Source organism: Engystomops pustulosus, chromosome 4 (assembly GCF_040894005.1).
Source record: "Engystomops pustulosus chromosome 4, aEngPut4.maternal, whole genome shotgun sequence".
NCBI classification, from domain to species: domain Eukaryota; kingdom Metazoa; phylum Chordata; class Amphibia; order Anura; family Leptodactylidae; genus Engystomops; species Engystomops pustulosus.
The window spans coordinates 215,060,353-215,204,531 of record NC_092414.1 but is presented as its reverse complement, the minus strand read 5'-3'; the positions used below and the strand labels follow the sequence as shown (position 1 = coordinate 215,204,531).

The 144,179-nt window shown below is 46.9% G+C and overlaps 4 protein-coding genes across 11 annotated transcripts in view; 1 reads left to right on the top strand and 3 right to left on the bottom strand.

Annotated features, from left to right (window-relative positions):
- Nucleotides 1–11,616: 11,616 nt before the first annotated feature.
- RNF227 (ring finger protein 227) lies at nt 11,617–15,875 on the bottom strand. The gene is made up of 3 exons (XM_072150276.1): nt 15,815–15,875; nt 12,593–13,051; nt 11,617–12,180 (listed from the first exon to the last, which is right to left on the bottom strand). The coding sequence occupies exons 1-3, from the start codon at nt 15,873–15,875 to the stop codon at nt 12,122–12,124; spliced, it is 579 nt and encodes a 192-aa protein (XP_072006377.1). The 3' UTR covers nt 11,617–12,121.
- Nucleotides 15,876–26,979: 11,104 nt separating this feature from the next.
- Nucleotides 26,980–109,499, bottom strand: KCNAB3 (potassium voltage-gated channel subfamily A regulatory beta subunit 3). 4 transcript variants are annotated; one of them, XM_072149914.1, is made up of 15 exons: nt 109,250–109,499; nt 106,344–106,577; nt 54,162–54,205; nt 52,370–52,407; nt 52,145–52,224; nt 46,564–46,608; nt 46,055–46,099; nt 44,758–44,801; nt 40,596–40,682; nt 35,686–35,771; nt 33,686–33,806; nt 33,482–33,576; nt 32,986–33,106; nt 31,208–31,296; nt 26,980–28,797 (listed from the first exon to the last, which is right to left on the bottom strand). In XM_072149914.1, exons 2-15 carry the CDS (start codon nt 106,559–106,561, stop codon nt 28,708–28,710), a joined length of 1,203 nt encoding a protein of 400 aa, XP_072006015.1. In that variant the 5' UTR covers nt 106,562–106,577; nt 109,250–109,499; the 3' UTR covers nt 26,980–28,707. The 4 variants fall into 4 exon arrangements, with proteins under 4 accessions (XP_072006015.1, XP_072006016.1, XP_072006017.1 ...); XM_072149915.1 differs by having other exon boundaries at nt 109,301–109,499; XM_072149916.1 differs by lacking the exon at nt 109,250–109,499 and adding an exon at nt 102,768–103,017 and having other exon boundaries at nt 106,344–106,409.
- Nucleotides 109,500–115,831: 6,332 nt separating this feature from the next.
- TRAPPC1 (trafficking protein particle complex subunit 1) lies at nt 115,832–119,702 on the bottom strand. Of its 2 annotated transcripts, none has more exons than XM_072149911.1 (5): nt 119,486–119,553; nt 118,406–118,504; nt 118,243–118,313; nt 116,568–116,706; nt 115,832–116,317 (listed from the first exon to the last, which is right to left on the bottom strand). In XM_072149911.1, exons 2-5 carry the CDS (start codon nt 118,502–118,504, stop codon nt 116,189–116,191), a joined length of 438 nt encoding a protein of 145 aa, XP_072006012.1. In that variant the 5' UTR covers nt 119,486–119,553; the 3' UTR covers nt 115,832–116,188. The 2 variants fall into 2 exon arrangements, with proteins under 2 accessions (XP_072006012.1, XP_072006011.1); XM_072149910.1 differs by lacking the exon at nt 119,486–119,553 and adding an exon at nt 119,558–119,702 and having other exon boundaries at nt 115,833–116,317.
- The window catches only part of CNTROB (centrobin, centriole duplication and spindle assembly protein), a 33,473-nt gene continuing 8,951 nt past the window's right edge, over nt 119,658–144,179 (top strand). For 2 of the 4 annotated variants that reach the window (XM_072149907.1, XM_072149906.1), the window contains exons 1-5: nt 119,659–119,939; nt 131,039–131,396; nt 132,302–132,389; nt 133,610–133,667; nt 133,751–133,895. In XM_072149907.1, the coding sequence (XP_072006008.1) occupies nt 131,061–131,396; nt 132,302–132,389; nt 133,610–133,667; nt 133,751–133,895 (627 nt within the window). In that variant the 5' untranslated portion in view covers nt 119,659–119,939; nt 131,039–131,060. Of the gene's footprint in view, nt 119,940–131,038; nt 131,397–132,301; nt 132,390–133,609; nt 133,668–133,750; nt 133,896–144,179 lie in introns of all 4 variants that reach the window. The other 2 variants (XM_072149908.1, XM_072149909.1) reach the window with 2 other exon arrangements.

Genomic DNA, 144,179 nt, shown 5'->3' with positions numbered 1-144,179 from the left:
ATACAGGCAGCCCTCGGGTTATACATCTCCTGTATACAGGCAGCCCCCAGGTTATACATCTCCTGTATACAGGCAGCCCCCAGGTTATACATCTCCTGTATACAGGCAGCCCCCGGGTTATACATCTCCTGTATACAGGCAGCCCCCAGGTTATACATCTCCTGTATACAGGCAGCCCCCGGGTTATACATCTCCTGTATATAGGCAGCCCCCAAGTTATACATCTCCTGTATACAGGCAGCCCCCAGGTTATACATCTCCTGTATACAGGCAGCCCCCGGGTTATACATCTCCTGTATACAGGCAGCCCCCGGGTTATACATCTCCTGTATATAGGCAGCCCCCAAGTTATACATCTCCTGTATACAGGCAGCCCCCAGGTTATACATCTCCTGTATACAGGCAGCCCCCAGGTTATACATCTCCTGTATACAGGCAGCCCCCGGGTTATACATCTCCTGTATATAGGCAGCCCCCAAGTTATACATCTCCTGTATACAGCCATTCCCTGGGTTATACATCTCCTATATATAGGCAGCCCCCAGGTTATACATCTCCTGTATACAGGCAGCCCCCGGGTTATACATCTCCTGTATATAGGCAGCCCCCAGGTTATACATCTCCTGTATACAGCAATTCCCTGGGTTATACATCTCCTGTATACAGGTAGCCCCCAAGTTATACATCTCCTGTATACAGCCATTCCCTGGGTTATACATCTCCTGTATATAGGCAGCCCCCAGGTTATACATCTCCTGTATACAGGCAGCCCCCGGGTTATACATCTCCTGTATACAGGCAGTCCCCGGGTTATACATCTCCTGTATACAGCCAGCCCCCGGGTTATACATCTACTGTATATAGGCAGCCCCCGGGTTATACATCTCCTGTATATTGGCAGCCCCCAGGTTATACATCTCCTGTACACAGCCAGCCCCCGGGTTATACATCTCCTGTATATAGGCAGCCCCCAGGTTATACATCTCCTTTATACAGGCAGCCCCCGGGTTATACATCTCCTGTATATAGGCAGCCCCCGGGTTATACATCTCCTGTATACAGGCAACCCCCGTGGTTATACATCTCCTGTATACAGGTAGCCCCCATGTTATACATCTCCTGTATATAGGCAGCCCCCAGGTTATACATCTCCTGTATATAGGCAGCCCCCAGGTTATACATCTCCTGTACACAGCCAGCCCCCGGGTTATACATCTCCTGTATACAGCCATTCCCTGGGTTATACATCTCCTGTATATAGGCAGCCCCCGGGTTATACATCTCCTGTATACAGGCAGTCCCCGGGTTATACATCTCCTGTATACAGCCAGCCCCCGGGTTATACATGTACTGTATATAGGCAGCCCCCGGGTTATACATCTCCTGTATACAGCCAGCCCCCAGGTTATATATCTCCTGTATATTGGCAGCCCCAAGGTTATACATCTCCTGTACACAGCCAGCCCCCGGGTTATACATCTCCTGTATATAGGCAGCCCCCAGGTTATACATCTCCTTTATACAGGCAGCCCCCGGGTTATACATCTCCTGTATATAGGCAGCCCCCGGGTTATACATCTCCTGTATACAGGCAGCCCCCGGGTTATACATCTCCTGTATATAGGTAGCCCCCAGGTTATACATCTCCTGTATATAGGCAGCCCCCAGGTTATACATCTCCTGTATATAGGCAGCCCCCAGGTTATACATCTCCTGTATACAGGCAGTCCCCGGGTTATACATCCCCTGTATACAGGCAGTCCCTGGATCATGCATCTCCTGTATACAGGCAGCCCCCGGGTTTTACATCTTCTGTTAACAGCCAGCCTACAGGTTATACATCTCTTGTATACAGCCAGGCAGTACCTCTGGTTATACACCTGGACGGCTGATCCAGTTAGCTCCTGGAGACTGCGTCCCGGAACTCAGTTACATATCTGCCCAGTCCCATTATATCTTGCTGGTTCTGTTAGTCTCCTATTACCTTTCCTTGTTGCTGGTTGTTATTGGTTTGGTATTCTGTGTATCCTACCTCTGCTACGTTTGCTCGACCTTTCTCTAGTGCTAAGATTCTGAGCTTTTGCAGCTATATTGGTTTTGACCCAGTCCTGTCGGTCATTGCTTGTTTGTCTGTAGCTGATGTTTGTCCCTCTGTGTCCTAGTGTGACTGCTGGTTTTGACTACTTGTTACCTGTCCATTTCCCCATCCAGCGGCTGGGCCTCTCAGGGTCTGCTAGTAGGTCCCCGATAGCTGGTTTGCCCTTATCAGGGCAGCTTATCTGTTTTAGGCAGTTGGAGTTAGTTCGCCACCACTTACCCAGCCTGACATCTTGTGCCATCAGCTTCTATTTTGCTGAAGGTCATGAATATGACCTCTGATTGGTTATTATAGGCAACGAAGGACATGCTTAGCATAAAACAGCTTATGTGTGATGTGAGTTAATATGATTTTCACTGTGATACTTAGTCATTGTTGTTGTAGAGACATAAGATCATCTTTGAGTTGTAGTCTATTTCTTGCCCAGGGACATAACAACAATGGTAACAGCAATAACAGCTGCTATGGGGTCTGCAGTGTCAGGGGGCCCAACCACCCATCCTGAGATGCTATACAATGGAGGAGGCACAACATTATATACATATTATACTGCACATTTTATATAGATGTGTATATACTGTATGAAAGTATCTGATGTATATATACTATGGGGCACATTTACTTATCCGGTCCAGTTGCGATCCAGCAGCGGGTTCTCCGACACTGATTCGGGTTCTGACGGGATTCACTAAGGTCGTGCGCCCGTTATCCAGCAGGTGTCGCTGCTGTGCTGAAGTCCGCCGGAGTTCACCTCCTACGTCACGGTGTCTTTGATTACTATTTTTGCGACACAATTTCTTTTTTTTATTTCCGCAGTTTCTCTGAATCCATCGGGTTTTCTGACGGCCACGCCCCCGACTTCTGTCGCGTGAAAGCCGGTGCCGATGCGCCACAATCCGGTCGCGTGCGCCAAAATCCCGGGGCAATTCGGCGCAAATCGGAAAAATTCGGGAAACCCGGAGGATTCGGACCCTTAGTAAATGTGCCCTAATGTGTATGTATATAATATGCATCCATGTGTACATGCATTTTTGATGTGTATATAGTGTATGTGTGTATAGGATGTGTATTTACTGTATAAATGTACATACTGTTTGTGTATGTACTGCACATATGGGTGTATAATGTGTGCATAAATGTGTGAATATGAGTGTATATCTGTATAAATGTGTGTGTATGAGTGCGGAACTTTATGGATGTGTATAATGTATAGGTGTATATGCTTTATGTATATTAGTATATAAATGTATATATGATTGTATAAATGTGTGTGAACTTGTCAGTTTACAAATATGTATATTTGTACACTTATATGTAATCAGCCTCTCCTACTTAAGCCCCTGTCCTTACCGTTATATCACCTCTGATGCTCCAGTCACACCCAGAGCTGCAGTCTTATCCTTGCCATTATACACTGCTCAAAAAAATTAAGGGAACACTTAAACAATACAATATAACTCCAAGTGGATTAAACTTCTGTGAAATCAAACTGTCCACTGAGGAAGCAACACTGATTGACAGGGGCGTATCTACAGTGGTGGCAGACATAGAAGCGGCTATGGGGCCTGCAGTGTCAGTGGGCCTCGATATCCAACCTGGCACTGGCTCTCGCTCCTAGGGCGCGTGCACTCTCTTCCCTGAACTTAAAGGGCCAGCGTCCTTTCCATTGGCGCTGGTCACTTCCGGGTTTCCTATATAACCCGGCGGCTTCCTTCACTCTTGGCCGGATCTTCAAGTCTTCCCACTGAAGTGAAAGCCTCCTGTGTGTATCCCAAGGTCCTGTCCTGTGTGTTTCCCGAGGTCCTGTCTCCTGAGCGTTCCTAGTCGCCTCTGTGTTTCTGAGCGTTTCCAGAAGCCTCCGTGTGCCTGTGCGTTTCCAGGAGCATCCCTGTGGTCCGTGTGGTCCGTGTCCGGTGGTCCGTAGCCTGTGGTCCGTGTCCAGTGGTCCGTATCCTGTGGTCTGTGTCTGGTGATCCGTATCCTGTGGTCCATATCCTGTGGTCCTTATCCTGTGGTCCGTGTCCGGTGGTCCATATAATGTGGTCCGTGTCCGGTGGTCCGTATCCTGTGGTCCGTGTCCGGTGGTCCGTATCCTGTGGTCCGTGTCCTGTGGTCCATATCCTGTGGTCCATATCCTGTGGTCCATATCCTGTGGTCCGTGTCCGGTGGTCCGTAGCCTGTGATCCTTGTCCGATGGTCCGTGTCCTGTGGTCCATATCCAGGGGTCCATATCCTGTGGTCCGTGTCCGGTGGTCCGTAGCCTGTGGTCCGTAGCCTGTGGTCCGTATCCTGTGGTCCGTATCCTGTGGTCCGTAGCCTGTCGTCCGTAGCCTGTGGTCCGTATCCTGTGGTCCGTATCCTGTGGTCCGTTCCCGTACGACTGTGCTTCTGCCGTGCCTTCCAGGGTTCCAGCCCAGTGGTGTCTTCATTCCGTTCCAGCATTTCCAGTGCTCCTCTGCGTTCCTGCTGTCATCTCAAGTTGTGACTGTTTCCTGCATCCATTGCCTTGACCACCACCGCGGGTTCCATACCAACCCCTGGTCCAGTGGGTCCACAGACTCTGCCCTCATAGACTATTCCCACTTGTCCCGCTTCTAAGAGAAATGTGTGTGTATGAGGGAAAAACTGTATGTTTAAGTATATAGGTATATAAATGTGTGTGTAGTTATTTTGTATGTATGTATATTTTTAAGCGGGAAGGGGGCCCCATTCAGAAATCAATGCTATAGAACCTTGTCAATTAATTTCACAGACACACTCAATAAAGGAGAGGTTCTGCAGGTGGGGACCACAGACCACTTCTCAGTACCACTGCTTTCTGGCTGATGTTTTGGTCCATGTTGAATGTTGGTGGTGCTTTCACACTCGTGGTATCGCGAGACGGATTCTACGACACACACAAGTGGCTCAGGTAGTGCAGCTCATCCAGGATGGCACATCAATGCCAGCTGTGGCCAGAAGGTTTGCGGTGTCTGAGGCTGGAGGTGCTACCAGGAGACAGGCCAGTACACCAGGAGACGTGGAGGGGGACAACCCAGCAGCAGGACCGCTACCTCCGCCTTTGTGCAAGAAGGAACAGGAGGAGAACTACCAGAGCCGTGCAAAATGGCCTCCAGCGGCCACAAATGTGCAAGTGTCTGCACAAACGGTTAAAAACTGTCTCCATAAGGATTGTATGAGGGCCTTATGTCCACAGCCCAACATTGTGCAGGACGCTTGGCATTTGCCGTAGAACTCCAGGATTGGCAAATCCGCCAACTGTCTCCCTGTGCTCTTCACAGATGACAGCAGGTTCACACTGAGTACATGTGACACGTGCTTTAGTCCAGGAGGAGATCCATCAGGAGCATGCTGCAATGTCATCAGGAGCATGCTGAGGCAATGAAGGGATGTCATACAGGCACATAAAGGCCACACTAAATACTGAGTCTCATAAGGAGTGTGCTGAGGTACTGTATGGAGGTCATACAGGCACGTGGAAGCCACACACATTACTGAGCCTCATCAGGAGCATGCACAGGTGTTGTAGGGAGGTCATACAGGCACGTGGAGGCCACACACAATACTGAGCCTCATCAGGAGCATGATGAGGTGTTGTAGGGAAGACATACAGGCACATAAAGGCCACACTAAATACTAAGTCTCATCAGGAGCATGATGAGGTTTTGTAGGGATGTCATACAGGCACGTGGAGGCCACACACAATACTGAGCCTCATCAAGAGCATGCCCAGGTGTTTTAGGGAAGTCCACAGGCTTGTGAAGGCCACATACAATACTGAGTCTCATCAGGAGAATGCTGAGGTGTTGTAGGGAGGTCATACAGTCACATGGAGGCCACACACAGTACTGAGCCTCATCAGGAGCATGCCCAGGTGTTGTATGGAGGTCATACAGGCACATGGAGGCCACACACAATACTGACCTCATCAGGAACATGCCGAGGTGTTGTATGGAGGTCATACAGGCATGTGTAGGGCACACACACTATCGGACCTCATCAGGAGAGTGCTGAGGTGTTGTATGGAGGTCATACAGGCACATGGAGGCCACATACAGTACTGAGCCTCATCAGGAACATGCCGAGGTGTTGTATGGAGGTCATACAGGCATGTGGAGGGCACACACACTATCGGACCTCATCAGGAGAGTGCTGAGGTGTTGTAGGGGGGACAAACAGGCACGTGGAGGTCACACACAATACTGAGCCTCATCAGGAGCATGCCGAGGTGTTGTAGGGAGGTCATACAGGAATGTAGAGGCCACACACAATACTGGGCCTCATCAGGAGCATGCAAGGTGTTGTAGGGAGGTCATACAGGCACGTGGAGGCCACATACAATACTGAGCCTCATTTTGACTTCTTTTATGGACATTACATCATAGTTGGATCAGCCTGTAGTGTGTTTTTCCACTTTAATTTTTTGAGTGACTCCAATTCGAGGCCTAATATAATCACCGTGTGTATTATCCCTGTCCTGTGACATCATCGTGTGTATTATCCCTGTCCTGTGACATCACCGTGTGTAATATCCCTGTACTGTGACATCACCGGGTGTATTATCCCTGTCCTGTGACATCACCGTGTGTATTATCCCTGTACTGTGACATCACCGTGTGTATTATCCCTGTACTGTGACATCACCGTGTGTGTTATCCCTGTCCTGTGACATCACCGTGTGTGTTATCCCTGTACTGTGACATCACTGTGTGTTATCTCTGTACTGTGACATCACTGTGTGTATTACCCCTGTACTGTGACATCACTGTGTGTATTATCCCTGTACTGTGTGACATCGCTGTGTGTATTATCCCTGTACTGTGACATCACTGTGTGTATTATCCCTGTACTGTGACATCACTGTGTGTAATATCCCTGTACTGTGACATCACTGTGTGTATTATCCCTGTACTGTGACATCGCTGTGTGTATTATCTCTGTACTGTGACATCACTGTGTGTATTATCCCTGTTCTGTGACATCACTGTGTGTATTACCCCTGTACTGTGACATCACTGTGTGTATTATCCCTGTACTGTGACATTACTGTGTGTATTATCCCTGTACTGTGACATCACTGTGTGTATTATCCCTGTACTGTGACATCACTGTGTGTATTATCCCTGTACTGTGACATCACCGTGTGTATTTTCCCTGTACTGTGACATCACCGTGTGTATTATCCCTGTCCTGTGACATCACCGTGTGTATTATCCCTGCCCTGTGACATCACCGTGTGTATTATCCCTGTACTGTGACATCACCGGGTGTATTATCCCTGTCCTGTCACATCACTGTGTGTATTATCCCTGTACTGTGACATCACTGTGTGTATTATCCCTGTACTGTGACATCACTGTGTATTATCTCCTGTACTGTGACATCACTGTGTGTATTATCCCCGTACTGTGACATCACTGTGTGTATTATCTCTGTACTGTGACATCACTGTGTGTATTATCCCTGTACTGTGACATCATTGTGTGTATTATCTCATGTACTGTGACATCACTGTGTGTATTATCCCTGTACTGTGACATCACTGTGTGTATTATCCCTGTACTGTGACATCACTGTGTGTATTACCCCTGTACTGTGACATCACTGTGTGTATTATCCCTGTACTGTGACATCACTGTGTGTATTATCCCCTGTACTGTGACGTCACTGTGTGTATTATCCCTGTCCTGTGACATCACTGTGTGTATTATCTCCTGTACTGTGACATCACTGTGTGTATTATCCCTGTACTGTGACATCACTGTATGTATTATCCCTGTACTGTGACATCACTGTGTGTATTATCCCTGTCCTGTGACATCACTGTGTGTATTATCTCTGTACTGTGACATCACTGTGTGTATTATCCCTGTACTGTGACATCACTGTGTGTATTATCCCTGTCCTGTGACATCACTGCGTGTATTATCTCTGTACTGTGACATCACTGTGTGTATTATCCCTGTACTGTGACATCACTGTGTGTATTATCTCTGTCCTGTGACATCACTGTGTGTATTATCCCTGTACTGTGACATCACTGTGTGTATTATCCCTGTACTGTGACATCACTGTGTGTATTATCTCATGTACTGTGACATCACTGTGTGTATTACCCCTGTCCTGTGACATCACTGTGTGTATTACCCCTGTCCTGTGACATCACTGTGTGTATTAGCTCTGTCCTGTGACATCACTGTGTGTATTATCTCCTGTACTGTGACATCACTGTGTGTATTATCTCCTGTACTGTGTCATCACTGTGTGTATTATCCCCGGTCCGGTGACATCACTGTGTGTATTATCTCTGTCCTGTGACATCACTGTGTGTATTATCTCCTGTACTGTGACATCACTGTGTGTATTACCCCTGTACTGTGACATCACTGTGTGTATTATCCTGTACTGTGACATCACTGTGTGTATTATCCCTGTACTGTGACATCACTGTGTGTATTATCCCTGTACTGTGACATCACTGTGTGTATTATCCCCTGTAGTGTGACATCGCTGTGTGTATTATCTCTGTACTGTGACATCACTGTGTGTATTATCCCTGTACTGTGACATCGCTGTGTGTATTATCCATGTACTGTGACATCACTGTGTGTATTATCTCCTGTACTGTGACATCACTGTGTGTATTACCCCTGTACTGTGACATCACTGTGTGTATTATCTCCTGTACTGTGACATCACTGTGTGTATTACCCCTGTACTGTGACATCGCTGTATTATTCCTGTACTGTGACATCACTGTGTGTATTATCCATGTACTGTGACATCACTGTGTGTATTATCTCCTGTACTGTGACATCACTGTGTGTATTACCCCTGTACTGTGACATCACTGTGTGTATTATCTCCTGTACTGTGACATCACTGTGTGTATTACCCCTGTACTGTGACATCACTGTGTGTATGATCCCCGGTCCTGTGACATCACTGTGTGTATTATCTCCTGTACTGTGACATCACTGTGTGTATTATCTCCTGTACTGTGACATCACTGTGTGTATTACCCCTGTACTGTGACATCACTGTGTGTATTACCCCTGTACTGTGACATCACTGTGTGTATTATCCCTGTACTGTGACATCGCTGAGTGTATTATCCCTGTACTGTGACATCACTGTGTGTATTATCTCCTGTACTGTGACATCACTGTGTGTATTATCCCTGTACTGTGACATCACTGTGTGTATTATCTCCTGTACTGTGACATCACTGTGTGTATTATCCCTGTACTGTGACATCACTGTGTGTATTATCCCTGTACTGTGACATCACTGTGTATATTATCTCCTGTACTGTGACATCACTGTGTGTATTATCCCTGTACTGTGACATCACTGTGTGTATTATCTCTGTACTGTGACATCACTGTGTGTATTATCTCTGTACTGTGACATCACTGTGTGTAGTATCTCTGTACTGTGACATCACTGTGTGTATTATCCCTGTACTGTGACATCACTGTGTGTATTATCCCTGTACTGTGACATCACTGTGTGTATTACCCCTGTACTGTGACATCACTATGTGTATTACCCCTGTACTGTGACATCACTGTGTGTATTACCCCTGTACTGTGACATCACCGTGTGTATTATCCCTGTACTGTGACATCACTGTGTATTATCCCTGTACTGTGACATCACTGTGTGTATTATCCCTGTAGAGTCATTTGCTATAGGGTACAATTTCTTAGAGGGTTTGCATTAGGGCTTTTAGACAGTGTGATAAAAGTCCATGGAGTGTAGAACTCTAGGACTAAAAGATCAAAAATAGTTTTTGATCAAAAAAGTTGTAGAAAATATTGTAAATTACATAATGAAACCCATTACATTTGGGTAAAAAGCCTCAATAATTTGTCTTTTAGTAATTAAGTCAGAGGGGCGAGGGACCAGCAGCAGAGAAGGTCCAGATGATGTAACAGGGGTCAGGGGTCAGGACCTCTCACCATCTACGAGTGAATCTCTACAGGGTGACAAGAATCTGTCAGTCTATGGAAAGTCCCTTGTGTGACCAATCGGGGCTTTCCCTCGTACTTAAAGGAAATAAACCAATTGTAAAAACACCTAGAAATACTCACCTCCACCCCTCTTGATGTTAATCCTGGTGCTGTCCTCATTCCGGGATCACCTAGAAAATTAATTCAATTAGCAGCACGGAGCACGGGGAAGAGATGTCCGGTGCTCCGGGCTGCAGATTATGCAGGGCCCGGCTACTCCCTCTCCCTTGCTGGGAAAGGGAGAGGACACCTCTTGAGTGACATCATCTCCCTCTCCCAGTATGAGAGAGGGAGGGTCAGGGTTGTGAATAATTAGCAGCCCGGAGCATCGGACATCTTGTCCCCACACTCCGTGCTGCCAATTATAAGTTTCTTTTCTAGGTGATCCCGGTTTGTCAAGACTAGGGAAGACCCCCCACTGGGTCAACATCAAGAGGAGCGGAGGGGAGTATTTTTAGGTGTTTTTCCTTCTCCCCTGACCCTTGACCTATAACTTGTGTGAACGATAGTGCAGGGTAATGAGTGACCGTATGAAATGATCACCACGTCAAATGACCATGGAAAGAAAGCAAAGGACCATCTTGTAGGTATCTCAGTAGGTTTCCATCTGATTTTTCTGAAGAAGCCACGCCAGCATTATTGTCGTCTAAATAAACAATTGGATGTTCGTTGGAAAATGTTTATGTCCTGGGCCACGCCCTTTGCTCCACCCCTAATATTACTATTCCCACACCTTATATATTACCCACCCCAATGATACCTTTAACTTATTTCAAGATACAGGCAGTTCCCGAGTTACATACAAGATAGGGTCCGGAGGTTTGTTCTTAAGTTGAATTTGTATGCAAGTCGAAACTGTATATTTTATCATTGAAGTTCTAGACAAATTTTTTTTCTTTTGCCCCAGTGACAAGTGGAGTTTCAAAATTTTTGCTGTAATTGGACCAAGAATTATCAATAAAGCTTCATTACAGACACCTTACAGCGGACCCAGCCACCAGAGGGGTCCCTCAGTAATTATGGGTTGTCTGTAAGTCGGGTGTTCTTAAGTAGGGGACCGCCTGCAATTCCCTTTTTCTGTTTTCCACCCACACTGTATTGTGTCCCCCGCAGGTCATGTGCCCACCCCCCAAAATTGTCTACTGCCCCCCTGTGGACTCCATATACAACATCAACTAATGTGGCCAAGCGCCTGATAAAGTAATGGCCCCTCCACCAAAAAATCTTTAGTCCACCACATATAGTGACTCTAATTTACCAGCCCCACTAATCATACCCCTCTTTTCCTATCCAAGCTGAAGGCTCCCTGCTCCACCATCGTATTTTGTTTATGTCAAGTCTATGGGGCAACCGATCTCCACCCAAAACAGTCACCCCAGGCACAGAGTCTTCTAGGGCGTCAGTAATGAAATCTATGAAGGGACACAGAGAAGGGAGACTGTAAACTCCTCATGAACATCTACAGACAGATCCGAGAGGACCAGCAACGACACAGACCACGGCTTAGGATGATAAATACATTTATAAAGTCATTAAAACATAAGAAAAATCTCTGCATAAATACATATAAATAGACACAAAACATATAAAGTGCATCATGGGAGAAGAGGTGACCTCATCCAGTCATCAGTAGTAACGAGGGCGAGAGTCATGTCCTGACGAGTCACAGGAAGGATGATCTCATAGTGAGCACAAGGCCGGGAGCCCACGAGGCAGAGATGTCAGCAGTAGGGGGCGCCGTCCTCACATCGTTACTAGTCACGTACTCATACGGACCCTCCATCCATGGAATGATTGATAGAAAGGAGGCAGGTGCTGCCCCGAACCTCAGCAACACCACCAGGTACTTGTCTGTAAGCCCCACTAGGGGTCATGGTCATAACGGAGGATAAAGGACTCATCGAAGACCACGAATCCCCCACACGACCCCCACTATGGCCTGTAGTGCACCCTCAGACGCCAGAGGGTAACGAGCGAGGAGAAATAGTCCAATGCGATTGGTCAGAAGTCACATAAAGTACGAGCACATCAGCGCCATGTCCCGGATGTCCTCATTGGCCAAAGAACCTAAAAATGATGAAGGAAAGAAAATTATTTTTAAAAAATTCCACATAATTACTCAAAATAACTAATTTTTAACTATTACATTATTTTGTCAAATTCCTTTAATCCGGCACCTGATAAACCAACACTTTGTGGACAATACGTGAAATTCTGCCCCCAAAACAAAATAAATCTGAAAAGGTGACACGAGTTTTTCGCCTTCCAGGGCAGCATGGGGGAGATTTATCAGAGGTGTCTGAGGTAAAACTGTTCCAGATGCCCGTGGCAACCAATCAGAGCTCAGCTTCCATTGTACAAACAGGAATATGAAAGCTGAGCTCTGATTGGTTGCCACAGTTCTTCACTCAGACACTTATAAGTCTCCACCATCATGATTCCATCAATCACTGCTGAAGCCCCGCCCACTTGCACTCACCTCTGCGACGAGAACCCGCCCGCGACTTCCGGTACAGTTTCTTCAGCCACTTGAAGGGTCCCGTGACGTCACCCGTTCCCTCCTCTTCGTCGTCGCTGCGCAGGGGGGAGGGCGCTCGGCAGAAGGGGCAGCTCACGGCCCCGCCCCCGGCGCCCAGGTGCTGCAGGCAGCAGGAGCAGATCACGTGACGGCAGGCGGCCAATTGCTGCGGCTTTCTTGCCTCCCCGTAGTCATGGTAACAGATGCCGCATTCCTCCACGGCAACGTCGGGCAGTGGTGACGTCATGACGCGTATTGCCTGCTTTAGCTTGTCAGAATGAATGAAGGGCTCATCGGCGGAGCGCAGGGTTTTATAGTCCAGGTAGCTCCGCCTCCGCCGGAAGCGGGTGACGTCACGGCGAATCAGGAGAAGAGGCGCGGCTTGTGTAGCGAGGAGTATTTCCCGGCGTGCAGTGCGGGCTGTGTGAGAGAGCGGTGACGTCAGTGTAGTTTTGGCGGGCTGCCCGCGGCTCGGCACCAGGTGAGGTCACCGCTTCTGCTCTGTGCTGATAATACAACAAGTTGTGAGGAGAAGTTATTATTACAGTCTTGTTATTCCGTTAATTGCCTTTATACACACCCCTGAGTGTTTGCAGTCATATTTCACCTTTGTATCTTACACAGAGGCGGATTATGTGTCCCCTGGGCCCCGGGCTCTTCACTAGGGCCCCCACAGCTTCCAAACCAACATGTGCCCGGATGTTAGGACATAATTACTACTCTTTATCCTCTATACATTATTACCCTGTATACTCTACATTCTCTATACGTATATATACCATATACACTCTACGTCCTCTATATGTATATGTACCCTATATACACTCTACATTCTCTATATGTATATATAGACCCTATATACTCTACATCCTCTATATGTATATATAGACCCTATATACTCTACATTCTCTATATGTATATATAGACCCTATATACTCTACATCCTCTATATGTATATATAGACCCTATATACTCTACATCCTCTATACATATATAGACCCTATATACTCTACATCCTCTATATGTATATATAGACCCTATATACTCTACATCCTCTATACATATATAGACCCTATATACTCTAAATCCTCTATACGTGTATATACACTCACCGGCCACTTTATTAGGTACACCTGTCCAACTGCTCGTTAACACTTAATTTCTAATCAGCCAATCACATGGCGGCAACTCAGTGCATTTAGGCATGTAGACATGGTCAAGACAATCTCCTGCAGTTCTCCCGAGCATCAGTATGGGGAAGAAAGGTGATTTGTGGCCTGTGAACGTGGCATGGTTGTTGGTGCCAGAAGGGCTGGTCTGAGTATTTCAGAAACTGCTGATCTACTGGGATTTTCACGCACAACCATCTCTAGGGTTTACAGAGAATGGTCCGAAAAAGAAAAAACATCCAGTGAGCGGCAGTTCTGTGGGCGGAAATGCCTTGTTGATGCCAGAGGTCAGAGGAGAATGGGCAGACTGGTTCGAGCTGATAGAAAGGCAACAGTGACTCAAATCGCCACCCGTTACAACCAAGGTAGGCAGAAGAGCATCTCTGAACGCACAGTACGTCGAACTTTGAGGCAGATGGGCTACAGCAGCAGAAGACCACACTGGGTGCCACTCCTTTCAGCTAAGAACAGGAAACTGAGGCTACAATTTGCACAAGCTCATCGAAATTGGACAGTAGAAGATTGGAAAAACGTTGCCTGGTCAGATGAGTCTCGATTTCTGCTGCGACATTCGGATGGTAGGGTCAGAATTTGGCGTCAACAACATGAAAGCATGGATCCATCCTGCCTTGTATCAGCGGTTCAGGCTGGTGGTGGTGGTGTCATGGTGTGGGGAATATTTTCTTGGCACTCTTTGGGCCCCTTGGTACCAATTGAGCATCGCTGCAACGCCACAGCCTACCTGAGTATTGTTGCTGAGCATGTCCATCCCTTTATGAGCACAATGTACCCTGTAACATCTGATGGCTACTTTCAGCAGGATAATGCGCCATGTCATAAAGCTGGAATCATCTCAGACTGGTTTCTTGAACATGACAATGAGGTCACTGGACACAAATGGCCTCCACAGTCACCAGATCCAATAGAGCATCTTTGGGATGTGGTGGAACGGGAGATTCGCATCATGGATGTGCAGCCGACAAATCTGCGGCAACTGTGTGATGCCATCATGTCACTATGGACCAAAATCTCTGAGGAGCTTCCAGCACCTTGTTGAATCTATGCCACAAAGAATTGAGGCAGTTCTGAAGGCAAAAGGGGGTCCAACCCGTTACTAGCATGGTGTACCTAATAAAGTGGCCGGTGAGTGTATATACCCTATATACTCTACATCCTCTATACGTGTATATATATAGACCCTATATACTCTACATCCTCTATACGTGTATATATATATACCCTATATACTCTACATCCTCTATACGTGTATATATATACTCTACATCCTCTATACGTGTATATATATATACACCCTATATACTCTACATCCTGTATACGTATATATATACACCCTATATACTCTACATCCTGTATACGTATATATATACACCCTATATACTCTACATCCTCTATACGTATATATACCCTATATACTCTACATTCTCTATACGTATATATACCCTATACACTCTACGTCCTCTATATGTATATGTACCCTATATACTCCACATTCTCTATATGTATATATAGACCCTATATACTCTACATCCTCTATCTGTATATATAGACCCTATATACTCTACATCCTCTATACATAAATATACCCTATATACTCTACATCCTCTATCTGTATATATAGACCCTATATACTCTAGGAAATCACATTCCCGGAATGCATGAAACCCTCCACCCCGAATACCGTCCAGACCAGATCCCCCAGCCAGTGTAGATATGGACGCTACCCCTGGCTGCTCCCCCCTGGCCTCTGCGCGTTCTGCCACTGAGTCTATAGGAGAGCCCCCACCCTTTTACAGAAACTTCTACAGCAGATGCCCCTTTGATAAAATGTCCACTGCAGATGTTACCTTTTAATGAAATGTCCACCTGTGGTGCCTTCCTTTAATAAAATGTCCACAACCGTTGCCTCCTTTAACGAAATGTCCACCCCAGATGGCCCCTTTTAATGTATTGTCCACAGCAGGGCCATCTTGAAAGAAGAAAAATCTATACTCACCTTCCGGCTTTTTCTCCCCAGCCCCACGGCTCCGTCTTCTCCTCTCCTGGACCGGGCGCATCACTATGAGGCGGTGGTGTCAAGACCACATGACATCATTGTGTAAGGGCCCACACGACGCATAAATTAGGACGTCATGACACCACCTCCTCGTAGTGATGTGCCCAGGCCAGAAGACAGAGAAGACGGAGCTGCGGGATCGGGGAGAAGAAGCCAGAAGGTGAGTATAGATTTTTTTTTTTTTTTTTTATAAAGGGCCTGGGTATGGGCGGGTGCGGGCCCCTCCCAAGCCAAAGGCCCCCGGCGTGTTTGTGTTTGGCTGGTTTTCATTATTGCTAGAAATGTAAGCAGTTGTACTAACATTGGGACACTGTTGTTTACACTGAAAGCAATGAAGAAAAATGCTTTCAAATCAGCCAAGCGCGTGGTGACATGTAAAAATGTATCCAAACAACGCTATATGTGACGCTAACGAATGCGTTTTGAAAGCATCACAACAGTAGGGAAGAGATTTACGTGATTACATCGCTGTCAAGATTGCGTTTACGCCACATGTGAAGGCACCTGATTCGGTCACTGATTTGAAAGGACATTCTGAGCTTCTACAACATCATCTGATCCAGCTGATCGGCTTGTTATAGCTCCATTCAGCCTAGGTGCACGGAGGAGACACCCCGCAAGCCGTGGGGAGCTTTCACATGTTGCTTTAACCTTGTGTTAACAAATATTGGAAAACCACATTTGCAAAACTTGAAGTTAAAGGGGTTTTCCCACGAAATAAAGTTAGAGACTAACTTGCTGATCAGTGGGGGTCTCAGTCGGTGACCGACTGAGAAATCCGTATGGGTGGTCACTAAGGGGTTAGACATATAAATAATATGATTATATTGATTTAATAATAATGTACAAGACTCTAAATAAATGATACATTTTATATGAACATTACCCAGGACAATATAAAATAAGAAAGCTCTCCTCTGTATTGTGTATTTGGATACTTCTCAAGATATTGTATCACACTCAAAATTCTGGTATCGGTGCAACCGGAAATGTAGTCCTACTTCAGCTGCGACATCTGGGCTCTAGGGTTTATCGGAAAACTGCACATATTTTGCTCCCAGATTTGTGGCAGAAGTCTGAAGAAAAGGCTTTCACGTTAACCATCTGTTTTGTGGACCATAAAAAAAAGTTGTTTAGTTATTTGCAAGCGTCAGAATTAGAGTGCAGGTTTTCTTTCTTAAGTCATTGGAAACTTTCCCTGCAGAACATACGTTGGCTAAAGAGAAAAAGTAATCAAACCGTGAAATTACCTGGAAACCTTCATTGTTCATTACTGACCTGTAATCTGATTGTTCTGTGAGGGACACATTGTAGCTTTAGTATTAACACAGACAGATGAACTGTTCATGCCTTGCACTGAGCACAACGAGTAAGTAGCCACAGTGCAAGAACAAGTATGTGAGTTACATTAGTGTTTAAGGACATCTACTACCAGGATGAACGACTGTATGCAAAGGTTAATGGAGCCTGGAGTCCCTCGGGTTCATTTGCATACAGTCCTTCATCCTAGTGGAAGATGTCCTTTAATGATCTCACCACAAGCTAATTGGCAAAAGCCATTTAAAGGAAATCTACCCTTTTGTTTTCATGCATTGTTTTCATGCTGTATGCGATTCAAAGACAAAGTATCGGCGCATGGATTTATGCTCTGCAACATTTTACTTTTTATTGAGGATCCGAGTGCGGAATTCAGTTTTTGCATTGCGAAAAAAACACAACACAAAAAACCATGTTAGAAAACACTTGCAGAATGTCCGTGGAATTGTAGCAAATTTTGCATCCGTTTCACATCGACTGAAGTTATCCTCGGGGTTCACAGTAGATTTACTTATTAAGTAAGGCGCACAAGAACTGATTACTGGCAAACCTATTCTCAAATAAGACTGGTTAGTGTGACCTACGCAACAAATCACTTGTAGAAGAAAAATGTGCTCCAGAGACTAGAAATTCTAAAGACCCGATTGTTCAAACTAAGAAAGGAGACTAAGAAAGGTGACAACTGGGCACAGGCCCCAATAACACAGTTGGACAATCCTGAAAGTGGGAAGATCCCAATGGTCCCCACAGAAGATGTAGTAAATCGGATAACTCTGTCCATCTCTTTCGCACAAAAATTTAAAGAACCCTACACTGCAACACTAAAAACGCATCCTATGTGTAAAGAATGGGCAAGGGAGCTACAACGGTTGGGGCAGCTTTTTTGCTTCTGGAAGAGGATGCTGTGACAGAAATGAAATGAGTGCCACGTGCGAGGCGTCCCAAAAGTATTGATGAGGTGAAATACATATGCGGGAAGGAAGGTAGTCGGACCAACTCGCTCATGGATCGCAGGCTTAAAGAGAACCCGTCATGCAAAATAACCCCCCTAAACTAAATATATTTTCATAAACTGCCATTAGAGAGCATTGCCTCTATCCCTTCATTGTCCCTCTACATGCCTGCAAACCTAAGCAATGAGGTCCTAAAGCTGTATGCAAATGACCTGTGAAATGTCCAATGAAGCATTAGCATATTCAAGCTGTCCACTCTATTCATGAGTGGGAGGCACAGCCACACCCCCAGTGCATGACTGACAGCCTGTATAATGGTGTGAGGCTGTATAATGATGTGCTTCCTGGTGCTGGCGCCCCCTGCAGCCTGTGTGTGTGTATGTGAGAGATACAGCAGCTCCAGGCAGCCATGTTACAGCAGAGCATGTCAGATTCATGTGTAGCTGATGTCTGTGTCTCTCAACTGTATATTAGGAGGATGCAGCACACACACTAGCCATGCTTTACGATACATTACACACAGACATGAGCAGGGGGAGGGGTAACAGGGGTGACATCACTGCCTCTGACCATGTGACCAGCCTCATTTACATGATAAAAAATAGATGATTTTACAATGAATAATGTATGAAATAACTAGGTAAAGGCTGTGATGGGATCCTTGTGAGCTGCTCCAACAGGTAGTAGTGACAAGACTAGTGACACAGACCTGATGACAGGTGTCCTTTAAAGGAAATCGATCACATTGTAATACTCATTTTTAACTAAACATAGTTAAAATATGCAAATTTATTTGGAAAACCAAATTTAAGGAAAACCATACCTTGTAAGGCAGCCCCCTTGACATCAAGCATGACCTACAAGAGGCCTTATGACATGATGCAGGATTAAAACCAAACCAGTCTATCTATCCAAAAGGAATAACTGTAGACAGCGCTGTTTCCCAGAATACCCTAGTGGAGCGTCAATGCCTATAAGTCTCCAAACTCCTACAGGGCGGCCTTAATTGGAGACCTCTTACTTCCCGGCCCTAACTAAAAATAGCTTTAGATAGCAGTGGGTATGCTGCTGTGGGATGTGATCTTCTCTAGTCCTGGAACTGAGCGGTTTCGGTAAAATGTTGCTACTGAGGCTCTGGCGCTCCTGTGGCCATCACACAGGGCGCTCTTCCATTACCCTTTTTATGCACGCTTCCAGCATGCATGCGACAGCACAGCCTGTACTTACTCCATAGAGCCAGTGGCGTCACCGAGCTCTCGGGAACTGTAGCACACTCATACAGGGTGTCTCACAGCTGTCTCACTGCTTTGTCTAAGTGCAGTGGATTCCGGGTTTGTGCAGCCCCAGATATTCCTCAGAGCTTAGTTGATATCACCAGCTCTCAGGAATGGGAAAGGGAGTTGCCGGCTGGAGAGTGTCAAGTGCCCTGTGTGATGGCCACAGAAGCGCCAGAGCGTCATTAGCAAAAATGTATAATTGCTTTTTTGCCAAAAATGCTCAGTTCCTGGACTAGACAAGATCACTTCCTGCATCAGCATACCCACAGCTGTCTAAAGGTATGTTTTTAGAGGGTTCATTTACTCCCCCCCCATCCCCCCAAACTGAAGGTTTGCTCTGTAAACCACATAAGTATGACTGTGTTATTGGTGAAGATGCATTATGTTTGTCTAGATTTGTGACATTTGCACCACATTGTATTAATAATCAGTGTAGAAATCCAGCAAATTCCCGTATCTTGTAGTTGTTTGGTAGACGTTTCCCAAATGGTGAATCCAGTTACAGCTGTGCATTTCCCTCTCCACAGCTTGGAAGCCAGAAGTGTTGGGTAATAAGTATCTGGATTGGCCGTGTGCTGAAGCACATGATTCTACGATACATGATTTCCCGAATATCACACGACTGGATGAATCAGTTATCACATATTTCTTCATTTCCCAAAATCCTCAAATCCTGAGCCAAAGCGTCAACTTGCTTTCCAGGAACGCTTTATTGTTACATAAATCAGTCATGGGATTTGTGTACAGCGCTTTATATTCTAACTTCCAAAGGCCAATACAGGAGGAAAAAAAATGCATGGATTGCACTTTCAAATATTCATTATACATGGATTTCTTACTACTGTTTATTTCTTCCCTTGACACTTTTTTGATTTTAAGTTTCTATTTTTTGATTCCTTCATCCAAAAATCCACTTTTTTATTTTTATGTGTACAGTGCTTTAAGGGCTTGTTTTCTGTTTAACAAGTTGTGCTTCATAGTGGGGTCACATATACAGCTAGTGACAGGTTCCTAAAGAGCCCTAATATCTGACACCCTTCTTTTAACTAAATGTTTCATTTATATACACATAAATCAACTTTGTTATATTCCCTGTCATCAATGTGGATGTGTCCTGCTTGGCTGACCCCTCCCATCTACTCACTATGTCGCATGCCTCTTCTCAGCATGTTGTGCCACAGTGATGTCATCACAGGTTCTTTAGTCTCCTAATATTATCAAACTGTACACCATGCATATATTTGATCACATGAAATCACAGCTGCCTGCATGGACTTCTATTTCTACCTATCCTCCATGAAGGCTGCTTTGAATTCATGCGATCAGATACATACATGAGATAGATGTTGCAGATGTAACAGGACATAGATGATGTCTCCCTTGTCAGAGCTCTATCAGTGTTCCATACAGCAGAATATCATGGCACTTAGACCTGTCAATCAGGAAAAAGGAGGCGGGACAATGCAAGCAAATTTTAATATGCATCACTCACTCTGATTGAATGACTCACATCAGGCAAGTTGCATAGAAGTTTACAAACAGATATTTGTAACATTGCAGCCAAGAAAATGAACCATTTAGGAATAAGGGCAATGATTTTTAAACATAGTTTTGGAAGAAGTCTTTATTTTGGGTGGGTTAAATTGATTGACAAGTTCTCTTCGATATCCCATACTGGAAGCCAAATCCAAATTCCTTGAAATTGATGAAAAAACACATTTGTACCACTTTCTGGTGGGCACTATTTTTACAACGTTCACTGTGCGCTCCAAATGACACCTGTACTTCATTCTCTGGGTTGGTACAATCACCGGGTTACCAAATCTTATATAGGTTTTAATAGATTAAAAAAAAAAAAATCTTTTTGTACAAAAAGTCTTCATTTTGTCATATTCTAATGCTAATAAGGTTTTCATACTTTGGTGTACTTGCTGTGTTGGGTATACTTTTTTTTTACAGGATGTGATATTGTTTTCATTACTACCATTTGTTGGACTGTTGGACCTTTTGATCAATTTTTATTTTAAATTGTTGTAAAGTCGCGATTCAAATATTTGGCCAATATTTTCTGTTAGTGTTCAAACAAAAATATATTTTGATACATCAGGACTTTTGGGAAGCGGCGATGCCAAATGTGTTTTTCTTTATATCACTTCTATAGAAAAGGGGGGTAATTAGACAGCTGTATTCTAGTACATGGCAAATTTACTAATGTTCTTCAGCAATGACAATTCCTGGCGTTTTATATAGACTCCAGGCTGTCATGGTGATAAATTGTCGCTCTCTGATGACACCACAGCATTCAATCATTCCTGTCAAAATGGCCGCGGCACTTTTAATGGGTCAAAACCAGTGATCGGCATTACCAGTGGGTGTTTGCTGCATGATTCACCAAACAAGCAGTGTATTTGAAGAAGGCCAAGTCTATGAGCCCTCGTCAAACATCTTTAACGGCACCGTAGCGTAATAGTTTGTCACACACTGTTAGTATTTACCTGCCCCTCGGCTGAAGGTTTGTTACAGATAAATCAATGAGTTAAAAAGGCAGTGATACATTGTAGCAAACTATCAGGACATAAAAATAAGCACTGGCCATACAGAAGCTCAATGGTCATTCTGCTAACTGTTCACTAGAGAGATATAAATGGCTCCATAGTGTGATGTGAGTTTTCTGAGATTAAATAAAGGGTTAACTATGTTGTTTCAACAAAGCCAAGAGTTACAGGAAGATGAGATAATATCGTGGTGACTCATGCAACAAAAATCAGGAGAAAGAGAAGGGAGGGGAGAGGTTCTGGCCAAAGATCAATTCCATGCAACACTTCACGTATAGCACGTTCATATCCGTAGCCTTGGGGCATCCCAGATTGGGGGTTTCCCATAAACAAACCAAAGGGGTGTGTCCTAGTAAGAAGAGGTGGAGGCAGCAAATCATAACTAGAAGGCAAGGAAACAGGCTGGGACACATAACAAGAACTGAAGCTGAAGTGCCAAAACGAAACAGGTCTGGGCGGAAGGCGAGAAGTGCTGAAGAATTATTGTAGTCTCAGCACCTTACGAGGGGATGTTTTCTGTGCCAGACAATCACGTGTCTACTAATATCATCTAGAGATGACACGGCCCGTGACAACCACCTGTAACAATTGTAATTTTACCACGCGTAACGTTGGGGGAATATGCTTTCCAGGACAGTAATGTATATATCATCCATCCGTGCCTCATCGAGCAAGATTAGCGCAGTGGTGGCCTAGTGTTGCTTAGTGTACACTAGTGTTTTGGTGCATGTTCACGCAATATAGACCACACCCAATTTTAGCAAGGTCACACCTTTAAAAAGTTGCAATAGTGTCCAAAAGTTCTTGATAAATGTGATTCAGCTAAAGGTGAGTAGTCAGAAATGTAACTATGGTGTGTCCTCACCATTACTGACCTACCTGTATATCAACACGTCTCTCCCAACTCCCTCATAACATGTGAGATCGGTCAAAAGTGAATGGAAAGCGTGGATATAATACATCTCTGGCAGCAGCTTCTATCCCAAGAACTAAAGAATCCGACAGGGGAATTCCAACTTGCTTGATCCCTTTCTCTCCTGAAGTCCATTATAAATTGGATGATTGGCTAAACCTGAGTGAATTGACACAGTCGATGCTCTGGGAGAAGCTCATCTACCGAAAAAGGAGTAGGACTGTCTGGGAGGCCACCATGCGTCCTTGATGGTAAGCCTGTTCTATTAAAATTGATGGATTTGGCCGATGTCGAAACTTGCATCTCCAAAATTAGTTCTTAAATGAAGCATGTATGGAAAGTTGACGACGCTCATCCGACCAAATACGTTTTAAGGAAGACTTCCACTTGGGCGACTCCGATCCCCACATGACCAGCGTGTTCAACAAGCAACAATCCAGCGCTACGCTCGAAACGCGTAGGCCGGAGTCCTTAGCCTACATCTACGACGCAGTGCTATGGTTTATGTGATGATGTATTGTATACCTGGGAGTCAATAAAGAACCTGGAGGATTTCCAAACTCTATGCGCTGGATCGTTGCCTTCTTGGATTGTATCTCCAAAATTACAAATATAAGAAGTATCGTGTAGGACAGTGGTCTCTGTGGGCATCATGTCTATCACCATAGCACAGAGACTTAAGGCTTTCCCTTGAAGTCTGTGGAAACCCAGGACATGCCGTGCTCAGTTCTATTTTAAAACACACAAACTGGACCACCTGAAACTACCGGAGGAACGAGAAGGTGTGAACAGAGCTGGTTTACAATGGGAGATTACAATTGCTTCGGTCCCCGCGATTCCTTCTGTTAAGGGGACCCTGGAGGGAAGCTTCAATGATTCGATCAGTCTCTAAAAGGTTCACCATCACTGATGCTATGAACTATCCAGACACACATTTTCTGTTTCCCAGCTACCTAGAGGAAATTCTGTATTTATGCAGATGCATTTCTCTGCATGCCAAGGAGTAGTGTATAACCAGATTTCTTGAGTCATTGTGATAATTGTGTGTAAGGACCTCAGCTGACAGGGGATTTCTGTTGAAGATATGACACAGCATTTCTTGCACTGTTGAGTTTATCAGTAATTCAGGACATTTCTCAGGAAATGTATTGATAGCGCAAGTTAAAAATAACCAGCACAGAAGTTGTCCAAGTACATTAACATCAGATCCTTATTGTTTGGAGATGGTTACAGCTTCTGGTTAAAAGAAATCTAGCATTAAAATCATACAAGATAAACCAGGTACACTTACACGTAAATCCAGGCACTGTGACTGTGGTAATCTTATTATTTGTTATCCATGGCCTCTTTCCTTCTAAAATCAACTTTTAAAATTATGCTAAAGAGCCTGAAGGGCTCTGGGCATGTTATCAGAGCCCCTCGGTGCTGCAGATTCACAGACTGTTGAGCAGAATATGCCCTGCACAACCCCGTGCTTCACCCATCTTCCCTCTGGCCTGTGTAATTTAGAAGCAGCAGGTATGGGGGGGGGGCTTCTCTGCTCATTGTAATGGCCTGTGAAGCTACAGCACTGATGGGCTCTGGAAACGCCCACCATAGTCCTTCTGACTGATTAGCCTAAAATGAAAGTTGATTTTAGAAGGAAAGAGGCCATGAATAACAAATTTAAGAAGTTTACCACTTTCGTGTTACCTGGATATATATTAGTAAGTTCCCTCTCTGTTAATCCTTGCCATACTTTCCAAATAAACTGCTATGGAGGTTCAGTTCGGCTCAAAACAAAATTTAGGCACTGGGGGATAGAGACAAAAATGTGGAGCATTATGGTCATCTATAATACAAGGAGTCGCTGCTAGACTGTTGTACTATCCCATGATGAGCTGTGGAGTTGTGATAAAATGGGCCGTCTCCACAAACATATGACATTTCCTTTTAACTGTCTATTCTGTTGCTGATCTAAGGATTTGGGCTGGTAGTGAGCAACATTTATTTGTTCTAAGGGCCTCATTGTCATTCTGCTCAACTATAAGGTGCCGCATCAGAAACCAGCATTCTGGATGTACCAACAACTACAGTACAACACAAAAAAGTCACCCCAGAAATGATAAATACTACAATACAGCAATAAATACCACCCTAGAAACCAAACCCTGCATTCAGTGTAAACAATATTATTGCAGACCCCTGAGCTGATAATAATAGTACTAGAGACCCCCATTGCAGTCTAACAATACTGGAGACCCCCCAGAGCAGACCTATACTAATTCGAGAGACCCCAATGCAGACAAAAAATACTTTTCTGGCTCCTCTTCTACTCCCTATGCCACACTGCTGCTATTTCTGATGCATACAACCAGAGTCTGGACACAGAGTGGAGCAGCAGCAGAGGACCTGGAAGCAGCAAGGACTTCTGGATGCACTGACTACTACCAGGCCTCCTGCACCAATGAATGTTTTCTGCAGTTATAGACTGTCAACAGTGTGCGGGCCAAAACTCATGGCTTAATAGGTCACATGTGTCCTAACCGCATGGATTGTGCATCCCCATTTTAGTTGAGATGTGTGCTGCACTTTATGTACATGCTCAGTAGTGAAGCACCTCCACAACAGGTAAGGATAAGACCCTGGGATGGAATGTCTGCTTTTATCTCAGCACTGCTAGAGTGACCAGGAAAACGGGTCTGTGGAGTCATAGTCGGTGACCATTTTGGTAGAGTTAGAGTCAGTCGAAGTTTCGGAAATTGAGGAGTCAGAAGTTTAGCTTAACGACTCCCTGGTCCCATGACGTAAATCATATTTTCATCAGAGAGCTGTTTCGCAATGTTCAACTTGATAAATCTGGCAATTGAGATGCCATGCTTAATTGAGGCATCTTTGACATTTCATATTTTGAGAGTCTTAACAGTGTTGGAGCGGTTAGAGGGCGTTACAGGGTGCCTCTGAACATTTTTTCTGTACATTAATTGTTGGGGGTCTGTCGGACTCAAATCTGAGTCCTTTACTCAAAGAGCAATTGGAAAGAGGAGCTTCGGTAGAATTTGTGTCGTGTGTTATCTCGGCGATCCATCGTTTAACACCATTTTTTTTCATGTCATGCGGCAGAAGAGCTTCTCGAGACAAATGGTTCCTCCTATTTCAATTCAAGCAAATATACAAATACCAAATAATGATGCTGATCGCAAATGAAGACCTTTACAGTTTTTGGATTCTCAATTTTATTTTAAGCAAGCTGGAGCAATGAGTTCTCTGCCTTCCAGACATGGCGCACAGCATTCGCTTCCCTCTCATCCTGGCAGATACAGACGATTGTTGTCACTGTGCACAAAAATGTGTTATTGCTTCCTCTGCCAAGTCTATGTACATCTATAAAAGGTCAAAAAGACTCCATACAGCCCAATAATAAAAAAAACTCATTCCCTTCCATACTCTCGGACTTGTATGACAAATATGACAACTCCATCATATCTCTCTACACAGTTTGAACGTGTCACGATGAGTTTTGCAACCTTATTTTGGCCACGGATGAAACAATTTTCCTGGAAGACTTTTTAAGATGAATTAGGTAACCAGATTTTATATCGTTAGCGGTTATGACATCAGAAATGATGGCTACTTGTATAGTGCTGAATATTGTCACGTCTGTGGTTGCCTCTACTTGAATAATACTTTTGGAAGCCTGATGTCATCGGAGACCTCACCATTTACCACAAAAGTGCAATATTCCTTAAATAGTTTGGCTACTTCAGTTTATGTATCGCCTTCTCTCCTTAAAATCCTTTGTATAAACCAGTGAGAGTCCCTCAAAAGTCAGGGGGAGTCCCTGAAAAGGGCATTTCTCATACTGATAGATATGATAAATATTTGTGTTACAGAGACACCCATGAACGGAGTTAGATACATCATAAGTGTCTCTTTACAACCTGCAAATCGCTAAAATGTATCATATTTGATTGAATAAACTTGAAGGAGAAGTGTTCTATCCAGCCCTGAGTTCGGCGTGGCATGCTACGTCTCTGAAATATTACTTTTATGTAATTTGTTTGGTTATCTCGGCTGCCATCTTGTGTTTCAAGTAGTGTATTACATCTACTTTTTATATATTTTTTTTTTTTTTTTGCAGAATAACTCCTGTGAGAGTTTGTCACATCCTCTAAGTTAGAGGAATAGAGCTTTGAACAGTTTTTCTCGACCCCCACAAAAGCCCCATAATACTGCTTGAATACAAAGATTTACAAACTGGTATTTACACCCGACTTCTTATCGGAGGATTTCATTGTGCACCTGTCACGATAAATCACTTATAGAAATACTATCAAGTTTGGTTTTATCTCCTTTTTTTTTTTTTTGCTTGCATTTCATGCCAAATGCCTGCGGCTACAGCATGCAAGTGAGAGTCAGTCTACAAGAGCAGCATCCTACGAATGTGATAATAGAGATGGACCCTGCCAGTGTGCTTGGGGACGAGGGTACACTTCATTCAGTCGGCTGCAATAGTATGACATTTTGCATGAAGGCTACAAGCCCTTGTCTCGTCTGCAATTCTATTAAAGCAAAATAACATCATCATCTATCCCATGATAACATAAATATGTGCCCATCTGAATGAGGCCTTAGAAGGGGGTCACTGTGTGTTAGCATCACTTATGTGGATGCAAAGGGGTCAATTGATAGACATAGCTGATTGTCTGGTGTTGCAATGCCTGATGTAGCATGCCCCGGGCACACAACTAAATGGCAATGAAATGAGATGAATGCTATCATCATTGCATCATTTATGACTGACCAATCATCTATCGCAATGTTTCATGACCAGGATAAGTCAAAGTGATCTCCCTTGTCCTCTCATGGCAGACAGGATATTGTATTGCATATCTCAAAATGGATGGACTGTATTTGGAAGGAATTGCTACTTTTTCTGCAACATGAGCCTGCCCCTACCGGGTGACCCCATGGCACAGAGCAAAAGGAGCTCTGAGTTTATCTGCCCTACTCTGCTAAAGACGAGATATAAGTCTGACCCCCAAGTGATGCAGTAAGAAGGGCACTATGAGTTGTCTCCACCTCCTGCAGGGGGATACAGATAGGAGGAACTTTGGGTCTACCCCTCCTATTGCAGCGATATACAGAGAGGAGGAGCTATTAATCGGCTCCTCCTCCTGTGGGTTTTTCAGACACAAGGGAACTCTGAGCCACCTCCTCTTCTTGTAGGATGATGCAGAGGAAAGGAGGAGTCATGAGTCTGCCCCTCCTCCTGCGGGGTGAAACAGACAAAAGGAGGAGCCATGAGTCTGCCCCTCCTCCTGCAGGGTGAAACAGACAAAAAGAGGAGCCATGAGTCTGCCCCTCCTCCTGCAGGGTGAAACAGACAAAAGGAGGAGCCATGAGTCTGCCCCTCCTCCTGCAGGGTGAAACGGACAAAAGGAGGAGCCATGAGTCTGCCCCTCCTCCTGCAGGATGACACAGACAGAATGGATCTATGATTCTAACAATAAATGAAGGCTAAGGAATATGATAGCCATGAGACTGTCCTGCTTTAAGTCATTTCCATGCGTGTGATCATTCTCCCTTATTCAAATGAAGTCTTTAATTGTCTGGCCCTCCCCTTGCAGGGTGACATGAAGTAATGCATGTGTTTAACCTCATAGTACTAAGCAGGCAGCTGATTTTCCTCTCGTTATTGCTGGCTAAATGTACTCCTCCCGCTCTCTCAGCACTGCCAGAGTGGGGGACCATGCACCAGGCGAGCATAATTTCATATGTCCTATGCCCTCAATCGTTGAGGATTCTTAGAGGGTTCCAGAATACGGAGAGGAGGCTCTCACGCTCGGGAATCTTTCTTAAGGTTTGGTTTGTTGCCAAGAATCTGGTCGATCTCCGTTATGATCTGAGGTGTTATCTGTGAGAGAACCTGGAGGTGGAAAAATGGTAAAGTGTTAGATATTTATAAACTGTATTAATGCAAAATAATTCATTCATTTATGAAACATCCCTTGTAGTGTCTGCTAAAAATAGCATTCAGTCACATCAGAAATAACCCGCATCATTATTTAGCTCTTGTTTATAGTTGAAGAATAGGTCCATAAATATTTGGACACTCACACAAATTTAGGGTTTTTTTTTACCTGTTAGAACATATTTCAGTTATAGTTAGATAATATCCATGAATATATAGTCCAGGCTTTCCATCTTTCGTTGAGGATATCTACATTAAGATTGGATAAGGGTTTAGGAGTTTCAGCTCCTTGACATGTGCTACCCTGGTTAGGCAATTTCTTCATTATGGCAATTTCGAGCACATAATATATACTATAATAATCCTTTATTTAGCGCACACAGATTATGCAGCACTGCACAAAGCTTTGCCAAATTGGTCCCTATACCCATGGGGCTCTAAATAACCTACCAGTATGTTTTGGAGTGTGGGAGGAAATCGGAGGACACCCATGCAAACATGGAGAGAACATACAAACTCTTTGCAGATGTTGACCCTGGGTGTGACTTGAACCTAGGACTCCTGCGCTTCAAGGCAGAAGTGCTAACCACTGAACCAACATGCTGCCCTGATAAAAAGCCTCAAATTTATTTGACATTCGGTCTCAAATTTGAAAGATTTTTCTGTGAATAAAACGTTATCAAACAATCTGTAAAAATAGAAAAAACCCATCTGAGAAATTGGGCAAAATCCCAGTTTGGTACATCGTGATAAAGAACGGAAGCACTGGTGAACTCATCAATGCAAAAAGACCTGGACACCCACGGATGACATCAATGGTAGATGATCGCAGAATAATTTCCATCGTGTAAAGAGACCCCTTTACAACCAAGGAAACAACACTCCAGGATATAGGCAATGTATCAATATCTAAATCTACCATAAAAAGAACACTGCATAAAAGTAAATACAGAAGGTTCACTGCACGGTGCAAGCCACTCATTAGCCTCAAGAATACAAATAACATTATTTGGACAGATGGAATGAAAAAAAGTATGGGAAAAGCATGGTACAGCTCGTTGCCCAAATCATACCACATCGTGCGTATGCAAGCAGAGGAGGTATTGTGATGGCTTGGGCATGCATGGGGCCACCAATGACACTCGGTCAATTTATTGATGATGTAACAAAGGACAGAAGCAGCCAGACGACTTCTGAGGAATTAAGAGATGTAATGTGCGCTCAAATCCAGACAAGCTGCGTAATACGGATAGAGAACGACCAGAAACGTAAATCCAAAACAACCCAGGAGTTTAATAAAGCAAAGAGGTGGAACATTCTTCAATGGTCAAGCCAGTCACCTTATCTAAACCGAATTGAGCCGCATTTCACTTGATAAAGACTAAACTTTAGACAGTCACATTTTAATGCAATCATTCAGTTCACTGCTTCAATGTTGAAAGTCTGAACATTGTGGTAAAGTACAGAACCAAAATTCGATAGATGTCTCAGTCCAAATATTTATGCACTTTATTTATCTCACTCAGTGTTAAGGCCTTGTTATCTGGGATGATTGTACAAATGATTGATTGTACAATCACAACCTCTATGAACATGTTGTAAAAAAAAAAGGTTAGAAAAAGACATCAGTTCCAACTTATTATACTTTGTTGATCCAGAAGAAGGCAAACACCCTGCAAGGCTGATGCCAATTGGTCCAAAGCAGAGAGAAAATCCTTCCCGACCCCTAATATGGTGGTCATAATTACTCCCTGGATCAACAGAAACTACTAACAAAAAGTTTTATTCCCACATCCTGTATGTAAGTGATGGAAGAGCAAATGTATTTGGTGTTTTTGGCACATCCTTAAAGGAAACCTACCACTTGTAGTGGCAGGTTTCTGATGGAAATACCGGGCACCAGCACAGGGTGAGCTGGTGCCGGAGCTTATTTTCGTTAGTGTTTTAAACCGCGGTATCGCGGTTTAAAACACTTTTTAAACTTTATAGCCGGCGCAGGCAGGTACGCGCTCGGCGCTTACCGTGCACGCGGCTCTCATTCACTTCCTATGTAGCCGCGCGCATGGTAAGCGCCGAGCGCGTACCTCCCTGCGCCGGCTATAAAGTTTAAAAAGTGTTTTATACCGCGGTTTAAAACACTAACGAAAATAAGCTCCGGCACCAGCTCACCCTGACCTCACCCTGACCTCACCCTGAGCTGGTGCCCGGTATTTCCATCAGAAACCTGCCACTACAAGTGGTAGGTTTCCTTTAATGAAGACATAAAAAACAAAGGATGTACTGACAACAATAATGCAAATTGCGTTGGTACGGACAGCTAACATTTAATGCTAGTCGAAGAAGGCCTATAAGCATCCAGTCTTACCTGGATAGATCCCAAATTCTCAATAAGCTGGTCACAGTTGGAGACACCCAGAAGTACAGAACTGACTCCCTCACTGCGAAGACACCAAGCTGCAAGAAGAAAACATGAAATTACTATAAAGAGAAAGTATATTTATGCAGAAAGAAGTTGTTTGACGTACAGATTCCTTCTGTCATTATCCAATGTAAACCTGATTCTCTTTTATACCTCATCCCATAAAAGCAGAATTACACTTAACAAAAATATAAGTTGTTTTTGCTTCCAATTTTCATGAGCAAAAACTTTTTCTAAGGACAAAACAAAATATTGTTCACAAATTTGTCAAAACCCTGTCTTGGTGAACCCTTCTCCTTTTTCGAGGTAAGCCACGCCTGTGAGGTGGATAGATTATCAACCTGCTGAGTAGACACATGATTATTTCACAGAAGTTCATTATGTTTGGCCTATGTCATGGTGGTCCACTCCCCTTCAATGGCTGTGAAGTTGCTGGTTATTAGCAGAAACCGGAACAAGCTGTCGTATATGACGATCCAGAGCATCCCAGTCATGCTCCATGGGTGACTTTTCTGGTTAACATGCGGGCCAAGAACTGGGAAGTTTTCAGCCTTGAGGAATTATGTACACATCATTGCAACATGGGGCCATACATATTAACGCGGCAACGTGAGGTGTTGGTTGTAGAAGAATGACACAATAATGGCCCTCATGATCTCATCATTTTTGTGCATTCAAAAAGCCATCAATAAAATGCACGTGTGTATGGTATAAGCCTGCGTAATCCCACTGCCACCGTGGGCCACTGCATTCAGAACATGGAGTCGGCTTTTCTTCCTTGTACAGTGAAAGATGAAATTCATCCTTGAACAGAACACCTCTGCAACAGACACCATTGCAACTGCAGTCAGGTGGAGACCCCAATGAGGACGATGAGTATGCAGATTTGTTTCCTTGAGATGGTTTTTGACCTTTTGGTTTGCATAACCAAAAAAAATCTCTGTATAACCAAGCAGCTGTTCAGGTGGTTTGTCACAGATGATAGTGGAGGTCCTGGGCTGGCGTGGTTAGACATGGTCAGCAGTTGTGAGGCCGGTTAGATGTACTGAATAATTTTCTTACTACCTTTTTGGAGATGGTAAAGAAATGAACATTGACTTAAAGGGGTTGTCCAATATTAATAAAAACTTTTGTGACAAAAGTAAACCACTACTTGCCTCGCTTGTCCGCAAACAGAGGCATGGCGCCTAGGCTCCAACAACTTCCAGCAACCTGGTACGCCCACCTGCCTCTTGTGCCAGCACTTGCTATAGCACTGGTACAGAGGACAGGTGGCCATGCCAGGCGGCCAGCATTGTCAGCGCTTGTTTGCTGTGCCGCTGCAAACAAACGGGCATGGCAGCGACACATGGTGGTGCTGGACACCGGAACGCAGAGGGAGGTAAATATAGGTTTTTGTTTATTTTTTATTTTTTTCTCAGTTCCCACCTCCCCAGTTTAGTCTTTATTAATATCTGACAACCCTTTTAAAGGGCAACAGCTCCGGTAGACATTCCTGTAGTCCGCATGTCTATTGCACGCTCCCTCAAAACTTGCCAAGGCCTTTTAATGTGTCCAGCCTAAGGTACACCTATGAAATAGATGCAGCGCTTGAAAAATAGGAGGGGGGGGGGGCTAAAGCCTGGCACTTATATTTTTGTCAAGTGTAATTTTCCATATCTCCATGAACTGACCAAACTACTACTTAAAGTCTATATGATATAAGGTGTGCAGTCTTCTCTTACCTATAGCCAGCTGGGTGACAGTGCAGTGGAGGCGCTCAGCAATGGGATGCAGATCTTTCACCTTTATGTGCTGTTTTTTCCCTTCATCACTCACCGCTTTTTCTTTCAACCAATGATATCCCTGCAAACACAGATGGCATCAAGATACTAGAGGAAGGTTCATCGTTCAAGTCCAACTTCTGATAGTCAATGTAAAGAGCTACCATAAAGAATCACTATTGCAACATTAGGCACCTTTGTTCCTACCAAGAGTTGTTTTACCTAAAGATAGGCCCTGGAAAACAAATTTTAATTGTTCAGGAAGAAGTTGGACATGATTGGAATTTTCCCCAATTCACATTTTTTTATCCATGAACCATCTCTACCTCAAAGGACGTTCCAAGATTGTGCATCCTTTACGTAGATTTATTGAAAATATGAATATTGACTAAAATATTTATGAGTAACGTTGAGCCTTAGTTTTTTTCAACCATCATTTTCAATCTCACAGTCTTACCTTTATGGAAGCTCTAGATTTTTCAGGGATGGTGTTAGCATATTTCCCAGTGATCAGGCCGCATGCCAAAGGAGACCAGGTCATAGATCCAACACCTGGTGGGTGCAACAATTGAATGGAGATCGTTGGGCTTGGCACAAGACAGACCATGTTCTATTAATTGGAAAAGTCTTTTTACGAAAATGTCTTGAATTGTTCACTCACCAATCTTGTGATACAGTTCGGGGAGTTGGGTCTCTACTTTTTCACGCTGGAAGAGGTGATACTCGGCTTGCTCACACACAGGAGGGATCAGATTAAACTGTCGAGCCACGGAATAGGCCTCCTAGAAAAACAAAAATAAAAGCAATGGTCAGGCCTCACCGGAGAAAATAGAACAACCCTAGAAGCCTTCGAATTGAGTTGTCCTCTGCTCCATCTCCAGCAGCTAGTACCAGGTCCCATCAGAGAATCTTCTTCTGGTGGGCCATTCCAACATTTTGAGACGTAAACAAAATCAAAACATGCCAAACGTTTTTGTAAGTCTACAGAATACTCTTTGTATTACACAACTCCCATTTAACATGGTAGGTGCCAACGTGACGTTTGAACACCTACATACTTTGAAAATTTTGATTCTTCTACCCTGTTTACCTGAAAATAAGACCTAGTGCAATATTTTTTCAACCTTAGAAATCCAACGCATTCCCTGAAGATAAGACCTAGCGTGAAGACTTCATGGGATAAAATCAATAATGGTTGCCCTACGGAGCAGCTACCTGAACAAGAAGTCCCCATTGAAGGAATGTGCTGGTTCTATACATGATATATCGGGGCCAATGATTCTAATAGAAATGGAGTCACAAGAAATTCGGGTTTGGAGAGTTATAAAAGTGGACATGATGGACTCTAACCCCTTAAGGATGCAGGGTTTTTCCGCTCATTTCTCGCTCTCCACCTCCAAATATCCATAACTTCCGGCCAGAGAAAAAAGTTTAAAAAGTACCGGTAAAAGAAGGGAGATTTTGGTTGATTTTGGCCGTTTTTGCACTATGTGTACAGAGCTGTGTGAGGGCTTATTTTGTGCGTGACAAATTTTTACTTTCCAGTGATATTATTTATTATTCCATGCCATGTACTGGAAAGCAGGAAAAAAATTCCAAACTTGGAATTTTTTTTTTAAAAAGTGCATGTGTCTTCTTGTGGGTTTAGTTTTTACGACTTTCACTCTGTGCTCCAAATAACACCTCAGCTTTATTCTTTCGTTTCGGTACGATCACGGTAAAACCAAATTTATAGGTTTTATTGCGTTTTAATACATTTTCAAAATTTAAATAAATGTGTACGCAAATACAAAAAAATTTTGCCATCTTCTGACGCTAATAACTTTTTCATACTTTGGGGTACAGAGCTGTGTGCGAGGGGTCTTTTTTTGCAAAATTAGCCAACGTTTTAATTGCTATCATTTTAAGGACTGTGCGACATTTTGATCACTTTTTGATTCCATTTTTTATGTCCTGTAAAAAGGTGTAAAAGTCGCGTTTTGGACATTTGGGTGCCATTTGCAGTTCCGTAAGTCACCACTGGCCATAACCGTTTTTATATTTTGATAGATCGGGCATTTGGGGATGCGGCGATACCTAATGTGTTTGTGATTTTTACTATTTATTATATTTTATATCAATTCTAGGGAAAGGGGGGTGATTTGAATTTTTTATATTTTATAAATTTTTTACATTTTATAAACTTTTTTTTTCTTTTTTTTCTACTATTTCTTAGACCCTCTAGGGTACATTAACCCTAGATGGTCAGATCGTTCCTACGATATAACGCAATACTTCTGTATCGCAGTATATGGCATTTCTGCACAGTATACGTTACAATGAGCCACTGGCTTATTGTAACGAATCTGCAGTAACCATGCAGCCTTGGGCCTGACAAAGACCAAAGGCTGTCATGACAACCGATCACCGCCCTCGATGACGTTCGGCACCGACCTAGGGTGATAGCAATCGGTCTTTGCTGCAGTATGCCACCCCCACAAAATAAATTATGTAAGACACAGTCTTATTTTCGGGGGAAAAGCGGTATCTGCTTTTTTTTTTTTCAAAGAGCTGAATAGAGATGACCAATTATATAGGGAAAATCGTTGACCCAGGACAAGACCCATAACCAGGTTTTCTGCAACGCAGATTGATTCTTAGAGGAAGGATTATGTATCTCACCATGATTTCCATTGCGCTCCAGCGGGAAGTGCCCCAGTACATCGCCATCCCCTGGTTAATCACAAAGGTCATGGCCCTTACAATCTCTGCACAGAGAAGAAGAGAACAACTGGTTAACTTTTACAGTAAATGAGCTGAAAATGTGACGCCAACCTCTCTAAATCCATGACTCTGAAATATCTCACAATATATGCAGGGAGAGGGCAGATTGTACTACATCATACCCACATTTATATATAGATCCATCACAATCTGTAAGCAGACTCTGTACATAAACTGAAGATACTCCGAACCTGTCAGATGCTTCAGTTTGATATCATCTCTGACTGTTTCCTTCCCTCTCACTTCCTCGCTAGTAATCTTTAAATTCCTGCAGATATAATGAAGTAAATATAGACGCGTCTATTTTTAGGCTGCAGTTTCCTTGTCAACCTGTAGGGGGACCCGCACGTTGTAAGCAAGACGCAGAGCGGCTGCAGATTGCTGAGGTCATCATCAACTTATAGGGGGGGGGGGGGGAAGCTCAGGAGGCAGTATTTTGCCAAATTTAGACAGGGGAGCAGTGAGAGATAGCCAGATGTCTATAGAGATGGGTGCAGACAGAAGCAGGCTTTGTCAGGTGGCACTACAGAGGCAGAAAAGGTGAGGAAAACGCTACTACAGGATTTCTATGTTCATTTAAGAAGCAACATAGAAATCCTGATAATCCAGCAGTCTTAGGCTACATTCACATGTCCGTTGGGGGATGTATATACGGCCGTAAGCTAGTGGCCCCATATATACGTCCTCCATATATACGTCCCCCATAGGCTTGCAATGGGCACATGGAGTGGTACGGTACCAACTAGTACCCACATGTCCTATCTTTCCCCATATTATGACGCCATGTATGACTATGGAGAGGACGTATGTCCGCCATGCTATGGCCTGAGACGTCCAAATACCCCACACAACACAATAATTACATATATTCACTATACATACATTCAAACCTATCCACTGCTTTTCTTGATGGTGGATTACCTTTTAATTTATCCACACTTATAATATAAAATCTATCACAGTTCTTTTCCACCCTGGTATGTTGATTCCTGAAGCGATAAGATTTCGGTATCTTTGCAAACACAGGAGCTGTTATATGGCTGGTATATACAGGGAAACGTGCGCCCTTATTCCCATGAGTATATTGAAAATATTTAATAGCGCTATAAATGGTTGATAAGCTGTCATAGGTGCTCCTGCGACCCATCCCCCTCTATGTTCCCCAGTACCTCCGCAGCAGAGTGACTCACCTGAGCGAGCTCCTGCGATGGCTCCAGTGGTCTGACTCATGCGTCTCTATCTCCTAGGACGCACGCGTGCTGGCTTACGCCGATTTAATGGTCCAGAGCGCCGCTATTTGGAGTTGGCCAGCTGCTAAATTACAAAATATCCAGCCTCTTCCCACATTCCCCGCCCGATCTTTGTGCTCTAATGCCATTGAAAAAGTTATGTCCCTTGCCTTGTTCGTTTAGACTGGTTTCCCGTCGTGACCCCGATTCTTTGCCTCAAAACTCTGTTGCTCTTCTTTGCATGCACCGCGGGCAAAGTTGCACCTGTGGAGCGACCTGGTGGCTCAGGTGAAAACTGGGTGCCACTTAGACTCCTCTCCTGGGTATCGGCTTATGTCATCATCCGCGGTGGTCCAGTGGGTCCACTACCCCTGACTTCTGACATTAGTACAGGTATTTTGTTTAGTTTTTGACTTTTATTTTCTTTTTATATATATTTTAGCTTTAATTGTGTTAATTACTGTTTACACACCATTTCAGTAGTGAAATTGCACAGTACAATGTAGATATTTCCATATTCATTTACACTCTTAGGCTACATTCCCACTGCCGTGAGCCCGTCGCACCGTAGCACGGCGGGCACACGGCAGCGCGGGGAGAGGAGGAGGAGGTGAGCGCAGCTCACCCCCGCCCCTCTCCATAGGAAGTAATGGCGCACGGCGCCGTAATACGGGGAAAGATATATGTACAGGGCCGTGAGCCCATAGAAGTGTATGGAGGACGTATATCGGCCGCATATACGTCGGCCGTATATACGCCCCCCATACTGTAGTGTGAATGTAGCCTAATTTGGAAATTACTGAATACCAAACTAAATTACTAAAGTATGAGGCTTGGTGGTCTGTTCATCCGCGTGACGGATGCTAATGGACCCATTTTAACTCAATGGGGGAAAAAATATGCCGTGGATAAGGGATAGGGACGTGTGCACATGTGATAGATTTAGTGTCCCAAATCGCCCTGACATTTTTGCTTTAAGAAGTCAATTTATCCTTTTGGTAAAGGAAGATGAATCGCCACCAATGTCTGCACGTTAGCAAGAGCTTGGGATATATGGCTTCTTAGTCTATGTTTAGTTGGACTCCATATCAATCAGAATATTAAGTATCCTTAATACAATCTGAGTGGCTGATATGAAACCTAAAGGTACAAGGGAACCATATATGAACCAGGGCTCATGTGCAATTGCTGCTCCATTCTAGTTGTTTATTGAACCAGGAGGTAATGTGAATTTATGCGTTGACATTTAAGATGACATTTTTTCTTTCTCATGTATAATGCCTATAGAATGTGACTTGCTGAGACTAGGAAAGTCCATTTTCTTTATTCTCGTAAAGCCATGTCCTGTATGATGCCCACAGATGAAAATTGATGCTTCAGAATGAAGAGCGCGACATAAGTCAATGGACCCAAAGCTGGACTGTCCAGCGATGTCTACAGCAGGTCACATGACGGCTTGTTTTGTCACGGCTCTTAATTCTTAATTAATTCACTCTCTACTACAGAGAGACTTATATCTGAAATCAATAAAATAAAAAGGTTTTGTCTACAGTCTGCTGACAGCTGCCAAGGATTATCGACCTCATGACGTCACTGAACGTACAGCCAAAAAAATCAACAATCATAAAACTAACTCATCCAGAGAAACGCCTACAACAACTGTAATTGTAGGGAACAAGTGCTACAGGTTACAATTTATGGATGAGTTAAAATGCTATGATTACTAGCCGTAACTTCATCACTTGTGTATAATACTCTACAAATCATATATTACTGACTATATCTCCAAAAATATTCCTATAAGCACAAAGTGCCTATTTCTTTTGAAATGAATGGGAAAACGTAGCATAGGGGCAATGTTTTTATATACATTACCCAACCTCCAAACACATACAGGGGCTCATTTACTAAGGGTCCGAATCGCGCACTTTCGTCGGGTTTCCCGGCAATTTCCGATTTGCCCTGAAGTACCCAGGGATTTTGGCGCATGCGATCGGATTTTGTTGCAAGATCTGCACTTAAATGCACTGGGACGAAGAAGGTGAACTCCGGCGGACCTCAGCGCAGCAGCGACACCTGCTGGATATCGGGGGCACGGACCTTAGTGAATCCCGGCAGACCCGAATTAGCGTCGGATAACGCGCCTCTGGATCGCGACTGGACCGGGTAAGTAAATGTGCCCCACAGTCTTGTCCAAGCAGAAATGTTGTTATGAAGAAGAGAATAAACTGCCTGAGACCACGAAAAGGGCAAACTAAACATGTCTGACTCCTCCATGACATTTATACAGAGAGTCGGGACACCCCTTACAGTCTTGATGGGTTGGTCAGTCCCGTCAAAATCAACCATACATGTTCTTAGTATGGAGAAAATAAGCCACTGCAAGACCCACTTAAAAGGATGAAGAACATGTCCAACCTTCCCTAGAACATTTATACACTGAATGGTTGGTCAATCCCATCAAAATCGACCAGATACGTGCTCCCAGTGCAGAGTGGAGAATACACCACTGCCAAAAACCACTAACAAGGATTTTCTCATGAGACATTTAAAGGGGTTTTCCCATGAACCTAACTTGCTGGTCGGTGAGGTCTCTGCTCCATTAATCTCCGGGAGTTACAAGGGGTCCAACTGAGGTAACTGGGACCCCTCGTTCTCGTGATCTGTGGGGGTCTTATCAATGAGGGACTAACTTCATTTGTGGGAAAACCCCTTTAAAGAGAAATTTAGGACACCCCTTCCACACTGTTGTTGGTGAATATACCAGATATTCAATAATGTGGACATCCACCAGAACTTCCAAGGCAAGAATCTAGACGGCTATACATATGGTTACAAATTGGAGGACTATTGGATGACTATGGTTGCTTGTGTTCAAGCTAAATCGAATGAACTGCTTCACTAATGAGATGAAGGCTGGAGATGTATTTCTGTATCATATATCCATCACAGGCAGGTGATTGATTTGTGGTACAACATTGTAAATCCATGACGTTTACACTACTACGCTCCTCCTATAGAGACAGTATTATTGATCGAAGATATATGGGAAGCGTCCACTGCAACCTGCACATTTTCCATAGGTCCTGGGTCAAGGGACTGTGTATAATAGCCTCATAAATACTGCAATGTATATAATGGAAAGGAAAATTTATGTAAACATTATATAGCCTACAAATATCTCAGATGTCAATGCAGATCAAGCACTTAATTGATCTTCGGATATTGTCTTTCATTCTGTCTTATTGATGTCTATGTGATATAGCACGGTACAGCTACTGGTGCGTAAATGAGACCTTAAATTCTCCAGAGACTGGATTACTCACATTCATTTGCATAGATAATACTCAGAGTCCTTACAGTGAAGAGTGTTAGTAACGAGTGGATATTTTTGGAATTCTTATTAAATTTACAATAAGACTGATATATTTCAACATTCACCCAATGTATCTCAGGCTTTATAGCGGCTTCAAGTCTAAATCTAAGAGTATACATGAAAATCAAGTACGACTCAACAACTAACGAAAAAAACATCGAAAACAAAAGGAAGGGGAAGAGGCAGAAGAAAGTTGAATGTACCTTCCATTGGGCTATTGGCATCCATACGATTCGCAAATACAATATCGACATATTCTAGCTGTAGCCGTTCCAGAGACCCCCGGAGACCTGGTGGGCAGTGAAGATCAATTAAAGACATTTTAGAACAGCAAGATAGAAAAAGTAATTTGATACAAGGTAATTAGAGGTAGAGCTTCCTTCATATTAATGCAACACAATGGAAGGATCCTCATTAAATGGCTCTCAATTATAGATTCTCCTGTCATCCCAGATTGGATTTAAGAAGAGAGAATCCCAAAAGGACAAATCTTACACTCCTGATGAAATGAGACATCAAGAACTGAAAGGAAGGTCAAGATGGGAATCTACGAGAGACCTGAAAGGGCGGTTTACCCCCATCCTCCCCACCCCTCGTATTCTCCGCACTCTCATGTCATTTGGAGATCTTAGATTGTAACATAAAAGAGAACTCTCATCAATACGACAAAAGACCCAGATCTGTCTAATCCCTGGTAAAGATGCAAATCAAATTCTGCAAGTTAAGAAAGGAAGCAGACGTGTGTATTTTCAATACAAGATTACCCTACAGAGTGCACATATTTAAGGACATTGCGAAATATGAAGGTTAATATCCACTTTTAGATGTCTTTTAGGACCGCCAACATCTATCAGAAATCGGTATACCGTACTTTGGCTTATGATGCCTATTATGTGTCTTATTTTGAACTGTGATTGCTCTACATTCAAATTAATAGGTCTTGCAGGATCACAGTCACATTCGAGACCTCTCCGCAATAATAGAAGGAAGCAAGATTGTAGAAGGCCTCTGACAGCTCAGGTTTAGTGAGCGTAGACCGTACCGGGGCTCAGAGGCTTCACATCTTTGCTACTACTGAAATCCTTACGTCTTTAGATATATTTTCCCTGGACACTTTGTGGACATCACTCGTTATGTGACATATTACAGCATCTCAATGTGGTTAAGGTCAGGACTCTGACTTGACCATTCCATAACAAAAATCTTTTTCACCCACACTTTAGATCAGAGGTGGGCAATTAATTTTCCCATGGGACCACATGAGAAAGTGGAAAGGTTTTTCAGGGTTGCACTAAAGTGGTTAGTTCTACCAAATACCCTTTCGTTACTGCCCCCTTTCCTTATGCCCCCATATATAGTGCCCCCTCTCCTTATGCCTCCCATATACTGTGCCACCATTTATACTGCTTCCTCTCTTTATGACCACTTTTTAATGCCCCCATTTATAGTGCCTCCCTTATAATGTCCTCTCATTTTTGTGCCAGTTTGTCCTCTCATTTAGCAAAAAAAGGTAATCTGGTTCGGCTGCCTGCGGCGCTGCAGTGAGGAGACCAGTGCAGTGCCGTCAATGCATTGCTGTCGCTGGGAGCCATTCTGTCCATAGTGGCAGAACAGGGAATATATTACTCCCTGCTCTGCCACTGAACAAACAGCCCTGCTACTGCACAGTCCCTGGCTCCAGTGCTTTCGCTGGCTCTACTATCCCCTCGTGACCGCCTGCCACGATATGGGTCACAGGGGATACAATTGTGATGGCCGGATACGCGGACCAATTAAAAATAATCAGCGGGAAGGATGTGGCCCGTGGTCCTCACAATGGCTGCTTTAGACGATTCTTTTATGTACTTTGGGTCACTGACTTGTTTGGCATGAGGTCACAGACTGTTGCTTTCTGCTTTCCTAGAAAATGTACAGGTTGTACCACTGGTAACCAGTAGGTATTGTTACTGACACTTGACCTGGTCTTTACTGCTACCTGCCAGCCACAGAGTCCTGTCTGCAGAAGTATGTACACGTCCCCTAATTACCTTGCTCAGTGTTGGTTCATGTCACCTGCAATCCAGCCAACCAATCACACTAGGACCGTGGTTACTTGGTAACACCTTCCAACTTGTCCTGTCTGCAACAGCTCTCAATAAATTGACCCTTCTGAAAGGTCAATGGTAATTGTGTAATTCTACGACAGGCAGGGCATGGCAAAAAATGTAAATCCAGCGCAGCCTTCCTTCCAAATACATCGGGAGGCACTGTGGTAAATCTCTCCCTAGGAGGTTAGATAGATCAGGGTTGTCTAGGAGGCAATTCACTGTGATATTGTAATTTAAGACCATATATAATTTTTCGCTCAGTCCAGGTTTCCATCTCATTCAAAAATATTAAATTTTTCTTTTGTAGTTATATACTGATTTATTGTATTTAATAGGTTTTACTACATTGTTTGCTTTATATTCTATATACCCCTGCCATCAAGTCTGAGGAGGAGCACACATTATCTATACTAAGGGAGAGGCTTTCTCCTGTACTTAGGGTGATCTCCTTAGTCCAGCACTTTTTATGAGCTGCTAAAAGAGTAAGGGGAAGAGAATTGGTAATTGTATACTCATTGCTCATAAACTTAGTTGTCACTTTTCTAGCTGATTCAGCAGTCATCCTCCTAAACTAAGCTGAATATATTTAAAAACCATCTTCATTATTTCAGGAAGAACTATAATTTTTAAAAATGCAAGTCTGGACTAATGCTCTGAGCACTTTTACCCTAGAATGTCCCAGGGGACTGGACTTCATCTTTGTTGTCATAATACTCCTCCCTATGTACAAGAATATAACTACTATAATACTGCCCCCTATGTACAGGAATATAACTACTATAATACTGCCCCCTATGTACAGGAATATAACTACTATAATACTGTCCCCTATGTACAAGAATATAACTACTATAATACTGCTCCCTATGTACAGGAATATAACTACTATAATCCTGCCCCCTATGTACAGGAATATAACTACTATAATACTGCCCCCTATGTACAGGAATATAACTAGTATAATACTCCTCCCTATGTACAAGAATATAACTACTATAATACTGCCTCCTATGTACAGGAATATAACTACTATAATACTGCCCGCTATGTACAAGAATATAACTACTATAATACTGCCTCCTATGTACAAGAATATATCTACTATAATACTGCCCCCTATGTACAGGAATATAACTACTATAATTATGCCCCCTGTGTACAGGAATATAACTACTATAATACTGCCTCCTATGTACAAGAATATAACTACTATAATACTGCTCCCTATGTACAAGAATATAACTACTATAATACTGCCCTCTATGTACAAGAATATAACTACTATAATACTGCCCCCTATGTACAAGAATATAACTACTATAATACTGCTCCCTATGTACAAGAATATAACTACTATAATACTGCCCCCTATGTACAAGAATATAACTACTATAATACTGCCTCCTATGTACAAGAATATAACTACTATAATACTGCCCCCTGTGTACAGGAATATAACTACTATAATACTGCCCCCTATGTACAAGAATATAACTACTATAATACTGCCCCCTGTGTACAGGAATATAACTACTATAATACTGCCCCCTATGTACAGGAATAGAACTACTATAATACTGCCCCCTGTGTACAGGAATATAACTACTATAATACTGCCCCCTATGTACAAGAATATAACTACTATAATACTGCCCCCTATGTACAGGAATATAACTACTATAATACTGCCCCCAATGTACAGGAATATAACTACTATAATACTGCCCCCTATGTACAAGAATATAACTACTATAATACTGCCCCCTATGTACAAGAATATAACTACTATAATACTGCCCCCTATGTACAGGAATATAACTACTATAATACTTCCCCCCTATGTACAAGAATATAACTACTATAATACTACCCCCTATGTACAAGAATATAACTACTATAATACTGCCTCCTATATACAAGAATATAACTACTATAATACTGCCCCCTATGTACAAGAATATAACTACTATAATACTGCCCCCTATGGACAGGAATATAACTACTATAATACTGCCTCCTATGTACAAGAATATAACTACTATAATACTGTCCCCTATGTACAAGAATATAACTACTATAATATTGCCCCCTATGTACAAGAATATAACTACTATAATACTGCCCCCTATGTACAAGAATATAACTACTATAATACTGCCCCCTATGTACAAGAATATAACTACTATAATACTGCCCCCTATGTACAAGAATATAACTACTATAATACTGCCCCCTATGGACATGTTTAGAGCTGATTTTTGCAAGGTCTGATACTCACCCTCAATAATATGCTTTCGGGACAAACCTCTCTCAGTTTCTGCTCTGTAAAAGAAAGTGTTGATAGAACGAAAATTAGGTTTTTCCATTTAATAAATCCTGCCTTTTAAGCATCAATTCTTCTATTTTTGTACGTGTAACCTCCTTGGAATTTTAGATTATACAGGTGGGAATCACCATTACAGTAGTTTAAGCTCACACAGATGTATTTTATAGGGAACCTACCATTAGATTTGATGCAGTATGAAGCAAACATACCTTAAGAATTCTGCAGCTACACTGATGCAGGATCATATCTTGGTTAATCCCTGAGCTGAGTGGTTTTGCTGATAAAACAATTATAAAATTATGATAATAAAGCTTGGTTGCTTCTATGGCTGGTTCAGCGCTTCTCCTAGCACATTAGTTATGCACTGCAGAAGAGGATGATGTAATCCCTGGGTTGTGTCTGAAGGCAGAATAATCAATTGCTGCACCATCCCCCAGCTGCTGTGTAAGAGTGATCCAGCTCAGGTTGATTAGCTATGTCTTGACTATGCTTCATGTATAATAGAAGCTCCGTGTGTAGTGACAAGGTCCGTGTGCAATGTATTATGTAGGCACCCAGTCTGACCTAGCTTTCCCAAGGTCCTGAATGTTATAATTGTTTTTTCAGCAGAATCACTAGACTCAGGGATTAAGCAAGATATGATCCTGCATCAGTGTAGCTGCAGCATTCTCAAGGTAGGTTTGCTTCATAATGCATCACATCAATTGGTAGTTTTCCTTTAAAACAGAAAATTCTGTCTTCCAATTGGTTATGAGTTCTTCTCTAATGGGAAGCCCCTGTGATCTACTCTGCAAAATTTCGGGGCTGATTCTGCAATGCTGTAGACCGAGGCCTTCTACCCTCCTACCCTTTCCCCTATAAACCCTATCCCTGATCCCATTGTCAGCACACAGCATCTCACAGCACTAGAGGAACCATGAAGTGTCTGGTTAGAGAGTCCCTGCTCACACTCTGGAATCTTACACTGACCATCAATGAGTGATAGGAGCTAAAACAGCAATTAGAGTAAAATTGTAAAGTAAGGGGGTTAAAAAGGATCTTTAATGTGTAAACATCACTAGGGGATGGACACATAAAAATCCTTTAAATTAAAATACTACTTGTTTAATCGCATGGATTGGAAGCAATAAAATAAATTATGGATGTTATGAAAGCAGAACATCGTAGATTTCTAGGCAGTACCATTGGAGCCTATTTTTCAAAAAAGACACTAATCTGTACTGTTATATATGAAATCTTCAATACTTACTGGCCTCCCCAGTAGATTTTAGTTGTAACCACATAACTAGAACGTCTAAAAAAAAAAAAAATTTAAACAAATTCATTACAAAATTATAAAAAATCATAAAAACTAATTAAACAAATCATACAAAATTAAAAAGAAATACAGGCGGTTCCCTACTTAAGAACACCCGACTTACAGACGACCCCTAGTTACAAACGGACCTCTAGTTATTGGTAATTTACTGTAGTTTAGCTTAGGCTACAATAATCAGCTATAACAGTTATCACAGGCTTCTGCAACAAAGCTTTATTATAAATCCCGGTCCTTATGACAAGCCAACATTTTTGAAATCCAATTGTCACAGAGACCCAAAAAATGTCTGGGGTTACAATGATAAAATATACAGTTCTGACTTACATACAAATTCAACTTAAGAATAAACCTACGGAACCTATCTCGGGGACTGCCTGTATTAGATGAATATTTACATGATAGCGTGTGGATAGACAAGTTAATATTATGTGACCACTTACCTCCACTCCTTCTTCTTGAGGATGTTTCCAAGAGTTCTCTCTGCTCTGTTGGGCACCAAAGGAGAATTTATAATTTACATTGAAGCATAAATAGAACAAATAAAATAATACGATCCCACATGTACTACGCAAAAGTGTGTTCCTTTTGGTATTTTCATGTAGCCCTAAGTATAGAGCGCTCCCTCGTGTGCTCTTTGTAGCTTATGCAGGATTAGAGGAGGTTAAACTCAACCATGTAGAGAGGGGAAGAAGAAGGCACAGGATTCAAGTCTAGCTCTTAATTGAAGGACGTATCGTCGTTAGATCAAAGTGCTCACCTTGTTGACATCTCTATAACGAGCGTGCAGAATAATTGTAAATAAGAGCCGCTCGCGAGTTGGAAAGCGCCAGCCCACTGGATGCAGGATATGGAGAAGTAAGAAAATTCCGGTAGTTTGGCTCGTCTTCTTGAAGTCATTTTTTTCAAAGCTGTTGATAAAATAGTATAAAACGTCGTGTTTTGACTTGTGACCTGATGAAGGCTTTTATCAGCTGCAATCATAAAACGACTTCAAGAAGACGCGCCGAACTGTCAGAATTCTCTTGCTCCTCCATATCATGTGCTTTTTGTGACACTTGAGCCCCTCTCGTGAATGGGCCTTGATCTCTCTTGTGAATGGAGACTTGATTGTGCATGTATATATATCTCTATCGTGAATCTCTTGAATGGAGACCTTGATCTCTCTTGTGAATGGAGACTTGATCGTGCATGTATATATATCTCTCTCGTGAATCTCTTGAATGGAGACCTTGATCTCTCTCGTGAATGGAGACTTGATCGTGCATGTATATATATCTCTCTCGTGAATGGAGATTAGATCGTGCATATATATATATATCTATCTCTATCGTGAATCTCGTGAATGGAGACTTGATCGTGCATGTATATATATATCCTGGTGCAGGTCCTGGCGGTCGAGGTGCAGGTCCCGGAGGTCGAGGCCTCATCTATTAAGTATTAATAACATACCCTATGGATATTTCAATACACCTTCAAACCGATAAGGAGAGGGCTCACGGGCTAAGCCTTCTCCATGCAAGGTGATGTATAATACAGCAGACACCCGCAGTTATTGCACTGATCATGGGTGTTAATCATCTGTGTTGTGGATGTATTCATCACTGACCCCTTTGACAATGGAGTGGAGCAAACACTTGCCGTGACAGCCAGTAGTTTCATAGAGACTCTTAGGCCTATCTTGTAGGGTGTAATCGAGAATCAGCAAAGTTACAATATCCTTCAATACTGAAGTGTCCAAGTGATCAGACTTCTAAATGGAATTTCTTGTCTATGAGCGGTTTAATATTAAATGATGACCAGTGTTCTGGAGATTTGTGTGTAACCGGCTCGTTTCTATGGAATCACCAGTTACTGGTGGGAGAAATAGTTTAATTCTGTGTCGCTGACTCTCCGAACAAAATGTACTACAAGTTGATATGGGTGAGGAAGCAGAAGAGAGAAGGTCAACGTAAAAGCTTCTCAGGAACATCTAGGACACATCTCTTCTAAATGTGTACAACCTTCCCATACAGCTGCCGATCCTTAGGGACCAGGACTTTTTACCTTTCTTGCAGTTACATTTTTAACTCCCAACATTCCAAAAGTCGGATCTATTTTTTTTTTTCATTTACAGAGCTAAATGAGGGTTTGATTTTTGTTATTCAAAGGCCCTCTAAGGAGTTTAAACCCTCAGGGGGCCTGAAAATAGAAATAAATATCTAAAAAGATTGATGAATTTCAAATCAACACACAACAAACACACAATTTAGTAGACACATTAGGCTTCCCGTGTCCCAAAATTTCTATTAAAATTTAAAAAATAATTGAGCACACAGGAAGTACTAACATCATATATTGGTGTAATTCGTGGACTACCCTGCTGTACATAGTGTGCAGTCTGTGATTGTGCACATACGGCATAACACTTACATTTCTCATAGCTCTTTACATCAGAATGTAAAAAAGTTACAGGTGTGTAAAGATGTCAATGCAGAGATTTTTTGTTCTAAAAATTTACATTTTTTTTTTATAAAATTGGGATCTCTACGATAGTCCTAATCCAAAGAGCTGTGTGAGGGTTTATTTTCTGCGTAACAAATTGCACTTCATAGTGATCGTATTTAATATTCCATGGCGTGTACTGGGAAGCGGATAAAAAATTCCAAATGTAGTGAAAATGGTGAAAAAACACATTTGCAATGTTTTCTTGTGGGCTTGGATTTTACAGCTTTCACTGTGCGCCCCAAATGACATGTCTACTTTATTCTTTGGGTCGGTAGGATCACGGGGATAACAAATTTGTATAGGTTTTATAATGTTTTCATACATTTAAAAAAATTAAAACCTCCTGTACAAAATTTTTTGGGGGGATTTTGCCATCTTCTGGCACCAATAACTTTTTCATACTTTGGTGTATGGAGCTGTGGGTGGTGTCATTTTTTGTGAATTTTGATGGCGTTTTCATTGCTATAATTTTTGGGACTGTGCGACCTTTTGATCACTTTTTATAAATTTTTTTATATTTTTCAAAATGGCAAAAAAATGCCATTTTCGACTTTGGACGCTATTTTCCGTTACGGGGTTAAACGCAGTGAAAAACAGTTATTATATTTTGATCGGACATTTTCGGACGCGGCGATACCTAATGTGTTTATGATTTTTACTGTTTATTTATATCAGTTCTAGGGAAAGGGGGGGATTTGAATTTTTAGGTTTTTTTATTATAATTTTTTTTTTTTTACTTTTTTTTTTTTTTTACTTTTACTATTTTTCAGACTCCCTAGGATACTTTAACCCTAGGTTGTCTGATTCATCCTATCATATACTGCCATACTACTGTATGGCAGTATATGTGGATTTTACTCCCCATTCATTAAAATGTGCAATTAGCACATTGTAATGCATGGGTTAAAACAAAGTAGCCTCGGGTATTCGGAACACCCGAGGCTACCATGGCGACGGATCGCGGCTCACTGTGACGTCATCGGGGAGCGACGATCGTGGGGAAAACCTGCAATATGCAGCAAAGACTTACGGGCCCGCGAGCCCTCTCCATGCATCGGGACCCGGCGTGCGCCATACTAGTACGGCACGCGTCGGGAAGGGGTTAAGCTTCGTTCTGGATTTTGGTAGGTGGCAAATAAAAAAAACATAAACACAAGAAGGGAAAGGGGGGAGGATATAGAAAATAAATAGCATTTGCTGCTGTTAGATAGATACTTTTCTAATTTTACTTCTATCTCTGTTTAGTAGTGTGGAATGTCTACGGGAAAGATGAGGGTTGATCTGCCAAGCTTTACGTTGAGGTGAGAAATATCCATAACACAAAGTACCATGCTTTTGCCCTTTTGGTTGTATTTTTCTAGCATATTTAGCAAAAAGTACTAGATGTTCCCGAGAAGCTTGACCTTCTCCGTTCTGTTCCATCACCCATCAACTCGTAGTGCCGTTTCTTCGAAGAGTCAGTGACGCGGAATTAAACAATTTCTCGGAGTAACTTGTGATTCAATAGCAATAAGCTGATTAAACATCTCTGGAACACCACTCATCATTTAATATTAAACCGCTCATACGAGGGAAACTCAATTTAGGAGTCCGAGACGTTCCTGGCCTCAAAACTTGGCAAGAGTGTCTGGCCAAAACTTGTAGATCTTCCATCATATAATATTCACCATCTGAGCTGGCATAGAAACTTGACAGTCTTGTAGAAAGTCTCTGTTCCCTCTGTATACAAGGTCATTAATGTTTAGGATTCCTTGTGGATGATCAATGCTGAGCGAAAGCCAAGATCCAAAACAAATGACCCCCACCGATCAGTTGTTCACCGACCGATTAGTTGTTTGCACAGACCTAGCTCTGTTGATCATTGGCACGATGAATGTTTGCAGCTCAGTCTGATGCAAGTGAATGGACTTGAAATGTGTCTGCTAGACTGTGATGAAGCCACAATACTGTAGTCTCTTCAAAACAGATGATTGGTGGGGGTGTCTTGGGTAAGATCTCTCCATATCTGACAATAATTTCCTATCCTAAGGATGGATGACGAAGAAAATCCTGGAATACCCTTTTAAAGAGAACCTGTTAGGACAGTGATGGCGAACCTTTTAGAGCCTGAGTGCCCAAACTTTAACCAAAAACCACTTATTTATTGCAAAGTGCCAGCACCGCAACTTAAGCATGTATTTCTCCTTGTTCTTTGACAACTTTCAATTGTTCAGCCTCCTAAAAACTCCAACGCAGTTGAATGGAGGAGGGCAAATTCGTCTATCATTGTAGGAAGATTCTGCAGGAAGATTCTTTGATTCCTGTCTGGTGAACTTCATGCTGGGGTGATGGCCTGGGTGCCCACAGAGAGGGCTCCGAGTGCCGCCTCTGGCACCCGTGCCATAGGTTCGCCATCACTGTGTTAAGAGCTTGAATCCCTAAAACAGCCAGCAGGCTTAGATGTAGGTGTAGGCTACATGAATGCATGTTGGGATTCAGCATTTTGCCTTTGGCCATCACGTTATCAAGATTTAGGAGGGGAAAGATGGCAAGAGTCTGGTAACTGGAGTCCTTCGGGTCATTGCATAGTGAAGAGAAATGTAAAGATCTCCGCTTCTCTCTGTGCATTGTGAATGTCGCAAAGGTCAAACCAACCCAAGTCAACGTTCATCTGTCATACTGGATGATCAGCTATCTACAGTGTCCCATCAACTAAATTACCTTACATTACAATGTTCAAAAATCCCAAAGTGAATTGTGCTTTCTCTCTATGACTTCTTCAGAACTACAATTTTTTCAGGACGAAAAAAAAAGGCAAATTATTTTCCAACCCCATAGTTGACACTTTAAGGTGACCTGTGTAGATACCAAGGGGCCTTCATAGTTTTACTGTAGTATTACATTATGCCTTAAAGGGGGTTTCCCACGGATCAAAGTTAGGCCCTATCCACAGTATAGGGCCTAACTTGCTGATCGGTGGGTGTGTCCATCCCCTCCATTGTGATGTATGGAGCAGAACGGTCATGCACGGCCATCTGCTCCATTACTCTCAGTGATAGACGAGAGGTCCTACTGAGGTAACTGGGACCCCATTGGACCCCTCATTTCCGTGATCTGTGGGGGTCTCATCACTGATCAGCAAGTTAGGCCCTATCCTTTGATTCATAGGAAAACCCCTTTAATGTTAAAATGCCTGAGAGACCCATTTTAAAGATGGTTTTCATGGTGGTAGAAATTTATGGTTTGTTGAAAGACCAAGATGGAGGATAGCACTAATCTTTCCAAAGACCGGGATAGTTCCTACAATTGTAGTGCGGGAGCAGAACTCTCTACTGAGATGGTCTTTGGAGACCATGAATGAGATCCTACAATCTTTTACTAGTCTTTCTTTGTACTGAAAATGTATTTAATGGTGGAAGGTCTGGAAGAACATCTGCCCTATCTTACTCCCCGCTGCATATCTAGTATTAGTAATCTCCCGAGGCGTGTATAATCAGCTGGCCTGTAGGCGTCATGTCCCTTTAAATTACTCGTTAAGCCTCGCGGCTCTCTCCTCACCTGCCAGCGGCGTACACCTCCGCAGTGTCAAACAGATTGACCCCGTGCTCATAGGCAACAGTCATGATATTTTCTGCAACCTGGTGGGAAAAAAAAAGGGGCGGTAAGCAACCTCGGCTATTGTTCTCCGGCCCCTTCCATATGTCTCACACCTGCCCCTTCCTCTCCATGGTGCTGACCTATCCATCTTTTTCAATCGGCTCCCTCTCCTGCTGTATTCCTTACCTCCTCTGAAATCTGAGATCCAAATGTTACCCAGGTCCCTGTAGACAGATGTGAGAGGGATGGTTAGTAAATATACAGCGCTAGGGAGGTTTGTAAAAACATAGACAAGATATTAACCCTTTCCCTGCCAGGCGTTTCTGGAAATTTTGTCAGGTTTTTGTTCAGCGCAATTTTTACAATTTTGACATATACAGAAATAAAACCAAAGTTACAGCATAAAGAATTAGACTAAATCCCAATGAACCATACATCTTCTGAAAGCCGGCACTTGCGCCTATTTTAAAGTGCATTAAGGAGTTTATAGACAGAGGCACCTTCATGCAATTTTGATTCAAAGTATAAAATTTAAAGTGTTAAAAGCAAAAATTGACTACGATGGCAAAAAAATGTGCCCCAAAAAGAAAATAATTAGCTAAATGTAATAATGAACATGTACAGAGCTCATTGATAGCTCATAGTCCTATGTTCACATGAATCAATCATCATAAAATCACTAAAACTGAAATAACCAAAATCTGCTTCCTGTCTTGAAATTGTAAAACCAAAACAACCTGCAAAATATAGCAATAAAACAGATTAAAATCTAAAGGCAGCCCAAAAATATTACATATTTTTTGAAAGCGCACAACCGGGCGATTGCATTTGTCTTGATAACAGTTGACAAGCCAGGACCACCATCATACAATTTTGTGTCAAACACAAATTATTAAAAAAACGCAATGAAAACATACATTTTCACATAAAACGCACATCAAAGTGCAGGTGATAGGGATAGGGATGTAAAAATAGCAAGTCAAAGTGAGCAGATTTATATATACTCACAACATTAAAAAGAATTTACACTCCCCAAAATTTGTTTTGAATCCACAAATATTCAGATTTGCCTGAGATGAGTCTAATTTAGAGGCTGCAGGGGGATTGTCACTTCAGACTACCCAATCTTTGGTTCTATAGCATCTAGAATCGTGCTGGTGTCATATTAGAGATAAGATTCACATCTTTCAGATGACATCAGGCTTGTGGTTCCGTGATGTACCGAATTTGACATATAGGTAGCTTAAAACATAATTGTAAGTGCATAATGCAAGAAGTGGTAATGCTTGTAGTTGTTTTTTTTCGGGATGGAAGTAGGAGTAATATTAGTGCTGCTAGTATTGTTAATAATTGCATCAATCCTGATGATCTGGATGATTATAAGTGACGATAGCTCTTGTTCATCTTAAATAAACCATTATTCTTTGGGGATGGGGAGGGGGGCTCCACCCTGGCGCGAGTCCCATCAATCACACATGAAGAATTGCTGAACTGCAATGTTTATGCTTAACCATAAAACGTCGTAGTCAGCAAAACGGAAATAATAAAGTTCTGTGGAGCGAGTCCTCGGCCATCAATATTTATTTCTGTTGAATTGTAGGGATTGCAGGAGACCAGATGACTTCTCACGTCACATCACATAGGTCTGCACACTACGGCTATAAGGCTTCCTATATTACGGCCTTATAAAAGACGGGTGTAGCACGAGGTGAGGCGGGGGTGGAGCCAGATCAAGTAACAATATTAATTCTCATAGCTGGACTCTTGTGACCTTCCCATCCGGGTCAAATTTACAAATTATCACCTCCCGCAACTCATTGGGGCCCCTAAATGCCCAATGTGACCCTGCTCTCAAGTCATCACGTGTTCATCACCTGTTATGTGCAGATTGAGTAATATTCATGGAGAGGCACCGGTTCCTCAGGTCTATGTATATCTGATACAGATTCAATGTATCACAGACAATATACTCACTTACCTAATCCCAGACACGAGACACGTAATCCAGACTTTCCCAGGTTCCTAAGGAATAAAAAAAAAATGATATCTTTAATTTTAGAGCCGGTCTGACACTGAAGATAAATTTATAGATAAAGGGGACAGTTATTAGAATGGATTTGGATTAATAATGATACATCTTTATATAACGGCATCAAATTCCCCAGCTTATACAGATCAAGGGGGACGTGTGCACACAAAGTGAGCTGAAACCGTTTGTCCCAAGTTTATACGTTTTCCCCTCAAAAACTTGTACCTTATCACAAGGTGAGGTATTTCTAGCCGATTTGGTGAGGGTCCGGCTGCTGGAACCCCCATCAATCCCCAGAATAGGGATCCCGTTCTCCTGATGGGTGGTGCCCCTGAAGCTCCATTCACTGTCTGTGTTAAAGAGGACCCTAAATAAACCCCCTAGGAGCTGCTTACTAAAGCCGTTCCCTAGCCCTACCCCAGGTGTAGCAGTGTTTAATCGCTAGCTTTATTATAACTTACCAATAAAGCTCGGAAACACTGCACTATGTAGCCCTCCGAATGCCAGATCAAGCTTACAGTGGTCCGGCATATTCATGAGGGGGGCGGTCAAAGGTGCTCCCCTCTCTGTAGCTTCTCCCTCAGACCGCCCCTCCCACATCATATGCCGGCAGTCACCGCTTCCTCCGACCATCCCCTCATGAATATGCCGGACCACTGTAGGTGTGGTCCACCATTCGGAGGGCTACATAGTGCAGTGTTTGCTAGTTTTATTGGTATGTTTCGATAACACATTGGCGATTAAACACTGCTATTATTGGGGTAGGGTTAGGTAGCTGCTTACTTTATTTAGGGTGACAGGTCCTCTCATGGGTCATTCCCATGCATTATAATGGAGCAGCAGGGCGCATGCTCATCCTACCATTACTGAGAACGGGATCCCCCTTCTCTGGAGATCTGTTCTTTTGGGATTCCAGAAGTTGGACCATCACCAATCATCAGCTTGTTATCCCTCATCTTAGGGGATAACCTAAATACAAAAACTTTAATGCTCCTCTTGTAAGAGATTGAGGAAGAAGGGGGGACACAGGAAGTAAAAATACCCGTAGATCGGTAAAAAAGGTGCAAGCCATGAGAACATCCACCTAATGTAAGAGGAGACCTGCAGATGAGATGTTTCACTTTACATGATCTCGTCCTGCACCCTGGCGTTTCTACCCGATCTGTTTGATATAAATGATGGAGTTGTTGGCTTGCCGTCGGCAGCAGGAGGGGGTAGGGCGTCAGTTATCAATCATTCGCCTGTGAGTCGTAGTAGATCGGCCTCCTGGGGGCTTATGCGGAAGTGCACGGGATGTATTCCTTGATGTAACGTAGGAATATCAGCACCGGAGGACTCGTTTTGCAGGTTCCCCTAATCGTCTGGGCCTTGGTCTGTTTCTCGAGATATTTGGCAACCTCCATAGCAATGACCCCATACATTATAATTCATTGTAACCGGTTCTTTGTAAAATGTGATCTCGCCTTAATAGTTTTTACTAAATTGAATTCATCCCATGAAATATTTAGCTGCTGCATTTTACATGAGTTATTTACTTAGCGCTCGCAGTCATCACTCATCTGTCGGGGGGGGGAATGATTCGGCCACCAGCGTTCACACCCTATAATTCATGACTGCACGGTATTGACATGTCTCTTAAAGGTTTACTCCTAACAAAGATGAGGTGCCGTATTGTGCCTCCTACAAGAGCCTTCAAGGGGATTTACGGGCAACAAAATATTGAAGATGTATCAAAAGATTTGTGGGATTCCAACACCCGTCGCCCCCACAGATCAGTTTCCTTCGCTGATAATAAATGGAAAGAGAAGATGTGATGTTGAACTGGAGCTTATGTGCAGTACCTGGTCTGACCACTACACAGAGAACGGCGCTGTCTTCTCCATGTCACATTCTCTGTGTATCAATTGCAGAGAATAGCTGATCGTTAGGGAAGTTGGGTGTCAGTTCTTGACTAATCTGATATTAAGGACCTAACCCGTGGAGATTATATCAATATTTTTAGCGCTTAGTTTCCCATTAATTACTTTTCCTGCTGTAGTTTCATGAAGGGCATCCAAAAAAATCCATGTGTCAATTTGTCATATCAGATCACTTGAGAAAGATCGTTTTTGTCTGAGATGAGTCACTTTTAGAGGCTGGAGGGGGGGGGGCTGTCCCTTCACATGCCCCTATCTTGTGCTCTGGAACTATGCTTCTGGTGTCATTTTAACGATATGGCTCTCATCTTTAAAATTACGGGGTAGTGGCTCTATGTGCTATAAGCTGCTAAAGACATATGGGCTCATTTACTGCTCACTTCTGTCGGGCTGTTCGCCTTTTTCGGGGATTGCACGACTTGCACAGGTGTTTAACAGGTGTCTGCGCTGGGATTGTGTAGCACGTGATCGGATTTTGGCGCAGCTGCGCCAGATTCCCTGCGACAGAAATCGGGGGCCGTGGCCGTCGGACTATCTGACTGATTCGGACTGAGCGTGGGATTTAACTTTCAAATTGTGTCGCAAGACAATGCATTTACATGCACCAGGAAGCAGAAGGTGAACACCGGGGACCTGAGCGGGGAAGCGACACATGCAAGATATCTGGTGCACAATCTTACTGACTCCCCGCACAGCGCATTATACATGGACAATACACTTACATGCACCAGGAAGAAGAAGGTGAACTCCGGGGACCTGACCGGGGAAGCGACACATGCAGGATATCTGGTGCACAATCTTACTGACTCCCCGCACAGCGCATTATACATGGACAATACACTTACATGCACCAGGAAGAAGAAGGTGAACTCCAGGGACCTGAGCGGGGAAGCGACACATGCAGGATATCGGGTGCACGATCTTAGTGACTCCCCGCACAGCGCATTATACACGGACAATACACTTACATGCACCAGGAAGAAGAAGGTGAACTCCGGGGACCTGAGCGGGGAAGCGACACATGCAGGATATATGGGGTGCAGGATCTTAGTGACTCCCCGCACAGCGCATTATACACGGACAATGCACTTACATGCACCAGGAAGAAGAAGGTGAACTCCTGGGACCTGAGCGGGGAGCGGGACATGCAGGATATCGGGCGCAGAATCTTAGTGACTCCCCGCACAGCACATTATACACGGACAATGCACTTACATGCACCAGGAAGAAGAAGGTGAACTCTGGGGACCTGAGCGGGGAGCGGGACATGCAGGATATCGGGCGCAGGATCTTAGTGACTCCCCGCACAGCGCATTATACACGGACAATGCACTTACATGCACCAGGAAGAAGAAGGTGAACTCCGGGGACCTGAGCGGGGAAGTGACACATGCAGGATATCGGTTGCAGTATCTTAGTGACTCCCCGCACAGCGCATTATACACGGACAATGCACTTACATGCACCAGGAAGAAGAAGGTGAACTCCGGGGACCTGAGCGGGGAAGTGACACATGCAGGATATCGGTCGCAGTATCTTAGTGACTCCCCGCACAGCGCATTATACACGGACAATGCACTTACATGCACCAGGAAGAAGAAGGTGAACTCCGGGGACCTGAGCGGGGAAGTGACACATGCAGGATATCAGGTGCACGATCTTAGTGACTCCCCGCACAGCGCATTATACACGGACAATGCACTTACATGCACCAGGAAGAAGAAGGTGAACTCCGGGGACCTGAGTGGGGAAGCGACACTTTCAGGATATCGGGTGCAGGATCTTAGTGACTCCCCGCACAGCGCATTATACACGGACAATGCACTTACATGCACCAGGAAGAAGAAGGTGAACTCCGGGGACCTGAGCGTGGAAGCGACACATGCAGGATATCGGGCGCAGGATCTTAGTGACTCCCTGCACAGCGCATTATACACGGACAATGCACTTACATGCACCAGGAAGAAGAAGGTGAACTCCGGGGACCTGAGTGGGGAAGCGACACTTTCAGGATATCGGGTGCAGGATCTTAGTGACTCCCCGCACAGCGCATTATACACGGACAATGCACTTACATGCACCAGGAAGAAGAAGGTGAACTCCGGGGACCTGAGTGGGGAAGTGACACTTTCAGGATATCGGGTGCAGGATCTTAGTGACTCCCCGCACAGCGCATTATACACGGACAATGCACTTACATGCACCAGGAAGAAGAAGGTGAACTCCGGGGACCTGAGTGGGGAAGTGACACTTTCAGGATATCGGGTGCAGGATCTTAGTGACTCCCCGCACAGCGCATTATACATGGACAATGCACTTTGGGTGAACTCTGTGGACGGGTAAGTTATTGAGCCCCATTGTTGGAAAAAGGAAGAGCATATGAAATTCAGTATTTGCCTGGTTAAAGGTGAGATTTTGGGTGCAATAGAGGCAAAAGATAAAGGGGAATCTGACGTGCTGATCTCCCTCCAGACTTTAAAACCTATTTGAGCAAAAATTAGCATGTGACGTTGGAGATGATTTGCATCGGTAAGGGCAGATTCACACTGGAGTGTGGGTTAATAAAGTATCCATTATTTTCTGTTTTTCTTCTGGTGTTTTATGCATCCTTTTTTTTTTTTTACAAACTGAAGGTTTAACATTGGCTCAAAGAGATAACCCCTAATCTTTAATCAGGGTAATATGCAAATTTCCTAAATCGGCTACTGGGGCTTGGAATAGCCAGAGCTGAGGCTACACGGCGCGGCTACTCCACACCCCTGTAGCCTCTTTGATCCTCCTATCCAGACATCGTCCGCGTAGCCGGATTTCTGCGCATGCACAGAACACAGGCTGACGGCTGCCCGATCCCAGCTCCAAAGCTGGAGCGACTGCGCAGAATTCCGGCTTCATGGATGAGTGCGTGCAGCTCCTTGTAGCTGCGCACCGAAGATGTCTGGGTAGGAGGATCAAAGAGGGTACCGGGTGTGGAGTAGCCATACCATGTAGCCTCAGCTCCGGCTACTCCGCACCCTAGTAGTCTCTTTAGAAAATTTGCATATTACCTGATTAAAGATTAGAAAAGACAAAGGGGAGTAAAAGATTAGCCCTAAAAAGGTCTATCCTTACATCTACCACCGGTGCATCTACCACCGGATCTACCTTAATAGGTAGATCTGTAGTAGTAGGTTTCCTTTAAGGGGGAACCTGTCAGCAGGGACCTCATTTTCACTAAAGACATGTTCCAAAAGTCTGTTACACCTGCAGTGCAATGACGCCCTTCTCCCTTCTCTGAGCATTTTCCTTCCATTATGATTGTGTATGATCACTTACCTGGCTCCCGGGTGGTGGCTTTGATCTGGATACTTTTCAAAACTAAACCCTTGTCGTGTCTCGTGCTGCTCAATCCCTCCTTATACTAAAATATATCCCAAATACCTCAATATAAGCTCTCTGCTGGCGATGTAAACTGTATGCAACCATTATCCCTCCACATAACCATCACAATATAACCACGGCACCTCAAAATACTGTGTATGTACCCCAAATACCTCCACATACCCAATATACCTCCACATAACCATCACAATATAACCACTGCACCTCAAAATACTGTGTATGTACCCCAAATACCTCCATATACCCAATATACCTCCACATAACCGTCACAATATAACCACTGCACCTCAAAATACTGTGAATGTACCCCAAATACCTTCATATACCCAATATATCTCCACATAACCATCACAATATAACCACTGCACCTCAAAATACTGTGTATGTACCCCAAATACCTCCATATACCCAATATACCTCCACATAACCATCACCATATAACCACGGCACCTCAAAGTACTGTGTATGTACCCCAAATACCTCCATATACCCAATATACCTCCACATAACCATCACAATATAACCACGGCACCTCAAAATACTGTGTATGTACCCCAAATACCTCCATATACCCAATATACCTCCACATAACCATCACAATATAACCACTGCACCTCAAAATACTGTGTATGTACCCCAAATACCTCCATATACCCAATATACCTCCACATAACCATCACAATATAACCACTGTACCTCAAAATACTGTGTATGTACCCCAAATACCTCCATATACCCAATATATCTCCACATAACCATCACAATATAACCACTGTACCTCAAAATACTGTGTATGTACCCCAAATACCTCCATATACCCAATATACCTCCACATAACCATCACAATATAACCACGGCACCTCAAAATACTGTGTATGTACCCCAAATACCTCCATATACCCAATATACCTCCACATAACCATCACAATATAACCACTGCACCTCAAAATACTGTGTATGTACCCCAAATACCTCCATATACCCAATATACCTCCACATAACCATCACCATATAACCACGGCACCTCAAAGTACTGTGTATGTACCCCAAATACCTCCATATACCCAATATACCTCCACATAACCATCACAATATAACCACTGCACCTCAAAATACTGTGTATGTACCCCAAATACCTCCATATAACCAATATACCTCCACATAACCATCACAATGTAACCACTGTACCTCAAAATACTGTGTATGTACCCCAAATACCTCCATATACCCAATATATCTCCACATAACCATCACAATATAACCACTGTACCTCAAAATACTGTGTATGTACCCCAAATACCTCCATATACCCAATATACCTCCACATAACCATCACAATATAACCACGGCACCTCAAAATACTGTGTATGTACCCCAAATACCTCCATATACCCAATATACCTCCACATAACCATCACAATATAACCACGGCACCTCAAAATACTGTGTATGTACCCCAAATACCTCCATATACCCAATATACCTCCACATAACCATCACAATATAACCACGGCACCTCAAAATACTGTGTATGTACCCCAAATACCTCCATATACCCAATATACCTCCACATAACCATCACAATATAACCACTGCACCTCAAAATACTGTGTATGTACCCCAAATACCTCCATATACCCAATATACCTCCACATAACCATCACAATATAACCACTGTACCTCAAAATACTGTGTATGTACCCCAAATACCTCCATATACCCAATTTACCTCCACATAACCATCACAATATAACCACGGCACCTCAAAATACTGTGTATGTACCCAAAATACCTCCATATACCCAATATACCTCCACATAACCATCACAATATAACCACGGCACCTCAAAATACTGTGTATGTACCCCAAATACCTCCATATACCCAATATACCTCCACATAACCATCACAATATAACCACGGCACCTCAAAATACTGTGTATGTACCCCAAATACCTCCATATACCCAATATACCTCCACATAACCATCACAATATAACCACTGCACCTCAAAATACTGTGTATGTACCCCAAATACCTCCATATACCCAATATACCTCCACATAACCATCACAATATAACCACTGTACCTCAAAATACTGTGTATGTACCCCAAATACCTCCATATACCCAATTTACCTCCACATAACCATCACAATATAACCACGGCACCTCAAAATACTGTGTATGTACCCAAAATACCTCCATATACCCAATATACCTCCACATAACCATCACAATATAACCACGGCACCTCAAAATACTGTGTATGTACCCCAAATACCTCCATATACCCAATATACCTCCACATAACCATCACAATATAACCACTGTACCTCAAAATACTGTGTACCCCAAATACCTCCATATACCCAATATACCTCCACATAACCATCACAATATAACCACGGCACCTCAAAATACTGTGTATGTACCCCAAATACCTCCATATACCCAATATACCTCCACATAACCATCACAATATAACCACTGTACCTCAAAATACTGTGTATGTACCCCAAATACCTCCATATACCCAATATACCTCCACATAACCATCACAATATAACCACTGCACCTCAAAATACTGTGTATGTACCCCAAATACCTTCATATACCCAATATACTTCCACATAACCATCACAATATAACCATGGCACCTCAAAATACTGTGTATGTACCCCAAATACCTCCATATACCCAATATACCTCCACATAACCATCACAATATAACCACTGTACCTCAAAATACTGTGTATGTACCCCAAATACCTCCATATACCCAATATACCTCCACATAACCATCACAATATAACCACTGTACCTCAAAATACTGTGTATGTACCCCAAATACCTCCATATACCCAATATACCTCCACATAACCATCACAATATAACCACGGCACCTCAAAATACTGTGTATGTACCCCAAATACCTCCATATACCCAATATACCTCCACATAACCATCACAATATAACCACGGCACCTCAAAGTACTGTGTATGTACCCCAAATACCTCCATATACCCAATATACCTCCACATAACCATCACAATATAACCACTGTACCTCAAAATACTGTGTATGTACCCCAAATACCTCCATATACCCAATATACCTCCACATAACCATCACAATATAACCACTGTACCTCAAAATACTGTGTACCCCAAATACCTCCATATACCCAATATACCTCCACATAACCATCACAATATAACCATGGCACCTCAAAATACTGTGTATGTACCCCAAATACCTCCATATACCCAATATACCTCCACATAACCATCACAATATAACCACGGCACCTCAAAATACTGTGTATGTACCCCAAATACCTCCATATACCCAATATATCTCCACATAACCATCACAATATAACCACGGCACCTCAAAATACTGTGTATGTACCCCAAATACCTCCATATACCCAATATACCTCCACATAACCATCACTATATAACCACGGCACCTCAAAATACTGTGGATGTACCCCAAATACCTCCATATACCCAATATACCTCCACATAACCATCACAATATAACCACTGTACCTCAAAATACTGTGTATGTACCCCAAATACCTCCATATACCCAATATACCTCCACATAACCATCACAATATAACCACTGTACCTCAAAATACTGTGTATGTACCCCAAATACTTCCATATACCCAATATATCTCCACATAACCATCACAATATAACCACTGTACCTCAAAATACTGTGTATGTACCCCAAATACCTCCATATACCCAATATACCTCCACATAACCATCACAATATAACCACGGCACCTCAAAATACTGTGTATGTACCCCAAATACCTCCATATACCCAATATACCTCCACATAACCATCACAATATAACCACTGTACCTCAAAATACTGTGTATGTACCCCAAATACCTCCATATACCCAATATATCTCCACATAACCATCACAATATAACCACGGCACCTCAAAATACTGTGTATGTACCCCAAATACCTCCATATACCCAATATACCTCCACATAACCATCACAATATAACCACGGCACCTCAAAGTACTGTGTATGTACCCCAAATACCTCCATATACCCAATATACCTCCACATAACCATCACAATATAACCACTGTACCTCAAAATACTGTGTATGTACCCCAAATACCTCCATATACCCAATATACCTCCACATAACCATCACAATATAACCACTGTACCTCAAAATACTGTGTACCCCAAATACCTCCATATACCCAATATACCTCCACATAACCATCACAATATAACCATGGCACCTCAAAATACTGTGTATGTACCCCAAATACCTCCATATACCCAATATACCTCCACATAACCATCACAATATAACCACGGCACCTCAAAATACTGTGTATGTACCCCAAATACCTCCATATACCCAATATATCTCCACATAACCATCACAATATAACCACGGCACCTCAAAATACTGTGTATGTACCCCAAATACCTCCATATACCCAATATACCTCCAAATAACCATCACTATATAACCACGGCACCTCAAAATACTGTGGATGTACCCCAAATACCTCCATATACCCAATATACCTCCACATAACCATCACAATATAACCACTGTACCTCAAAATACTGTGTATGTACCCCAAATACCTCCATATACCCAATATACCTCCACATAACCATCACAATATAACCACTGTACCTCAAAATACTGTGTATGTACCCCAAATACCTCCATATACCCAATATATCTCCACATAACCATCACAATATAACCACTGTACCTCAAAATACTGTGTATGTACCCCAAATACCTCCATATACCCAATATACCTCCACATAACCATCACAATATAACCACGGCACCTCAAAATACTGTGTATGTACCCCAAATACCTCCATATACCCAATATATCTCCACATAACCATCACAATATAACCACGGCACCTCAAAATACTGTGTATGTACCCCAAATACCTCCATATACCCAATATACCTCCACATAACCATCACAATATAACCACGGCACCTCAAAATACTGTGTATGTACCCCAAATACCTCCATATACCCAATATACCTCCACATAACCATCACAATATAACCACTGTACCTCAAAATACTGTGTATGTACCCCAAATACCTCCATATACCCAATATATCTCCACATAACCATCACAATATAACCACGGCACCTCAAAATACTGTGTATGTACCCCAAATACCTCCATATACCCAATATACCTCCACATAACCATCACAATATAACCACGGCACCTCAAAATACTGTGTATGTACCCCAAATACCTCCATATACCCAATATACCTCCACATAACCATCACAATATAACCACTGTACCTCAAAATACTGTGTATGTACCCCAAATACCTCCATATACCCAATATACCTCCACATAACCATCACAATATAACCACGGCACCTCAAAATACTGTGTATGTACCCCAAATACCTCCATATACCCAATATACCTCCACATAACCATCACAATATAACCACTGCACCTCAAAATACTGTGTATGTACCCCAAATACCTCCATATACCCAATATACCTCCACATAACCATCACAATATAACCACTGTACCTCAAAATACTGTGTATGTACCCCAAATACCTCCATATACCCAATATACCTCCACATAACCATCACAATATAACCACTGTACCTCAAAATACTGTGTATGTACCCCAAATACCTCCATATACCCAATATACCTCCACATAACCATCACAATATAACCACTGCACCTCAAAATACTGTGTATGTACCCCAAATACCTCCATATACCCAATATACCTCCACATAACCATCACCATATAACCACGGCACCTCAAAGTACTGTGTATGTACCCCAAATACCTCCATATACCCAATATACCTCCACATAACCATCACAATATAACCACTGCACCTCAAAATACTGTGTATGTACCCCAAATACCTCCATATACCCAATATACCTCCACATAACCATCACAATATAACCACTGTACCTCAAAATACTGTGTATGTACCCCAAATACCTCCATATACCCAATATATCTCCACATAACCATCACAATATAACCACTGTACCTCAAAATACTGTGTATGTACCCCAAATACCTCCATATACCCAATATACCTCCACATAACCATCACAATATAACCACGGCACCTCAAAATACTGTGTATGTACCCCAAATACCTCCATATACCCAATATACCTCCACATAACCATCACAATATAACCACTGCACCTCAAAATACTGTGTATGTACCCCAAATACCTCCATATACCCAATATACCTCCACATAACCATCACAATATAACCACTGCACCTCAAAATACTGTGTATGTACCCCAAATACCTCCATATACCCAATATACCTCCACATAACCATCACAATATAACCACTGTACCTCAAAATACTGTGTATGTACCCCAAATACCTCCATATACCCAATTTACCTCCACATAACCATCACAATATAACCACGGCACCTCAAAATACTGTGTATGTACCCAAAATACCTCCATATACCCAATATACCTCCACATAACCATCACAATATAACCACGGCACCTCAAAATACTGTGTATGTACCCCAAATACCTCCATATACCCAATATACCTCCACATAACCATCACAATATAACCACGGCACCTCAAAATACTGTGTATGTACCCCAAATACCTCCATATACCCAATATACCTCCACATAACCATCACAATATAACCACTGCACCTCAAAATACTGTGTATGTACCCCAAATACCTCCATATACCCAATATACCTCCACATAACCATCACAATATAACCACTGTACCTCAAAATACTGTGTATGTACCCCAAATACCTCCATATACCCAATTTACCTCCACATAACCATCACAATATAACCACGGCACCTCAAAATACTGTGTATGTACCCAAAATACCTCCATATACCCAATATACCTCCACATAACCATCACAATATAACCACGGCACCTCAAAATACTGTGTATGTACCCCAAATACCTCCATATACCCAATATACCTCCACATAACCATCACAATATAACCACTGTACCTCAAAATACTGTGTACCCCAAATACCTCCATATACCCAATATACCTCCACATAACCATCACAATATAACCACGGCACCTCAAAATACTGTGTATGTACCCCAAATACCTCCATATACCCAATATACCTCCACATAACCATCACAATATAACCACTGTACCTCAAAATACTGTGTATGTACCCCAAATACCTCCATATACCCAATATACCTCCACATAACCATCACAATATAACCACTGCACCTCAAAATACTGTGTATGTACCCCAAATACCTTCATATACCCAATATACTTCCACATAACCATCACAATATAACCATGGCACCTCAAAATACTGTGTATGTACCCCAAATACCTCCATATACCCAATATACCTCCACATAACCATCACAATATAACCACTGTACCTCAAAATACTGTGTATGTACCCCAAATACCTCCATATACCCAATATACCTCCACATAACCATCACAATATAACCACTGTACCTCAAAATACTGTGTATGTACCCCAAATACCTCCATATACCCAATATACCTCCACATAACCATCACAATATAACCACGGCACCTCAAAATACTGTGTATGTACCCCAAATACCTCCATATACCCAATATACCTCCACATAACCATCACAATATAACCACGGCACCTCAAAATACTGTGTATGTACCCCAAATACCTCCATATACCCAATATACCTCCACATAACCATCACAATATAACCACGGCACCTCAAAGTACTGTGTATGTACCCCAAATACCTCCATATACCCAATATACCTCCACATAACCATCACAATATAACCACTGTACCTCAAAATACTGTGTATGTACCCCAAATACCTCCATATACCCAATATACCTCCACATAACCATCACAATATAACCACTGTACCTCAAAATACTGTGTACCCCAAATACCTCCATATACCCAATATACCTCCACATAACCATCACAATATAACCATGGCACCTCAAAATACTGTGTATGTACCCCAAATACCTCCATATACCCAATATACCTCCACATAACCATCACAATATAACCACGGCACCTCAAAATACTGTGTATGTACCCCAAATACCTCCATATACCCAATATATCTCCACATAACCATCACAATATAACCACGGCACCTCAAAATACTGTGTATGTACCCCAAATACCTCCATATACCCAATATACCTCCACATAACCATCACTATATAACCACGGCACCTCAAAATACTGTGGATGTACCCCAAATACCTCCATATACCCAATATACCTCCACATAACCATCACAATATAACCACTGTACCTCAAAATACTGTGTATGTACCCCAAATACCTCCATATACCCAATATACCTCCACATAACCATCACAATATAACCACTGTACCTCAAAATACTGTGTATGTACCCCAAATACTTCCATATACCCAATATATCTCCACATAACCATCACAATATAACCACTGTACCTCAAAATACTGTGTATGTACCCCAAATACCTCCATATACCCAATATACCTCCACATAACCATCACAATATAACCACGGCACCTCAAAATACTGTGTATGTACCCCAAATACCTCCATATACCCAATATACCTCCACATAACCATCACAATATAACCACTGTACCTCAAAATACTGTGTATGTACCCCAAATACCTCCATATACCCAATATATCTCCACATAACCATCACAATATAACCACGGCACCTCAAAATACTGTGTATGTACCCCAAATACCTCCATATACCCAATATACCTCCACATAACCATCACAATATAACCACGGCACCTCAAAGTACTGTGTATGTACCCCAAATACCTCCATATACCCAATATACCTCCACATAACCATCACAATATAACCACTGTACCTCAAAATACTGTGTATGTACCCCAAATACCTCCATATACCCAATATACCTCCACATAACCATCACAATATAACCACTGTACCTCAAAATACTGTGTACCCCAAATACCTCCATATACCCAATATACCTCCACATAACCATCACAATATAACCATGGCACCTCAAAATACTGTGTATGTACCCCAAATACCTCCATATACCCAATATACCTCCACATAACCATCACAATATAACCACGGCACCTCAAAATACTGTGTATGTACCCCAAATACCTCCATATACCCAATATATCTCCACATAACCATCACAATATAACCACGGCACCTCAAAATACTGTGTATGTACCCCAAATACCTCCATATACCCAATATACCTCCACATAACCATCACTATATAACCACGGCACCTCAAAATACTGTGGATGTACCCCAAATACCTCCATATACCCAATATACCTCCACATAACCATCACAATATAACCACTGTACCTCAAAATACTGTGTATGTACCCCAAATACCTCCATATACCCAATATACCTCCACATAACCATCACAATATAACCACTGTACCTCAAAATACTGTGTATGTACCCCAAATACCTCCATATACCCAATATATCTCCACATAACCATCACAATATAACCACTGTACCTCAAAATACTGTGTATGTACCCCAAATACCTCCATATACCCAATATACCTCCACATAACCATCACAATATAACCACGGCACCTCAAAATACTGTGTATGTACCCCAAATACCTCCATATACCCAATATACCTCCACATAACCATCACAATATAACCACGGCACCTCAAAATACTGTGTATGTACCCCAAATACCTCCATATACCCAATATACCTCCACATAACCATCACAATATAACCACGGCACCTCAAAGTACTGTGTAGGTACCCCAAATACCTCCATATACCCAATATACCTCCACATAACCATCACAATATAACCACTGTACCTCAAAATACTGTGTATGTACCCCAAATACCTCCATATACCCAATATACCTCCACATAACCATCACAATATAACCACTGTACCTCAAAATACTGTGTACCCCAAATACCTCCATATACCCAATATACCTCCACATAACCATCACAATATAACCATGGCACCTCAAAATACTGTGTATGTACCCCAAATACCTCCATATACCCAATATACCTCCACATAACCATCACAATATAACCACGGCACCTCAAAATACTGTGTATGTACCCCAAATACCTCCATATACCCAATATATCTCCACATAACCATCACAATATAACCACGGCACCTCAAAATACTGTGTATGTACCCCAAATACCTCCATATACCCAATATACCTCCACATAACCATCACTATATAACCACGGCACCTCAAAATACTGTGGATGTACCCCAAATACCTCCATATACCCAATATACCTCCACATAACCATCACAATATAACCACTGTACCTCAAAATACTGTGTATGTACCCCAAATACCTCCATATACCCAATATACCTCCACATAACCATCACAATATAACCACTGTACCTCAAAATACTGTGTATGTACCCCAAATACCTCCATATACCCAATATATCTCCACATAACCATCACAATATAACCACTGCACCTCAAAATACTGTGTATGTACCCCAAATACCTTCATATACCCAACATATCTCCACATAACCATCACAATATAACCACGGCACCTCAAAATACTGTGTATGTACCCCAAATACCTCCATATACCCAATATACCTCGACATAACCATCACAATATAACCACTGCACCTCAAAATACTGTGTATGTACCCCAAATACCTCCATATACCCAATATACCTCCACATAACCATCACAATATAACCACTGTACCTCAAAATACTGTGTATGTACCCCAAATACCTCCATATACCCAATATACCTCCACATAACCATCACAATATAACCACGGCACCTCAAAATACTGTGTATGTACCCCAAATACCTCCATATACCCAATATATCTCCACATAACCATCACAATATAACCACGGCACCTCAAAATACTGTGTATGTACCCCAAATACCTCCATATACCCAATATACCTCCACATAACCATCACAATATAACCACGGCACCTCAAAATACTGTGTATGTACCCCAAATACCTCCATATACCCAATATACCTCCACATAACCATCACAATATAACCACTGTACCTCAAAATACTGTGTATGTACCCCAAATACCTCCATATACCCAATATATCTCCACATAACCATCACAATATAACCACGGCACCTCAAAATACTGTGTATGTACCCCAAATACCTCCATATACCCAATATACCTCCACATAACCATCACAATATAACCACGGCACCTCAAAATACTGTGTATGTACCCCAAATACCTCCATATACCCAATATACCTCCACATAACCATCACAATATAACCACTGTACCTCAAAATACTGTGTATGTACCCCAAATACCTCCATATACCCAATATACCTCCACATAACCATCACAATATAACCACGGCACCTCAAAATACTGTGTATGTACCCCAAATACCTCCATATACCCAATATACCTCCACATAACCATCACAATATAACCACTGCACCTCAAAATACTGTGTATGTACCCCAAATACCTCCATATACCCAATATACCTCCACATAACCATCACAATATAACCACTGTACCTCAAAATACTGTGTATGTACCCCAAATACCTCCATATACCCAATATACCTCCACATAACCATCACAATATAACCACTGTACCTCAAAATACTGTGTATGTACCCCAAATACCTCCATATACCCAATATACCTCCACATAACCATCACAATATAACCACTGTACCTCAAAATACTGTGTATGTACCCCAAATACCTCCATATACCCAATATACCTCCACATAACCATCACAATATAACCACTGTACCTCAAAATACTGTGTATGTACCCCAAATACCTCCATATACCCAATATATCTCCACATAACCATCACAATATAACCACTGTACCTCAAAATACTGTGTATGTACCCCAAATACCTCCATATACCCAATATACCTCCACATAACCATCACAATATAACCACGGCACCTCAAAATACTGTGTATGTACCCCAAATACCTCCATATACCCAATATACCTCCACATAACCATCACAATATAACCACTGTACCTCAAAATACTGTGTATGTACCCCAAATACCTCCATATACCCAATATACCTCCACATAACCATCACCATATAACCACGGCACCTCAAAATACTGTGTGTGTACCCCAAATACCTCCATATACCCAATATACCTCCACATAACCATCACAATATAACCACGGCACCTCAAAATACTGTGTATGTACCCCAAATACCTCCATATACCCAATATACCTGCACATAACCATCACAATATAACCACTGTACCTCAAAATACTGTATGTACCCCAAATACCTCCATATACCCAATATATCTCCACATAACCATCACAATATAACCACTGTACCTCAAAATACTGTGTATGTACCCCAAATACCTTCATATACCCAATATACCTCCACATAACCATCACAATATAACCACGGCACCTCAAAATACTGTGTATGTACCCCAAATACCTCCATATACCCAATATACCTCCACATAACCATCACAATATAACCACGGCACCTCAAAATACTGTGTACCCCAAATACCTCCATATACCCAATATACCTCCACATAACCATCACAATATAACCACTGCACCTCAAAATACTGTGTATGTACCCCAAATACCTCCATATACCCAATATACCTCCACATAACCATCACAATATAACCACTGTACCTCAAAATACTGTGTATGTACCCCAAATACCTCCATATACCCAATATACCTCCACATAACCATCACAATATAACCACGGCACCTCAAAATACTGTGTATGTACCCCAAATACCTCCATATACCCAATATACCTCCACATAACCATCACAATATAACCACGGCACCTCAAAATACTGTGTATGTACCCCAAATACCTCCATATACCCAATATACCTCCACATAACCATCACAATATAACCACTGTACCTCAAAATACTGTGTACCCCAAATACCTCCATATACCCAATATACCTCCACATAACCATCACAATATAAGCACGGCACCTCAAAATACTGTGTATGTACCCCAAATACCTCCATATACCCAATATACCTCCACATAACCATCACAATATAACCACTGTACCTCAAAATACTGTGTATGTACCCCAAATACCTCCATATACCCAATATACCTCCACATAACCATCACAATATAACCACTGTACCTCAAAATACTGTGTATGTACCCCAAATACCTCCATATACCCAATATACCTCCACATCTCCTCCCTTATCATCCTCCATTAGCCCTTGTGTATAACAACGACTACTATGTAACATCCAGCACCTTGAAAACTAACCGGTGCATACAAAGTATCAGCTCGTAATGTATGTCCATAGAGTTGTGCCCACACAGCAAACGTCTCCACATCCAAGTGTCCGTACAGGAATGCAGTTGTGCCCACTCAGTCATCCTTCCCACGTAGCAGCTATGCCCCCTCTGTGCCCACATAGTGACAATGGTATCGTAGTCCTGTACCGATATATCACATGTATCTCCGCAGCAGCTGAGAAGAAGTATCACAGCAGGAGTTCTGTGTGCCCAGGCAGTAGTTCTGCAGTTACTCGGGTATATTTCAGTAGTTTTAGTAATTTGAATGTAAATTTGGTCCCCGACTTAATGACGCCCGACTTACAGACGACCCCTAGTTACAAACGGACCTCTGGATGTTGGTAATTTACTGTACTTTCACCTTAGGCTACAATGAAAAGCTGTAACAGATATCACAGGTGTCTGCAATTAAGATTTATTGTTAATCCTGGTTCTTATGACAACCCAAAAGTTTTAAAATTGTTACAGAGACAAAAAAAATGTTGTCGGGAGCTACAATTATAAAATATACAGTTCCGACTTACATACAAATTCAACTTAAGAACAAACCTACAGAATCTTGTACGTAACCCCCCGGGTGCCTGTGTATCATCGGTAGCAGAGATGCATCACATGTGAGGACTACCTGTGGACGTACAGCTCTAGTATAGGGTACTTTGTATAATCCGCTGGATAGGGGATGCATGCCTGATTCCTAAGTGTCCAACCACTTGCATGTGAGATGTCTTATCTAGCATAGGGTTTCCAAGATGAACCCATCCGGTGCTCGATGATTTCTATGGGACTACCAGGACGGCTTACAGCACATCCAATCCTCAAAGTCTCTGTCTTGTATTGTCTAGAGCAGTGATGGCGAACCTTTTGGAGACAGAGTGCCCAAACTACAACCAAAATCCACTTATTCACCGTGAAGTGCCAGCATGGCATTTGAAGCAGTAACTTATTGTCACCTGTTCTTCCACATCTTTCAATCGTATCGGCCGCCTGAGGCCACCAATACAGTTGAAAGAAGGAGAGCAAATTCAGACTCTCGTTGTAGCTTCTCTGCAGGGTCTCTGTAGAGGAAGAATGTTGGGTCCAGCAGCAGGACCTCCAAAGACATTGCAGTTCTCTCAGCACCATCTCACTTTTCCTGCAGTTCCAAACAGACAATGAATTGTCACTTTAAAATGGTGCTGAGAGCAGCATCTCTTCCTGGGACTGCAGAAAGTTTTTTGGTTGATTTGGTCCTATTTGGTGAACTCTGTCCTGGGCAATGGTCTGAGCTCCCACAGAAATCGCTCTGAGTGCCACCTCTGGCACCCGTGCCATAGGTTCGCCACCACTGGACTAGAGGATAAATTTAGTGGATATATATTTATTTACAGATAAACTTCCTTCAATTAATTTTGGAAGAACACTGGGATAGCAGGGTGTCCAGACTCTCCCCAAATCTGGTTAGGCTTGTTGAATAGGTTGTATCTAAGCAGTAGATTTTGTTGTATCCCACAAAAACAAAATTGGCTTAGGAAAGCCATCTCCCATATTCAGGACTGGACTCAAGTCTCAAGACTATTCGAGGTGCATCTCACAAGTATCTTGGCGAAAGATGTATCTTAAGAATAGCTGAGATGTATCTGAACAGCCATTAAGGTTTATGTTGAGGCTACTTCAGTTGTATCTCAAGAAAAGTTTGATCCACCTCCTGAATCATTCAATTCTGTGAGGACAAGCTTAGTAGTGCCCTAGGAAAAGCTTTGTTAAATCTCAAAAGCCACCTAGGTGTCTCTCTTAAAATCTGGAAAAGCTCAGAGAAGCACTGAGGTGTATTTTTAGACCAGCTTAGTTGGTTCTTAGGAAAAGCTCAGTTGTATCTCAGAAATAACTTGGGTGCATGTGAGGACTACTTCTGCTATATCTCTGGAATGTCTTCTGCTATATCTCAGAAGCTGCTTCAGTGTATCATGAGCTTGTGATATGTTAGGACTAGCTCGGGGGTATCACTGGGGCTACCCAGCTGTATATTAGGACTGATTGAGTCTTAGCTCAGGAGTTAGTCAGAGCTCAGATGTCTCTCTGTAATATCTAAGTTCTCATCTTCGGGAATTAGTCTGCCAAATGTTAAGGCCAGTTAATATATTAATGTATTAATCGATCAGTTAAATCGGTGGAACAGTTAAGTCATAACTTCAAGACGGTTCACCTATATATATTAGGACTAGCTCATGTCTGAACTAGCTTAGGTGAATCGGAAGTCTCCCCAGTGTATGTTAGGACTAGTTCAATTGTGTCTTAAGAGTCACTCAAGTGTTTTTCAGGAGTAGCTCTGCTGTATCAGGAGTCACTCAGGTGTACATTAGGACTAGTACAGTTGTATCTCAGGAGTCACTCAGGTGTACATTAGGACTAGCTCAGCTGTATCAGGAGTCACTCAGGTGTACATTAGGACTAGTTCAGCTGTATCTCAGGAGTCACTCAGGTGTACATTAGGACTAGTTCAGTTGTATCTCAGGAGTCACTCAGGTGTACATTAGGACTAGTTCAGCGGTATCAGGAATCACTCAGGTGTAAATTAGGACTAGTTCAGCTGTATCAGGAGTCACTCAGGTGTACATTAGGACTAGTTCAGTTGTATCAGGAGTCACTCAGGTGTACATTAGGACTAGTTCAGCTGTATCAGGAGTTACTCAGGTGTACATTAGGACTAGTTCAGTTGTATCAGGAGTCACTCAGGTGTACATTAGGACTAGTTCAGCTGTATCAGGAATCACTCAGGTGTAAATTAGGACTAGTTCAGCTGTATCAGGAGTCACTCAGGTGTACATTAGGACTAGTTCAGTTGTATCTCAGGAGTCACTCAGGTGTACATTAGGACTAGTTCAACTGTATCAGGAGTCACTCAGGTGTACATTAGGACTAGCTCAACTGTATCAGGAGTCACTCAGGTGTACATTAGGACTAGTTCAGTTGTATCAGGAATCACTCAGGTGTACATTAGGACTAGTTCAGTTGTATCAGGAGTCACTCAGGTGTACATTAGGACTAGTTCAGCTGTATCAGGAATCACTCAGGTGTACATTAGGACTAGTTCAGTTGTATCAGGAGTCACTCAGGTGTACATTAGGACTAGCTCAACTGTATCAGGAGTCACTCAGGTGTACATTAGGACTAGCTCAACTGTATCAGGAGTCACTCAGGTGTACATTAGGACTAGCTCAACTGTATCAGGAGTCACTCAGGTGTACATTAGGACTAGTTCAGTTGTATCTCAGGAGTCACTCAGGTAAATGTGAAGGTCACATCTTGGCAAAACATTTGGTAAATCTTATTATATGTTATATGTCCTTGGCTGATCAGGTGTATGTGGAGCAATTCAAGAGTAAGTCTGACTTAGCTGAATTGTATCTTAGGAGTCTTTCAGGCATATGTTGAGACCATCTCAGTTGTATCAACAAAAGCCACTCAAATGCATGTTCAGACTAGCTCATTGTACCTCAAGAGGGGCTTAGGTGTATGTGAGGACTACCTCAGTTGTATCTCAGAAGTCACTCAGGTGTATGTTAGGACTAGCTCAGTTGTATCTAAGGTGTTATTCATATCTGAGGAGTCACTCAAGTGTAGGTTAGGACATGCTCAGGTGTATCAGTAGTCACTCAGGTGTATGTTGGCCCTAGCTCAGGCATATCAGCCACTTTGGTGTATGTGTATTTCAGGAGTCACTCTGGTGGATGTTAGGACCAGCTAAGGTCACATATATCTTGGGAAAACATTTGGTAAATCTTAGGAGTAGCTAAAGTAGCTGCTAAGGTGTATAAGGAGCCGGTAATTAGTCTGTTACGAGTAGCTCAGGTGTATCTCAAGATTGGCTCAGTTGGATGTCATGACTAGGTCCGGTGTATCTCAAGATTATCTCAAGTGTAATTTGGACTAGGTCCAGTGTATCTCAAGATTATCTCAAGCATATGTTAGGACTAGGTCCGGTGTATCTCAAGATTATCTCAAGTGTATGTTAGGACTAGGTCCGGTGTATCTCAAGATTATCTCAAGTGTATGTTAGGACTAGGTCCGGTGTATCTCAAGATTATCTCAAGCATATGTTAGGACTAGGTCCGGTGTATCTCAAGATTATCTCAAGTCTATGTTAGGACTAGGTCCGGTGTATCTCAAGCATATGTTAGGACTAGGTCCGGTGTATCTCAAGATTATCTCAAGTCTATGTTAGGACTAGGTCCGGTGTATCTCAAGCATATGTTAGGACTAGGTCCGGTGTATCTCAAGATTATCTCAAGTCTATGTTAGGACTAGGGCAGGTGTATCTCAAGATTATCTCAAGCATATGTTAGGACTAGGGCAGGTGTATCTCAAGATTATCTCAAGCATATGTTAGGACTAGGTCCGGTGTATCTCAAGATTATCTCAAGTCTATGTTAGGACTAGGTCTGGTGTATCTCAAGCATATGTTAGGACTAGGTCCGGTGTATCTCAAGATTATCTCAAGTCTATGTTAGGACTAGGTCCGGTGTATCTCAAGCATATGTTAGGACTAGGTCCGGTGTATCTCAAGACTATCTCAAGTCTATGTTAGGACTAGGTCCGGTGTATCTCAAGATTATCTCAAGCATATGTTAGGACTAGGTCTGGTGTATCTCAAGATTATCTCAAGTGTATGTTAGGACTAGGTCCGGTGTATCTCAAAATTATCTCAAGTGTATGTTAGGACTAGGTCCGGTGTATCTCAAGCATATGTTAGGACTAGGTCCGGTGTATCTCAAGCATATGTTAGGACTAGGTCCGGTGTATCTCAAGATTATCTCAAGCATATGTTAGGACTAGGTCCGGTGTATCTCAAGATTATCTCAAGTGTATGTTAGGACTAAGTCCGGTGTATCTCAAGATTATCTCAAGCATATGTTAGGACTAGGTCCGGTGTATCTCAAGATTATCTCAAGCATATGTTAGGACTAGGTCCGGTGTATCTCAAGATTATCTCAAGTCTATGTTAGGACTAGGTCCGGTGTATCTCAAGCATATGTTAGGACTAGGTCCGGTGTATCTCAAGATTATCTCAAGTCTATGTTAGGACTAGGTCCGGTGTATCTCAAGCATATGTTAGGACTAGGTCTGGTGTATCTCAAGATTATCTCAAGTCTATGTTAGGACTAGGGCAGGTGTATCTCAAGATTATCTCAAGTGTAAATTAGGACTAGGTCCGGTGTATCTCAAGATTATCTCAAGTGTATATTAGGACCAGGTCCGGTGTATTTTAAGATTATCTCAAGTGTAAGTTAGGACTAGGTCCGGTGTATCTCAAGATTATCTCAAGTGTAAGTTAGGACCAGGTCCGGTGTATCTTAAGATTATCTCAAGTGTAAGTTAGGACTAGGGCAGGTGCATCTCAAGTGTAAGTTAGGACTAGGGCAGGTGTATCAGGAGCCACTCAGGTCTATGCTAGAACTAGCTCAGTTGTATCTCAGGACTGACTGTGGTGTATTTTTACAGTAGTTGAATCACAAGTCACTCGGGTTAGAAGTAGCTCAGATGATCTCAAAAATACCTCAAATATATTTGATCATTTTAATCCAAGGCAGAGAGACCATAATAAGAACATTATGCCACACATTCCCAGGGTCGTATCAGAGTTACGTACATAAGTGACACAGCCACAGTATAAACAGACGCCAACTACAACTGACTGCATATCACTCAACTACAAGGACTATCAGATTTTCCTGACATGGCCCCTTTAATTCCATCTTAAAGTAAGTGAGACGAATGTGGGGTTTCTAATTACCCACAACACAGTGATTAATACACGCGACATCCATAACAAGTTTACAGATATTGATATCATTAAAAGACGGGTAAGTTGGATGATAGATTTAAGATATGAAATAGATTAGAGAATAGAGTTGAGTAAATAGATCAATATAAACTGAGTAAATAGACAGATACAGTGTATAGATGAGATATAGTATAAGTAACATATAAATATACATATATACATGAGATAGATACTGTAGGGTTGATGAGATTAAGATATAGTAATGAGTTGTTATCAGATATGAGATGTTGATATGAGAGTTATCTTCTCGGAGATGGTCCTGATGGGTGTTGAGTAGCACTTACCTGTATTTCATGCCAGTAGATTTACCCGTAGACTCTCGGAGGATATGAGAGAGAAGAGGGAGCACCTGATTAGGGTGTTTTGTCCCCATTGGGGGTGTCCGTTGTTTCGATTGTCCCCCATTACCCCCATTTTGCCCACAAGAAGGGCGAGCGGGGCAGAGACGGTCCTCGCTGGTCCTACTTCTCAATGTCTGCTCTGTGCAGGCAAAAGAAACTTGCATATTGAGAGTGTGAAGAAAAGGTGGGAGATTTTAGGAACTATGGGGGGTCTCTGTAGATTCCAGAGGTCCAGACCAGTAAAGGGAGGGGTTGGGGAAGTGCGGGTAAGAAAGGAGAAGGGACAATGAAGAAGAAGTGTCAGAATACCAGGAGGAGGATGAGAAAGGACCACACAGAGGAGGATGCTGAATGGCAAATGTGTGTTTGGATACTGGAGAGGTATGGAGAGAGTGAGACAGAGGGGGATGGAGAAGACAGCGGAGGAGGGGTGGGGGGATGGGACGGAAAGGAGAAGACAAAAAAGTGAGTGGTCCAGGAGGAGATATGGATAGAGTCAGGATGCTGCGTGGATTTGGGCTTAGAGGAGAGTGGTACGGATACCACAGTGTGGGGGCCAGATCAACGTGCGGGTGAGGGGTACAGGGGACTTGAGAAGGTGATGGAAGTGCAGAGACGATGCCCTGCGTGCAGTGGTGGGACAGCTCTGCAGTTATCCAGGGGGCACTCCACACATCCCTCCTTGCTCCTCTCTCTGTTTCTCTGGCATCCCTCTCTCTGCACCGATGCAGCTAATAGGAGCTCCTCCTCCTACGGACTCTACTCACATGCTGGATGCATAGACTTTATGTACACAATCCCACATAGAGCTAATGAGGCACACGCTAACCTGGCCTGCCTCGAATGGGATTGGGAGAAGGGAGGGTGCGAGAGAGGCTGGGTGGTGGGTGTCGATGCTCTGCAACCTCTGTCTGTAGTCAGTCGCAGCATCTAATTGTCTGCAAGGCTATGACAAAAGAGAGGTGCAGGGCAGGTGGGTGCCAGGAAAAGGCTAGGATTGTGCAGTACAGCGGGCAGGAGGAAAATATAGAATAGCTTTGCAGGTGGTGAGCCACCAGGACCATTTGTGGGAGGACAAAACTGTGATGCTCAGATAGAACCAAGTAAGTGAAGATGTTAAGACTATGATACTCTGTAAGCACCAGAAACCGGTGATACCAGGTACTAATTGGTATAGATAAATATGTAAAACCAGGTTAAGGTGGATATGAAGGCTTCTGGAAATTGTACAGAAAAAGTGAGGTTTTTTGTAATATTTGTTGTTATCAAATCGAAGTGATGGTAAGATACCGGGTAGGTATCTGTATAGACAGATATGTCCTTCAAAAGCAAGTGAAGGTTGATATGAAGACTCTGACTTAACCAACAGTCCAAGTAGGTGGTGAGCCACCAGGTATATGTGTGGAAAGATGTGGACGATGACGCTAAAGAAGAACCAAGATCGTGAATGTAACATTCTTTAGGTACAAGACCAAGTTGATGGTAAGATACTAGGTATGGGAGGCATAGACAGATATTTCCTTCAAAACCAAGTAAAGGATTATACGCAGAGATACTCAACAACTAAAGGGTTAAGGAATGGTAAAATTCCAGGTCTTGGGAAGTGTAGATAGTTATGACCTTCTAAAATGAGGCAGCCAACACTTTACGTACTGCAGTTGCAATGCGTTACCAGTTCATCTGGCATTATACTTTATCTTTAGCTTAGTTAGGAAAGATGTTGAGTTATGAACAATCTGAAGGTCAGATATATAATTCCCTCAATCTGAAGGTCAGATATATAATTCCCTCATAGTCACGGAAATATTATGAAGCATTTTTCATCAGATACTAAGTCAATGAGGCGTTAATTCAGTGCAGGTGTCCAATTGGTAGGGACAAAGTCAGTAGGATGTTGATGCCTTCGAAAAACCATGTTGAGATGATGTAGATGCCATTTAGGTTGAAGGGCGTCTATAGTCCACAGGAGTCCGGTTGTTTATTCTCCTCTATTGTGATACAGGTAAGTTTGGTTCTGCAGGTATCTGTTATGGTTATGGTTACTATGTAGGTGGAAGATCATGATTGATGGATGGTAGAGCGTAGAGCAATGATGTCACTGATGAAACGCATGGCACATAATGGCGCAGGAAGCAGAAGATGTTCCTCACACTCTGCAGTTTATTTTGTTTAAGTCCTAGAATGATGTACATGAGGTCCCACTGTTTAGCGATCAGACCTCCTAGAGATCACATTGTCACTTACTGTACAGGCCTCGGGCAGTCTAGAACTTGCTGGTAATTATAGCAAAGCACCTGCAGAGTTGGCTACACATCAAGAACTGCCCGTCAATCTATCACAAATAATCAGTAGTCGAGAGTCAAAGACTTTAAATTTATAGCAAGGGAAGGGTTAAATAAACAGGTGTCTTGGTAACTCGAAAACGAAAGTTTAGGCAGCAGCGATATGGTGGTGGCGGCAGGGGGGGGTGCGTGCTAGGATGTGAGTGAGATGAATGTGTGAAGAGATTTAATGCAGCACACAGAGAACTGCAGCATAAAGCACTGCCACACGGAGAATATTCTGACTCAGCATGTTGTGACGCAGGCCAAAAGAACGAGGCAGAAATAAAGGGACCCAACCGTAGAGAGCGAGTGAGACGGGTCCAAACAGAGAGACAGGATGCTGACAAGAGGTAAAGATACTGAGACCTAATCACATAGCCTCTACAGAGGTGGGGAGACCTAGAATGAAGGACATCAATGAAAGCGTCATAAAGAGACTGGTACAGAGGCAGGTTCAAACAGAGACCTACAAAAACAAAGAGAATTCTCAAGTGAGAAACGCAGACCAAGATTGGTAGTGGTAGGGATCTCACCGGGGATACAAGGACCAGGCCGTGTGGACATGAAGATCCAACTAACTAGAATGAAAGCAGACCAGAAAGGCAAAGAGACGGAGAGAAAGAGACTTTGCTAGGCCCAGTAGCCTGGTAGAGGTAGAAATATCACCAGTAGCAAGTAAGAAGCAAACCAGATAGGAAGAGACTCAACCAGTGTGAGACTCTAAGATTGAGTCAAAGATCTACCTGGGGAGTGACAGAGATCCAGCCATGGAGGCAAGAACCAAATTAGAGACCTAACATGAAATAGTGTGCTGAGAATGAACCAGATAAAGCATATATGAGAGAGGCCAAGCTTGGAAGAGATCCCACCATTAAAACAGGTATTTAACCAGAAGAACATTGTATGAAAGAGACAAAGACCAAGCCTCGTAGTAGAGATTTTATCAGTGAAACAGCATTTAAAAAAGACAGAGACTTATCAAGATAGTGGGGGTCATTTACTAAGGGCCCGATTCGTGTTTTCCCGACTTGTTACCCGAATATTTCCGATTTGCACCGATTTTCCATGAATTGCCCCGAGTTTTGGCGCACACGATCAGATTGTGGCGCATCAGCGCTGGCATGCACGCGACGGAAATCGGGGGGCATGGCCGAACGAAAACCCGATGGATTCGGAAAAACCGCCGCAATTAAACAAAAAATTGGTCGCACGGGCCATACTCACATGCACCAGGAAGAGATCAGTGAACTCCGACGCAACTCGGCGGACCTCGGCGCAGCAGCGACACCTGGTGGACACCGGGCGCAGGACCTTCATGAATCGCTGGAAGACCCGAACGCTCGTCGGAGAAGCCGCCGCTGGAACGCGAATGGACCGGGTAAGTAAATGTGCCCCACTAGAAATGAAACATAGTGCTAAGGTCAGTGATGGGGCTGTGGTCAGTGATGGCGCTGTGGTCAGTGACACAGGGAATAAACCAGAAGACCAGAGACCGTGAGTGGAGAGAGTAATTAGATCAGTGATTAAATGGAGCAAACCACAAAAAGGAACAGAGATGTAACCAAAAAGATATCCTATGAGAGACAAAACTTTAAGATATAATATAAAATTTATCCTAACCAAACCACAAAATTTGGGTTTGTACCTACTCCGCCATCTATTGCACTTCAGGATCTTATTCATGGAAAAGCGAAAACCTGGTTGAATGCTGAGAAGACAATGAAGCAGCTTGCAGCCCTTTAGCAACAGACATGTCATTGGTTGGCCAGGCAGGACAGGTCACCTGTCCAGATGCCATCACACACTGGAGACAGAGGGAAAGGCGGCTGCTGTTCACGGATACCAATGATTTCCCTTTTGAGGGCTCTGATATAGGGACAGGCGGAAATCTGAAATAATTGACCTTTATTGGGCACTGTAAAGAACTGCATTGATCTACTGATGTGCTGCTGGACCAGATTTAGTACTATCAGCATTTACTGCATCATCCGACAATGGGGCAGATTTACTTACCCGGTCCTGTCGCGATCCCGTGGTGCGTTGTCCGACGAGGATTCAGGTCCGGCGCGATTCATGAAGATCGTGCGCCCGAGTTCCTGCATCCGTCGCTTCCCCACTGAGGTCCGCCGGAGTTCATCTCCTTCTTCCCGGTGCATGTGAGTGCTGATCTTGCGACACAATCGAGTTTTTAAATTCTGCGTTTTGTCCGAATCCATCGGCTTGTCCAGTGACCCACCCCCTGATCTCTGTTGCGTGCAAGCCGGCACCGATGCGCCAAGATCCGATCGTGTGCGCCAAAATCCTGGGGCAATTCTGCGCAAAACTGAAATCGCCAGGAAACCTGGCGAAAGTGTGTCCAACGGACCCTTAGTAAATGAGCCCCAATATCTTAAAGACACAATCTCAGCATAGTTTGCAGTTGCATCAAAATCTGAAAGGTGCCGTCGCTGTATAGTTTTCCAGTCAATCAAAATTTAAAAGGTCTCATTATAGTTTGCAGTGAGAGGAAGTTTTGGGCCATCTCACTCCCGAGTTCTGGTCATGAATAAAAGCATTTCCAAATTTCTGACTTTTGAAATGCTCCCACTCTGGCTGGTGGAGATGGACAGATTTAAAGATGTGATGGTGTCGGTTGTCCCCCAGTATTAAGTTCCCAGCCGCCATTACATGTGCACTGCGTGATGCTGTTAGCCCCGATGTGGACCTCACAACTGACGAGAAAGCATGGGTAGGAATGTTACATCTCTTCAACTGCCCAATGTGTTAAGGTGGCAGGAAGCACTTTGGCTTTCTGCCTCCACCCAGGATTGCTGGACATCACTCCTGGCCACCAGTAACCTCCTCCTCTGCCTCCTCCTCTCCTGCGTCTTCATCTAGTCAGTGCCTGCACCACCGATTTTAGCAAAGCCATGGGGAGATGACATCAGGTCATACTGAAACTCATCTGTATGGGCGAAATACCACATACTGCCCGGGAACTGGGATTCATGAGCAGACAGTTCAGTGTTTTTTGCTTCTGAACCTCAATCCCCGGCAAGGTGGTGTGTGTTAATGGCTGAAACCTTGTTGGACCAACCCTGGTTGAAGCCAACCCTTGCCTTTCGCATGTTCTGAACCTGGTGGTGAAAAAGTTTCTGACCAAGTAACCAGAGCTGCTGCTTGAGGTGTGTGTTCACAGGTGTGTGCACCCTCCTGCTGCCGGACTGCAACCTCCAACATCCTGGCTTAATATTCTTGGAGTATGTAGGCAAATGCATTTGGGAATTTCGTACATATTGGGGATCACTTAGGGGACATCAGAAACAATAGGGAGAAACCCCTAACCAGACACATTAATTAAACATAATGGAGGCATGAAGGGTCTTACTTTTATAGGGATAGATTTGGTTAAACCACCAGTGGGTCACTCGACATGAGTCGAGATTGATTTTTTTTGTCTCAAAACATTATCCCCAACAAGCAATTGAGCTTTGCGTGCTTTTTGTAAGTTTTTTCTCTTGAGACATTTACATATATGTATTCGCTCCATGTGGGTCATAGTCTGAGCTACTCTATGGATTTTTAGACTAATTAGAGCTCTTTTTATGTCTTTTTACGTTTTTCTGTTTGTCTACCCCACCAGTCTTATTAAATCGTCAGCCTTTTTAGCTATTCAGCACGTTTAGATTAGAACCATTGTTTTAATCCTAGGCTAGGACCATACGAGTATTTTACATTATATCTAACATCCTTAAAATGAGGTATATGCTTCTAATTATTGTGTATACCCTGCTCGGCACTGTTTCTCATACTGCTTATCCCCTGGACATTACTGGTATTGCCATTTCTACTTTCAGCTTCCGAGTTATTCCGCGCATGCGTGACATCCTTCCGGCTGAGGTACGATCCAATCAGAGGAGGAAACGCCGTCAAAGATATTTTGCCAGAAGGCAATCTAGGGAGGGGATGCCCCCGCTAGGGATTGGTCTAATTACATAACTACATAAGTCCATTTTGATATCTGGTGCTAAGTCGCACAATCCAGCCCACTGCCCACCTGCTGAGATACTGGCATATCACATACAGGGGCGTAACTATAGGGGGTGCAGAGGTTGTGGTCGCACCCGGGTCCAAGAGGTTAAGGGGGCCTGTATGGTGTCACTTTCCCATATGAGAAGACTATCACTATAAACAATACATTATAGTCGGGGGCCTGGCACAGAATTGGCACTGGGGCCCATCAGCTTCTAGTTATGCCACTGATCACATGCTACGCCATGCGGCCATGTGCTCGTAGATTCAATAGAGCATTTTGGAGCCAAATTATCAGGACAAGTCATGTAAGATTTTAATCTGTATATACAATAGGTTGATTGCCCTTATTTTTTATCTATTATTTCTGATAGATTGGCATTACCCCTGATGAGCCCGATGGAGGTGAAACATGTCATGTTGGGAATATAATTCTAAATGAAATCACTCTCACTCTTTTGCCATTATATACAGGTCCAGTTTAGGGCCATTTATCCAGAGTCAGGTTCCAGTCGGGGTGGCAGTCAGGCAGGACTGCTGCCCCGAGGTTAGGAATAATAGGGGTATTCAGTGTAATACACATGGTATACCAGGGGTAGAAACCCTTGTCCCTGGGTATTACCACTGTGTCACACTTGAGATTTCACTTTCCCTAATTTTTCCTCACTTATCTCACATCTACATCTACCTTCCCTTGATCTATAACACTGATATCTATAAGGAGTCGGTGAGACGATGACGTACCCTGTTTTGAAGTTGCACTAGAGGAAATCATGCGAGATAATACCCCTCAGCGTTACACATCGTACTGACAGGGGTAAGTGTATGTCGACTTTTGTTCTATAAATTCATTTGGATTGTAATAAAGGTCATTCTCTCTCTTGAACAGTCTGGATATTTGTGCTTCATGATATATAATCCTACCACTTGTTATCATAGGTGATTTTTTTTAAAAAAAAATCTGTGAAAAAGTTATGTTTTAGGTCAATAGTGACCAACACCAATTCACCACTGATGACCGGGTCATAGTGAGGGACATTTGTTCAGTGCTGCGCTGCTTCCAATGTGCTCCCAATATGGTCAGCGCTGATGATGCCATTGTCACCACTACCATCCCCATTTATCTTCTACTCGAAAAAACTCTTCTTGCCATGACCGAGCATGCAATGGTGGCATGGGAGGAAGATGAGGAGGTACAGATCTCAGGTAAGTCCACAAGGGGCTTGCAGGGTGGGTTGCAGGTCATCGACATAACTGGAGTGTGTCATGGGAGATGCTGAGGAGTAAGACACCTCCCAACTGAGCTTGTCCTTGCCTCTGGGCAGCCTGGCCTACATGATGCTCCAGTGCCTGCGCAATAAAAACCATAGTTGCCCGTGTACTATCCAATTACGACTACTGGGTGGCCACTCTGCTGGTTTTATAGCATCCTTCATTCCAATACTAGAGTGTGGGGCAAAAATGAGTGGCAAGTGTTGAGCACCGCCGGTGGTATCATCACCGACATGAGGAGACGGCTATCTACAGCCACCATGGACATCCTCTGTTTAGATGAACCAGGCTTGAATCCTAAGGGACTTGGCTGCCCAACGTCTGAATTAAATGAGTTGCAAGGAAGTTAAATACCGCAGTTGACAAATTCTGCCCTCCCGGAAATTTTAACTGCAGTGAGAGGAAGAGTTTGTTGTTTTTACATTAATTCTATTATAATATGTGGGTCGGAACACCCATAGCACCTATAACCGCAGTGATATGTAGGGAGTGAGGTTTTCCCATTGCTTATTTTGTCACTATGAGAATAACCGGATCTGAATGCCCAGAGCACCTTATGTGGTTTTCCCATTACTTCTTTATTCACCTCTATAAATAACTGGGTCTGAACACCCAGAGCACCTTTAACCACTGTGACCTCATTTTTAAAAAAATTGTTTTTAAACAAACTTTTCTTTCGTTATTTTATATGTTATGTTATTATTTGAAGTACTCCCCGTAGCTCATTTTGGGCAGGGCTATTGCCCTATTATTTCCACAATTTTTCAGCCATCGAGCCCTTACTACTGCTATTTTACAGCCATTTGTGGTGTTAAAATTTGGGTCCCCATTGACTTAAATGTGAGTCATGTTCAGGTCAAAGTTTGTGCCAAAGCCAAGTTTGAACAAACCTGCTGAACCCGTGTTTTGACCAACCCCCTCATTACTAATGCTAATATAACATAATGGATAACTCAAGTAGAGAGAAGACGACAGATTGGAGTAGACTGGGATAGAATAATAAAGACAGAGTCCTAAATACAGAGACCTTTCAAGGAAGATAAAGTGACAAAACCAAGTGAGAACTGATATCAAATCCATCCAGGATGAAAGGGAAATTAAGACACTCAAAGAGACTATTTGAGACATAGATGTAGATCTAGCGATCCAGCAGAAAGATACAGTAAGAACCAAAACATTAAGAACCTAATGGAACCTGTGACCGGGTTTAAACCAGTTAATGTACAGGATGTAGAGTAACGGAGTCAGAGACCTATTCAGAGTATAAGAAACTAAACCATGGACGGATGAGAACTAATTCAGGCTGACACAAGCCCTAACTAGGTTAAAACAGATCCAGCGAGGGAGCGGGAGACTCAAGACCTTATATAAAGACAAAAAAAGATAGGATATCATGTAGGGATATTAAAGATCAGATCAAACCAGGAAGAATCCAAGTGTAAAGTCAGAACCAGAAAAATAGGTTAAGACACAATCTTAAAGCGGAAAGAAGTGGAGAAAGTTAAATGAAGTAGACATGGAGGCCCATCCATTATACACTATGCCTGACACTTCAAATAAAAGAGAGACACAGAGATAGTGATGGAATATAGAGATGAAGAGGCCGTAGTTATGACCGGTTTCCCGTAAGAACATGAATGTTTAGCTTGGCCAAGCTTGTTATTTCGATGAGGCAAGGGTGACGAGAAGCTACCAGACAATAGAATCCGTGTTCCGCTTGAGAACAGCCCCCGGGTAAGAGGCTGTCAGCCCCTATCTTCATTACATTATCAACTATGGACCAGTGAAAACCTATCGCACAAGGACTAATTATGATCGGACAACAATGTAACAAGAGAATGTGGGATAGAGAGAGACTTACAAACTACTGATTGTGACAAACACGAGGAAAGCACAAAGTGGAGAGTGACAGAGATGAACTGAGAAGATATTCAAGTAGACTTGTCTGGTGATTGAATCAGTGAAGGTCTATGAGTTCCCGTGTTTAATATTTTAATCTAGATCTTGGTTTTGTATTCAACTCAGAACCTTAAGTTTCAATGATACAAATGCTAGTAAGTACAATATTTGGGGTGTAGGACATATCCGGAAGAAAGATCACAACTTGTTTTCATCTGTCTAATAACCCTGATGGGGAAACTGAAACCTTTCTTAACATTATCATCTGTCAGGTTCAGAGATAGTGGACCCACTGAACCACCGCAAGCAATGACGTAAGCCGACGCCTGGGAGTGGCACCCGGTTTTCACCAGAGCCCCCCGCTAAGCGGTTTGGACTTTCTGCAGCGGGATACCACAAGGTCTCTCCACAGTCACGACTTTGTTTGCAGTGGTGGCCAAGGTGAGGTACAAAATCGGAAGGCTTAGGCAAAGTCATGGTTAGGCAGATGGTCAGGACAGGCAATACAGAATCGGAGTCCGGGACAAGGTAGAAGGCCAGAGAATCAAAATCAGCAATGGAATCGAGGTCACAACGGATAATCAGAATAACTCGGGAACAACACATAAGAGCTTTCTCAGAGGCACAAAGATCAGGCAGGGGACACAGGAAGGGGCCGGCTATTTATCAGGCCAATCAGCCAGCTGGCCCTTTAAAAAGTATGGAGATGGCGTGCAAGCACCATAGGAGCGGGGAGCACGCACACCGGAGTGCAGGGATTGCCACTGGACCAAGGAAGGTGAGTGAGGCTGCAGCCGGGCTCCAGCGGCATAGGGAGGTGCACGGGTGCGCCAGGGACATGGGTCGGAGGAACATCTGTGACATCATCCTTTTTGGCAATCAGATTCCCTCAGAAAGATGCTGCAACTAAATAGGGTTAATAATAAGAAACCATTCTATAACGTATCATCCCTCCTTCCAACCGAAACCTAGTACTGTTATCTTATTGTACAGTCTCAAGGAACTTTTTATCATCTGGTGTCTTTTTGTCCAAGTTTCTGGCAATTACGGAGGGAGAATGGAGAAATGAGCAGTTGCATATATTATAACCCTACAGCTAGTCGTGATCTTAGTTGCCGTTGTAACTCGTTACCATTCTGCAGATGTACGGTAAACATTTTGTTCCTTTGGTTCAGATCAACATGTGGATAGAAGCATAAGTGGCGCTCGTGAACTATGCAAATTGTGGGCTTTTGTTGGTAGGAGGTTTTGTACGTTTCAGGTTCTAACGTCAGACTCTTCGCCACAAGCTCTAATTTTCGTGCATTTCTAACTAAATGTTTGACGCTTTGAAGCAAAATTACAAGAAAGCACCAATGACTGTAAAGTGCTGGGTAGCATTTTCATCATGTGCCTAGTGTATACTTACAGAAAATGTACCGGATACAAGGATATAATAGAACTTTATAATTCAGGTTTACTTTGTGCTTGTTAGACATGTTAAAAAGTTTTCTCGCAGCACAATGGCTGAAAAAGCCATCAGCCGAATCCAGAAGTGGAAAAAATCTGCCGAAAGTAATTATGTGTTATGTGACAATTTTATAGAAAGCTCTCGATTGTGCTTTCTCTTACCCATTTATTACTGAAAGTCCATAATGATGTGGTTCCTTTCATGCACTTTCACAATGGATAAGTGTGAACCCCTGTGAACTTTCCCCATAACGAGCAGGACCTCCAAAGGCCAACGATCATTAAGGCTCCCAATGAACGGAGGCCTATGCAGGTCCTGCTGGGCTTGAGAGTTATGGAAAACCAGGCTTTGTCCTGCCTTCTCTCTGGGCTAATAACCCAAATTACTCTAGGAGGAAACCTTTTAACCCCTGCAGAAGGATGCAAGAGGAGTCAGTACTGCACCCATAAGGACACCACATGAAAATGTAATGGAAAACTTTGAAGAGAGAACACATGGGAACAAAAATTTTAAATAAATCAGGATACTCACCTGGAAATCACACAAGAAATTCTACAATTATGTTGATAATTGCAACCAGCTAGAGAAGGTTAGGGAACCTACTGCTCGGGAGCCAGATGTGGCTCTTTTGTTGGCTGCATCCGGCTCTCAGACAGATCTTTAATAAATAGTGATGGCTGCTGTGTGTCTGATCACTGGACACAGGCAGCTATGTTATCGCTGCCTACGTCCTTTGTGCAACCCAGGCGCCATCGCCCCCATCGTCTAAGCCTGGGTCAAAGAGAAGAGCGTGGGATTGATGAGGACCTGGCTACAGGGAGCACAGATAGGTGAATATTCTTTTTTTGTTGTGACTACTGTCTTTGGGAAGCATGTGCTGTGGCTACCTATATACTGGGGGGCATGTGCTGTGGCTACCTATGTACTGGGGGCATGTGCTGCGGCTAGCTGTCTACTTGGGGGCATGTGATTTGGCTACCTATCTACTTGGGGGCATGTGATTTGGCTACCTATCTACTTGGGGGCATGTGCTGTGACTACCTATCTACTGGGGGCATGTGCTGTTGCCACCTATCTACTGGAGGCATGTGCTGTGGCTACATATCTACTGGGGGTATGTGCTGGGGCTACCTATTTACTGGGGGCATGTGCTGGGGCTAACTATCTACTGGGTGTATGTGCTGGGGCTACCTATCTACTGGGTGTATGTTCTGGGGCTAACGATCTACTTGGGGGCATGTACTGTGGCTACCTATCTACTGGGGGCATGTGCTGTGGCTACCTATCTACTGGGTGTATGTGCTGGGGCTACCTATCTACTGGGTGTATGTGCTGGGGCTACCTATCTACTGGGTGTATGTGCTGGGGCTAACGATCTACTTGGGGGCATGTGCTGTGGCTACCTATCTACTGGGGGTATGTGCTGTGGCTACCTATCTACTGGGGGCATGTGCTGTTGCTACCTATCTACTGGGGGCATGTGCTGTGGCTACCTATCTACTGGGTGTATGTGCTGGGGCTACCTATCTACTGGGTGTATGTGCTGGGGCTACCTATCTACTGGGTGTATGTGCTGGGGCTAACGATCAACTTGGGGGCATGTGCTGTGGCTACCTATCTACTGGGGGTATGTGCTGTGGCTACCTATCTACTGGGGGTATGTGCTGTGGCTACCTATCTACTGGGGGGCATGTGCTGTGGCTACCTATCTACTGGGGGGCATGTGCTGTGGCTACCTATCTACTGGGAGGCATGTGCTGTGGCTACCTATCTACTGGGAGGCATGTGCTGTGGCTACCTATCTACTGGGAGGCATGTGCTGTGGCTACCTATCTACTGGGAGGCATGTGCTGTGGCTACCTATCTACTGGGGGGCATGTGCTGTGGCTACCTATCTACTGGGAGGCATGTGCTGTGGCTACCTATCTACTGGGAGGCATGTGCTGTGGCTACCTATCTACTGGGAGGCATGTGCTGTGGCTACCTATCTACTGGGAGGCATGTGCTGTGGCTACCTATCTACTGGGAGGCATGTGCTGTGGCTACCTATCTACTGGGAGGCATGTGCTGTGGCTACCTATCTACTGGGAGGCATGTGCTGTGGCTACCTATCTACTGGGAGGCATGTGCTGTGGCTACCTATCTACTGGGAGGCATGTGCTGTGGCTACCTATCTACTGGGAGGCATGTGCTGTGGCTACCTATCTACTGGGAGGCATGTGCTGTGGCTACCTATCTACTGGGGGGCATGTGCTGTGGCTACCTATCTACTGGGGGGCGTGTGCTGGGGCTACCTATCTACTGGGAGGCATGTGCTGTGGCTACCTATCTACTGGGAGGCATGTGCTGTGGCTACCTATCTACTGGGAGGCATGGGCATATTACGGAATAACATTTAGAAATATGTGGCGTTCATGGTTCTCTCAGCCAAAAAGGTTCCTGACCCCTGAGCTAGAGGGATATGTACTAATGGAGTGAAGTTTTGTGTTTTCTGAAAATAAGACCTACCCCTAAATAAGTCCTAGCATGAATGTTCAGCCTTTTCAGAGTATGGCTAACCTAACCCCAAAATATGCCTCAGTTACAAACCACTATAAAACACCTGGGTCGTGTTTCTAGGTGCCACAGAACCAATTATGTCTCCTGTGAAATTTACAGTAGGACGTGTGTGTTTCATGTATAGATCCCACTCCCAACTGCGAAACACAATTCTTATATAGTATTAAAGGGGAAATTTCTATCTTTAAAAATGACACAGAACTGTGCACCATGGATTAAAATGTACCGCTGTTTGAGGTGGTCCCCCCTCCAGCCATTCAGCAAAGGCCATCATGGAAGGAACATGGATTTTTTTTTTTGGGTTCAAGAACAAATTGGGGCAGATTGACTTACCCGCTCCATTCGTGATCCAGCCGCGCTTTCCCTGCGGTGGATTCGGGTCCGGCCGGGATTCATTAAGGCAGTTACATACCCATACCTGTAATTTCTCACCTGACGAAGGCTCTGGACCGGAGCCAAAACGCTTAGTGTTTCCTAATAAAATATTTTATGATTACAAGAGTCTATCTACTCACCGAGTGCAGCAGCGCCCACAGGAGCGGGACAGTACCTCGAGTACCTCGTGGATCTTCACATCATCTCCCACTTGGACTTCTGCAATATTCTCGTCTGTGGTCCCCCAGTGCACTCTTTAATGCCCCTCCAATCTATCCTTAGCTGTCCGCCTGACCCATCTCTCTTCTCTTCTCCTCTGCCTCTTCTATCTCTCTACTGGTTACCATTATACAGCAAATTTGGTTTAAAAATATTAACAATGAAAGACGTCCCCAACCTGTCCCCTCCATATATCTCTGAACTAATCAGCCAACACTATCAAACGCATAATCGGCCACAAAACCTACTTCACTCTTTTACCATCTGCTCTTCTCACAACCATCTCCAGGACTTCTTCCGTGCTTCCCCCATACTCTGGAACTCTCCCCCACCTTTCAAACCTTCTAATGTGACCTAAAATCCCGTCTGTTTGGAATTCCCTAAAACACACAATAACTGCTCTGCTCCCTCGCCTCGTGTCTCCATCTTCCCTCCCATATAGATTGTGAGCCCTCATGGGCAGGGTCCTCCTTCCACATGTCTCCTGACCATTGTAGTTTTGTATTTGCTCTCGCCATAATGTTATGTCTGTGAACCCTTTATGCAATGTACGATGGAATTAATGCTGCTCTATAAATAACTAATAGTGTTACTTCAGTTTTGTATTAATAAATTAAATAAGGTTAAAGGGTTTTTCCCACCAATCAAGTTAGGCCCCTATGCACGGGATAGGGTCTAACTTGCTGACCGGAGGTGGGGGGGATGAAAGGAGCAGAATGGACAAGCGTGGCAGCCTGTTCTATTCTTCTCCAGGAGCAACAAGGGGTCCGGCGAAGGTACCTCAGACCCTGTCGGACACCCCATTCTCATGTTATGTGGGGGTTTCATCACTGAATGGTTTAAAGACCAAGGTCCACCTCAAAGATTAATGGTCCTGGATGAATCACAACCATGCTGGTAACAACCGATCGGTGATCGGTGATGACGCCATAAGCGGTATCAGCACTATAGAAAATAAAGATCCTGGCAGACGTTATTGAGAATTTTATGGAGAACTGAGGCGAGATTCTCCATGTTAAAATGACACCAAGACCATGGTACTAGGTGCAATAGACTCTAAATCTGTGACATGTAAGTGATGCTCCACCCGGAAGATTTTTCAGAGTATGACTTAGAAGTATCAGTGACCTAGAAGTTCTAACCTCATTATTTGGAAACGAATGTCCAAAATTCTCTTGTCATTGTACAAGAAGGATATAAGAAGGAAAGGACACGATCATCTCCCACCAGAATAATTCATGATGATTTCCATCTTCCAGGTTTACGGCTGGTCGTTGACTTTTGACCCGTCTTGTACTTATCTGTTGACGTTAGTGATTTGTGGGTCTCTCCTCGCAGTATATTTTAGTGGTTTGTTACCTCTGTGGCTCTTACATGTCTCATAGTCTCTTAGATGGTTGAGTGTGGTGGAGGGCACCAGCGAGAGGTACCATTCATCCATTAAGCGCTGACCACTGAGGTCATCTACTATCCATTAGGTTAAATGGCCTTCTAGAATACAAGGAGTAAGGCTCCTCGTCTCCATTTACACATATTAGGAGCGTCTAATCTTATCTCAGACATCTCGCTAATCCATCATTAATGACCTCTGAAGGAAGCATTAGAGATGTACGAGCAGAACACCTTGTCTTCTTCTGCGAAGAGGTCATCTTATGTCCTTAAGGCCTACTTTCTAGTACTAAAACATGGCCAAAACCCAAAGTTGACCACAGGAGGGAAGGTAAACTCGCTGCTGCCTGAGGCGAGGTATAAAATGGCGCCTCCTATTCCCCGTCCAGTATTTATAGATCGGGTCGTTTTTTTAGTATGTGCAGTGTCTCCCACCCATTCTGACCTTGGATGAATAGAGACATTATTAAAGGGGTTTTCCCATGAAAGAATTTTCAAATTTCAATCCCCTAGTGATGTTTACACAATAAACATCATTTTAACGCCTTACTTTACAATGTTACTCAGTGTTATTGCTGTTTTAGCTCCTATCACTCAGTGATGGTCGGTGTAAGATTCCAGAGTGTGAGCGAGGACTCTCTAAGTAGACACTTCATGATCCTTCTGTGCTGTGAGATGCTGTGTGTTGACAATGTGCTTAGATTATCAGGGTGCAAGGTTTATATACACTTTTATTTACATTCTGAACATTCACTAGTATCTGACACGGAGAAAGAGAGATGAGACAGATCAGAGAAGATGAGATCCATGAGAGGCATATAATACATAATGACTCTCTGTCAGCTCTGCTACATGTCTGCTCTGCTACATGTCTGCTCTCACACTCAGATCTGATGTGCCTCCCTCCCCCTCCCCGGATAAAGAACTTATCTGCCTGTAGCTTGTAGCTTTACTCAGGATGGGATGTGTTTGCCGGCAGGAAGTCAGTGTGAGTGTCTGTGAGCTCCGTCCTGGAATGCAGGGGCTTCCCCGACCCTAAGTCAGAAGATACAGGATCGTGTCTAAGGGTAACTGAAATTGTATATACCAGGACAGATGCAGGTTGGGAAATGCTGTAGTTTTGTTAATAACAGTGAATTAGAGAGTTACTTTGTTATCCTGAGTACATTTAAAGGGGTATTCCAGGATTATGAACGTCTGATACATAAACACTTGATGCTATAAATAAATGAATATAACAAAACTCAATGTCATTATTCACAAAATGGAGCTTAAATAGTTTGATTTTATGAATCACAAAATGTTATGGCCTCTCTAAAGTAGGTGGAGTTATCACCAAGATGGCCGCCACTGGAAACTACAAATCCCATGATCCTTTAGTTCTCAGTAACTCCTCTTATGCTTTGCTCCCAGTGATGATGTAACAGACTGTCCTGCTCTGTCACCATAGTAATGATGTATAACTGCCATCACCACACACCGGCCATACTGGATGCACTGCGACCAACCGACTACAGCCAAATATAGTGGTGATCACATGACCTGCCCAGGCAGGTACAGGACATGTGATGTGGACATGTGACCAGCAGCCATCTTCTGTCCTGTGTCTTCTCCGCGCAGAGGAAATTAATGGACTGATTAACGGGACAGGAGCATTTTAATTCTTCATTACAGTCTATGTCACCAGCATTTTCTGCTAACGGGAGCAAAATGTTAAATAACAACTAATTACACATTAGCTTATATTTTAAGGACATCTTTTCTATATGAATTATGCTGATTTCTGGAATTCCCCTTTAAGAAACCTTTGTTTTGTAGGAAAACCCCTTTAAGTGTCAGGACCTGCTTTGTAGTAGATGATTTTGTGCCTCTTGCTGCCCCCTATCTTGCTCCAGGTTGTGCATCCAGAGGCAAAAGGCTCAACTCGCCTCATGGCTGGTGCACTTTTGGTTGGCCATACGCCCTACATAGTTGTTAGTCAAATGTTTGTTCAGGCAAAAGTTACCTTGCTTAACGTCCCCATACACACGCATGCGCGAATCAGCCAGTGGGTCGTCTAAATACTTCTGCTCCAACTCTCTACGAGCTACTTATTTCCTCTGCTGTGATGGAGAAGTGTGAGGCAGCTATACACATGGGATAGTAGTCCCTTCTCTCCGAGTTTGCCGGTTTGGCCACCCTCCATCTATTGGTGAGGCTAGCTGCTTTCTGTACTATGAAGGTCTTTTCTCATAGGACCTCCTAGTCCAAGTCCAAGTGCTCTGATGTTAGAGCAGCTCCTGCTTGGATGATCTGGCCCAGTCTTGTGTTCCATGGTTGTCCATGCCATGTTGACCTCTTGTGTCTGGGCACATGTTAGATCACACATGGGTTATGGAAACAATTACCTGGTGTTGTAGGATTCATTGAGCATCTGCTAGGTCCTAAGGCAAGACCCAACTAACCAACTAACATGGACTATTTTATGGTACTTCCCGGAGAATGGAGATACTGGACCGTCTTACGTGCTAGGAGTCGTCAGTGTTGCAAGGAAACCTGAGAAGAACCTTATACCAACTTTGGATTGGAAAAAAAATATAGTATAAAAATAATAAAGGACATTACTCATAGATCCAGGCACCGGGACTGTGGTATCTTCTTATATCCATGGCCTCCTTCCATGGAATGTTTTATGTTATACCAATGAGCCAGAAGGGCTTTCCCAGAGCCCTTTAATGCTGTAGCTTCACAGACTGTTACAGTCTCTCTCCTTCCCCCTCCCTCTGCTGTATGGGAGGAGAAAGTGGTCCTGCACAGTGTAACAACCAGTGCAGCTACAGTGTGGAGGAGCTCTGGCAACGCTCCCTAGAGTACTTTAGGTTCATTAGCATAATTTTTAAAGCTGACTTTAGTTTACCACAGTCCCAGTGCCTGGATCTACGAGTAATGTCCCTGGTTTATCGTGATGGATTTTGATGGTCGATTTCCAGTGACACTATAGATACATGAATACAATCTTTTATGCTAAAATACTTCTTGTTGCTCCTGAAAAATGTGGAAACGTTCCAGACTTCTGTAAGGCGTCCTTTTCATATTTAGGGGGCTTTATCTGTAGAATATGGTCATTCATAGTGTCTAATTTATATGGTTATAGGACCTGGCTAAGGGAATCCCTCTATGATCTGTACGTTCTAGGGAGCTGGTAAGTAGGATACAGCACTGCCAGACCCTCCTGACCGCTGTCCTGGAGATCGGGTGAAGCGCTGGCACAGCACCTCACCCTATATCTGAGAGAGCAGAGCCTGTGTACTCTCTCCCTCTTCCGTCCTGACATGAATGTAACTTCCGAACCCTATCATGCTGCCAGGTACATGTCAAGACAGAGCTAGGTGATGGGGCCAGAGAAGACATTGCTGTATGAAGAAGAGGAGTAAGTATGGATGGAGGTAGCAGAGCAAAGTGTTTTCATGTCAGTGAATGGATGTAGATGAGCTGCGTAGAGTGTACGGATGTAGCTGAGCTGCGTAGAGTGTATGGATGTAGCTGAGCTGCGTAGAGTGTATGGATGTAGCTGAGCTGCGTAGAGTGTATGGATGTAGCTGAGCTGCGTAGAGTGTATGGATGTAGCTGAGCTGCATAGAGTGTATGGATGTAGCTGAGCTGCGTAGAGTGTACGGTTGTAGCAGAGCTGCGTAGAGTCTACGGATGTAGCAGAGCAGTGTAGAGTGTATGGTTGTAGCAGAGCAGTGTAGAGAGTACGGTTGTAGCAGAGCAGTGTAGAGTGTACGCATGTAGCAGAGCTGTGTAGAGTATATAGATGTAGCAGAGCTGTGTAGAGTGTATAGACCAGTAGGTCTTGGATCTGCATTTTTGTGGGGGGTCTCGGATATTTTTTAACACTATTGATCTGATCCTGGGGTTGATATTTCTTTATAGAGGGTCTGGGGTTGGTATTTGCTCTGGGATCTGGTCTGGGGTTGGTATTTGCTCTGGGATCTGGTCTGGGGTTGGTATTTGCTCTGGGATCTGGTCGGGGGTTGGTATTTGCTCTGGGATCTGGTCGGGGGTTGGTATTTGCTCTGGGATCTGGTCTGGGGTTGGTATTTGCTCTGGGATCTGGTCTGGGGTTGGTATTCGTACAAGTGTAGAGGGTCTGGGGGCTGTATATATTTGAGGGGTACTGTCTGGGCTGTGATTTCTCTGAATGCTGCCAGTCCTGTAGAGCAAAGGGATGGGGAAAAAAAACCCTTTAATAATTTCTTGGATACACACAAAACCACAAGGTACAAGCCGCACGGTGAATAATTCATCTGATGCGCTGGATTTTTAGTATGTACTCGTCCTCACAAACCACCGACTTCCCGCTCTATGTCTACACAGCGGCTGTAAATTATGAAGGTGATCCCTGCAGCTAGGAGCCGGAATCCCTCATTTACAGATGATTGCCGGGCGCGGCGGCGGTGTTGTACGATAGACACATTGTGCTTGGAATTAGAGTTCTGGCTGCGTTAATTAATGGGATGCATTAACTTAATTAAGGGGGATGATGGATGGAAGGACATGGTGTAGTCTGGAGCCGCTGTAGTTCCTAGAAGTCGCCTCTAGATGGCGGTAAAGACACGTGCTTGTGATATTTAGTCGCCCGCATTCTCCACCAACTGTGTTATTATCAAAGCCTCACATCTGGTGTATCTAAACCTATGAAGTGCTGTGCTGTCTGCTGAGAAGCTGTATCTAAGTAGATTATGTGTACATATAATAAACTATTCAATGGTGAACTGCTATATCCTAACTTATTATGCATCAAATGCATCAAACTCTGTCAAGTGCAATACCGAGCTGCTGTATCTAAGTCTATCCAGTGTGATACCGTCTACCGAGCTGCTGCATCTAAGTCTATCCAGTGTCATACTATCTGCCGAGCTACTGTATCTAAGTCTATCCAGTGTCATACTATCTGCCGAGCTACGGAATATGATGCTGATATATACAAATGATTACTATTGGAAGGAACAGAGGTCAAATAAGACATTGGGGGTCATTTACTAAGGACCCAAATTGCTTTTTTTTTCATCAAGTCTACCGAATGTTTCCGATTTGCGTCGAATTGCCCCGGGTTTTTTGGCGCACGCGATTGGATTGTGCCGCTTCGGCCCCGGCATGGATGCGACGGAACTCAGGGGGGCGTGGCCGTCGGAAAACCCGACATATTCGGAAAAATCGTGGTATTTTTAAAACAAAAAAAAGTATCGCTTGACACGCACTTACGTGCACCAAGAAATAGAAGGTGAACTCCAGCGGACTTCAGCGCAGCAGCGACACCTGGTGGAAATCGGGCACACGGACCTTAGTGAATCCCGGCCGGACCAGAATCAGCGTCGGAGAACCCGCCGCTGGATCGTGACTGGACCGGGTAAGTAAATGAGCCCAATTGTGGTCATTGAGGACCAGTCTTAGTATCTTCTCTCCTCTAAACCCCGACACAATGATGGAGAACGTTCTCCAATGTCATGTGTGTGAATGTCATATCCTCTTCTGTGCAGTATATAATCTCTGCAGCGCCTATACGCGATCTTTCATCAGTTTCCTCCGGAGCAGATGTTTGTGACAGACGGCAGGCACACAGACATATGCACACGCAGACATGGCCTCCTTCCCAAGGTTACCCACGGCTCTGCACGTTATCAGCCTCGGGGCAGCAATCCCTTATATACAAGGTTACACGACAATGTCGCCTGCACCAGGATCGGTGGAGGTGGCTGAAGATATAGTGGAGTTGGTGGAAACTATATGTGAGACCCCATCATAACACTTGGATGCCAGGACACAGGTTGCTTTCATTGGCCCTAAAACATTGAGGGGAGTGTCAGGGGCCAATGAAGGGCCAATAAAGTGAAGGCCATAGTCCTTACCTCATAAGCTGGACACATATTGGGGGGTTATGTGATCCTAACTGTACACAATCAATCTCCCTTCCAGGACCTTCTGACAGTATTCATGAATACAAGCTTAAGATCCTGGAAGGGAGATTGTTCATGGACAGCCAATGTCACATGACCCTCCATCTGCGGCCATTTTATGGACAGGGACAGCAGCTTATGAGGTAGAAGACATGACTAAACCACGAGGCTTTACTCCACCTGGTCGCGGCTCCAGGATGGAGGACCTGGGGCTCATCAGCCGTGCTCCCTCGGAGGAAGCCAATTCAGTGGATTTCACCAGAATGGTGAGAACACCGATGTCCGTGGCAAGTGTTCCTGCCCCCGATCCAGCATTGTTTGGCGTCTATTGGTGAGATTTGCGCAGCAGACACACAAGAGCCCCGTTGTTACACATGGGGAGTCCCACAGCCTACTCTCAGGCATCAGAAGCTCAAAGCTTCTTAATATGACATGACTTGGCATAATCAGAGCACCGGAACCTGGCATCTCTAAGTGCTACACCAGGTGCTATCTGAGCTCCAAGAAGTAGACCATATTTCACGTCAACCAGCACCAGATGGTCAGGCTCCTATCAAACTCAACACAACTGAGGCCAGTGATATGACGCAGCAGCAGTCACGTACCATTGACTTAGCATCGAGGCCGTGCCCTGGAGAGGAGCCTAAAACAGTATTATAATCCTGGATAACACTTTTTACATTTGCATTTGGCAGATCTCATACCTTTTTCACGGAGGACCCACAACAAAAAAGCCGATTTCTGCTGCAGCCGTATGCGCAGCCTCTAGGGGTCGCTCACAAATTACTTGGCTCCTCTACTGATTTTTGTGTCTACTGCTGAACAAATGGAATTGGACTTGTCCTGCTGATGCTCCAATCCCAGCAATACTAGGTCTGGCAGCTGTACCTTTCTATATGGTGAGCAGTGGCAATGTATTTCGCCATGGCAGCTACACCCTAGGTCAGCGGTGGTGACCCTATAGCACAGGTGGCAGAGGTGGCACTCAGACTATTGTCCCAGAACAGAGTTCACCAAATCTTCCAGCAGTCCCAGGCAACTTAAGAGTTGCTGCCCCAGCGCTATTTTAAAGCGACAATTCATTGGCTACGGGAAAAGCGAGAAGGTGTTGAAAGAACTGCAGTGTCTTTGGAGGTCCTCCTGCTGGACCCACCATTCTCCGTCTGCAGAGACCCTGGTGAGAAGCTACAACGAGAGTCTGAAGTTGCCCTTCTTCTTTCAACTGTATTGGTGGCCTCAGGGGGCTGATACGCTTGAAAGATGAGGAAGAACAGGGGGCAATAAGTTACTGCTTAAAATGCCATGTTGGCACTTTTCAGTAAATAAGTGGATTTTGGTTGTGGTTTTGGCACTCTCCTACCCCTGGTCCAGAGGGCAGATTAGAGCCTAGGTTCTCAAATGTTCTCTACCATTCCCAGGGTTATCTTTCTGAATGGATTGGTTATAAAAGAGTGTATGATCAGTGCACAACAGATTTCATGCACATTTAAGGTTTTTTAGTATAAGGCCACCCACAGGGGCAGATAATAGGGGCAAACTGAGGAGGGTGGCATCTGATCTGCCTGTAGCAGTAGTAGAGACAATCATCTTTGAGGAATTTTTAGATATGTCCCATCATGGGAGTGCGCTGTCATCCATCATCCTCCACTAATGATGGAGCGACAAGACATATATTCAATATTATGGAACCATCGGAAATTGGTGAACATAGTGCCGGGGCAGATCCAGAACCCCCACTCACTGTTTCTGACTATTAATTATTGATGGGACCTTCTCCAGGACTATATGACTCCTTTTAAGCAGAGAAAGAGCTGAGATAAAAATAACAAGTTAGACAAAAAATTTTCCCCAAAAATTATAGACCAATCTTCTCAAATGACCAGTTAAACCCTCTATTCGCTATATGGAAACCATCAAGTTTCATGTAAAAAAAAGCCACTTTATAAAAAGTTTTGCAACTTTCTAATATACTTTACATTTTAGTTCTTCTGCATTTTCAAGATCTCTGCATGCTGTCAGTAAGTTGGGACCTTCAGAATAGGAAATTAACATTCTGATGTCCTCCAGGGATGGAAAGTTAAGATATTGACTAAATTCCATATAATAGGTAAGTTTTTTAGACACAATAAAAAGTTCTACAGATCTGGAAAGTTCTGAGCATGATTAACATATGTTTTATGGAGTCAAGTGTAGAGTTTCTAGAGGTTACCTGTATCTCATGCTCTTCTGTGTCACTGAAACTCCATGTATCCTCATGAAGTTCTCTATCCCACGGTCTACCTGTCGACTAGAGACCCAACGATTAGGTGGTGAATGACCCTCTCCTGATCCGGAGCCCAAAGCTCTGCGTTTCCATCCTCCTCCAGCCTTATGATGAGGGCTCCCGAAGATGTCATTGTAAGGCGCTCGATAGGCATACATGAGGAGACAACACAGAAGGTTCTCCAAGAGATGGACAACTGGAGATGATTTGGAGACCAAGAAGAAAAAAAATGGAAATAATTTGATGAGAGGGTGAATGAGTTGTGTAGAAGGCGAGTAAAAGAATTGAACAGAGATGAAGAAGAGGTTAAAAGATGATTGAGAGAAGAGACCATAAGAGAGAAGGCAAGACCGGGGATGTAGACAGTGGGTGAACACTGGAAAGATGACGCATTAGTCTCGCCTGAGATATCTCGCAGACACACGGAGCACGACATTCGTGTCTCTTCTAAGTCTGGGAGCCTAAGGGGGCACAGCTGAGGCACAGAACTGTGCCAGGGAGCGTGTACGGAATAACAGGATGGAAAAGGGGAGACAGAGGGCAACGGGGAGAAGAGCCAACCAAGTGAGAGACTGAGATTAGAGCGGACAGATCGACATAAGCTGAGTTCACGTACAGGGGAGGGTAGAGAGCGATGGGAACAAATATTGAGGAGTGTTCAGACCTATCGGTGCTTCTTCCAGGTAGAAATTTAAAAATGGACATCATGATGGATCCAATTCATAGGGATAAGACAATGGTGTCTTAAGATAATTTGTTATTTAGTGTCATCCATCAAGATAATGAGTTATGGAAGAATTTTGGCTACATGTACACAAGAGTAAATTAAAAAACTAACTAACAAGACTAATGGGTTTTTCCAAGTCTTTGTAAGACGAGGCTTTGCCAATATTTGATCCTGATACGATCCTAAAAGCCAAAACAAGATCAAATGGGTTGTGTATAAAAGCTGAAGAGCGTAGAAAGATACAGATGTTATGAGGTTACGTCGGAGAATGAAGATGGTGGTACATGACTTCAGAGAAGAACGGACTGAGAAGGAGCAACGTGTTACTGCCGCCTACTTAGCATCTTACAACCTCCGACCCTACATGTGTTTTTTCTTCTTAATGTGCAGAAAAGGATTGTGGGAAGATGACAAATCCGCTGGGGGGGGCAAACACTACCCTGACACTAACGTCCCCTGACACCTTTTAGGACAACACTTCCCGTGTGAGTCACATGGATGCTCATAATAACCTGCAGCATGATTTCTGTTCACCAGACCCTTCTCCCGCGTCCCTCAGTCAACGAGACTCCGCTCTCGTTATCTCTGCTCACAAATATAATAATCACAGAAAATAGGGTCAAGTCTTATTTCATTGGCAGCTGCTGGCAATAAATTTTACAAGAGGGAACGAGCTCCTTTTTTCGACTGTTGTGGGTTGTGATTTGTCCGACCACTATGAAGAAGAATGTTCTACACTTTATCCCAGGAGGAGCAGTGACATGAGATATAGAAGCTTGGATGTCACTGCTTAGAATGCAGATATGTTACCCCCAAAGATGAAAGTTCCGGAAAATTGTCCACTTTATTTAAACTTATAAGTTATCCACCTACTGAGGCTCCTAACGATTGGTAACGATCTAGAAGGAAGTGGACTATTCTTTGTGCCGATTGTCCACGTTACCCACTTTCCAATAGTAGATGGAACGGGACAGGGTTCAGGGTGGTCCAGGTGGGAGATACACACTTCAAAAGAATTCCCAGTCCCAAGCTGTCGTAGATTTGAATTTTGGTGCGTGAGACTTCTTTGGACACTTGAACTGCTTAATTTGGTACACCTCAAGTCAGCAGGAGAATAGATAAAGTCTGGTGTGAAAAAATACCCCCACTATTTATACTAAGGTCCTAAACCAAGAACTTCCCTCTTACTCAAGCTGTAAGAGATGAGTGACACTACCCAGATTATTACTGTGAAACTTGGTGGATAGATGTCCATTCAGGTTAATACAAGGGGTAAGTAGTCAAACAAAGTGGAGGATACCGGTGTGGTGCTCAGTCCTATCCAAACGTGTAGAATATAGTAATAGAGGAATGGCACACACAGTCTCACGGCCAGAAGAAGGACAATTCATCGCGAAATGGCCGTCACCTCTAGATAGACCGTCCTGCAATGACTTCCCTCCATACACTATCTAGACCATCACCGGTGGTTTTTGTGAGTCTGCTTAAATAAAATTAAAAAATATATATTTTAATTCACGACTTGTATTACTAGAGCCTACCTGTCAAGATCTTCGGTCTGGTAATGTCTTACGTAAAAAGGGACAACTCTTCCGATGGAAGTATATAACAGGAGATGTCAACTGTGGACCAGAGTTGACACTTCTAGTATATAAAATCTCCTCTTTGACGGGACACATTTTGGGTACAATATTTGCTTCATCCCCCATCTTGGGCTTTGCAAAGGCATTCAACGATGTCCCACTGAGACAACTAATTGGTAAAAAAAGGGCCAATCGTTTTGCAGGAATTGTGTGCAAGTTTCTTTGAAAACTGCCTGAAAGATCGTATACAGAGAGTTGTGGTCAACGATTCCTACCAACAATGGTCACCAGTCATAAGTGGTGTAAGAGGTCCTCATCCAATTCCTTCCCTTCTGTGGTTGACCTTGATGGACAAACTGGGGGTCATTTACTAAGGGCCGGATTCACGTTTTCCCGACGTGTTACCCGGATATTTCCGATTTGCGCTGATTTCCCTTGATTTGCCCCGGGATTTTGGCGCACGCGATTGGATTGTCGCGCATCGGCGCTGGCATGCATGCAACGGAAATCGGGGGCGTGGACGAATGAAAGCCCGTCGAATTCGGAAAAACCACCGTATTTTAAAAAAAAAAGTGTTGCGGGACTCGCGCTTACCTTCACTAGAAATAGGCCGGTGTACTTCAGTGCATTCCGGCGGGCCTTGGGGAACTTCAGCGCAGCAGCGCCACCTGGTGGACGTCGGAGGAACTACCTTAGTGAATCCTGACGGGACCCGAATCCACCGCAGAGAACGCGCCGCTGGATCGCGAATGGACCGGGTAAGTAAATCTGCCCCAATGTGTTGTCTTTTTCAACTGTATTAACTATGTATCCAAACGCCGATGTAATATGTAACTTAAAACATGTCTTAAGATGTTATTGGATGAGCAGAAGGGTTTGAGCTAACGACACCAATAAATCGAATCAATTTATCGTAAAGAAAAAGCATAAAATGCATAATGCGCCTTTAGATCTTCTCCTGGACATCTTCAAGTGAAGCTACCAGAATCCAAAAATACTCACGATACTAGTAGATGGGATCTTACTGATTAAAATTTTGAACTTTTTTGATAGTTAGTAAAACTAAGAACAAAAATTGGCCCCCAAAAAATTCAATCTTGTTAAATTTGCTCAAATTTTCAATTTTATTCTGTGCCTCTGCTGTAGGCACTTTTTAGTTGACCTCCAGATTGAACGATGCAAGGAATCAGTATAATAGTCATAGCCACTCACCTGTATCTCATGCCACTTGGGATTCCTTGGCCCTGGGAGTCTTGGGTTTGGGAGTCTCGGGAGTTGTTGAACAGCTGAGATCCGGCCGTGCCGTTCTCTCCTCTTTTCTTTAGATCCAGTCTGGGCTTCAACTTTTTGGAGACGTTAAAGCCGTACAGTTCATCGACACTAAACCTCCCCGCCCGTCCGAGGCTCCCCCGGGGAGGATGGGAGAACATCCCGACTGGTAGAAAGCTACAGGAACAGGGGAAAGAAAGGAGAGAGAAGGAGCAAACACATGGAGAGTCTGCTGGATGGGTGGTGGTGGATGATGGGGAGGACAAAAGATTCGGGTGAAGGGCAGGGGGTATAATGGGGGTATTTGAGGTAGTAAATGTAAGGTAGGTAGTGAGTGCTGGAGGATGAAGTGAAGACTAGTAGTTTCTGAATGACAAATGGAGAGTAAAGCAGGTAGGTAATGAGAGGATTAAGAGCGTAATACAGGTAGGTAGGATAATACAGGTAAGTAGTGGAGGATATAGAGAATAATACAGGTAAGTAGTGGAGGATATAGAGAATAATACAGGTAGGTAGTGGAGGATATAGAGGATAATACAGGTAAGTAGTGTTAGATATAGAGGATAACACAGGTAAGTAGTGTTAGATATAGAGGATAATACAGGTAAGTAGTGGAGGATATAGAAAACAATGCAGGTAAATCGTTCAGTATATAGAATATAACACAGGTAGGTAGTGGAGGATAATACAGGTAAGTAGTGGAGGATAATACAGGTAAGTAGTGGAGGATATAGAGGATAATACAGGTAGGTAGTGGAGGATATAGAGGATAATACAGGTAGGTAGTGGAGGATAATACAGGTAAGTAGTGGAGGATAATACAGGTAAGTAGTGGAGGATATAGAGGATAATACAGGTAAGTAGTGGAGGATATAGAGGATAATACAGGTAGGTAGTGGAGGATATAGAGGATAATACAGGTAGGTAGTGGAGGATAATACAGGTAAGTAGTGGAGGATAATACAGGTAAGTAGTGGAGGATATAGAGGATAATACAGGTAGGTAGTGGAGGATATAGAGGATAATACAGGTAGGTAGTGGAGGATATAGAGAATAATACAGGTAGGTAGTGGAGGATATAGAGGATAATACAGGTAAGTAGTGTTAGATATAGAGGATAACACAGGTAAGTAGTGTTAGATATAGAGGATAACACAGGTAAGTAGTGTTAGATATAGAGGATAATACAGGTAAGTAGTGGAGGATATAGAAAACAATGCAGGTAAATCGTTCAGTATATAGAATATAACACAGGTAGGTAGTGGAGGATAATACAGGTAAGTAGTGGAGGATAATACAGGTAAGTAGTGGAGGATATAGAGGATAATACAGGTAGGTAGTGGAGGATATAGAGGATAATACAGGTAGGTAGTGGAGGATAATACAGGTAAGTAGTGGAGGATAATACAGGTAAGTAGTGGAGGATATAGAGGATAATACAGGTAAGTAGTGGAGGATATAGAGGATAATACAGGTAGGTAGTGGAGGATATAGAGGATAATACAGGTAGGTAGTGGAGGATAATACAGGTAAGTAGTGGAGGATAATACAGGTAAGTAGTGGAGGATAATACAGGTAAGTAGTGGAGGATATAGAGGATAATACAGGTAGGTAGTGGAGGATATAGAGGATAATACAGGTAGGTAGTGGAGGATATAGAGGATAATACAGGTAGGTAGTGGAGGATATAGAGGATAATACAGGTAGGTAGTGGAGGATATAGAGAATAATACAGGTAGGTAGTGAAGGATAATACAGGTAAGTAGTGGAGGATAATACAGGTAAGTAGTGGAGGATATAGAGGATAATACAGGTAGGTAGTGGAGGATATAGAGGATAATACAGGTAAGTAGTGGAGGATATAGAGGATAATACAGGTAAGTAGTGGAGGATATAGAGGATAATACAGGTAAGTAGTGTTAGATATAGAGGATAATACAGGTAAGTAGTGTTAGATATAGAGGATAATACAGGTAAGTAGTGTTAGATATAGAGGATAACACAGGTAAGTAGTGTTAGATATAGAGGATAATACAGGTAAGTAGTGGAGGATATAGAAAACAATGCAGGTAAATCGTTCAGTATATAGAATATAACACAGGTAGGTAGTGGAGGATAATACAGGTAAGTAGTGGAGGATAATACAGGTAAGTAGTGGAGGATATAGAGGATAATACAGGTAGGTAGTGGAGGATATAGAGGATAATACAGGTAGGTAGTGGAGGATAATACAGGTAAGTAGTGGAGGATAATACAGGTAAGTAGTGGAGGATATAGAGGATAATACAGGTAAGTAGTGGAGGATATAGAGGATAATACAGGTAGGTAGTGGAGGATATAGAGGATAATACAGGTAGGTAGTGGAGGATAATACAGGTAAGTAGTGGAGGATAATACAGGTAAGTAGTGGAGGATAATACAGGTAAGTAGTGGAGGATATAGAGGATAATACAGGTAGGTAGTGGAGGATATAGAGGATAATACAGGTAGGTAGTGGAGGATATAGAGGATAATACAGGTAGGTAGTGGAGGATATAGAGGATAATACAGGTAGGTAGTGGAGGATATAGAGGATAATACAGGTAGGTAGTGGAGGATATAGAGGATAATACAGGTAGGTAGTGGAGGATATAGAGGATAATACAGGTAGGTAGTGGAGGATATAGAGGATAATACAGGTAGGTAGTGGAGGATATAGAGGATAATACAGGTAAGTAGTGGAGGATATAGAGGATAATACAGGTAGGTAGTGGAGGATATAGAGGATAATACAGGTAGGTAGTGGAGGATATAGAGGATAATACAGGTAGGTAGTAGAGGATATAGAGGATAATACAGGTAAGTAGTACCTGTAGGACAGGATAATGTAGGGTATATGTGATATGGGTGGTGGGTATTACAGGGGAGCCGGAGGTAAGTGGCTGTCACAGCAGCGCAGTGTAGAGTCCCAGGTAAGTAGTGAGCTGTGTGGAGCCGGTGATAATCCCCGGACCCTTCTCCATGGTGAGTCTTCTCCCTGATGTTGGAGGGTTGTCCCTGTATATATAGCGGGGTCCCACCTGTAGCTCCTCTCGCTCTCTCTCTCTCGTTGCTGTCCCTGCGGCCCCCTCCCTCCGCTCCCTACTCCAGATTAGTAGAGCGATTAGCAGCTCACATCCAGCCAGACAGATGGTCTGCAGGGCATCGCCTTCCCTGCAGAGCGTCGCTCTCCCGAGACATATAGGGCATGGTCTCTGCCCATCGTTGGCACATCACCTCGCTCGTGTCCCTCTGCGCGGCGCACATCTGTCGCTATAACGCGCCCTGACGTATGTCTCGGGGCTCCGGGGGAACAGATCTGACAAATTATAGTCCGTTTAAAGGGAAATGTCCCCAAACTTCTTCTCAAAGATAAGAAGATAAGGGTTCCTATAACTTCCCTTTATGTGGGTGGCTCGGCTTTAGGTCTTGTAACAAGACAATGAGTCCAGTGATTTCTATCGTGCGTAATACAAGCCTGGCGCCGGCGCTCTGATAATACGGCTGAAGTTACCGTCCATGTATCATCCTACAGACACTGGACCTTTAGTCTAGCGCTATTGAACACTAGAGACGTGTCAGCGTCATATTCTGCCCTATACAAAATATTGCACTAAGGGCTCCCTTGCTGTGCTCAGACGATACATCGGTCTCATGCTGGAGTCCAGCTGGATTGAACAGCAGAGAAGAAATCTTTTCCTGTAGAAACCGTCCACACATCAGTCCATCAATCATCTTCTCAAAAAGCATGAAGGTCCAGAACCGAGTTTTGGATTAACGCTCCGCTTGTGAATACAGCTGGACTCAAGCATGAGACTATGTAATCTTAGAGTAATGCAAAGAAGCAACAGACTATATTAGGTTTCTAACATCCGGTACTGGTTTCTACAGGGGGTACGGAGAGTATTCATACAAAAGTTATTTTTTTGCTCATTAAGGTGCCGTCTGCCCCCAGTAATTTGCCCTCTGCCCCCCCCCCCAGTAATTTGCCCTCTGCCCCCCCCCCAGTAATGTGCCCTCTGCCCCCAGTAATGTCCACTCTGCCCCCCAGTAATTTGCCCTCTGCCCCCCCCAGCAATGTGCCATCTGCCCCCCCTGTAATGTGCACTATGTCCACCAGTAATGCACACTCTGTCCCCCCCAGTAATGAGCCGTCTGCCCCCAGTAATGTGCCGTCTGCCCCCAGTAATGTGCCCTCTGCCCCCCAGTAATGTGCCCTCTGCCCCCCAGTAATGTGCCCTCTGCCCCCCAGTAATGTGCCCTCTGCCCCCCAGTAATGTGCCCTCTGCCCCCCAGTAATGTGCACTCTGCCCCCCCCAGTAATGTGCCCTCTGCCCCCAGTAATGTGCCCTCTGCCCCCAGTAATGTGCCCTCTGTCCCCAGTAATGTGCCCTCTGCCCCCCAGTAATGTGCCGTCTGCCCCCAGTAATGTGCCCTCTGCCCCCCAGTAATGCACAATCTGTCCCCCCAGTAATGTGCCCTCTGCCCCCCAGTAATGTGCCGTCTGCCCCCAGTAATGTGCCCTCTGTCCCCAGTAATGTGCCCTCTGCCCCCCAGTAATGTGCCGTCTGCCCCCAGTAATGTGCCCTCTGCCCCCCAGTAATGCACAATCTGTCCCCCCAGTAATGTGCCCTCTGCCCCCAGTAATGTGCCCTCTGCCCCCTAGTAATGTGGCTTTTGCCCTCAATAATGCACTCTGTCCCCCCAGTATTGTGCCCTTTGCCCCCCAGTAATGTGCCCTCTGCCCCCAGTAATGTGACCTCTGTCCCCCAGTTATGTGCCCTCTGTCCCCCCAGTAATGTGCCCTCTGCCCCCCAGTAATGCACAATCTGTCCCCCCAGTAATGTGCCCTCTGACCCAAGTAATGTGCCCTCTGCCCCCTAGTAATGTGGCTTTTGCCCTCAATAATGCACTCTGCCCCCCAGTAATGTGCCCTTTGCCCCCCAGTAATGTAAACTCTGTCCCCCAGTTATGTGCCCTCTTCCCCCCAGTAATGCACAATCTGTCCCCCCAGTAATGTGCCCTCTGCCCCCAGTAATGTGCCCTCTGGTAAGTATTCGGCCCCCCGGTGATAAGTATTCGGTCCCCAGTGATGAATATTCTGCGCCCGGTGATAAGTATTCAGCCCCCAGTGATAAGTATTCAGCCCCGGTGATGAGTATTCAGCCCCCGGTGATAAGTATTCAGCCCCCGGTGATAAGTATTCAGCCCCTGGTGATAAGTATTCGGCCCCCGGTGATGAGTATTCAGCCCCGGTGATGAGTATTCAGCCCCCGGTGATAAGTATTCAGCCCCCGGTGATAAGTATTCGGCCCCCGGTGATAAGTATTCGGCCCCCGGTGATGAGTATTCGGCCCCCGGTGATAAGTATTCGGCCCCCGGTGATAAGTATTCGGCCCCCAGTGATGAATATTCGGCCCCCGGTGATGAGTATTCAGCCCCCAGTGATGAGTATTCGTCCCCCGGTGATGAGTATTTGGCTCCCGGTGATGAGTATTCAGCCCCCAGTGATGAGTATTCAGCCCCCAGTGATGAGTATTCAGCCCCCAGTGATGAGTATTCAGCCCCCAGTGATGAGTATTCAGCCCCCAGTGATGAGTATTCAGCCCCCAGTGATGAGTATTCAGCCCCCAGTGATGAGTATTCAGCCCCCAGTGATGAGTATTCAGCCCCCAGTGATGAGTATTCAGCCCCCGGTGATAAGTATTCAGCCCCCGGTGATGATTATTCAGCCCCCGGTGATGATTATTCGGCCCCCGGTGATGCGTACTCGGCCCCCGGTGATAAGTATTCGGCCCCCGGTGATGAATATTCGGCCCCCGGTGGGGGGCAGAGTGCTCATTACTGGGGGGCAGAGTGCTCATTACTGGGGGGCAGAGGGCACATTACTGGGGGGGGGGGCAGAGGGCACATTACTGGGGGGGGGGCAGAGTGCTCATTACTGGGGGGGGGGCAGAGGGCACATTACTGGGGGGGGGGCAGAGGGCACATTACTGGGGGGGGCAGAGGGCACATTACTGGGGGGGGCAGAGGGCACATTACTGGGGGGGGGGGCAGAGGGCACATTACTGGGGGGGCAGAGGGCACATTACTGGGGGGGGGCAGAGTGCTCATTACTGGGGGGCAGAGGGCACATTACTGGGGGGGCAGAGGGCACATTACTGGGGGGGCAGAGTGCTCATTACTGGGGGGGGAGTGCTCATTACTGGGGGGCAGAGTGCACATTACTGGGGGGGCAGAGTGCTCATCACTGGGGGGGCAGAGGGCACATTACTGGGGGGGCAGAGGGCACATTACTGGGGGGCGAGGGCACATTACTGGGGGAGTGCTCATTACTGGGGGGCAGAGTGCATATTACTGGGGGGGCAGAGGGCACATTACTGGGGGGGCAGAGGGCACATTACTGGGGGGGGGGCAGAGGGCACATTACTGGGGGGGGGGGCAGAGGGCACATTACTGGGGGGGGCAGAGGGCACATTACTGGGGGGGGAGTGCTCATTACTGGGGGGCAGAGTGCTCATTACTGGGGGGGGCAGAGTGCTCATTACTGGGGGGGGCAGAGTGCTCATTACTGGGGGGCAGAGTGCATATTACTGGGGGGCAGAGTGCACATTACTGGGGGGGCAGAGGGCATATTACTGGGCGAGGCAGAGTGCTCATTACTGGGGGGCAGAGTGCACATTACTGGGGGGGACAGAGTGCTCATTACTGGGGGGGCAGAGGGCACATTACTTGGGGGGGCAGAGTGCTCATTACTAGGGGGGCAGAGGGCACATTACTGGGGGGGCAGAGTGTACATTACTGGGGGGCAGAGGGCACATTACTGGGGGGGCAGAGGGCACATTACTAGGGGGGCAGAGGGCACATTACTGGGGGGGCAGAGTGTACATTACTGGGGGGGGCAGAGTGTACATTACTGGGGGGGGCAGAGTGCTCATTACTAGGGGGGCAGAGGGCACATTACTGGGGGGGCAGAGTGTACATTACTGGGGGGCAGAGGGCACATTACTGGGGGGGCAGAGTGCTCATTACTAGGGGGGCAGAGGGCACATTACTAGGGGGGCAGAGGGCACATTACTGGGGGGGCAGAGTGTACATTACTGGGGGGGGCAGAGTGCTCATTACTGGGGGGGCAGAGGGCACATTACTGGGGGGGCAGAGTGTACATTACTGGGGGGCAGAGGGCACATTACTGGGGGGGGGGCGCAGAGTGCTCATTACTGGGGGGCAGAGGGCACATTACTGGGCGAGGCAGAGTGTACATTACTGGGGGGGGGCAGAGAGCACATTACTGGGGGGGGGGGCAGAGTGCTCATTACTGGGGGGCAGAGGGCACATTACTGGGCGAGGCAGAGTGCTCATTACTGGGGGGCAGAGGGCACATTACTGGGCGAGGCAGAGTGCTCATTACTGGGGGGCAGAGGGCACATTACTGGGGGGGGGGCAGAGTGCTCATTACTGGGGGGCAGAGGGCACATTACTGGGCGAGGCAGAGTGCTCATTACTGAGCATAAAAAATAACTATTTTGATCTTACGACTTGGCTGCAATGAAACAAAGAGTGGAACATTTAAGCGGGTCTGGATAGTTTAGTGTCAGTGAGGTGAGAAACCAGAACTTACACACAGTTATCCCCCACAACCATACAGCTCTGTCCAGCTCCCTATAGCCCCCGTTATCTCATGTATTTACTCTCCATTTTGCCAATCACTAAGGACTAACATCCTTACTCCTGTCTCCCAGACTTTACCTGAGCTACACCTGAGGGCATATTACTGGGCGAGGCAGAGTGCTCATTACTGGGGGGCAGAGTGCACATTACTGGGGGGGGACAGAGTGCTCATTACTGGGGGGGCAGAGGGCACATTACTGGGGGGGCAGAGTGTACATTACTGGGGGGGGGGCAGAGTGCTCATTACTGGGGGGGCAGAGTGTACATTACTGGGGGGCAGAGGGCACATTACTGGGGGGGGCGCAGAGTGCTCATTACTGGGGGCAGAGGGCACATTACTGGGCGAGGCAGAGTGTACATTACTGGGGGGGGGCAGAGAGCACATTACTGGGGGGGGGGGGCAGAGTGCTCATTACTGGGGGGCAGAGGGCACATTACTGGGCGAGGCAGAGTGCTCATTACTAGGGGGGCAGAGGGCACATTACTGGGCGAGGCAGAGTGCACATTACTGGGGGGGGCAGAGTGCTCATTACTGGGGGGGCAGAGGGCACATTACTGGGGGGGCAGAGTGTACATTACTGGGGGGGGGGCAGAGGGCACATTACTGGGGGGGCAGAGTGTACATTACTGGGGGGGGGCAGAGAGCACATTACTGGGGGGGGGGGGCAGAGTGCTCATTACTGGGGGGCAGAGGGCACATTACTGGGCGAGGCAGAGTGCTCATTACTAGGGGGGCAGAGGGCACATTACTGGGCGAGGCAGAGTGCACATTACTGGGGGGGGCAGAGTGCTCATTACTGGGGGGCAGAGGGCACATTACTGGGCGAGGCAGAGTGCTCATTACTGAGCATAAAAAATAACTATTTTGATCTTACGACTTGGCTGCAATGAACAAAGAGTGGAACATTTAAGCGGGTCTGTATAGTTTAGTGTCAGTGAGGTGAGAAACCAGAACTTACACACAGTTATCCCCCACAACCATACAGCTCTGTACAGCTCCCTATAGCCCCCGTTATCTCATGTATTTACTCTCCATTCTGCCAATCACTAAGGACTAACATCCTTACTCCTGTCTCCCAGACTTTACCTGAGCTACACCGGTTTTCTGGATCGTGTAAGCCCACAAAACACATCTGTGTAGACATTTACAGGCCCTGACAGAGAGGCAAGAGGAGGCACTCTCATAGCTCCACCTACTGTAGGAGGAGGGGCAGACTCATAGCCCCACCTGCTGTAGGGGGAGGGGCAGACTTATAGTTCCTCCTTCTGTCTTACCACACTGCAGAGGGCAGGGCATACTCATAGCTCCTCCGTTTTTCCTGTATCACCCTGTAGGGGGGCAGGGCATACTCATAGCTCCTCCTTCTTCCTGTATCACCCTGCAGGGGGGCAGGGCATACTCATAGCTCCTCCTTTTTCCTGTATCACCCTGCAGGGGGGCAGGGCATACTCATAGCTCCTCCTTTTTCCTGTTTCACCCTGCAGGGGGGCAGGGCATACTCATAGCTCCTCCTTCTTCCCATATCACCCTGCAGGGGGGCAGGGCATACTCATAGCTCCTCCTTTTTCCTGTATCACCCTGCAGGGGGGCAGGGCATACTCATAGCTCCTCCTTCTTCCTGTATCACCCTGCAGCGGGGCAGGGCATACTCCTCCTTCTTCCTGTATCACCCTGTACACGTAAAGCTCTACATCTTCTCTGATAATTATGCCATGTTTCAGCACTTTATGTAGTTTTATTAGACATATCACATGACACCCCACCCCCTCCCCCAGTAGCTACAGCACAGATTTATAGAGACCGCATCAGAGGTAACAACGATCAGTCGCTGCTTGGTTCTGGATCTATATCTCTGGAACCTCTTCTGGTGTTGGTGACTCGGTTCTTCGTACTCGTACATGAGTCCCGTGTAACATGCATGTATAATCAGTCATACGTGTAATCAGGAGGACCACCAGTGATGTGAGGGAACCCCCCGCAGGGCAGACGTAGAGTCTTCTTCTGTAGAGGTTGGATACACGAGGGCCTCAGGTCACTCTTGTCCTCCGAGGCTCGGGCGGACACTCAATGTTGGCGCGACACGTCCTGCCGATACGAGTTAGCCGGCCCGGGCAGAGAAGTAGGGCAGGCTCCGGATGAAGCTGTCCAGTTTACTTTTGAAGAGTTCACTTTGGATGGGGTCGTTGAGGGAACACAGGGCGTTCTTCACCACGTACTCCACGTAAATCTGAGGACGAGACAACGGAACACTGACCACTAGAAGAAGGTATTGGAGGTCACTCGTCTTATCGATGTGGTGTGGTGGTCCACTAGGGTGGAGGAGCTGCTCCACCATACAAATACATCATCAAGGGGACCTTCCACAGGACCTCCACTATGACATGTGGACACATGGAGAGGCCTCCAGTCTTACAGAAGTCTCTTCCTCCCAATCTACTATGACTCCAGCTCCCCCCCCCCCTGCGCGGGCTCCTCACCGTGCTGTAGATCTGATGAAGGACGTCCCGGGTGCTTCCCACGCTCAGGTCCGTGTTCATCACCATCTTCAGGCCGCTCGGAGTCTCGTAGTAGTGGAGCTTATACTTGCTCGTTTGGAAGGACAGGAAGCCATCTTTCCTGGAGGAAGCTGGTCAAGGAACATTACACCTTGGAGGGAACCTATCAGCAGGTGTTACCCCACTAAACTCCTCCTCTTTTATGTGAAATTTCACCCATTTGCGATAAAAAAATAAATCTCACCCAAAATCAGACAAATCTGACTCTTCTCACCTCATTTTCACATGAGTCAAGTTGCAGGGGAAGCCCTGATCTGCTGTACTATAGCACCTAGAAACATGTTGTCTGTGTCATATTGAAGATAAGAATCTCATCTTTTAGATCCCATCAGGCTTATGGTTCTATAAGCTACAGAAATGGATATAGGCAGGAACTGGATCTTTATCTGCACCTTTCACTTCAAATGATGTCTTTGGCTGCGTGTACCTCTGGTTCTGTAGCTCCCAAATCCATCCTTAGCTTTAATATGACACAAAAATCCTGTGTCTAGGTGCTATAGAACAGAAGGGCTTCTGAATTGACCCTCCCCATGCAGCCACTTAAAGGAAACCAACCATTTTCCTTAGTGTTATTAGCCGCGGTATCGCGGTTTTAACACTCTAGACCAGAACAGGCTTCGGTGCTGCGTGCGAAGCCTCTCCTGCTCTAAAGTTTAAAAAGTGTTAAAACCGCAATACCGCGGTTTATAACACTAACGAAAGTAAGTACCGGCACCAGCTCACCCTGAGCTGGTGCTCGGTACTTACAGCTTACCCCTGCCATTCTAAATGGTAGGTTTCCTTTAACTTGACTCCTCTCAGGTAAAACGTGACTCTTCTTTGCTTATGGTCACATGACTTTGGAGATGAGAGTGTGGATGTAGCAGAGCTGTGTGTGAGTGAATGGATGTAGCAGAGCTGAGAGAATGGATGTAGCAGTGCTGTGTGTGAGTGAATGGATGTAGCAGAGCTGAGAGTGTGGATGTAGCAGTGCTGTGTGTGAGTGAATGGGTTTAGCAGTGCTGAGAGACTGGATGTAGCAGTGCTGTGTGTGAGTGATGGATATAGCAGTGCTGAGAGTGTGGATGTAGCAGTGGTGTGTGTGAGTGAATGGATGTAGCAGGGTTGAGAGTGTGGATGTAGCAGAGCTGTGTGTGAGTGAATGGATGTAGCAGAGCTGAGAGAGTGGATGTAGCAGTGCTGTGTGTGAGTGAATGGATGTAGCAGAGCTGAGAGAATGGATGTAGCAGTGCTGTGTGTGAGTGATGGATATAGCAGTGCTGAGAGTGTGGATGTAGCAGTGCTGTGTGTGAGTGAATGGGTGTAGCAGTGCTGAGAGACTGGATGTAGCAGTGCTGTGTGTGAGTGAATGGGTGTAGCAGTGCTGAGAGACTGGATGTAGCAGTGCTGTGTGCTCGTGTGTGACCACCAGGAATTTTTTTTTTAAATGATGTCAAATAAATGTTTCCTTTTTTTTGATGACTAAATCTGCGGTGTGTCCTATAGTCCAAAAAATATGTCAGAAGTCCAGTGGGGTCCATGTGATGAGACCCCCTGATAATCAATAGAACAAGGAGGTACCAGCTATACCGGGGTCACTGTGTGGGGATGAGGATACATATCCACGGGGCTCATCTTACTGACGAAGGAGCGGATGGAGAAGAGCATCCCGTACATCAGCTTGTACTCCTACAATTAAAGGGATAGTGAAGATGTTACAGGAGAGTGGATGAGCCAGTGGGGGATGGGGAAGGTTCTGGCACAGGGGCAGGAGGTCTCACCTCATCTTTGGAGATCCCGGCCTGCTTCCTGCGGTTCCACTCGCTGTAGTGCAGACACGTCCCATTCCGGTCAAATATGTACAAGTTATGGATGGTCATCTGGGGACAGAAGAGGTCAGCATGGGGTCACAAGGTCCTGCCCACCCTCACGGACACCTAGTTGTCTTAGTTTCAGAAGACGAGTCGTGTAAAGTGTATGGACACTGCAGCTGATCTGTGGGGGATCCCATTCCCCCTTCCTTACAAATGCAGCGTCAGGTCGAGCGCACACACTGCCGCCCCATTTGTCCTCTAGACAGTGGCAGTCTGTACGCTCCACTTGTCAACTTCATTCAGTTTAGGGATGGGACCCCTGAGTGATGGGGAGGACTCCAGCAGGTAACTATAGGGCGCACTGGTCCGTAATTCATTAACACAGGCAACGAGTCCCCACACAGAAAATAAAAATGTTACGGATTATAGAAGGGGCGCGAAAAAATTAAACGGAAAAAAGGTCTCATCAGGAAGGGGTTAACCGTATATGACGTAACCCCTAATGGTGCACGATGTCACTGAGAGGTCATGAGACCCCATAACGCCTGGAGAGGCGCCCGATCCTCCCGTTGTTGTCTATATCACCTGACAGAAAGGCAGCTTCTCATTGGACAAGATCGTGGGCGCTATATTAACATGTGTCCTTGGTAATAAGGGGGTGTGGCTAAGCAGTGGCTATATGACGTCATACGTGTGACCTCACTGCCCTCGTCAGAACTGAACGGCGCAATACAAGAGGCAGAAGACACCACATATATATATATATATATATATATATATATATACACCTCTGCTTTATGGTAGAGGGCGTGGCTAAGCAGTGGCTATATGACATCATATGTGTGACCTCATCGCTCTCGTCAGAACTGAATGGTGAAATAAAAAAGGCTTAAGACCACACGGAGCGTCATATTGGGACCCCCATCATGAGCGCGATACATCATAACATTACGGAGACGCATTATGGTCGCTAGACACCTCCTTCCTGACCACAATACAGCGGATCTGACCCTAACCAACAGCACAGGCATAACCCCCATCCTATACCTGCTGCAGGACTACAACTCCCAGCCTGACAGGAGGTCACATGATTCCCCCTCACAGCTTATGAACACTCACCCTGTGCAGACCAAGCCAGCAGCTCTACTTCCGGTATACAGGCCACGCCTCCCGCGCCTGCGCAACAGGGAGCTGTCTTCTGAGTGACGTCACCGAGTTGTGACAGGTGGTTACGTCCGGCTCGTTATGCTATTACAGACACGGGATCTCTAACCGGAAAGGATGAGGAACACGAAATGTGGCTGCGCGGTGGATTATGCGCCTGTGTGACGCTTCAGAGACTCCGGGCGGAAGAGCCTGCTCGTGAGGGAATTTAATGATGGCGACCGTTGCCATGGTGAAGTGGTTAGCTGGGGCGGCGCAGGGCAGTGACGTCACAGGGCGCCACTGGACGCGGGGTTCAAAGAGAAGAGACGTTTATAGAGGAGGAAGCGGCTGAGATGTGAGTACAAGTCCTGTGTGCGATATATATATATATATATATATATATATATATATATATATATATATATTACATCGTGTTATGTCCTATCATAGCGTATGGCTCTGTTCACACCACATCAGTGCGCATCAACACTATGCGTTTCTTTCTCTGGTCTAGTTGCATTTTTAAAGGTAATGTCATGTGACCCTCAGCAGTTAGATACGTCCCCCAGTAGACTGTATCTGAGGTGGTGATACTTGTGTATCCCCCGCTCTCCTCAGCAGTTAGATACGTCCTCCAGTAGTCTGTATCCGAGGTGGTGATACTTGTGTATCCCCCGCTCTCCTCAGCAGTTAGATACGTCCTCCAGTAGTCTGTATCTGATCCGGTGATACTTGTGTATCCCTCGCTCTCCTCAGCAGTTAGATACGTCCTCCAGTAGTCTGTATCTGAGGCTGTGATACTTGTGTATCCCTCGCTCTCCTCAGCAGTTAGATACGTCCTCCAGTAGACTGTATCTGAGGTGGTGATACTTGTGTATCCCTCGCTCTCCTCAGCAGTTAGATACGTCCCCCAGTAGACTGTATCTGAGGTGGTGATACTTGTGTATCCCTCACTCTCCTCAGCAGTTAGATACGTCCCCCAGTAGACTGTATCTGAGGTGGTGATACTTGTGTATCCCTCGCTCTCCTCAGCAGTTAGATACGTCCCCCAGTAGTCTGTATCTGAGGTGGTGATACTTGTGTATCCCCCGCTCTCCTCAGCAGTTAGATACGTCCCCCACTAGTCTGTATCTGAGGTGGTGATACTTGTGTATCCCTCGCTCTCCTCAGCAGTTAGATACGTCCCCCAGTAGACTGTATCTGATCCGGTGATACTTGTGTATCCTCCGCTCTCCTCAGCAGTTAGATACGTCCTCCAGTAGACTGTATCTGATCCGGTGATACTTGTGTATCCCCCGCTCTCCTCAGCAGTTAGATACGTCCCCCAGTAGACTGTATCTGAGGCTGTGATACTTGTGTATCCCTCGCTCTCCTCAGCAGTTAGATACGTCCCCCAGTAGTCTGTATCTGAGGTGGTGATACTTGTGTATCCCCCGCTCTCCTCAGCAGTTAGATACGTCCTCCAGTAGTCTGTATCTGAGGTGGTGATACTTGTGTATCCCCCGCTCTCCTCAGCAGTTAGATACGTCCCCCAGTAGACTGTATCTGATCCGGTGATACTTGTGTATCCCCTGCTCTCCTCAGCAGTTAGATACGTCCCCCAGTAGTCTGTATCTGAGGTGGTGATACTTGTGTATCCCCCGCTCTCCTCAGCAGTTAGATACGTCCTCCAGTAGTCTGTATCTGAGGTGGTGATACTTGTGTATCCCCCGCTCTCCTCAGCAGTTAGATACGTCCCCCAGTAGACTGTATCTGATCCGGTGATACTTGTGTATCCCCCGCTCTCCTCAGCAGTTAGATACGTCCCCCAGTAGACTGTATCTGATCCGGTGATACTTGTGTATCCTCCGCTCTCCTCAGCAGTTAGATACGTCCTCCAGTAGTCTGTATCTGAGGCTGTGATACTTGTGTATCCCTCGCTCTCCTCAGCAGTTAGATACGTCCTCCAGTAGTCTGTATCTGAGGTGGTGATACTTGTGTATCCCTCGCTCTCCTCAGCAGTTAGATACGTCCCCCAGTAGACTGTATCTGAGGTGGAGATACTTGTGTATCCCCCGCTCTCCTCAGCAGTTAGATACGTCCTCCAGTAGTCTGTATCTGAGGTGGAGATACTTGTGTATCCCCCGCTCTCCTCAGCAGTTAGATACGTCCTCCAGTAGTCTGTATCTGATCCGGTGATACTTGTGTATCCTCCGCTCTCCTCAGCAGTTAGATACGTCCCCCAGTAGACTGTATCTGAGGTGGTGATACTTGTGTATCCCTCGCTCTTCTCAGCAGTTAGATACGTCCCCCAGTAGACTGTATCTGAGGCTGTGATACTTGTGTATCCTCCGCTCTCCTCAGCAGTTAGATACGTCCTCCAGTAGACTGTATCTGAGGTGGTGATACTTGTGTATCCCTCGCTCTTCTCAGCAGTTAGATACGTCCCCCAGTAGACTGTATCTGAGGTGGTGATACTTGTGTATCCCCCGCTCTCCTCAGCAGTTAGATACGTCCTCCAGTAGACTGTATCTGAGGTGGTGATACTTGTGTATCCCTCGCTCTCCTCAGCAGTTGGATACGTCCTCCAGTAGACTGTATCTGAGGCTGTGATACTTGTGTATCCCCCGCTCCCCTCAGCCGTTAGATACGTCCTCCAGTAGTCTGTATCTGATCCGGTGATACTCGTGTATCCCCCGCTCTCCTCAGCAGTTAGATACGTCCCCCAGTAGTCTGTATCTGAGGTGGTGATACTTGTGTATCCCTCGCTCTTCTCAGCAGTTAGATACGTCCCCCAGTAGACTGTATCTGAGGTGGTGATACTTGTGTATCCCTCGCTCTCCTCAGCAGTTGGATACGTCCTCCAGTAGTCTGTATCTGAGGTGGTGATACTTGTGTATCCCCCGCTCTCCTCAGCAGTTAGATACGTCCCCCAGTAGACTGTATCTGAGGTGGTGATACTTGTGTATCCCTCGCTCTCCTCAGCAGTTAGATACGTCCCCCAGTAGTCTGTATCTGAGGTGGTGATACTTGTGTATCCCCCGCTCTCCTCAGCAGTTAGATACGTCCCCCAGTAGACTGTATCTGATCCGGTGATACTTGTGTATCCCTCACTCTCCTCAGCAGTTAGATACGTCCCCCAGTAGTCTGTATCTGAGGTGGTGATACTTGTGTATCCCCCGCTCCCCTCAGCAGTTAGATACGTCCTCCAGTAGACTGTATCTGATCCGGTGATACTTGTGTATCCCCCGCTCTCCTCAGCAGTTAGATACGTCCCCTAGTAGTCTCTATCTGAGGTGGTGAAACTTGTGTATCCCCCGCTCTCCTCAGCAGTTAGATACGTCCTCCAGTAGACTGTATCTGAGGTGGTGATACTTGTGTATCCCTCGCTCTCCTCAGCAGTTAGATACGTCCCCCAGTAGACTGTATCTGAGGTGGTGATACTTGTGTATCCCTCGCTCTCCTCAGCAGTTAGATACGTCCTCCAGGAGACTGTATCTGAGCCGGTGATACTGGTGTATCCCCCGCTCTCCTCAGCAGTTAGATACGTCCTCCAGTAATCTGTATCTGATCCGGTGATACTTGTGTATCCTCCGCTCTCCTCAGCAGTTAGATACGTCCTCCAGTAGACTGTATCTGAGGTGGTGATACTTGTGTATCCCCCGCTCTCCTCAGCAGTTAGATACGTCCTCCAGTAGTCTGTATCTGATCCGGTGATACTTGTGTATCCCCCGCTCTCCTCAGCAGTTAGATACGTCCCCCAGTAGACTGTATCTGAGGTGGTGATACTTGTGTATCCCCCGCTCTCCTCAGCAGTTAGATACGTCCTCCAGTAGACTGTATCTGATCCGGTGATACTTGTGTATCCCCCGCTCTCCTCAGCAGTTAGATACGTCCTCCAGTAGTCTGTATCTGATCCGGTGATACTTGTGTATCCTCCGCTCTCCTCAGCAGTTAGATACGTCCTCCAGTAGACTGTATCTGAGGCTGTGATACTTGTGTATCCCCCGCTCTCCTCAGCAGTTAGATACGTCCCCCAGTAGACTGTATCTGAGGTGGTGATACTTGTGTATCCCTCGCTCTCCTCAGCAGTTAGATACGTCCTCCAGTAGTCTGTATCTGATCCGGTGATACTTGTGTATCCTCCGCTCTCCTCAGCAGTTAGATACGTCCCCCACTAGTCTGTATCTGAGGTGGTGATACTTGTGTATCCCCCGCTCTCCTCAGTAGTTAGATACGTCCTCCAGTAGACTGTATTTGAGGCTGTGATACTTGTGTATCCCCCGCTCTCCTCAGCAGTTAGATACGTCCCCCAGTAGACTGTATCTGATGTGGTGATACTTGTGTATCCCCCGCTCTCCTCAGCAGTTAGATACGTCCTCCAGTAGACTGTATCTAATCCGGTGATACTTGTGTATCCTCCGCTCTCCTCAGCAGTTAGATACGTCCTCCAGTAGTCTGTATCTGATCCGGTGATACTTGTGTATCCCCCGCTCTCCTCAGCAGTTAGATACGTCCCCCAGTAGTCTGTATCTGATCCGGTGATACTTGTGTATCCCCCGCTCTCCTCAGCAGTTAGATACGTCCCCCAGTAGTCTGTATCTGATCCGGTGATACTTGTGTATCCCTCGCTCTCCTCAGCAGTTAGATACGTCCTCCAGTAGACTGTATCTGAGGTGGTGATACTTGTGTATCCCCCGCTCTCCTCAGTAGTTAGATACGTCCTCCAGTAGACTGTATCTGAGGTGGTGATACTTGTGTATCCCTCGCTCTCCTCAGCAGTTAGATACGTCCCCCAGTAGACTGTATCTGAGGTGGTGATACTTGTGTATCCCTCGCTCTCCTCAGCAGTTAGATACGTCCTCCAGGAGACTGTATCTGAGCCGGTGATACTGGTGTATCCCCCGCTCTCCTCAGCAGTTAGATACGTCCTCCAGTAATCTGTATCTGAGGTGGTGATACTTGTGTATCCCCCGCTCTCCTCAGCAGTTAGATACGTCCTCCAGTAGTCTGTATCTGATCCGGTGATACTTGTGTATCCTCCGCTCTCCTCAGCAGTTAGATACGTCCTCCAGTAGACTGTATCTGAGGTGGTGATACTTGTGTATCCCCCGCTCTCCTCAGCAGTTAGATACGTCCTCCAGTAGTCTGTATCTGATCCGGTGATACTTGTGTATCCCCCGCTCTCCTCAGCAGTTAGATACGTCCCCCAGTAGACTGTATCTGAGGTGGTGATACTTGTGTATCCCCCGCTCTCCTCAGCAGTTAGATACGTCCTCCAGTAGACTGTATCTGATCCGGTGATACTTGTGTATCCCCCGCTCTCCTCAGCAGTTAGATACGTCCTCCAGTAGTCTGTATCTGATCCGGTGATACTTGTGTATCCTCCGCTCTCCTCAGCAGTTAGATACGTCCTCCAGTAGACTGTATCTGAGGCTGTGATACTTGTGTATCCCCCGCTCTCCTCAGCAGTTAGATACGTCCCCCAGTAGACTGTATCTGAGGTGGTGATACTTGTGTATCCCCCGCTCTCCTCAGCAGTTAGATACGTCCCCCAGTAGACTGTATCTGAGGTGGTGATACTTGTGTATCCCTCGCTCTCCTCAGCAGTTAGATACGTCCCCCAGTAGTCTGTATCTGATCCGGTGATACTTGTGTATCCTCCGCTCTCCTCAGCAGTTAGATACGTCCTCCAGTAGACTGTATCTGATCCGGTGATACTTGTGTATCCCCCGCTCTCCTCAGCAGTTAGATACGTCCTCCAGTAGACTGTATCTGAGGCTGTGATACTTGTGTATCCCTCGCTCTCCTCAGCAGTTAGATACGTCCCCCAGTAGTCTGTATCTGAGGTGGTGATACTTGTGTATCCCCCGCTCTCCTCAGCAGTTAGATACGTCCTCCAGTAGTCTGTATCTGAGGTGGTGATACTTGTGTATCCCCCGCTCTCCTCAGCAGTTAGATACGTCCCCCAGTAGACTGTATCTGATCCGGTGATACTTGTGTATCCCCTGCTCTCCTCAGCAGTTAGATACGTCCCCCAGTAGTCTGTATCTGAGGTGGTGATACTTGTGTATCCCCCGCTCTCCTCAGCAGTTAGATACGTCCTCCAGTAGTCTGTATCTGAGGTGGTGATACTTGTGTATCCCCCGCTCTCCTCAGCAGTTAGATACGTCCCCCAGTAGACTGTATCTGATCCGGTGATACTTGTGTATCCCCCGCTCTCCTCAGCAGTTAGATACGTCCCCCAGTAGACTGTATCTGATCCGGTGATACTTGTGTATCCTCCGCTCTCCTCAGCAGTTAGATACGTCCTCCAGTAGTCTGTATCTGAGGCTGTGATACTTGTGTATCCCTCGCTCTCCTCAGCAGTTAGATACGTCCCCCAGTAGACTGTATCTGAGGTGGAGATACTTGTGTATCCCCCGCTCTCCTCAGCAGTTAGATACGTCCTCCAGTAGTCTGTATCTGAGGTGGAGATACTTGTGTATCCCCCGCTCTCCTCAGCAGTTAGATACGTCCTCCAGTAGTCTGTATCTGATCCGGTGATACTTGTGTATCCTCCGCTCTCCTCAGCAGTTAGATACGTCCCCCAGTAGACTGTATCTGAGGTGGTGATACTTGTGTATCCCTCGCTCTTCTCAGCAGTTAGATACGTCCCCCAGTAGACTGTATCTGAGGCTGTGATACTTGTGTATCCTCCGCTCTCCTCAGCAGTTAGATACGTCCTCCAGTAGACTGTATCTGAGGTGGTGATACTTGTGTATCCCTCGCTCTTCTCAGCAGTTAGATACGTCCCCCAGTAGACTGTATCTGAGGTGGTGATACTTGTGTATCCCTCGCTCTCCTCAGCAGTTGGATACGTCCTCCAGTAGACTGTATCTGAGGCTGTGATACTTGTGTATCCCCCGCTCCCCTCAGCCATTAGATACGTCCTCCAGTAGTCTGTATCTGATCCGGTGATACTCGTGTATCCCCCGCTCTCCTCAGCAGTTAGATACGTCCCCCAGTAGTCTGTATCTGAGGTGGTGATACTTGTGTATCCCTCGCTCTTCTCAGCAGTTAGATACGTCCCCCAGTAGACTGTATCTGAGGTGGTGATACTTGTGTATCCCTCGCTCTCCTCAGCAGTTGGATACGTCCTCCAGTAGTCTGTATCTGAGGTGGTGATACTTGTGTATCCCCCGCTCTCCTCAGCAGTTAGATACGTCCCCCAGTAGACTGTATCTGAGGTGGTGATACTTGTGTATCCCTCGCTCTCCTCAGCAGTTAGATACGTCCCCCAGTAGTCTGTATCTGAGGTGGTGATACTTGTGTATCCCCCGCTCTCCTCAGCAGTTAGATACGTCCCCCAGTAGACTGTATCTGATCCGGTGATACTTGTGTATCCCTCACTCTCCTCAGCAGTTAGATACGTCCCCCAGTAGTCTGTATCTGAGGTGGTGATACTTGTGTATCCCCCGCTCCCCTCAGCAGTTAGATACGTCCTCCAGTAGACTGTATCTGATCCGGTGATACTTGTGTATCCCCCGCTCTCCTCAGCAGTTAGATACGTCCCCTAGTAGTCTCTATCTGAGGTGGTGAAACTTGTGTATCCCCCGCTCTCCTCAGCAGTTAGATACGTCCTCCAGTAGACTGTATCTGAGGTGGTGATACTTGTGTATCCCTCGCTCTCCTCAGCAGTTAGATACGTCCCCCAGTAGACTGTATCTGAGGTGGTGATACTTGTGTATCCCTCGCTCTCCTCAGCAGTTAGATACGTCCTCCAGGAGACTGTATCTGAGCCGGTGATACTGGTGTATCCCCCGCTCTCCTCAGCAGTTAGATACGTCCTCCAGTAATCTGTATCTGATCCGGTGATACTTGTGTATCCTCCGCTCTCCTCAGCAGTTAGATACGTCCTCCAGTAGACTGTATCTGAGGTGGTGATACTTGTGTATCCCCCGCTCTCCTCAGCAGTTAGATACGTCCTCCAGTAGTCTGTATCTGATCCGGTGATACTTGTGTATCCCCCGCTCTCCTCAGCAGTTAGATACGTCCCCCAGTAGACTGTATCTGAGGTGGTGATACTTGTGTATCCCCCGCTCTCCTCAGCAGTTAGATACGTCCTCCAGTAGACTGTATCTGATCCGGTGATACTTGTGTATCCCCCGCTCTCCTCAGCAGTTAGATACGTCCTCCAGTAGTCTGTATCTGATCCGGTGATACTTGTGTATCCTCCGCTCTCCTCAGCAGTTAGATACGTCCTCCAGTAGACTGTATCTGAGGCTGTGATACTTGTGTATCCCCCGCTCTCCTCAGCAGTTAGATACGTCCCCCAGTAGACTGTATCTGAGGTGGTGATACTTGTGTATCCCTCGCTCTCCTCAGCAGTTAGATACGTCCTCCAGTAGTCTGTATCTGATCCGGTGATACTTGTGTATCCTCCGCTCTCCTCAGCAGTTAGATACGTCCCCCACTAGTCTGTATCTGAGGTGGTGATACTTGTGTATCCCCCGCTCTCCTCAGTAGTTAGATACGTCCTCCAGTAGACTGTATTTGAGGCTGTGATACTTGTGTATCCCCCGCTCTCCTCAGCAGTTAGATACGTCCCCCAGTAGACTGTATCTGATGTGGTGATACTTGTGTATCCCCCGCTCTCCTCAGCAGTTAGATACGTCCTCCAGTAGACTGTATCTAATCCGGTGATACTTGTGTATCCTCCGCTCTCCTCAGCAGTTAGATACGTCCTCCAGTAGTCTGTATCTGATCCGGTGATACTTGTGTATCCCCCGCTCTCCTCAGCAGTTAGATACGTCCCCCAGTAGTCTGTATCTGATCCGGTGATACTTGTGTATCCCCCGCTCTCCTCAGCAGTTAGATACGTCCCCCAGTAGTCTGTATCTGATCCGGTGATACTTGTGTATCCCTCGCTCTCCTCAGCAGTTAGATACGTCCTCCAGTAGACTGTATCTGAGGTGGTGATACTTGTGTATCCCCCGCTCTCCTCAGTAGTTAGATACGTCCTCCAGTAGACTGTATCTGAGGTGGTGATACTTGTGTATCCCCTGCTCTCCTCAGCAGTTAGATACGTCCCCCAGTAGACTGTATCTGATCCGGTGATACTTGTGTATCCCTCGCTCTCCTCAGCAGTTAGATACGTCCTCCAGTAGTCTGTATCTGAGGTGGTGATACTTGTGTATCCCCCGCTCTCCTCAGCAGTTAGATACGTCCCCCAGTAGACTGTATCTGAGGTGGTGATACTTGTGTATCCCCCGCTCTTCTCAGCAGTTAGATACGTCCTCCAGTAGACTGTATCTGAGGTGGTGATACTTGTGTATCCCCCGCTCTTCTCAGCAGTTAGATACGTCCTCCAGTAGACTGTATCTGAGGTGGTGATACTTGTGTATCCCTCGCTCTCCTCAGCAGTTAGATACGTCCTCCAGTAGACTGTATCTGAGGTGGTGATACTTGTGTATCCCCTGCTCTCCTCAGCAGTTAGATACGTCCTCCAGTAGACTGTATCTGAGGTGGTGATACTTGTGTATCCCCCGCTCTCCTCAGCAGTTAGATACGTCCCCCAGTAGTCTGTATCTGATCCGGTGATACTTGTGTATCCCTCGCTCTCCTCAGCAGTTAGATACGTCCTCCAGTAGTCTGTATCTGAGGTGGTGATACTTGTGTATCCCCCGCTCTCCTCAGTAGTTAGATACGTCGCCCAGTAGTCTGTATCTGATCCGCTGATACACCTGTAACCCTCGCTCTCCTGCTGTGTTTGATCCGCTGAAACACCTGTAACCCTCGCTCTCCTCCTCTATCTGATCCGCTGATGCACCTGTAACCCTCGCTCTCCTCCTGTATCTGATCCGCTGATACACCTGTAACCCTCGCTCTCCTCCTGTATCTGATCCGCTGATACACCTGTAACCCTCGCTCTCCTCCTCTATCTGATCCGCTGATACACCTGTAACCCTCGCTCTCCTCCTGTATCTGATCCGCTGATACACCTGTAACCCTCGCTCTCCTCCTGTATCTGATCCGCTGATACACCTGTAACCCTCGCTCTCCTCCTCTATCTGATCCGCTGATACACCTGTAACCCTCGCTCTCCTCCTCTATCTGATCCGCTGATACACCTGTAACCCTCGCTCTCCTCCTCTATCTGATCCGCTGATACACCTGTAACCCTCGCTCTCCTCCTCTATCTGATCCGCTGATGCACCTGTAACCCTCGCTCTCCTCCTGTATCTGATCCGCTGATGCACCTGTAACCCTCGCTCTCCTCCTGTATCTGATCCGGTGATGCACCTGTAACCCTCGCTCTCCTCCTGTATCTGATCCGGTGATGCACCTGTAACCCTCGCTCTCCTCCTCTATCTGATCCGCTGATACACCTGTAACCCTCGCTCTCCTCCTGTATCTGATCCGCTGATACACCTGTAACCCTCGCTCTCCTCCTGTATCTGATCCGCTGATACACCTGTAACCCTCGCCCTCCTCCTGTATCTGATCCGCTGATACACCTGTAACCCTCGCTCTCCTCCTCTATCTGATCCGCTGATACACCTGTAACCCTCGCTCTCCTCCTCTATCTGATCCGCTGATACACCTGTAACCCTCGCTCTCCTCCTCTATCTGATCCGCTGATGCACCTGTAACCCTTGCTCTCCTCCTGTATCTGATCCGCTGATGCACCTGTAACCCTCGCTCTCCTCCTGTATCTGATCCGCTGATACACCTGTAACCCTCGCCCTCCTCCTGTATCTGATCCGCTGATACACCTGTAACCCTCGCTCTCCTCCTCTATCTGATCCGCTGATACACCTGTAACCCTCGCTCTCCTCCTCTATCTGATCCGCTGATACACCTGTAACCCTCGCTCTCCTCCTCTATCTGATCCGCTGATACACCTGTAACCCTCGCTCTCCTCCTCTATCTGATCCGCTGATACACCTGTAACCCTCGCTCTCCTCCTCTATCTGATCCGCTGATACACCTGTAACCCTCGCTCTCCTCCTCTATCTGATCCGCTGATACACCTGTAACCCTCGCTCTCCTCCTCTATCTGATCCGCTGATACACCTGTAACCCTCGCTCTCCTCCTCTATCTGATCCGCTGATACACCTGTAACCCTCGCTCTCCTCCTCTATCTGATCCGCTGATACACCTGTAACCCTCGCTCTCCTCCTCTATCTGATCCGCTGATACACCTGTAACCCTCGCTCTCCTCCTCTATCTGATCCGCTGATACACCTGTAACCCTCGCTCTCCTCCTCTATCTGATCCGCTGATACACCTGTAACCCTCGCTCTCCTCCTCTATCTGATCCGCTGATACACCTGTAACCCTCGCTCTCCTCCTGTATCTGATCCGCTGATACACCTGTAACCCTCGCCCTCCTCCTCTATCTGATCCGCTGATACACCTGTAACCCTCGCTCTCCTGCTGTATCTGATCCGCTGATACACCTGTAACCCTCGCTCTCCCTCTCTCCCCAGCTGTCGCCCGGTTGTCTGGTCCATGGCGCTCCCCCGTGGCTTCACCCTCCAGGACGCGTCGCTCCTCAGTGGTATTGAGCCCCTTCCTCTGTCCTCTCCGGCGTCTCCCCGTGACGTGTCCTCTCCTCCTCTGCCGCTCGTCTCCTCTCCCTCCCTCAGACGCGCCGTCTCCTCGGAGGTCACCGCTCAGCTCTACGCCTCGCTGAGACGCGGCCAGGAGGTGGATGAAGAAGAGGAGATCGGCAGGACCTCAGGAAGAAGCCAGGACCCCGGGTCCACCATGACGTCTGAGGTGGAGGACCTGGCCCATGAGCTGTCCCGGAGGCTTCAGGAGGGGCTGGAGACCTCCGAGAGGAAGGTACCACAAGACCGCTCTATGTTCTACATCACTGGAGAGATGGACAATGGGGCGGGGTCTACTATATCGTGGGATCTATTGTGTGTTTGCACTTTTATGTTGTTTCTTACTCTGCATTATCTATATTATGCCACTAGATGGCGCTGCAGTTGTTACGATGCTGCAGATTGTGCTCTGCCAAAGGACCTCTAGCAGGGACAGGGTCTGGTCCTGTGTGTCAAATGTCTGCAACAGCCTGAACCTGCCCTTAGACTTACCCCTTTATACTATCGCCCCCTCGGGTAGAAGATGAAATGTCCTTTCTAGAATTCCCTCATTTTTATGTTTTTTTGCATTTACCTACAAAGTCATGTGACAATGAGTTGAAAAGAGTCAGATTTTACCCGGGATGAGTCAAGTTTAAAGGCTGCAGGGCGAGCGTCGCTTCAGATTCCCCAATCTTTGAATGTTTAGCACTTAGCAACATGCTGCTGGTGTCATATCAAAGATTAAAATCTTATCTTTCAGGTGGCATCGGGCTTGTGGGTCTGTGATCAACAAAACTGGAGATGCAGTTAAGAAAACAGATGCTTCATCTGTGACTCATTTTTCCTTTTATGTCTTTATCTGCATATATCACGGGTTCTGTAAATCATAGAACCACAAGCCTGGTGGGATCTGAAAGATAAGATTATTATCTTTAATATGACACCAGCAGCATGTTTCTAGGTGCTACAGAATCAAAGATTGCGTGTCCAAAGTGATGCTCCCCCAGCAGCCTTTACACTTGACTGATCTCTGGTATAATCTAGCTCTTCTCTGCTCACTGTCACTGTCTGTGGTCACTCTGACAGGGGGTCTCTGTGGTCACTGTTATTAGGGGGGGTCTCTGTGGTCACTGTGTCCTGTTCTCTCATGCTCTATAGGAACCCTCCCCATACATCTCGCAGATGGAGTCCCTGCGCTGTCACCTGAAGACTATGCTGACCCTGGGCGGTTCTGTGACCTCGCTGGGTGAGTGCCCTGGGCGGTTCTGTGACCTCGCTGGGTGAGTGCCCTGGGCGGTTCTGTGACCTCGCCGGGTGAGTGCCCTGGGCGGTTCTGTGACCTCGCCGGGTGAGTGCCCTGGGCGGTTCTGTGACCTCGCCGGGTGAGTGCCCTGGGCGGTTCTGTGACCTCGCCGGGTGAGTGCCCTGGGCGGTTCTGTGACCTCGCTGGGTGAGTGCCCTGGGCGGTTCTGTGACCTCGCCGGGTGAGTGCCCTGGGCGGTTCTGTGACCTCGCCGGGTGAGTGCCCTGGGCGGTTCTGTGACCTCGCCGGGTGAGTGCCCTGGGCGGTTCTGTGACCTCGCCGGGTGAGTGCCCTGGGCGGTTCTGTGACCTCGCCGGGTGAGTGCCCTGGGCGGTTCTGTGACCTCGCCGGGTGAGTGCCCTGGGCGGTTCTGTGACCTCGCCGGGTGAGTGCCCTGGGCGGTTCTGTGACCTCGCCGGGTGAGTGCCCTGGGCGGTTCTGTGACCTCGCCGGGTGAGTGCCCTGGGCGGTTCTGTGACCTCGCCGGGTGAGTGCCCTGGGCGGTTCTGTGACCTCGCCGGGTGAGTGCCCTGGGCGGTTCTGTGACCTCGCCGGGTGAGTGCCCTGGGCGGCTCTGTGACCTCGCCGGGTGAGTGCCCTGGGCGGCTCTGTGACCTCGCCGGGTGAGTGCCCTGGGCGGCTCTGTGACCTCGCCGGGTGAGTGCCCTGGGCGGCTCTGTGACCTCGCCGGGTGAGTGCCCTGGGCGGCTCTGTGACCTCGCCGGGTGAGTGCCCTGGGCGGCTCTGTGACCTCGCCGGGTGAGTGCCCTGGGCGGCTCTGTGACCTCGCCGGGTGAGTGCCCTGGGCGGCTCTGTGACCTCGCCGGGTGAGTGCCCTGGGCGGCTCTGTGACCTCGCCGGGTGAGTGCCCTGGGCGGCTCTGTGACCTCGCTGGGTGAGTGCCCTGGGCGGCTCTGTGACCTCGCTGGGTGAGTGCCCTGGGCGGCTCTGTGACCTCGCTGGGTGAGTGCCCTGGGCGGCTCTGTGACCTCGCTGGGTGAGTGCCCTGGGCGGCTCTGTGACCTCGCTGGGTGAGTGCCCTGGGCGGCTCTGTGACCTCGCTGGGTGAGTGCCCTGGGCGGCTCTGTGACCTCGCTGGGCAGGATGCAGGGAAACCAGCGCTGTGATAGGCCGCTTCATCTCCGCTCTATGTCTTCCTATAGGGGAGGCCCCGGAGAAGAGACTGGAGCAGCAGAGTGACAGCACCAGCACCCTCCTCAGGTAGGTAGTTGTGAGTGACCTCCACAGGTGCACAGGTCTCTGTGGGGTCATGGAGTCACATGTCGTCTCTGCTCACTCTCCAGCGCCCGTCCTGGCCAGGACCTCTCCCCTCCCCTGTCCCTGGTGGGACTGGAGGGACTATTCCCGCGATACTCCACCCTGTATAACGCTCCTCTGCCCGACCTGCAGCTGAGAGACAGCCTGGAGAAAGAGACCGCGCGCCGCAAGGTAATCATACATGTAACACGGACCGCTACATCATACGTGTAACACGGGGCCCCGTGCATCATACGTGTAACACGGGGCCCCGTGCATCATACGTGTAACACGGGGCCCCGTGCATCATACGTGTAACACGGGGCCCCGTGCATCATACGTGTAACACGGGGCCCCGTGCATCATACGTGTAACACGGGGCCCCGTGCATCATACGTGTAACACGGGGCCCCGTGCATCATACGTGTAACACGGGGCCCCGTGCATCATACGGTTACCTGCGCTCTCTCTCACCCCCCCCCCCCCCCCCCCTGCGGTCCTGGTTACCTGCGCTCTCTCTCTGCCCCCCTGCGGTCCTGGTTACCTGCGCTCTCTCTCTGCCCCCCTGCGGTCCTGGTTACCTGCGCTCTCTCTCTGCCCCCCTGCGGTCCTGGTTACCTGCGCTCTCTCTCTGCCCCCCTGCGGTCCTGGTTACCTGCGCTCTCTCTCTGCCCCCCTGCGGTCCTGGTTACCTGCGCTCTCTCTCTGCCCCCCTGCGGTCCTGGTTACCTGCGCTCTCTCTCTGCCCCCCTGCGGTCCTGGTTACCTGCGCCCTCTCTCGCCCACCCCCCCCCCCTGCGGTCCTGGTTACCTGCGCTCTCTCTCGCCCACCCCCCCCCCCCTGCGGTCCTGGTTACCTGCGCTCACTTGCCCCCCTGCGGTCCTGGTTACCTGCGCTCTCTCTCGCCCACCCCCCCCCCCCCTGCGGTCCTGGTTACCTGCGCTCTCTCTCGCCCACCCCCCCCCCCCTGCGGTCCTGGTTACCTGCGCTCTCTTGCCCCCCTGCGGTCCTGGTTACCTGCGCTCTCTCTCGCCCACCCCCCCCCCCCGCCTGCGGTCCTGGTTACCTGCGCTCTCTCTCGCCCCCCCCCCCCCCCCCCCTGCGGTCCTGGTTACCTGCGCTCTCTCGCCCACCCCCCCCCCCCTGCGGTCCTGGATACCTGCGCTCTCTTGCCCCCCTGCGGTCCTGGTTACCTGCGCTCTCTCTCGCCCACCCCACCCCTTGCGGTCCTGGTTACCTGCGCTCTCTCTGCCCCCCTGCGGTCCTGGTTACCTGCGCTCTCTCTGCCCCCCTGCGGTCCTGGTTACCTGCGCTCTCTTGCCCCCCTGCGGTCCTGGTTACCTGCGCTCTCTCTCGCCCACCCCACCCCCCCCCTGCGGTCCTGGTTACCTGCGCTCTCTCTGCCCCCCTGCGGTCCTGGTTACCTGCGCTCTCTCTGCCCCCCTGCGGTCCTGGTTACCTGCGCTCTCTCTCGCCCACCCCCCCCCCCTGCGGTCCTGGTTACCTGCGCTCTCTCGCCCCCCCCCCCCCCCTGCGGTCCTGGTTACCTGCGCTCTCTCTCGCCCACCCCCCCCCCCCCTGCGGTCCTGGATACCTGCGCTCTCTCTCACCCACCCACCCCCCCCCCTGCGGTCCTGGTTACCTGCGCTCTCTTGCCCCCCTGCGGTCCTGGTTACCTGCGCTCTCTCTCGCCCCCCCCCCCCCCCTGCGGTCCTGGTTACCTGCGCTCTCTCTGCCCCCCTGCGGTCCTGGTTACCTGCGCTCTCTTGCCCCCCTGCGGTCCTGGTTACCTGCGCTCTCTCTGCCCCCCTGCGGTCCTGGTTACCTGCGCTCTCTCTGCCCCCCTGCGGTCCTGGTTACCTGCGCTCTCTCTGCCCCCCTGCGGTCCTGGTTACCTGCGCTCTCTCTGCCCCCCTGCGGTCCTGGTTACCTGCGCTCTCTCTGCCCCCCTGCGGTCCTGGTTACCTGCGCTCTCTCTGCCCCCCTGCGGTCCTGGTTACCTGCGCTCTCTCTGCCCCCCTGCGGTCCTGGTTACCTGCGCTCTCTCTCGAACACCCCCCCCCCCCCCTGCGGTCCTGGTTACCTGCGCTCTCTCTCGCCCCAACCCCCCCCCCCCCCCCCCCCCGCGGTCCTGCTTACCTGCGCTCTCTTGCCCCCCTGCGGTCCTGGTTACCTGCGCTCTCTCTCGAACACCCCCCCCCCCCCCTGCGGTCCTGGTTACCTGCGCTCTCTCTCGACCACCCCCCCCCCCTTGCGGTCCTGGTTACCTGCGCTCTCTCTCGCCCCCCCCCCCCCCCCCTGCGGTCCTGGTTACCTGCGCTCTATCGCCCCCCCCCCCCCCCCCCCCGCGGTCCTGGTTACCTGCGCTCTCTTGCCCCCCTGCGGTCCTGGTTACCTGCGCTCTCTCTGCCCCCCTGCGGTCCTGGTTACCTGCGCTCTCTCTGCCCCCCTGCGGTCCTGGTTACCTGCGCTCTCTCTGCCCCCCTGCGGTCCTGGTTACCTGCGCTCTCTCTGCCCCCCTGCGGTCCTGGTTACCTGCGCTCTCTCTGCCCCCCTGCGGTCCTGGTTACCTGCGCTCTCTCTGCCCCCCTGCGGTCCTGGTTACCTGCGCTCTCTCTGCCCCCCTGCGGTCCTGGTTACCTGCGCTCTCTCTGCCCCCCTGCGGTCCTGGTTACCTGCGCTCTCTCTGCCCCCCTGCGGTCCTGGTTACCTGCGCTCTCTCTCGCCCACCCCCCCCCCCCCCTGCGGTCCTGGTTACCTGCGCTCTCTCTCGCCCCCGCCCCCCCCCCCGCGGTCCTGGTTACCTGCGCTCTCTCTGCCCCCCTGCGGTCCTGGTTACCTGCGCTCTCTCTGCCCCCCTGCGGTCCTGGTTACCTGCGCTCTCTCTCGCCCACCCCCCCCCCCCTGCGGTCCTGGTTACCTGCGCTCTCTCTCGTCCCCGCCCCCCCCCCCCTCGGTCCTGGTTACCTGCGCTCTCTCTGCCCCCCTGCGGTCCTGGTTACCTGCGCTCTCTCTGCCCCCCTGCGGTCCTGGTTACCTGCGCTCTCTCTGCCCCCCTGCGGTCCTGGTTACCTGCGCTCTCTCTCGACCACCCCCCCCCTGCGGTCCTGGTTACCTGCGCTCTCTCTCGCCCCCCACCCCCCCCCACCCCCGGGGTCCTGGTTACCTGCGCTCTCTTGCCCCCCTGCGGTCCTGGTTACCTGCGCTCTCTCTCGCCCAACCCCACCCCCCCTGCGGTCCTGGTTACCTGCGCTCTCTCTCGCCCAGCCCCCCCCCCCCCCCCCTGCGGTCCTGGTTACCTGCGCTCTCTCTCGCCCCCCCCCCCCCCTGCGGTCCTGGTTACCTGCGCTCTCTCGCCCCCCCCCCCCCCTGCGGTCCTGGTTACCTGCGCTCTCTTGCCCCCCTGCGGTCCTGGTTACCTGCGCTCTCTCTGCCCCCCTGCGGTCCTGGTTACCTGCGCTCTCTTGCCCCCCTGCGGTCCTGGTTACCTGCGCTCTCTCTCGCCCACCCCCCCCCCCCCCTGCGGTCCTGGTTACCTGCGCTCTCTTGCCCCCCTGCGGTCCTGGTTACCTGCGCTCTCTCTCGCCCACCCCCCCCCCCCCCTGCGGTCCTGGTTACCTGCGCTCTCTCTGCCCCCCTGCGGTCCTGGTTACCTGCGCTCTCTCTGCCCCCCTGCGGTCCTGGTTACCTGCGCTCTCTCTGCCCCCCTGCGGTCCTGGTTACCTGCGCTCTCTCTGCCCCCCTGCGGTCCTGGTTACCTGCGCTCTCTCTGCCCCCCTGCGGTCCTGGTTACCTGCGCTCTCTCTGCCCCCCTGCGGTCCTGGTTACCTGCGCTCTCTCTGCCCCCCTGCGGTCCTGGTTACCTGCGCTCTCTCTCGCCCACCCCCCCCCCCTGCGGTCCTGGTTACCTGCGCTCTCTCGCCCCCCCCCCCCCCCCTGCGGTCCTGGTTACCTGCGCTCTCTCTCGCCCACCCCCCCCCCTGCGGTCCTGGATACCTGCGCTTTCTCTCGCCCCCCCCCCCCCCCTGCGGTCCTGGTTACCTGCGCTCTCTTGCCCCCCTGCGGTCCTGGTTACCTACGCTCTCTCTCGCCCACCCCCCACCCCCTGCGGTCCTGGTTACCTGCGCTCTCTCTGCCCCCCTGCGGTCCTGGTTACCTGCGCTCTCTCTGCCCCCCTGCGGTCCTGGTTACCTGCGCTCTCTCTGCCCCCCTGCGGTCCTGGTTACCTGCGCTCTCTCTGCCCCCCTGCGGTCCTGGTTACCTGCGCTCTCTCTGCCCCCCTGCGGTCCTGGTTACCTGCGCTCTCTCTGCCCCCCTGCGGTCCTGGTTACCTGCGCTCTCTCTGCCCCCCTGCGGTCCTGGTTACCTGCGCTCTCTCTGCCCCCCTGCGGTCCTGGTTACCTGCGCTCTTTCTGCCCCCCTGCGGTCCTGGTTACCTGCGCTCTCTCTGCCCCCCTGCGGTCCTGGTTACCTGCGCTCTCTCTGCCCCCCTGCGGTCCTGGTTGCCTGCGCTCTCTCTCGAACACCCCCCCCCCCCCCCCTGCGGTCCTGGTTACCTGCGCTCTCTCTCGCCCACCCCCCCCCCCCCCTTCGGTCCTGGTTACCTGCGCTCTCTCTCGCCCACACCCCCCCCCCCCCCTGCGGTCCTGGTTACCTGTGCTCTCTCTCGCCAAACCCCCCCCCCCCCCCGGCGGTCCTGGTTACCTGCGCTCTCTTGCCCCCCTGCGGTCCTGGTTGCCTGCGCTCTCTCTCGAACACCCCCCCCCCCCTGCGGTCCTGGTTACCTGCGCTCTCTCTCGCCCACCCCCCCCACCCCCCCCCCCCCCTGCGGTCCTGGTTACCTGCGCTTTCTCTCCCCCCCCCCCCCCCCCCCTGCGGTCCTGGTTACCTGCGCTCTCTCGCCCCCCCCCCCCCTGCGGTCCTGGTTACCTGCGCTCTCTTGCCCCCCTGCGGTCCTGGTTACCTGCGCTCTCTCTGCCCCCCTGCGGTCCTGGTTACCTGCGCTCTCTTGCCCCCCTGCGGTCCTGGTTACCTGCGCTCTCTCTCGCCCACCCCCCCCCCTGCGGTCCTGGTTACCTGCGCTCTCTTGCCCCCCTGCGGTCCTGGTTACCTGCGCTCTCTCTGCCCCCCTGCGGTCCTGGTTACCTGCGCTCTCTTGCCCCCCTGCGGTCCTGGTTACCTGCGCTCTCTCTCGCCCACCCCCCCCCCCTGCGGTCCTGGTTACCTGCGCTCTCTTGCCCCCCTGCGGTCCTGGTTACCTGCGCTCTCTCTCGCCCACCCCCCCCCCGCCTGCGGTCCTGGTTACCTGCGCTCTCTCTCGCCCCCCCCCCCCCCCCCCCTGCGGTCCTGGTTACCTGCGCTCTCTCGCCCACCCCCCCCCCCCTGCGGTCCTGGATACCTGCGCTCTCTTGCCCCCCTGCGGTCCTGGTTACCTGCGCTCTCTCTCGCCCACCCCACCCCTTGCGGTCCTGGTTACCTGCGCTCTCTCTGCCCCCCTGCGGTCCTGGTTACCTGCGCTCTCTCTGCCCCCCTGCGGTCCTGGTTACCTGCGCTCTCTTGCCCCCCTGCGGTCCTGGTTACCTGCGCTCTCTCTCGCCCACCCCACCCCCCCCCTGCGGTCCTGGTTACCTGCGCTCTCTCTGCCCCCCTGCGGTCCTGGTTACCTGCGCTCTCTCTGCCCCCCTGCGGTCCTGGTTACCTGCGCTCTCTCTCGCCCACCCCCCCCCCCTGCGGTCCTGGTTACCTGCGCTCTCTCGCCCCCCCCCCCCCTGCGGTCCTGGTTACCTGCGCTCTCTCTCGCCCACCCCCCCCCCCCCTGCGGTCCTGGATACCTGCGCTCTCTCTCACCCACCCCCCCCCCCCCTGCGGTCCTGGTTACCTGCGCTCTCTTGCCCCCCTGCGGTCCTGGTTACCTGCGCTCTCTCTCGCCCCCCCCCCCCCCCTGCGGTCCTGGTTACCTGCGCTCTCTCTGCCCCCCTGCGGTCCTGGTTACCTGCGCTCTCTTGCCCCCCTGCGGTCCTGGTTACCTGCGCTCTCTCTGCCCCCCTGCGGTCCTGGTTACCTGCGCTCTCTCTGCCCCCCTGCGGTCCTGGTTACCTGCGCTCTCTCTGCCCCCCTGCGGTCCTGGTTACCTGCGCTCTCTCTCGCCCCCCTGCGGTCCTGGTTACCTGCGCTCTCTCTGCCCCCCTGCGGTCCTGGTTACCTGCGCTCTCTCTGCCCCCCTGCGGTCCTGGTTACCTGCGCTCTCTCTGCCCCCCTGCGGTCCTGGTTACCTGCGCTCTCTCTCGAACACCCCCCCCCCCCCCTGCGGTCCTGGTTACCTGCGCTCTCTCTCGCCCCAACCCCCCCCCCCCCCCCCCCGCGGTCCTGGTTACCTGCGCTCTCTTGCCCCCCTGCGGTCCTGGTTACCTGCGCTCTCTCTCGAACACCCCCCCCCCCCCCCTGCGGTCCTGGTTACCTGCGCTCTCTCTCGACCACCCCCCCCCCCTTGCGGTCCTGGTTACCTGCGCTCTCTCTCGCCCCCCCCCCCCCCCCCTGCGGTCCTGGTTACCTGCGCTCTATCGCCCCCCCCCCCCCCCCCCCGCGGTCCTGGTTACCTGCGCTCTCTTGCCCCCCTGCGGTCCTGGTTACCTGCGCTCTCTCTGCCCCCTGCGGTCCTGGTTACCTGCGCTCTCTCTGCCCCCCTGCGGTCCTGGTTACCTGCGCTCTCTCTGCCCCCCTGCGGTCCTGGTTACCTGCGCTCTCTCTGCCCCCCTGCGGTCCTGGTTACCTGCGCTCTCTCTGCCCCCCTGCGGTCCTGGTTACCTGCGCTCTCTCTGCCCCCCTGCGGTCCTGGTTACCTGCGCTCTCTCTGCCCCCCTGCGGTCCTGGTTACCTGCGCTCTCTCTGCCCCCCTGCGGTCCTGGTTACCTGCGCTCTCTCTGCCCCCCTGCGGTCCTGGTTACCTGCGCTCTCTCTGCCCCCCTGCGGTCCTGGTTACCTGCGCTCTCTCTCGCCCACCCCCCCCCCCCTGCGGTCCTGGTTACCTGCGCTCTCTCTCGCCCCCGCCCCCCCCCCCGCGGTCCTGGTTACCTGCGCTCTCTCTGCCCCCCTGCGGTCCTGGTTACCTGCGCTCTCTGCCCCCCTGCGGTCCTGGTTACCTGCGCTCTCTCTGCCCCCCTGCGGTCCTGGTTACCTGCGCTCTCTCTGCCCCCCTGCGGTCCTGGTTACCTGCGCTCTCTCTCGCCCACCCCCCCCCCCCCCTGCGGTCCTGGTTACCTGCGCTCTCTCTCGTCCCCGCCCCCCCCCCCCTCGGTCCTGGTTACCTGCGCTCTCTCTGCCCCCCTGCGGTCCTGGTTACCTGCGCTCTCTCTGCCCCCCTGCGGTCCTGGTTACCTGCGCTCTCTCTGCCCCCCTGCGGTCCTGGTTACCTGCGCTCTCTCTCGACCACCCCCCCCCCTGCGGTCCTGGTTACCTGCGCTCTCTCTCGCCCCCCACCCCCCCCCACCCCCGGGGTCCTGGTTACCTGCGCTCTCTTGCCCCCCTGCGGTCCTGGTTACCTGCGCTCTCTCTCGCCCAACCCCACCCCCCCTGCGGTCCTGGTTACCTGCGCTCTCTCTCGCCCAGCCCCCCCCCCCCCTGCGGTCCTGGTTACCTGCGCTCTCTCTCGCCCCCCCCCCCCCTGCGGTCCTGGTTACCTGCGCTCTCTCGCCCCCCCCCCCCCCCTGCGGTCCTGGTTACCTGCGCTCTCTTGCCCCCCTGCGGTCCTGGTTACCTGCGCTCTCTCTGCCCCCCTGCGGTCCTGGTTACCTGCGCTCTCTTGCCCCCCTGCGGTCCTGGTTACCTGCGCTCTCTCTCGCCCACCCCCCCCCCCCCCTGCGGTCCTGGTTACCTGCGCTCTCTTGCCCCCCTGCGGTCCTGGTTACCTGCGCTCTCTCTCGCCCACCCCCCCCCCCCCCTGCGGTCCTGGTTACCTGCGCTCTCTCTGCCCCCCTGCGGTCCTGGTTACCTGCGCTCTCTCTGCCCCCCTGCGGTCCTGGTTACCTGCGCTCTCTCTGCCCCCCTGCGGTCCTGGTTACCTGCGCTCTCTCTGCCCCCCTGCGGTCCTGGTTACCTGCGCTCTCTCTGCCCCCCTGCGGTCCTGGTTACCTGCGCTCTCTCTCGCCCACCCCCCCCCCCTGCGGTCCTGGTTACCTGCGCTCTCTCGCCCCCCCCCCCCCCTTGCGGTCCTGGTTACCTGCGCTCTCTCTCGCCCACCCCCCCCCCTGCGGTCCTGGATACCTGCGCTTTCTCTCGCCCCCCCCCCCCCCTGCGGTCCTGGTTACCTGCGCTCTCTTGCCCCCCTGCGGTCCTGGTTACCTACGCTCTCTCTCGCCCACCCCCCACCCCCTGCGGTCCTGGTTACCTGCGCTCTCTCTGCCCCCCTGCGGTCCTGGTTACCTGCGCTCTCTCTGCCCCCCTGCGGTCCTGGTTACCTGCGCTCTCTCTGCCCCCCTGCGGTCCTGGTTACCTGCGCTCTCTCTGCCCCCCTGCGGTCCTGGTTACCTGCGCTCTCTCTGCCCCCCTGCGGTCCTGGTTACCTGCGCTCTCTCTGCCCCCCTGCGGTCCTGGTTACCTGCGCTCTCTCTGCCCCCCTGCGGTCCTGGTTACCTGCGCTCTCTCTGCCCCCCTGCGGTCCTGGTTACCTGCGCTCTCTCTGCCCCCCTGCGGTCCTGGTTACCTGCGCTCTCTCTGCCCCCCTGCGGTCCTGGTTGCCTGCGCTCTCTCTCGAACACCCCCCCCCCCCCCTGCGGTCCTGGTTACCTGCGCTCTCTCTCGCCCACCCCCCCCCCCCCTTCGGTCCTGGTTACCTGCGCTCTCTCTCGCCCACACCCCCCCCCCCCCTGCGGTCCTGGTTACCTGTGCTCTCTCTCGCCAAACCCCCCCCCCCCCCCCCCCCGGCGGTCCTGGTTACCTGCGCTCTCTTGCCCCCCTGCGGTCCTGGTTGCCTGCGCTCTCTCTCGAACACCCCCCCCCCCCCTGCGGTCCTGGTTACCTGCGCTCTCTCTCGCCCACCCCCCCCACCCCCCCCCCCTGCGGTCCTGGTTACCTGCGCTTTCTCTCCCCCCCCCCCCCCCCCCTGCGGTCCTGGTTACCTGCGCTCTCTCGCCCCCCCCCCCCCCCCTGCGGTCCTGGTTACCTGCGCTCTCTTGCCCCCCTGCGGTCCTGGTTACCTGCGCTCTCTCTGCCCCCCTGCGGTCCTGGTTACCTGCGCTCTCTTGCCCCCCTGCGGTCCTGGTTACCTGCGCTCTCTCTCGCCCACCCCCCCCCCTGCGGTCCTGGTTACCTGCGCTCTCTTGCCCCCCTGCGGTCCTGGTTACCTGCGCTCTCTCTGCCCCCCTGCGGTCCTGGTTACCTGCGCTCTCTTGCCCCCCTGCGGTCCTGGTTACCTGCGCTCTCTCTCGCCCACCCCCCCCCCCTGCGGTCCTGGTTACCTGCGCTCTCTTGCCCCCCTGCGGTCCTGGTTACCTGCGCTCTCTCTCGCCCACCCCCCCCCCCCTGCGGTCCTGGTTACCTGCGCTCTCTTGCCCCCCTGCGGTCCTGGTTACCTGCGCTCTCTCTCGCCCACCCCCCCCCCCTGCGGTCCTGGTTACCTGCGCTCTCTCTCGCCCCCCCCCCCCCCCCCCCCTGCGGTCCTGGTTACCTGCGCTCTCTCGCCCCCCCCCCCCCCCCTGCGGTCCTGGTTACCTGCGCTCTCTCTCGACCACCCCCCCCCCCTGCGGTCCTGGATACCTGCGCTCTCTCTCGCCCACCCCCCCCCCTGCGGTCCTGGTTACCTGCGCTCTCTTGCCCCCCTGCGGTCCTGGTTACCTGCGCTCTCTCTGCCCCCCTGCGGTCCTGGTTACCTGCGCTCTCTTGCCCCCCTGCGGTCCTGGTTACCTGCGCTCTCTCTCGCCCACCCCCCCCCCCTGCGGTCCTGGTTACCTGCGCTCTCTTGCCCCCCCCCCCCCTGCGGTCCTGGTTACCTGCGCTCTCTTGCCCCCCTGCGGTCCTGGTTACCTGCGCTCTCTTGCCCCCCTGCGGCCCTGGTTACCTGCGCTCTCTTGCCCCCCTGCGGTCCTGGTTACCTGCGGTCTCTCTCGCCCAAGCCCCCCCCCCCCCCCCCTGCGGTCCTGGTTACCTGCGCTCTCTCTCGCCCACCCCCCCCCCCCTGCGGTCCTGGTTACCTGCGCTCTCTCGCCCCCCCCCCCCCTCCCCCTGCGGTCCTGGTTACCTGCGCTCTCTCTCGCCCCCCTGCGGTCCTGGTTACCTGCGCTCTCTCGCCCCCCACCCCTGCGGTCCTGGTTACCTGCGCTCTCTCTCGCCCCCCTGCGGTCCTGGTTACCTGCGCTCTCTTGCCCCCCTGCGGTCCTGGTTACCTGCGCTCTCTTGCCCCCCTGCGGTCCTGGTTACCTGCGCTCTCTTGCCCCCCTGCGGTCCTGGTTACCTGCACTCTCTCGCCCCCCCCCCCCTGCGGT

What these genes read in the sequence shown, in the direction of transcription:
- RNF227 (XM_072150276.1), bottom strand. Translation starts at nt 15,875, where the DNA reads ATGCGCCCGGTCCAGGAGAGGAGAAGACGGAGCCGTGGGGCTGGGGAG. An exon ending in TGGGGAGAAAAAGCCGGAAG is followed by an intron (nt 13,052 to 15,814) that starts GTGAGTATAGAT and finishes TCTCTCACACAG; the next exon opens with CCCGCACTGCACGCCGGGAA. An exon ending in GGCGGGTTCTCGTCGCAGAG is followed by an intron (nt 12,181 to 12,592) that starts GTGAGTGCAAGT and finishes CATCATTTTTAG; the next exon opens with GTTCTTTGGCCAATGAGGAC.
- TRAPPC1 (XM_072149910.1), bottom strand. Translation starts at nt 118,504, where the DNA reads ATGACCATCCATAACTTGTACATATTTGACCGGAATGGGACGTGTCTG. An exon ending in CCGGGATCTCCAAAGATGAG is followed by an intron (nt 118,314 to 118,405) that starts GTGAGACCTCCT and finishes CTTTAATTGTAG; the next exon opens with GAGTACAAGCTGATGTACGG. An exon ending in TTCATCAGATCTACAGCACG is followed by an intron (nt 116,318 to 116,567) that starts GTGAGGAGCCCG and finishes TCTCGTCCTCAG; the next exon opens with ATTTACGTGGAGTACGTGGT.
- KCNAB3 (XM_072149912.1), bottom strand. Translation starts at nt 79,285, where the DNA reads ATGCAAGTTTCTTTTGCCTGCACAGAGCAGACATTGAGAAGTAGGACC. An exon ending in CCGAAAGCATATTATTGAGG is followed by an intron (nt 40,683 to 44,757) that starts GTGAGTATCAGA and finishes ACTGCCCACCAG; the next exon opens with GTCTCCGGGGGTCTCTGGAA. An exon ending in AGAATTTGGGATCTATCCAG is followed by an intron (nt 28,798 to 31,207) that starts GTAAGACTGGAT and finishes TTCCACCTCCAG; the next exon opens with GTTCTCTCACAGATAACACC.